Raw genomic sequence first — 128,843 nt, 5'->3', positions numbered from 1 at the left:
CATCCGATAATTTATTGGTTTCCAATCTTCCCGGTTTTATTTTATGCTTTTACATGTGACTCAGAAGTCCTGGAATATTATAAAATAATTCCCCCCCCTCACACACACCCACATATACACACACATGGTTCGAAATATAAGTTTTGCTGCTAATGTTATGGATTGCAATGTTGGTTTTGTTGATATTTGAGACATCCTGAACTGCATTACATAGACTGTAACGATAGTTATTATTTAATTGAAGTACTCTTAAAGCTCCTATCCATGGAGTTTCACTTCTGTCTCAAAATGTTGCCCTTGCCTCGCCTGGCCAGGGAGTTGGAGGCAAGTGGGGAACGAGTTCTGGGATTGCTGCAGCCTCCTCACCCGCCCTGCATGTTTAGCAGAAATAATCAGAAATTCCAGTGGGATGTGTTGGTGCAGGTGTGCGACACCGGCACGTTTCACTGGAGCTTCCTGAATTTTCCCAAACTAGCAGCAAGTAAGGAGCTAGTAACAGATCAGGTGGGCGTTAAAGATCCCATGGTACTATTCGAAAAGAGAATAGCTATCCTGGCCAATAATCCCCCAAATAACTGTGGGACACCGCTGGGCACAAATAGGGCTGCCATGTTCACCCACAAAATACACAGTCAATCCACTTTACAGTATTTCCCCCATGATGTGCTTTGGGAGGTTGTGACCACGTGATAAGGCGCTGTGTCAAATGCAAAGATTATGAGTAGTTGTACTGCATTCCCTCCTCGTTTGGGAAGAAGATCAGCAGTTTCTGCGGCACTGGCTGTGAAAGCTTTGCCACTGAGTGTGTGGCAGCTCTCGCCCTGGCCTGTGGGGTACCCTCACACTAAAGGCAGCACTGTGACCCAGCCCCGTCTCCCTGGGTCCCCCCCCACCCCACCATGTGCCCCCACGCTGTGGCCTGCAGGCGGCGCTGTCAGCACCCCCCCCCCCACCCCCTGGCCACCGCGGGGCGCTGCAGCACATGGAGCAGCGCTGCTTCCTAAACTGGGAAATGACTCAATTTAGATCTGTTGGGAAAATGATAGTTTAGCATTTCTGGATTGACGAGTGAATTAACTGCAATTACCAGCTTCATAAATCAATTACCAGCTCTGCATTTCTAACCTGAAAGCACTGAGTGTACAGAAACCATCACTCACGAGCACCGAGTTAGGTTCTCTGTGCCTGAGAGCCCGTATTGTATGTGGGAAGTTGATGATGTATATTTTTATATCTGCACATTAAAATTCTCTCTGCAAAGTGCTTTTGTGCCAGAAATCCATGTTATATTACTCTAATATTATGCACTTCAATTGTATGATTGGGCCGGAGTGTCCTGGGACTTGATATTAATAATAATCCTCGCATTTGATACATTGCCTTTCACGTCAGATGGACCTCTCAAATGTTTTACAGGATTTGACTGTAAAGTGCAGTGACGGTATGTTGTAAGCAAACAAGACAGCCTATTTACACACAGTACTTCCCATAAACAGCTAATGACGTGAATTACAATTTTGATCTGGGGGATTGTTGGATGGGTCAAGCGGCTCATTTCCGTTCTGTTACATTTCATAATCCTAATTGTGAACTTAACAATGTAATAATGTACACAGTGTGTGAACAGGCTGTTTATTGATCGTCTCATCCGAAGGACAGCGCCTCCGTCAATGCAACACACCCCCAGTACTGCTTTGGAGTGTCAGTTTAGATGATAAAATATTATAATAATCCCTGCATTTGATATAGCGCCTAATCACATCTTTAAGAAGTGTTAAAGTCCTTCACAGAATATACTGTAAAATGTAGTGACTCTATTTTGTATGTGAAACACGATTCCATTTCCCAACGTGGGGCCCCTGGCTCAGAGGCGAGAGGGCTACCGTTGGAGCACTTCCAGTCCTCTTGTGTCTTTGGCTCTGAGCTCACCCTGTTTGGGATGATGTGAAATGGATTATAGGGAATAATGATGGGGATGAGTGAATACAAGGAACTCAGTTGTTTTGGGAAGTTTTGGATTATGAACTGCAAGAACAAAGCTTGGGTGGGTTATTGCCCCTGAATTAGATTAGATTGTTTAGTTACTCAAAACAGCAATAGAAGAAACAAACAGCCAAAGTGGCTGAACAGTTGAACATTAATAGGTCTAACATAACAAATCAAAAATTAGGTCAAATGTATGAACAACAACCCTTTACGTAGGTAATCTCATAGAGCACTTCACAATGATGGGGTCAGATGTTAGTAGCACGGTCCAAAGGTAGGTTTTAAGGTGGGACTTAAGGTAGATGAGTAACCACAGGTAAAACACAAGATAATGTTCTGTGAAATTTTTCCGACACCGTAAAGGTATCTAGTAAAGTTCCCCAAACTAAAAACCTACCATTATACAGTGAAGCCTTACTTGGTTGTTTTCTAGAGATGCCATTTCCATGGTTACAACAACAAAGGAAGCATTATTTCCAATGGAATATTTGCTCATTTCTGCCTATACTTATACTCGTTAAACTGATGAGGGGTTTTGATAGAGTTGATGGGGAGAAATTATTTGTACTGGTCGGTGAGTCAGTGACTAAAAAGGCATCTATTTAAGATAATTAGCAAGGGAGTAAAGTGGGAGATTAGGAGGAATTTTTCTTACAGAGAGAGTTGTTAGTGTGTGGAACGTTTACCAATTATGGTGGTCAAAGAGGATCCAGATTAGCTTTCGGGAGGGATTGAGATAGATATCTAAAACAGAATAATTTGCTGGGATAAGGGATTGCTGTCACAAAACAGCACAGACCCAATGGTCCAAATGGCCCTCCTATGTTCTCTAAATTCCTATGCAATATGTGGCAGTATGTTTAAGATACAATGATGATGTGCATAGATAATAGGAAAGTCAAAGTGTGCTAAACCTATCTCAATCGGAGCAGCAACTGAGTAACAAGCGATAGAACAACCAGAATAATAGGGCTTCACGAGACTGTGAAGAGAATTGACGGATGAGAAACTTATGATGGGTTGTTCTGCTGGGAGCTATGGATGGGAGACATGGGTGTGCAGTCAGAGCCTTGCGAGCTTGCATGGCTCAGTTCCACAGCACACAATGGATTTACCCACTGGGTGCTGATCCAATTCTTTTCTAAAGGAATTAACCAGCACAGTACAAACTGATTTCAAGAGGGATCTTCCATATATTTCCTCCTATACAACACCAAAATGGCATTTGTATAGCGCCTTTCAAGTCGGGAGGACGTTCCAAGGCGCTGGACAGTCAGTGTTTCGGACCCAAGATGGGGTCGGGATTGTGGAGAAGCAGGGTGATCGAAAGCACAGTCGAAGAGCAGGGTCTTGAGATGGGTATTGAAGGAGGCAAGGGAGGGGGCGAGGCGGAGCGACTATGGGATAGAGTTCCAGAGGGTGGGGGCAGAGTGGCAGAAGGCTCGTCCACCAATGGTGGGGCGAGCGAGGCGTGGACGTGAAGCAGGCCAGAGCCCGCTGAACGGAGGGAATGGGCAGGATGGTAGGGGGTTAGGAGGTCGCAGAGGTAGAGGGGAGCAAGACCATGGAAGGCTTTGAAGGTGAGGACCGGGATCTAGAGCTATCCTCTGTATGATGGGAAGCCAATGGAGTCGGGCAAGGATGGGGATGATAGGGTCACGGAGCCTGGTGCAGTAGAGCACACGGGCTGCAGAGTTCTGAATGATCTGCAGCCTATGCAGGGAGGAGTTGGGGAGGCCGATAAGCAAGCAGTTTGCATAGTCAAGCCTCAATGTAATGAAAGCGTGTATGAGGATTTCGGTGGCCTGCGGTGTGAGACAGTGGCGAGCCGGGCGATGTTGCGGAGGTGGGGTAGAAAGGATAGTTGAGGGTCAAACAAGACCCCAAGTTTCCGGGCTGGCTTAGTAAAGTGGAGTGTGCAACCATGGATGGGGATGCTGTCAGCGCCTGAGGTGTGGACAGCTGAGTGGGAACAGGTTTGAGGATTGCTCATGTTACACTTATATACACAGCATGGCTACTTCTAACATGTATAACTAAGGGGAATCAGTTTGTGAATGCATTATTGCAAGATTAGAGGGATTGAGTCTAAGTGACAGTAGAGAGAGCAAAGACCCGATTGGACTCCAATTAACCTGCAGGAAACAACTTCAGAAACTTGGATTATTTACTTAATAGTTAATCCCTCAATAAAACATTCTGAAGGGGTCTGATTTCAGTATTTCTGTAATGCATTATGCAACGAATACTGAAATCAGCTCTTTCCATTAATGAGCTATTTTGATTTAAGGTTTTACCATAAAGTTTGACATTTGTGTTGTAACAGAAAACCACAAGCACTTAATAGCATCAAGTAAAATAACTGTGGGAGCCTACAGCTTGCTGGGTGAATCACGTTTGCACATTACTAAAGAGTCATCGCGTAATACAATTTAATCGAGACAAGTAAGAACAAAAACAAATGGGTGTGATGGTTATTAAATTGTCAGCCTTTCTTTACAAATTATTATGTGGAGATTACTTTAACATTCATGGAACCAGTGCGGCCAATTCCAAAACATTTACTGTGACAGCAAAAGGCAGAACAAATTTGTCTTTAATACCTATTTGTAAATGTTTCAAGTGATCTTCAGTCATTGAGCTAAAGTGACTCAATCATCAATGCGTAAAATCAATGTACCTTGCGGGAATCTTGTCTTGTTTTATCAAACCCTGGTTTAGACGATAATGAAACACCCTCAGAACACAACATACATCCGCCTCGGAACTGGGAGTGTTTGAAGAGCTCTCATTGCTTATAACAACTTGCATTTATTTAGCGCCCTTCACGTAGCGTATCGTCTCACAGTACTCGACAATGGTGGAGCTTGATGCCGAGCCAGGGAGAGATTATAACATTTAATCTGACATAATGTTAAATAAAACATAATTATTACCATATAGGAACTCGTGACTCCATGAAATGCTCAATATTGGGTATAAGTGTGAAATAGCATTTCACCCAACTCACAAGGTAGTCTTCGACAATGTGCTGATGACATCTTCCTGATGTTCTCAGTCGTTCCAGTGCTCCAATGATTATCTTTTGCTCCCATTATTACACTAATCCTGTGTGTGCATGTACATGCTCGTAGCCACACACCCACACATTCCTAATCTTGGCTATGCCACCTGGGGGAGGTAGCAAATTGAAGTTACCTAATCTCCACAGGGAAAATGATCAGACCTCATTCACCCTTTTAGAAACTAGCTCAATGGTAAAGAAAGATCTCCAAAGAGGAGGCAAATTGGGAATTAATAAACCAACAGACCGTATTTCTCTTCAAAGGTCTTAAGGGGCAAAATTAATATCAATATCTTTCAAATGAGACTTTAAACTGAAGGGAGTCCCATCAGCCAGATGTTAAAGATCCCACAACACAATTGGAACAGAGAAGAGACTTTCTGTTGTTGTCCTGGCCAACATTCCCCAGATGCACCTCATGGCAACATTCAACAACTTGCATGTATATAGCACCTCATGCAAGGTAGCGTCTCAGAGCGCTTGATCTATACAAAATTGGCTACAACATTTGCCTACAAAAAGTCACTACACGAGATCGTAATTAGCAGGAAGATGTTTGCCTTGAGATGTTTCAAAGTGACGAAGTGCTTTAAAAATGCAAATTCTTTCTTACATCATCACTGCCTGCTCGAACGTTAGCAATGATTGCGTAGTTCTGAAGTTGAATACTTTTTGAGAGACTCCACCTAGAGTAAGGCAATTTACTCCAGTCTTTCAAACTATCACTTTATTCTTTCCCCCGAACAGAGCTCTGCCTTTTCAGGAATCTGCAGGTTGAAACTCCTTTTATCATCAATGACCTGAAATTCTGTCACATTTTTACTCCCAAGACCATTTCACTTTTAAGGACATTTTAATTTAAGGACTCTGTGAATTGTAGAAATTTCTTAAATCCAGTGGATTGTTTTTAGTCAGGCAGGTGTCTGACACATGTAGAAACCCATCACTGTGCTTAAGAATATCCAAACCAGACTGAGAGTTACACACATTAATGCTCCCTGCACGAAGGTTTTAATAGCTTTACCTTTTTTTTACACCAAGGAGAAAAACTCACCGAATTTCTTATGCTACATAAGAGACATGCACTGCTGAACTCTTAGAATAATGTCATTAATTCCTCTGCAATACCAATGGAAATTTGGGCCAAAAACGTGTAGGCTTGATTAGTGACAGAATGTACATACAAGAGCAGACATTTTAAGTGGATGACATAAACACGGATGTTGTTGTATGAAAATAAGGAATAAGGAATTCTTTCCTTTTACAATATTTTTTACTAAACCCTTATTTCAGAAAACTGATGAAGCATTCTCATGAATCAGTCTGGGTTTTAATCTTTTGAGTATGGAACAGGATTTTGCCACATAAAGTGTTTACATTTTAAAAAATGTAAGAAATACCACAAATCAAAAATGTTTTGCACATTGTAGAATTCTTTTAAAAAGTTAAACCAGCTCAGGATGTGTGGGAAAACATTCCTGAAGACACAATGCAACCAAAATTGAGATTTTAAAGGCTGTAAAAGACATCCAGTGCTTGAAGGGTTATACTTCTGCGGAAGACACTTGTCTTGTGTGTCTGTGGGCAACGTGTCTGTGTAGTGGGCAGATAAGATAATTTGACCATAAAAACTATAAAAGAAAACGTCCACAATACTCCTTCTATATAAAACAAAGCAGTCATTTGATCAGACCTACAATAACTAGACACAGTCCGTACGTGGGTGTACACAAATATACTGCCTCTTTTCATTTCAGACTCATTTGGTTCTCACGCGTTTCGGTAGTTGAAGCTTTGCTTATGAGTTCTTTGTTGAGTTATTTTTCTCAAATTTAACGTTTGATGGTCCTGGTTCCTTTTCTCATTGTACACATTTTCTCTCCAGGGCTAAATTTTCAGTTCACCATAAAACACAACATTCATTGTATGTCACTGGAATATTACATTTTGGTTTGTGCCCTTTCTCCTCAGCATTGGAACATGGGTAACCTTTTGTCCTGGCTGTAGATGGCTTTATCTAATGGAAACTGAATCGTACATTTACCGCTATAAACATTCCGATGTTTATAACTGAACCCAGGTCACATGAACTTAGATGTAGCAATTATCTGAAAGAATAACTTATGTTTAGAAGAAGCTAGACTGCTTTTGACATTCAAGTAATAAATAAGGGATTTATTTATAAGCATGCATGAATGTTATTTTGAACATTGGATCCATGCCTTACTTACAACATTAAACTCATAACATTCACTGCTTCAGAACAAATATTTATTTGGAAAATCAAATTGTGGTTTCACAATGAATGTCCACGTGATTGATTACTGATAGCAGTGTCTCATTTGATGCTGTCAGTGCAGAGAAACTCCATCTTACAAGGAGTCAAACAGTTGACAACATAAACAACATTGATATGAGTCTGAATTATTGAGAAAAACGTTTTAAGTCTTAAGTCTTCAGTTGAAATGTTTTTCTTAAAAAATACAAAAATATGTCCCAATAGTTCTCTGGCAATGTTGTTTATAGTTTGCATAGAAACTTTCACAACACAACAGAAATACGTATTCAGATCCTCACATTATCCAGGCTTGTTTCAGCAACATCAGCAGGAATTGGGGAGAGGTAGTGGCGGAGGTGGGCAACGTGGCGGAGGTGGGCAACGTGCCGGAGGTGGGCAACGTGGCGGAGGTGGGCAACGTGGCGGAGGTGGGCAACGTGGCGGAGGTGGGCAACGTGGCGGAGGTGGGCAACGTGGCGGAGGTGGCCAACGTGGCGGAGGTGGGCAACGTGGCGGAGGTGGGCAACGTGGCGGAGGTGGGCAATGTGGCGGAGGTGGGCAAAGGCAGGATAGGTCCTGACATTGATCCGGGGTTTAAAAGGCAATTGAGGGTTGAACAGGACACCAAGGTTCTGTGCCGACTCAGTGAGGAGGGGAGTGAGGAGGCGCTGACGGGAGCCAAGCAGGCGGCCCACCTCCACAACACTGACCGTTTCGTCGAATATTCCCACAAACAATCATGGATCGAAATGACCGGATTATGATTAATACACACACACACACACACATATATATATATTGGAAGGGATTAAATACCAATAACAAATCAACGCGGTATAGATGTTTTACAGCACAGAAAGACGGCCATTTGGGCCCATTCCAAAACCAGGCGGTGGTGGGGTGGGGAGAGGGGGAGTGGGGGAGAGAGTGTGGGGGTGGGGGGGAGAGTGTGTGGGGGGGAGAGAGGGCATAGTCTTAAAATCAGAACCAGGCCGTTCGCTCACCCAAAAGGGGGTAGAAATCTGGAATTCTCTCCCCCCAAAAAAAAGGCCGCAGATCCATCCACACCTTCGAGATCTACACTGAGGTCGATATGACCGACCGACTGACGGACGGCAGGTCGGGGCGTGGAGGGACACGGGGAGGAGAACAGCGGGACTGACATTGGCACTGACGGGATCAGTTGAGGTGCGGATCCCCCCCTCCCCCACCGCCCCCCGATTCCTAATTAAACGGCGGCACATACTCGAAGAGCTGAATGGCCTCCCTGTTCCTATTCAGGACAACCGCGTCAGGATAACAACATCTGTCAGTTTATTTCACATCGCGGGGAGTCTGACACACCGGACGGCGGCGGCGGTGGCGGTGGGGGGAGGGGTGCGGGGCTGAGGGGCCGCGAGTTCCCGCTCTCAGTCTCTCGGACCGTTGACAGCCGCTCGCGCGGCGCCCGACCAACTGCCACTTCCGCTCGGCGCGCGACGTCCCGCCCGCCTGCTCGCGCCCGCCCCCCCCCCCCCCCGTCCTCCGCTCTCCATTGGATGGGCTGTTTGCCGCTTAGCCGGGTTCTGGGGCTGCGATTGGTCCGGTGGGCTGTCAGTCAAGCCGCATCACCGCCCCCCCACCCCTCCCACCACACCTGCCGCGGCAGCTTCCGGTTTGCGAGCTGGTGTGGAGGAAGGTCGGCGACGCGGCCCCGGCCCGGCGTCAGTCAGTCAGTCACCGCCTTAGTCAGTCAGGGCAGGCAGGGCAGGGGATCAGTGCACACACCCCCCAGGTAGGCGCTGTGGCTTCTTAAAGCTTTACTTTCCACCATCGTGGTTTCTGAAGCTCCCAAAGTTTGAGCTGAGGCTGTGCCCCGCAGCCGCACCATTCGTTGTAGCGCCTTATCACCTGAAAATACCTCAAAGCGCCTCACAGGGTTGGCGAACTGTGGGTGTGTGACAGTGTGTGGGTGTGTGTGACAGTGAGTGTGACAGTGTCTGTATGTATGTGTGACAGTGTGTGTAAGTGACAGTGTGTATGTGTGTGTGAGACAGTGGGTGTGACAGTGTCTGTGTGTGTGTGTGACAGTGACTGTGCGTGTGTGTGACAGTGTTGTGTGTGTGTGACAATATGTGTGACAGTGTGTAAGTTGACAGTGTGTGTGTGACAGTGTGTGTGAGTGTGACAGTGAGTGTGACAGTGTGTGAGTGACAGTGTATGTGTGACAGCGTTGTGTGTGTGTGTGGGACAGTGTATGTATGTGTGTGACAGTGTGTGTATATATGTATGTGTGACAGTATTGTGTGTGTGTGAGAGACAGTGTTGTGTATGAGAGAGACAGTGTTGTGTATGTGTGTGAGAGAGAGACAGTGTGTGTGTGTGAGACAGTGTGTGTGTGTGAGACAGTGTGTGTGTGTGAGACAGTGTGTGTGTGTGTGAGACAGTGTGTGTGTGTGAGAGACAGTGTGTGTGTGAGAGACAGTGTGTGTGTGTGAGACAGTGTGTGTGTGTGTGTGAGAGACAGTGTGTGTGTGTGAGACAGTGTGTGAGTGTGTGTGAGAGACAGTGTGTGAGTGTGTGTGTGTGAGACAGCCTGGCTTAGTCAGCAGTGCTCTCGCCTCTGGGTCAGAAGCTTGTGGGGACTCTGTGCCCTCACAATCCAGGCGGATTCTCCAGTGCAGTGCTGGGAGAACACTGAGTTGTCAGAGTCGCCGTCCTTTGGACGAGACGTTAAACCGAGGTCCCACAACGACCAGTTCGAGTAGATGCTAAAAGATCCCACACCACTATTGGAAAAGAGAGGGGAATTTTGTCCCTATTTCCTGTCCCAACAATCCCACAAAATAAAAGTGGTCATTCACTTCATGGCTGGTTATGGGACGTTGCTGTGCACAAATTGTCTGACACTTTAACCTACAAATACACAGTCGCTACCCTTCACAGTTTAAAAAAAAGTGTGAATTGCTTTGAGATGTCTCAATGACACGATAATAAGGCGCTGTTATCAAATATAAGTATTATTATTATTATTTAAATCAAGGTCCTGTTTGTTCAGGTGGACGTTAAAAATCCCTTGGCACTTTTTGAAAAGAGAAAGGAGCTTCTCCCAATGTCCTGGCCAATAATCCTTCAAATAAAATTGGTCTCTCACTTCATGGCTGTTTTGTGGGACAATACTTTATGCAAAAGCAGTTGCTAAATTTTGCCTGCAAAACACACAGTCACTAGATTTTTTTAATCCTGTGGAATGATTTGAGACATGTCTCCCAATGTGAAAGGTGCTATATTAAATGCAAGCATTCTTTATTATACAATTTATATTTATATAGAGGGAGGATTATCAAGGAGCTTGACAATGTACTGTGCGCAATTGACTGCCATGTTTTGATCACAAAATATACAGTGAATTCACTTTACATTATTTTTTGTGAAGGAGTTTGAGACACCTCGATGACGTGATAAGATGCTATATCAAGGATAATTATTATTACTTATTCTAATATGGCTTCTCTGAGTGAGGCCTAGTCAGGTCAGCTGGGCACTGCAGCAATTTGTACTACACCAACAGACTTAAACTGAATGACTTAACATAAGTTTCAAATTCATAATATTTTTAGTTGACTTTTTCATCTGATATGCAAAACGTTTCATATTGTCTTTGCTGGAACAGGAGTGAAATAGTGAAACTAAGAAGAAATTCGTAATCAAAGTCTAAGTTAGAAAACTAAAACTATTTGAGTCGTTTTTAGTTCTATAAGATTTATGTTTCTTTGATTCAGAATGTGATCAGTAATTATCCAGTCTCCTCCTTGGTCTGGACCTTGAGAGGAACTCCAACCATAAGTTAGTCATCATATAAATGTATTGCTGTTTTGGAGGGTTTCACAGTAACAGAGTTGAATGCTGATCAAGATCAATTTGTAATTAATATTCCTCTAGATCTTGCTTTGGCACCAGTTTTGGTGTCATTAAAAACAGATTGTTTCTGCCTAGAGCAATGTTTTGAGAATCAACCTAAACTGCGAGCTCAAGTTCAGACTTGGGTTTTGAACCGTTAGCCTATTTGTTTGGTGCTAGTTCATCTACTGGACCAATTTATAATACCAGATCCATGTTCTTGAGTGTAGTAAACATGTTAGCATCTCACGCAGCAAGATCGCGACACATGGGATAATTTTGGAAATGAATACAATTTCTATAACAAAACCTGATTTTTTATTGTTTTATCGACCAGTGATTTATTCTGTCCCATCATTGCTTCCAAGACATTTCTGTATTCACGGTGGATGCTGATTGTTTAAAGATTTTATTGATTGTTTCGATTATTTCTGATGCTTTTTCACTGTAAATCATATAACAAAGTAAATATGAAGTGACACTTGGAAAATTCAGGACAAGAGGACACTCGAAATTAAAATTGAGCCAGTGAGAGGGGGAGTTCAAAAATCAATCCTTTGCACAAAGGGTTATCACAATGTAGAACAGACCGTCACAAAAAACATAAATACAGTCGCTTGAGACATTTAAGAGATAGAGTGATATTTAGTAAGGTAGAATATTTAGGGAGATAGGGGAAAAGGTGGGAAAATGTAATTAAAGAGTTTCCATAGAAATACAGAGCAAGTTGGTTAGGCTGAATGGCCTCCTTCTGTTCTATAATTTTTTATAGGGGATTATTAATAATATAATTAATAATTAAAACATTATAATCTTGTTTCTACTCTTTACTGTTCTTACATAGCATGAGCTGTTCAAAGGAATATAAATTGTAAGCCTTTCAAGATTGATCAATACACCCAAATTAAATGATTCATCAAATCAGTAAAAGTTATTTTAACTTGGATTGAATTCAAAATCCAAATGCAGCAGTTGACACAGACTTTTATCTTGGCAGCGGTTTAGATTGGCCTCGGTAAAATAATAACTGCAGATCTGGACAACTCGGCTAATTAGCTAAACGACTGAACTTGAGAACCGGCCTCTAAAAACATTTATCCTTCATCCTATAAGGTCCGCAGTGGGAAATGGAGGACTTCAATTTACACTACAGGTTCCTTAACTGGAGAAGAAGAATAAGAGAAATCAGAGAAGTGCGGGCGGTGCATTACCAAGAGAGATACAAACGCATTCTTGTTGATGGAGATATATTGAGGTAATGATGTCCTACTTTATCAGAATAGCAAGCACTTGGAAAAGAGCAAGTTGCATGTATATAAGGAAATCAGTAACTGTTGTGATGTAAGCCACAGTATTTTCTAGTAGTTTCTCAGTGTTGGAATGTTACAATAGAAAAGTTTGTGATTTCTCACATTCCTATTGGAACAAATTGAGAGATTTCGTTTTATTTTTTCCTCTGTTTTGAAAGCTGTTACCCATCTGAAAATGTCAGTGCATCAAAGTTAATTTGTATTGTTCTGGTGTTTATTAGATGTCTAATTTGCTGTGTAACATTTGATTATTTACAACTTGCCAATGGTTCCAGATATCTTTAGAGTTCAGTGCTTTGAATGATATTTTTACCTCATGTGGCAGAGGAGTCCTGCAATTAAGAGTACAGTAATTTTTATTTGGGGTGGGGCACATACTCCTAGCTTTACATTCGTATCTAAAGGAAGATTTAGTATTGGGAACCAGTACACAGTGCTGTACATTTTCCCCAACATCAATCTGTGTTTTGTCAGTTGAAACTCGGTAACTCCAAATCTAGATATAAATCGTACATCAATATCTATCTGCTCAGATTAATGGAATAAATACATTAGGAGACATAGGGCAGGTAGTTCTCTTGCTTTGCATGTCCTCCACTCCAACCTGCGCAATCCCTCCGCTCAATGGGCTCCGGCCTGTTTCACATCCCCCACCTCGCCATTGGCAGGCGGGCCTTTAGCCACTCTGCCCCCACCTTCTGGAACTCCATCCCGCAGTCCCTCCACCTCGCCCCATCCCTTGCCTCCTTCAAGACCCGTCTCAAGACCCTCCTCTTCGACCGGGCCTTCAATCACCCCCCTGCCCTCCACTCTCCCTGATGCCAACCCCCAGCTCGGGTGCGAAACACTGATGGTCCAGCGCCTTGGGAAGTCCTCCCGTCGTGAAAGGCGCCATAAAATTGTAATTTTGTTGTTGTTAATATAAAATGTCGCTCTTAGCGAAGTGAGGACATTTTAGGAGGTGGGGGGGTGGGGGGTTGGCTCGAGTCGGGGCAGCAGCCAAAACACTCACGCCGAGACTGGAGGCAAAACGATCAGTGGGGCATAGTTAAAGATAGTTAAAGACTATATAATAAAAAGTCTATGTGTCTATATATAATATAGATGTTTCTTGAGTGGTGTGTGGAAAACAAACCACTAAGTGATACCAGATGCATAACATGACAGATTGATGCCCAAACCTTCTCTCCCCAAACTCCCTCCCATCCCATGAACCACTCATGAAGTTAATGTAAAAGTTAATGGCATACGGTTACAATAAAACTTTCCCTTAGGTAAGCCACTGCTCTGTATAAATTACCAATGACCCTCCAATCTTGTGAGGTATTCGTCACTCCGTGTCTTCAGCTCTTGGGCTTGACAGTCATAGTATAATACTTTTATTTGATGTAGTGCCTTATCACGTTGTTGAGACGTCTTAAATTGCTTCACAGAATATACTGTAGTGTAGTGACTGTATATTTTGTGCATGAAACTGGGCAGCCAATTGCGCACAGCAGTGTCCCACACACAGTCACTGGTATCTCCTTCTGCGAAAACGCATTTTTTTCCTAACCTCTAATTCGTTTTGTAAAATGAGATTTTGCTTTCTTGCAGTACATGAAGAAAAGGATAAAATGTTATTTTTTTTGTTGATGCCTATGTTCTCCTGCACCATCTTCCCCTCTCCCTCATAAGGAGCAAAGCAAACCAAATGAAGGGAAAGGGATTATTGCACTGCAGATAGCAGAAAAATGCACTTTATACAACTTTTCTGTGTAATCCATGGGGTAGCATTTTTTGCATTGGTCAACTGGATGTCTGACATGCAGAAAGCCATGCTTCAGCGTATCCAGACCTGACAGAGGTCCACAAAAATATGACACCTACAGTCACCTACACGTGATTTTTGTTTAAGTGACAAAGCTCCCAGTTGAAATTAGTGGCTAAAAATTGTGATGTGGATCCTGAATGTGAGGCAAACCTGAATTCCTTTTATAGAGAAGTGCATTTAATAAGTTGGTTGAAATGGGAACAAGTCCTCCGTTGAATTGAAACTGAATCTTTCTGTGACTTTTCAGTTACCACGGAAACTCTGATGAAGTTGGTTGTTATATTGCCCCTCGTCCCCTGAATAAAGAGAACAATTATTTTGAGGTATGTGCATTTAAATGTGCAACTTTTTCTGTGTGACTGATCTAAGGAGAAGGAATTCCTGTGTGTGGCAGACAGATTTGTGAAATTACAGTCTATGGTGCGTTGCCAGTCAGACTGCAGTTAAAACAAGTTAGGTTACTTACCAGCTGAAGAATGCAGTCATGTAAGGTGAAACTGCTGTCTAAGGACAATATTTGTTGACGTGTAAAAAAACATTCAGCTCATTCTGAATAACTTTTAGCAGAGGTAGTAAGATGTTCAGGCCTTTAATCAAATTGCTTCTCTGCGTATGAATTGCTGTAAGAACACTAACATTAAGCCAGCTGAGGTCAAGCCATCCGTATGCAGCTGCAGAAATTGGCAGCAAGAGATGCTGTATAGGAGCTTGACCTTTAATGACTTTAAGTGCTTAATAGTAAGAAATGGTTTTAGATTTATTTTAACGAAAACCACAACTAAGGAAATAAATTGCTTTCATTCAGACTGATCTCCTAACTGTCAGTGTCAATTCTCATTGTTTCACCTGCTTATTAACAAGGAATGAAGAGTGAACCAAATTAGCCACCTATAGTTCAGGGTTTTCCCACCCAATGAAAGTGAATTGGTTACCGAGAGGGATTTTCAAAGTCTAGTGAAATTCAAATAGCTTAAAAAGATATAATAACACAATATATTAAAATCGTATTGCCCAGTTTAATTCATGCAACTTGGGACATCTTGGCGGAGAAACACTTAGTGGGGTCAGTGAACAAAAGGATCTAGTTGTTCAGGCTCATAATTTTTTAAAAAGTAGCGCACAGGTACAGGAGGTAATGAAAAAGTCTCAAGAAGTGTTGGTGCTTATCACAAGGGAATACAAGAGTCAAGAAGTGATTTATAATTGTATAAAACTCTTGACAGACCCCGTTTGGAGTATTGTGTGCAGTTTGGGGGAGCAAATGTCGGGTAGGATATATTGGCTTTAGAGTGCGTGCACTTACTTTGGTTGATTCTTAGTGTCAAGGGCCAGTTTGGCTCAGTGGTAACACTTACTTGTCGGAAGATTGTGGGTTGAAGTCACATGGATTAGGCATTAAAATGAGGTCCCTTCTGCCTGTTCAAGTGGCACTTGCCCGTTTTCAAAACGAGAAAGGAGATTCTCCCAGCGCCATAATCTTAAGCTTGAGGCTAAACCATTTAAAAAGTGAAATACGGAACCTTGTTTTCACGAAACAGATGGTGGGAGTGTGAAATTCACTTCCCCAGAGGGCAGTGTAGGCAGAATCAGTTGAAGAATTTAAAAGGCAAATAGATAGATACATGGTAGACAGTGGTATCAGAGTATGGAGAGAGCACAGGGAGATGGAATTGAATTGCCGGCAATAATCTTGGAAAGTGGTGGGAGAGGCTTGATGGGACAAATGCTCTTCTCCTGTTCCAATGTCTTATCTTTGTTTTCCTCACTGCCTATTTTGTTGGTTCTTATTTGATAGCTCAGAAGAGTCTAACTTTGTGGAGAGGATGAAGAAATGTGGACCATAGAACTGGATACAACCCCAAATTGGAAGAAATTTGGCTGTTCTTTTTTCCAATAGAAATCAACGTCTTGTTGTTCTTCACAAGATATTTTCATGCTGATTCATTGATTCAAAGGATCCTATTGAGAGCAGTAAAAATGAATCTCACCATGATCATGTAGTTGAGGTTGATATTCCTGTGCAGTATCAGGGGATTGCCAGCATTGTTGGACATGTTGTCTTTTGGATTAGGTGTTAACAGGACGGGAGGGATTATTAACCAGAAGCTGGGAGGTGGGGGAGGCAGACAAGAGGACTGAGGAACGCAACCAAGCTTCTCCTTGTATGAGAAACCTCCATTTGCTATTAACTTGAGGGGGTGGAGGAATTCAACCTGTGAACTTTTCAGTGGTAATTGCTGCACAGTATTGTATAATCAGATGTGTGGACTCTACATGTGAAGTTTCTTATATTCTCAAAGCAGAGAAGGTTAAGGAATGATTTGATTGCAGCTTTTAAAAGGAAAAAGGAATTTGAAAGGAATTGATATGTTGGATAGTGGGCAGATAAATAGGATTGACAGAATTTCTTTTAAGAGTAGCACAGATACACTAAGCCAAATGGCCTTCTTTTGTGCTGTAAATTTCTAATCCAGAATCCCACTTGCTTCTTTATGGCCTTTTCTACGTTTACAAATCTATGCATCAGCTTCCCTAGCCCTTTCTGTTCCTCAGCATCATTAAGAACTTGGCTATTTATGGTAGACTGTATTTTCATTCCAAAGCATGTTATTCACCTTTTGCTGTGTTTCCATGCATTTGCCGTGTGCCTGGAATGCAGGCGGCCTAACACAATTGTGTTCTGATGGAAACAACAGCCTCACCCAATATCTTTCTAACTAAACTTGAATCTATTTTCTCACTGCAGGTATGTATAGTGGACACTGGTGTGAGAGGGACCATTGCAGTGGGACTCGTGCCTCAGTATTATAAACTAGATTACCAACCAGGGTGGCTGCCACATTCTGTCGCTTATCATGCAGACGATGGCAAGTGAGTATTAACAGCAACTAAAATAATTTGAACAGGTATAAACAGACCTTCAGATGATTATGGAAACGGCCCACTGGGTTCTGTATTTTCAAACACGAAGGGGCCCATCTGGATCAACTCGTGTGGAAAATTATTTTTAGAACTTTTTATTTACTGAAATAATACAAATAAACAACTTTTCATCAACAAAGATGGCTAAATCCAGAAATCAGGTTGTGTGGTTATGAAGTGTCTGTGTCTGTGTTTAATGGGGTGGGTGGGGTGGTTGCCAGCATGTAGTCCCAGGGAGTGGTACGATGTCGACTGGTCTCTGGTGACCGTTGAGGGAGGTGCTTCCCCACATGGATGATGGAAAATCAGATCAGATGACTTGTGTGCCTTGCAGTCGTTAGCTACACAGGAGCGTTGGCAGAGACCCAGGAGCAGGCAGCCTGCTCGAAGCAACATTTTAGAAACGATTGTCATTCTTTTCCAGTTCGCAGTGACGTGCAGACAGAATACTTTGGGCATTGGTCACTTTAGTTTAAGCCCTGCTCCATCGCCAACGACTTCAGTTGCTGTGCTTCGGTTTTAAAACACAAGGTCACTGATCTGTGAAAAAACCTTTGTCGAGGATGCTGATGGGTTGGGAAAGCACTCTCCCATTCCTGAATTGATTGACTTTGTTTATTTTCTCTCTTCTCTTAAAGGTTGTTTAATGGAAATGGATTGGGTCAGCAGTTTGGACCAAAATGCTTTACCGGTGACAGAATAGGCTGTGGCATATACATAGAATCCTTTGACCGAGGAATGGCAACAGTGTTTTTCACAAGAAACGGGAAAGAGGTGGGGGAACAGTAATTTTCTCTTTGTTACGACACAATTCAAGTTCAGTTAGTAGTAAAACATATTTTGATGTGCCTTTCGTCATCTTCGCCCCCCTCTGCCACCTACTTGCCTCCACTCCTCCAGAATACAACCCCCAGCCTGGGTGCAAACCTTTGACTGTTCTGTGTCTTGGAACGTCCTCCCGACGTTACAGCGCTATATAAACACAATTTGCGGTTCTTTCCACTTTAGACCTAAAATTCTGCTGCCACAGGGTATCAGCTTGGCTCATTTGCTGAAGCTCTTGCTTCTGGGTCAGGTGGTTGTAGGTTTAAGCACCACATTGGGACTTTGACCTCATTGGGCTGACACTCCAGCACAGGGTTGGGGGATTGTTGCCTTGTCGGAAACTAAACTAAGACGGTGACATGCAATAGTGAAGATTTGACAGCGTATAATCCAGAATGACTGTATGTGAAGTGTGGTTTATGGATGCTGCGTGTCTTGTTTTAGCCCATTTTAGTTTTTAGTGGTGCAGTGTTGTGACTGGTCTCATTAGTGACAGGAGTAATCAATCTCAAACCCTGATGTTTGCCAGAATGCAAACTCACGGCACCATGCTGTAACAATAATGATTAATACTCCAGAAATCCTGCACTTTTGTTCCCTTACAATAATTTGAAAGATTTACTGAGATAACAAACATTTTCCTTTTGAAAGAAAGTAAAAACTAACTGCATTGATTGTCCTTTTGATTAATCATTGCATTTCCACATTATCCTGAGCGTCACAAAGGGAGAGAACGACTTGCCTCGTTCATGACTTGTTCGGGTGAATTATTTGAAAGGCTGCTGAGTTTCTAAAAAAGGGATTCATTTTTCATAATGTTAAATGCAACCAAAACAGGAGTTATGCAACATAGAAGATTTATAACCATTACGTAGTAGGTATAGTTATGCAGCGTAAAAGACAAGCCAGAGCTGAGCTGAGGAACGAGGAATATTGCCTCAATACATCACAAATGATCTATTTATGACTCTAAACACTGGTAAAATCACTGGCAAATGCATCTTTCAGGAAATAACTGAAGAATTCTCTTTGAATTCAAGGAAGAACTCATTACGGGGGGTAAGATTCACAAACCAGGCAGAACAATGAATATATTTAATCTCAACACTGTGTACAGTGCCAGTATAGTGCATTATGTAGTGAAACACATTCTGTAGGAGCCGTGCATGTACTATATATAGCTATTACTCAGTCATCCTTGCATTTCAGTGCTGGAACCACAAATTCTACTCAGAGATGAGAGCGCAAATAACTGAGACAGGCTGGCTTGGATTGGGCAGAGAGAGAGCCGCTAAATTAAAGCAGGAAGTGTGAGGAGATGCATTTTGGGAGGAAGAATAAGGAGAGCATATATACACTAAATGTTTTTTTAAAAAGCAGAGACTGGGAATGTTAATGTACACAAATCTTTGAAGATGGATGGGCAGGTTCATAAAGCTCTAAAATGAAAACACCAATGGGATCCCAGCTTTTATAAGTAGGGGTATATACAGAATATAAAAGGATAATGTGACATGTTAAATCTGTATTTTATTTGGTCTTAACACATGCAGAAATCATCAGGGTTACTGCATATGTAAATTAAGAATATCCAAACTGTATAAATACTTAATATAGGTTATTTTGCATATGTATATCTGTATAAATCATTAGTTACATTGCAATTAAAGTATTGATTCTGCATCCACGGCCTTCTGGGCAGTGAATCATCACATAATCACAATCCACCATGTGAAGAAATGTTTTCTCATTTTCACTTCTAATTAGTTTAACTTTAATTTTAAGATTATGCCCAATTGTTTGGAATTTATTTACTGGAATCCTCTATCTAGCTTGTCAATTTTCTTCAGTATTTTAAACTGCTCAGTCATGTCCCTCTCAACTTTTTCACCTCTAAGGAATACCCAGCCCCTCATCCCAGGTGTTAATCTGGTGAATATTCTAAATATACAGAAGCATGCTTTTCAGTTCATCAAGTTTGTGCTGGTGTTTTTCTTCCCAAGAACCATCTAATCTACCTTATTCTTCTGTTAACTTCCTGCATCCTTTAATATTCCTCCCCTTCATGATTTTTTTTAAAGATCTGATGGTCTTTTCTTCATCTGTGGTTTGTGGCAGAGAATTTCACACTCCAAGCGCTCTCTCTGTAAATGAAAATTGATGGAACTTTTGTTCTCTATGTCTGCAGATTGGATCTGTGGTTCTGGCGGTATCTCCAGATGGCCTATTCCCAGCAGTTGGGATGCACTCGCTGGGAGAAGAAGTCCGCATTGATCTACAGGCAGAGTGGGGACGAGACGAGGACGACAGTGTCATGATGGTTGACAGCCATGAAGACGAGTGGGGCCGGTTACACGATGTTAAAGTTTGCGGAACAGTAAGTGGTTTCACCAAGGCCAGGTTACATAATGCTATACTATAGCAATATAACATTGTCAACAATGACAATTGTTTGGGAAAATCTTTTCTTGGAGGAAATGAAGTCTCTCATTTATTATGGTTTAAAATCCTAGATTGTGGACACAACCCGATTTCATATTTCTTCTGTAGTACTTTTAAATTGCGTTTATGTGACAGTGTCCTGAAACAATGCTAATTGTCTAGCAATTCACAACGAGAGTTTATGAGAAGCGGCTGCACTGTAATCCACTGGGCAGTCACGGTCAGGTTAAACATGCAATGCAATTCCCTTGCTCATCCCATACTTGATGTGCCTGTTGGAATTCCATATTTGCCCTTTATGTCAACTTCATAACAAAGTCAGAACTTAAAGAAAAAAATGTGTGGCTAACTGCATGCCCTTTTTACTTTATTTTATTGTATATGTTTGCTCATCACAAAATGGTTTGCCCTTTTCATTCGAATGCTTTTGCGACCACAAAATTAAACTAAGATGTCCGTGTTTGTTTTCTCAATAACTCCAGTAAAATGTTTCTCCCATTGTTCCAGTTGACTAAAACATGCCCAACAGGTCCCAGCGAGATTTGTCAGTTAGTTATTGAATCTTTGAATTCAGGAAAACAATAAGACTTGTATTTCACAGGTCGATTTTTGAGGGAGACTGATCAAAAAAATCATAAAATAATTGGAATTCTATAAGTTATTTGTAAAGATGTTTTGGCCGAAATGTTGTGGAAAAAATGTGCAGGATTCGCTGCAGACAGGCATTTTATAATTACATGTTGGCTCAAATTATATGGAAAATATGTGTAGGAATGAGGACTGACGGACAGTTCAGGCAGTAATTAGTCCACTATGGAAATGAAGCACGAATTTGAGGGCAAATCAATTTTGGATATTTAAATTATAAAAAAAACTTCTGTAGTCTTATTTTGAACAGTGTTGTTTATTTTTATTGCATGCATAGTGTGGCTTTTCTGGGTATTCAGTGCGTGTGAGAGTCCGTTGCCTTTCTTTGTGGTCTGTAATGGATGTACGTCAGTTCCCAGTGATGCAGCAATATTTCTGTATTATATAGCGCCTTATCACGTCTTCCAGACGTCTCAAATCGCTTCACAGAATATACCTCAAAGGGAATTGACTGCATATTTTGTGGGCGAAATGCAGCAGCCAGTTGCGCACAGCGCACAGCAGTGTCCCACGTGGATTGAGAAACCAAATAATTAATACTTAAAAAATATTTTTTTGGAAGGCATTATTACCCCCAGAAAAGCGATCACCAATCGACTAACACCCAGGTTCCTGCTTATTTCTGGGGAAACAGGGTCTGTGGAGTAAGGAAACTTTCCTATTGTTTCACCCTGCCTAGGAATTGAACCCAGGTCCTCTCGCTTGCAAAGCGAGTGCTCTAACAACTAAGCTACAGGATTCCATTTATAATTACTTACACATGGATATTTCTGACCTAAACTTTGTGCAACTCAAACAAATTAATTAGGTACACAGAAATCTGACGTATTTAGAGCGTGATTTGGAGACATGTTTAAACACTTCCATACTATTGTTGTACTGGTAGTTCAGATTAGCATCCTGCACTGTGTAGTAATAATCTCGTATTCTCACCTTTTATTATCTAAATTCTTCATTGTTTTGATAGTTATTGGAAAATGTAAAGTTGTAAATTTTAGTGTAAGAATAAGAAAAATAATTAAAGCTTAAACAGTAAGATTTTAAATGGAGCAGCGTAGCAAAGAGAGCAGATCGATTTCAAGATCCTCACACTTGCCTCTAAATGACTTTATGCCCGGGAGCGGTCTACCTCTCCAAACTGCTCACACCTCACTCCTTTTTTCTACTTCTTCCTAATGTCTTTGTTTTCTTGATGTGTCCCTTCGTGCCACCTTCAATCCTACACATTTCCATCCCAACAATTCCTGGTCTTATGCAAGGTCACTTTGAAGCATTAACTAACCTGTCTTTCTCTTTTAGTCCACATGCCTCTGTTTATCTAGCAGTAAGTAGGGATCCAGTTGTTAGTCAAATGGTAGATCACGTTCCGTGGGTAATATTCCCTCAAAAACCAAAACATTCAATCACTCAATCCTCGACTGTTTGTGTGACATTACTGTGCGAATTGACTGTCGTGTTTCACCCACAAAATACAGTCAATCCACTTTACTATATATTCTGTGAAGCGCTTTGAGAGGCCTCAATGATGTGATAAGGAGCTGTATCAAATGCAAGGATTATTATTAATATTATTAATATTATGCCTGATCGATTTCAGCGAGATTCCAGTCCAGCCTTTGCTGTTTTTATTTCAGATTTCCAACATCGCCATCGAAAGTATTTGCTATAGTCCTTAGCCGACCTTGTCAACCAAACACTTAACAATGACTCATTACATAACATAACCGTCTTTCATTGATTTTACTTAAGGTTCTTAAACAGTCATGATTAAGTTCATTATTTCTGAGTCATGTAAGGTTCCTGTAATAACACGTTTTGGTAGCTGTCTTCACTTTGAGTCAGTATTGGAGATTATCACATACTCCTGGGTACATATTTCTCTGTTATATTTTAGTTCAGTGCAGCGTCCCTACAATTGTTCTATTTGTTTTGAATTGTCACTTATTTACAGTAGCTGTACAAACTGAAGAACGGGTATCAATGATTTGCATTTTAATTCAGAATCAATCCAAAATCAAACTAGGAGTGTTTAAAAAAACACAGGAAGCGATATCAAACATAACTTTTTTGAAAAAAAATGCATGAAGCTAGTCAAGAGTTTTTGTTTTGATATATTTTTTAAATGGGTCTTGACTAAAATTATTTTCAAATCTGGGTTTTCACATGTGAAATGTCAAAACAGTATACAGCGCAGCCTGTGAGGAAACAACTGTGTCTGGGGAGAGTGGGACAGGAATCATTCCTGATTTACAAATGATGAAAGCCTTGGTTGGAATGGAGTGTACGGTTTTCATTCTTGGTTTCACAGACCTGTTGAACTTCTAGTTTAAAATTACAGCACATTCTTTTACTGCTGTCAAATGGTTATATTATAAATGGTTTCATGTTTTACTGACTAACAGCAGACCCCGACAGTAGAGGTGTGGGATTGGACGAATATTCTCAACTGCTTGGCTGGTTTCAAGGAATTTGTGATCAAGGTTTGATTGTACACCCTTTGAAATTAGACGGAATGTTTCTTCCTCCTGGTGTCTGTCTGTTGCTGAAAAGACACTATTTTGTGTTGGGAAAGGGTGAATTGGATATAATGCGGATAGAGAGATTTGTTTCTCTTTTTTATAATTGTGTTACGTGTCTGATACCTTGACAGTTGAGACAATGTTCTCTACCGCCCTGTGCAGTTGTCCTTTTAAGCAAAATCTCAAGGAAAAGTTTGTTTTTCATTTCTAATCCTTGACCTTCTTGTTGGAAAGATGTGAAAATCTTTCTTGTTGAGACTTGGATAAAGTGAATAAAGTAAAAGATTGTGTTATAATGTGGAAAACGGACAAGACGGAAGCCATACTCTGGCTCTCGTCAACGTCTAAAATTCACAGTTCTCACCTCCTCCACCTACCCAACCTCCCTGTAAAGCTCTCCGAACCCGTACGCAACCTAGGCGTCAGGTTCGACCCCCAATTATCCTTCCTCCCCCCACATCCAGTCCCTTACTCTTTCTTCTACCTCCGATGCATTGCATCATTCAGAATGCATGTTTCTCACATGATACTTGACCTGATGGTTTGTTTTGCACATTACCATTTAGCAAGAATTATAGGGAAAAGTGCTGTACTTTAGTTATTTCTCTTTCACTTACCTGTTTTTAAAATTCATTTAGCCTCCTTGGATCCCTCCGCCAGTCCTCAGACTCCTTTGCATGGCTTCTTGAAGATAAGACCAAATGTTTTGTTTCTAGATTAACTAGGTTTGTTTAACTCATAATTCTAAGTTAAAATGTTCTTGTTCTTGATTGTACAAGAAGGTAGTCATCCTATCTACTTGTTCAACTCTATTATTTTAACATGTTAATTTAGTTCACTCCTCAATATCTTGAGCTCGAGAAAATATGTTTATTATATGTAATATAAGAATAATACAAGTTTATTCAGATCATTGGGTAGATGTGTTCCTTCATCCAGGTGTTAAAGTGATGAATCGTTGCTGGGTTTGCTCTAAGGCAGTAGTACATCCTTTTGGAAGATGGGACTCCCAAAATGAAATCAGATTGGACCAATTGAGATTGTGCTTCCTTGCTTTTGTATTCCAGATCTCTTGTGCTGAATCCTAACCTCCCTGCGAGATAGCTTTCATTGACTTGTATATTCTTTAATCCTTAATCCTTTATTTAGATCTATTTATCTTAATCCTTTATTTAGATCTATTTATCTTCCCATCTCATATTATTATTATTAAATGTTTCTACATTTCTTGCTTGCCTTTCAAAGTTCATTACATTACATTTTGCAATGTTGAACTGCATTTGCTATTGTTCTATTACATTTTAAGTGCAACTCAGGTTGGACTGGAAAAGCAGCTTCTGAGTTGAAATGTTGGGTTCCTGTTCAGATGCCTTTTGTTCAAATCCTGGCATTTACAGACACTTGCACTTCACTACCCTGTACCTGAGATTTGTTTTTCTTTTTTATGGTTTGGTTGTGAGTTGGAATGCCACATACTTTGGGGAAGGGGTAGGAAGGGAAGGAACCAAAGAGAGAAGTTTCCTTCTCTTCCTCAGTGATGTTCGCCCACAAAATATACAGTCAATTCACTTTACAGTATATTCTGTGAAGCGCTTTGAGACGTCTCGAACAAGTGATAAGGAGCTGTATCAAATGCGAGAATTATTATTGTTGTCCTCCATTTCTTGTGAAGGGTTTGTCTACTTGCAGTGAAAAACTTTGTGGTTGGGTTCTGGTGGGGAAGGAGACCAAGTTCAAAAAGTAACACAAGAGAAAAAGATGTTTGTGTTGTCTTAGTGTTTCCTTTGTGTTCTGAGAAACAGTCACACCTGGAATGTTAACCTATATCTCTATAAGGATGATGGATTAGTGTTGATTACATTGTTGTGTTTCCACCTATTTTTAATCTGTGTTCATCTAACTTTTCTGGGGGTTTATAGTGCTCCGCCACTGTTAAGCACTCTGAGACGCTACGCTACGTAGAGGGCACTATAGAAGTCAGGTTGTTGTTGTTGAGGTGGATGTCTGCCTAGTGAGTAAGATAGGAGGAGGTGCCGGGACTACCTAACCTTTGTGATGGGATTTCAGCCTGGGCTGCTTGGCTTGACAGATGCTTCTCTTTGAAGCATGCTCAGCAAAATATTTTGAGATTAAGAGACTTGGCAGGCCTTGCCAGGCAGGTGATCTTTCTTTGCCCAGAGCAGAAACAAAAACTATTTTGAAGCAGGAAAACAATGATGGCATTGATCAGAAATTAAAGCATATAATCATTTTTTTTAATAAACGATTTAAAAAAAACAGTGTGTAAACACACCCTGATTACGCGTTGGTGTTTTACAGTGTACGCACCTTTTTCGACAATTTGATAATCTTGAAACACGCGCTCAGTGTCTTTAGCCTTTCACTGCGGATTCAATGGTTAGGTATGTGATCAATCAGGTACGTGGAACATTATTCAACGAGAAACAAAAGTTTCAGATTTCAGTCATTATAAGAGAGCTTTTGAGATTCTAAATTCAAACTAGTAGCTACCGGCAAAGAACAATCATGTCGTATTGTAATATGCTACTATAAATGTTAGCTGTAGTACGTATTTGAATCTATTCCAAAACTACTGAAAATAATCTTGTTGCGTAAAGGGCGCTCCCAGTCACTCAGTGGGTAAACACTTCATTTAATCAGCCACCCACACAATGAAGATCTTCACAGCATCACAAGAGAGGTTCAGATGAAGAAGGCCCTTTGGCCCATTTGATCTCATCCTTCCAGATTATATTCCCTACTGTCCTATCATTACAATGTCAAGCAGTTCCTTACATGAGTCTACTATCCTGGTTTCAAACATTCTGACAAGTAACCTGGTCCAATTAACTTTTGCTAATTAACAAAGCATCACTTGTTTTCCTGAAATCGTAAAAGTGCCTTTCAGACTCCAGAACCTATGCCCTGTATCCTGCTCCATTGACATATCTGACTGTATTGTTCTGGGCTATTGTCTCAATCCCATATATTGGACTAATTTTATAGAGTTCTTTGATGTAGTAAACTGCAAGCGTAGATCAGGATAAGGATTTATTATATTTGGATTTCCAAAAGGCAGTGTCTGGGAATGCTGAGATCTGCGTTGAAATTAAACTGTCAGAAGCAGAATGTGTAAATCGTTCCATTTGCTGTATCAGCAAAATCCGTTACTTTGAATTGAACTTGTAAAAGATTAATAAACCTGGGAGGAGATATCAGGCCTCCGGCAATGATTTAAATCAACGATATAATAAGTAATGTTCAGTTTTCATTTCTCTTCCTGCCCAAACATATGCAGCAAGTTTCATTACCTTGGCAGAGAACACAGGCAGATTACTTACCTCATGGCTTCTACCAGTGGTTCTCTGTCAGTGACTGCTGGGGAGCATGAGCGGGAGACACTTTCTTCCATTCCCTGCTTGGAGCTTTGTTCTCTGAGGCCATTAAGTGTGAATAAGATTATGAAAGGATTTGATTAAGTGTACATTAATAGGCTGTCCAAAATTAGATGGGATTCATAGAAGCTATCCAGTAGCAAATGTCAAAGTGAGTTTAGGAGGGACTTCTTTATGTAGAGAGTGAGGGGAATATGAAATTCACTGAAGAAAGCTGTGGTTGAATCTTAAAAAGCATCAATTTGTTTAAAAAGAAACCTGATGAATACATGAGGGAGAAATGAATAGAGAGAGTGTAGGAGAATAGGGGTGGAGAATATAAATACAGCCACAGACTAGTTGGGTCGAATGGTCTGTTTCTGTGCTGGATCATTCTCAGTAATTCAGTGTGATTTAGCACGTGCAACTGCACAATGCAGCATAATACAAATTTACATTTATAAAAGAATACAATTATCTGTCTAGCTGATCTGAAAAAGTTCAGCATTGGCTCAGTCAGTAGCAGTCTCACCTCTGAGTAAGAAGGTTGTGGGTTCAAATTCCACATTGGGCTTTGAGTTCACAGTCCAGGCTGACACTCCCAATGCAGTAATTGTAGGAAATGCCTTTGGACAAGATGATAAATTGAGGTCCCGCCAGCCTGTTCAGATTAATGTTAAAGATCTCATAGATGATTCAAAAAGAGAAGTTTGTTGTGCTCTAGCCAAGAAATCCCTAAATAAAATTGGTCATTTACTTCATGGCTGTTGTGGAAGATTGGTATCTGTACATTGGCTACTGTGTGTGCCCACAAGTATACAGTCACTACAGTTTATAATAAAATTGTGTGAAGCCCTTTGAAATATTTTGATGATGTGTTAAAGCGCTTGCAGCGCCTTGGGACGTGCTCCCGACGTGAAAGGCGCTATACAAATGTAATCGTCTTGTTGTTGTTGCATCAAATGCGAGGATTATTATTTACTTCTCCCATCAGTAGCTCTCGCAAGTGGCATTATGTAAAAAAACTCACAGATTGAGTGTCAGCTGGAGAAAGAATCCAAAGTCTACCTGGTGGCCTATTGATAATAACAACTCCCCACACGTTCCTGATGTATATGCACACATCAGAGCACGATGTCTCTGTGCCTGATACAACAACAACTTGCATTTATAGAGTGCCCCTCACGCAGGGAAGTTTTCCAGAGCATCCCAGATACTAACATGTATACAGGTTTACAGTTCTCAGTTTTCAGTCAGACACAGAAATATTATTCAAATGGCAACCCAGTCAGGATTCAGTCTTTTACCTCAGCAGTGACAGCAAAGCTATTTATAATAATAATAATCCTTGCATTTGATATCGCGCTTTTCACATCTTGACGTCTCAAAGCGCTTCACAGAATAGACTGTAAACTGAATTGACCGTATATTTGTGGGCGAAACGTGGCAGCCAATTGCGCACAGCAGCGTCCACACACACAGCCGTGGATTGAAAATGACCAATTGATTATTGTTTTGTTTTTTTGGAGGGATTATTATTAGGTGTGTGGAGTAAGGAAGCTTGCGCCATTCATGTCGGGAGGACATCCCAAGGCGCTGGACAGTGACAACATTTCAGTCCCGAGCTGGGGTTGGGGGTGGGGGGGAAGGGAGGGAAAGGAGGGGTGACCGATGACATGGTCGAAGAGGAGGGTCTTGAGGCAGGACTTCAAGGAGGATAAGGAGGGGGCGAGGCGGAATGACTGGGGGATGGAATTCCAGAGGTTGGGGGCAGAGTGGCTGAAGGTTCCCTCGCCAGTGGTGGGGCGGGTGGGTCGGGGGACGTGGAGCAGCCGGAGCCGGCTGAGTGGAGGGAACGGGCGGGTTGGTAGTGGGTTAGGAGGTCGCAGAGATAGGGTGGGGTGAGGCTGTATAGGGCTTTGTAGGTGAGGACCAGGATTTTGAACTGGATCCTCTGAAGGATCGGGAGCCAGTAGAGTCGGGCGAGAGTGAAGGAGATGGGGTCATGGAGTTTGGTACGGGAGAGGACATGGGCTGCAGAGTTCTGGATTATCTATAGGCTGTTGAGGGAGGAGTTGGGAAGGCCGACAAGCAGGGAGTTTGCATAGTCGAGCCTGGAGGTGATGAAGGCATGAACAAGAGTTTCAGCACCTGAGGGGTGGTAGTGGCGGAGTCGGGCGATGTTACGGAGGTGAGGGAAGGCAGGGTGGGTCATGGGTTGAATGTGGGGGAGAAAAGACAATTGAGGGTTGAACAAGACACCCAGGTTCCTGACTGGCTTGATGAGTTGTAGTGTGCAACCATGGAGGTTGATGTTACCAGAGCCCGAGGTGCTGAGGCACTGGTGTGAGCCAATCAGACTCTATCAAAATTAACACTGACACTATCAAAATTAGTATTAGTGTAATATCTGACGCATCGTGAGCTGACATTGGAATATCGGTACTGTTTTCTTGTCAGAATTTCCATTCCGTGATGTTGTGCAGAACTAGTTGATCCAGACACAGGGTCTCAACAATTGCTGGCAAAGTTAGCACGTGAAAGAATAAGCAAAGTGGGCACTCACTGCAACTAAATGAAGAAAAGGAGTATGATACTGAAAAAAGAATTCGTTTATTAACTGCTCACTGAATTGGTATGTCTCACACGTGAAACAACAGTCAGTGCTCGTCAATCAAGAATACATTTAAAGTTGTTTGTGAGATGACGCACAACCACAGAATAAACAGAATATCTCCCTGGTGACAAGTTCCAGATGTTCCTGCCTCGCATGGTGCAACCTGGGTGTTTTGAAATTGGGGAAGAGTTGCTGTCAATTCCCATTTTCTGTGATGTAAATTACATTTTGAAAGAAAACACATTTTTATTGAACCCAATCCCATTGAAACGTCATGTAACATTTCCCAGTGATTTACTACCAACTGTTTTTGGAGACAATAGTGTTAGTCAGTAAGGTCTTACAACATCCATGATGCTAATAATACAGTTCTGCTCAACAGTACGAGACATTGATGAGCTTCCTGGTGCTTTGTCTACATTATTTAGGTATTAGCTTGCAGAGCACTACTGTGAACCTGCCTGGTTCAGATATCAGACCATCAAGTCCCACTGCAAAGAATTAGGTTGGTTCTGTCTCCGGCAGGCATGATACATTGCAGCCAGGTTGATCCCAGAGAAATCTTACCTTTCTCCTCCTCACCTGGGCCACTCTTAAGACAAAATATCTGGAATTTCTTACCTCAACTGTGTATACCTGGTGGGTTTGCTTGTAATTTAACAACGTCTTTGCTTTTTACTTTAGAGTTGTAAGTATCCTTGAACTTGATTTGCATTTGAAAGTATTCTTATGACACAATAATTATTCTTTTGAGCTATTTATTTCATTGAGTCTCAAAGTTTAGCACGGATCATCATGTCTACAATCATTTTTTTGATGGATCAATTGGAGACTCAATTAGCTTGAACTCCATCAGTTGTTTTCTAGCTGTGTGAAGGTAATTACCATTCCAAATCCAAATTTGCTCCAGATAGAACGGAGTACAGGTTGATTGAATGTCTGAACTCTTTGACCTGAAATTAAGGATGTAATGAGATCATTTTGTTCAACAGGCAAAATTGTGTTTAAAACAGTTAGTGCAGCCTTCTCATACCCAACCTGACAGCTGACATGAAGAGGGTTCTATAACAGACAGGTAGAAACAGGAAAGACATAAAGTTAATGGAGGAAGATGTAAAGCAGAGGGGGTTGGAAAAATGAAATGCAATAATGTAGGAAGCAGGTGGGAATGGCAAGGGTTGGTATTAGGAAAGAATGAAATGCTGATGGAAACTACTTAAATGCAACTTGCGTTGTCAGAAATGCGTCCTTCCTATATACCATTGACGGAACCATCATAAAGAAAAGTCCCACCACCTACATACCTACACTAATAAGTGAAACGATAGATTTGTAAAGGATAGAGGGATTAACAACAACAACAAAATTACATTTATAGAGCGCCTTTCACATCAAGAGGACGTTCCAAGGTGATATTAAGGGATATGGGGATAGGGCGGGTAAATGGAATTAGGTTAGAAGATCAGCCATTATCTTATTAAATGGTGGGGCAGACTCGAGGGGCCGAATGGCTCCTACGTCTTATGGTCTTATGTACATCACTCCCTGAGTGACAGCCTAATGACCTTGAAGTTGGCCTTTCTAGTGGGAGAACTGGGTGGCATGTGGGAGACAAGCGGGCTCCAGGCATCTGCATTTACAGCGCAGAAGACCATTTGACCCATCCAGTACAGAGAATGTGATCCATATTTTGTACGTGTTGTTGAAGCACTACATTATAAGAACATCGCACTGTGTATTCATCAAACATTTTTTGAGGTTTGTTTTATGAAGGGTGATATAATAAATGATAATTCATTGGTTTCTACAGCAGTTGATCTACTGCCCATACTGTTGAGAAATAAGCAAGAGGAAGTAAGACAATGTTTGTGATGGGTAGCTATGGAACAGCATAAATATAGCATACAAAAGTTGGGTGGGAAAAACTCACAAAATTGTATTTCCAAATGACTCGAATGCTAGATGTAAAACTGGAAAACCAGTCAGTGCTTTCTCTGCCCATTTCCCACTCTCAATTTTTGGTCATACAACACATTTAAGATGATCATAAAAATAATTAGGTTAGAAAAGTTTAAGCAGATTCAATAGTAGCTTTCAAAAGGGGATTGGATAGGGACTTGAAAGGAAAAATGTGCAGGGCTATGGGGTAAGAGCGGGAAGTGGAACTAGTTGGTAGGTCTTTCAAAGAGCCAGCACAGGCACGATGGACCGAATGGCCTCCTTATGTGTGCTGTAAGATTCTATGATTCTATATCTGAATGCTTTGCTGGATTATGACCTTGCAGTGTTATGATCTTTAACACACCAGTTATTAAGTAATTTGTAGAGAAGGAGTAACATTTCTGTATGTTTTAATGTTTGCTTTGGTGCAAAAGAAGATTTCTTTGAATTAATTTACATATCTAAACTGTCCACACGGTGGTTGGAAGCTTTCTGCCATGTTGATTTATGACCCAGGAGACTAATTGCTGTTTAGACTTGCACTATTCTGTTGCTTTGAAGATTAAACACCAGAGATGTTTGCCTGAATGAGGGTGGTTTCGTGTTATTAGGATTTTGTGACACATCAAATGGGATAGCTATTAAATGTGCTGTTGCTTGGTTACCTGTAAATAAACTGCTCCCAGCCATTATATTTTTAAACGTGTAACTTTACAATGTAGTGCGGAGGGAGGCAGCTCATTTTGCTGCCTTTGAAACGCTCTGAGACGCCGTCCGGTGTGGAGGGCGCTGTATAAATCCAAGCTGTTGTTGGATATAGACTCTTGGGGAATCTGTAGGTTGTATAGGTCTGCTGGTCTGAGGTAATGTTTATGTGTTTGGAAGCTTTGGTGGCTGATAACAGGAGCTGTTCTGACTGCAGGTTGCATTTGGTGATCCCATTCCGCTGTCCGTGTGCTCGCGTAACCCTTGTGCCGCCTGTGCTGATAGCAGCAACAAATCTGCACGTGCGGCTGTAAAATGAGCTGCCTCTCTCCGCACTGTGAGGAGCTGCTAAGTTTTGCGCTGAGCCTCAGCCTTCAGAGGTGAAACAAACAAATGACACTTACACGGCACCTGTCACGTCGGGAGGACATCCCAAGGCACTGGACAGTCAGGGATCCGCACCCGAGCTGGGGGTTGGGATCAGGAAGGGGTGGAGGGCGGAGCGATTAGGGGTAGGAGGCTGACCGAAGGTACGGTGGAAGAGGAGGGTATTGAGACGGGTCTTGAAGGAGTCCTGTAGCTCAGTGGTTAGAGCACTCGCTTTGCAAGTGAGAGACCTGAGTTCAATTCCAGGCAGAGGGCGAAACCTTGGGCAAGTTTCCTTACTCCACACAGAGCCTAATAATAATCCCTCCAAAACCAAAAACAATAATAAATCGGTCATTTTCAATCTACACTTGTTTGTGGGACATTGCTGTGTGCAATTGGCTGCCGCGTTCGCCCACAAATATACAGTCAATTCACGTTACAGTGTGTTCTGTGAAGTGCTTTGGGATGTCCTCCTGACATGAAAAGCGCTATATCAAATGCAAGGATTATTATTATTATTATTATTAAGGAGGCAAGGCAAGGAGGCAAGATGAGACTTTTGGATGAAGTTCTAGGTCGTGAGGGCAGAGAGGCTGAAGGCCTGACCGTGAAGCTAAACCTGTCTGGCTTAAATGCGTAAATAATTTTAATTGGCTCAGTTTAATATGTTCTGGTGACTTGATAAAGTGCTATATCACATGCAAGGATTCTTATTCTCAGGTCCGTTGTACAGAACCCTGCTCCATATGTATATGCTCCTAGTGATCCTGTTTTACACCTCAGTGGCCAAATACAGACACAAGTTACTGGCTCACTTCAGCTACAACACTGAATTTCAGAAGCTTTAACTTTTATATAAAAAAAGTGTTTCTTCTATGCAGCACCGATGATTATAAATAATTCATTCAACCATTCAGAATTACTAAAGTGTGGGTCCGATTTCTCTATAGTTTATAAAAAACATATTAAATTTTTCTGCTTCATTTCAAAATGGTTGTGGTCGGACCACAGAATTTAAACAGAACGTGGAACATTTTTTGTCCTGCTGTGATATCGTGACATTTCAATTATCTGAGTAATACACTTTTTTGTTTGTTTCACAATTGTGGGGAGCTGTATAATTAACTCCTCGATTTACACAGCTTTCACACTGTTGGTGTGTCTCTCCAGGTAGAGCCAGTAGCCAGGATTGTGAAACGTTTGGTTTCCCCAGGTTAAAATCTGAGTCGGATCCTGTTGCTTGCTGCATTGTTGAAGGCGCTGTGCTTTGGATGGGGTGTTAAACCTAGTTCTGTCTGCCTGTTCAGGCGGATGTTAAAGGTCCTATGTCATGCTTTGATAAGAGAAGGGAGTTTTTAACCCTAACTCTTTTGGAGTCCTAGCCAACAATTCTCCAGATAAAATTGGTTATTCACTTCATGGCTGTTTGTGAAATATACGCAGGTAAATTGCCTACAAAATACATTCACTACTCAGTAAAATTCTGTGAAGCATTTTAAAATAAGATCCTTATTGAAATGAGGAAAAATATCAAATAAAAAGATTATGATTATTATCGTTAAAACATTTGTGCATTTGCAAACTGCCATTAGAATTTTGTTTTGGTGTCCACTAGCCACATAACTGCCGTGTTTCGCCCACAACATATACAGTCAATTCACTTTCCAGTATATTCTGTGAAGCACTTTGAGACTTGTAGAAGACATGAAAAGCGCTATATCAAATGCAAGGATTATTATTATATTATATGAAATTAGTGGAATTGAGGAAGGAGCCCAGAGTAAAGGTGCCTCTTCCAGCCTCCCCGACTGCAATATTCCAGCATATTATCTCTAATAGCAGTTCTCACATTATTTGTTATAGACGTTTGGAGACTATGTAAAGTCTCCAGAACCACAAGGTGAAAGCAGTTTTAGGATTAAGGAAAATACAAATGATTACAATTTCACAGTCATTACCAACAGCATGTTGCAGTATCAGGACATGACCACAGATTGGCATGATCCCTGTTTGTCATATAGCTTTCTCACACCATCACTTCGTGATTATTAGGTCTGTCATTTTGCCATAGAATTTTTTTGGGAAATCATGATAAAAAAATGTTATGGGTCATATTCACAAGAACTCGCATGTACTGTGGGAACAAAACGACCTTCATTTTACTGTGGTTTTATCCACACATACCACAAGAATACCAGCGTGTCATTTGTTTCTCTCTTCACACTTCTCTCAATTCCCCCTTTCCCTAATTTTTCAATGATTTTTCTTTTTCTTTAGCACCTTGCTATTTTCCGTTTTTTACCAAATCCGCCTCTATTAAGCGCTCCTGGAAGCTACACCGCATGAAGGGCGTTATATAAAAGCAAGTTATAAAAGACAAGGATGGACACTAAGCAGCAAGTGGGAGAAAGAGGGAGGTCTTGGACATGGTCGAGGAGGCAGCTTTTTATGGTTTGTGCAGACAGAGAGGGAGTGAGACAGAAGGCTTAGGGAAAGCGTTCCAGAAGCTGGAGGAATGGTGCTGATTGCTCAGCTGCCAGGGCTGGGATGGAGATGAAAATACTGGAAAAGCCTGGTGACCTGCTCACCCAGCGACAGACAGAATGTGTGATGCCAGGAGCTGTGGCCATTGGAGAAGGGATGAGCAACTACCTCCGAAAGTAGCTGCACTCTGGTTTATATTATAGTGAAGGAAAGAAACGCTGCCTTTGACTTCAATATACAACCAAGAGGAGCAACTGAATGGAGCCCTTATAGCTTCTCCTTTGTCACTGTTCAAAGATTTTAATCGGCCATCGGGGCAAGTTCATATCAGTGATTAAAATAAGACCCTTTTGTTAGTGCCTAAGTCACCGCTGAAAATCAGGCTGCATTTCACTTCTAGCCTCAACTCTGCTTCCACATCAATTACATGAGCGATGCGCACCATTGTCAGCCGGGTGTCTGACACGTGGAAACCCATTACTGTGTGTAAGAGTCTCCAAGCCAAGCTGAGAGTTCCATGCATCTCACCTGCACTTGGAAATTCCGGAATTATTTATTGGAAAGGATTGTGCACTCTCTCTCTCCCCGGAGGGATGCATACTACTTACCTAATCCCAGAGCGTGTTAGGAGCAGGTTGGCAAGAGCCAAGGCTTGGGCTGAGTGAGCCCTTAGGGAATTGCTGGAGTCTAACTAGCTAAAACCGCAGAGCTTGCCGTTGAGAGCACTGTCTGGCAAGCTTTCCCGCTGATTCCCAAATAGTCTGCCCTTTCCAAGTCCTGCCATTGAACCAGGCTGGGCTGTGCTGTCATCAGCTGCGTACAGAGGAGTTGCCTGGCTGAAGAACCACAGAGGGTGGGCTCGATTCTGACATTCTGTTGCCAAGGATGTCACATTGGAACCAGTTCCACACCTTCAAGAGCGAGGTTGATAGATTTTTGGTAGGTCAAGGTATTAAGGGATATGGGGAGAAAACGAGAAATTGGAATTGAAAGGATTAGTTGAGCGCTGCTTTATCAGGACCTGCTGACCTTCAGATGGGTCAATCTGCCTGTTGATCAGTCTTCAAAAAAGAGAAAGGAGTTCCTCTCCATATCATTGTTCAGAAGACCTTGCATTGTGAGAATGGCTTATGTATTTGCCTACAAAGTCACTACACTTGAAAGTAATTAATGTTAAGCAAATTTAGTTGTCATAAAAATGCAGGCTCTTTCTTTCTTGGCTGTAGTTCTGTGACGCCAGTTCTGTGTGTATCCTATTGGTTGGAGACGCACTGTAAAATGGGATTATCTTCACTGCTCTATGAAAAACTGGGACAAAACCCTCTCACGTAATATCAGATAAACAAACTGGTTAGGGTATACTTCCCTATCTCACTGTATTCAAGGAGGCTGACTAATCTGTAGCGTTTGCCCCAGTGCGACTGGATACAAGAAATAACACTGAAGCCTTTGAGCATTGTTCCAGACAGGAATACCCACATATTTCATATTTTTGGTGACAATTTTTGTTTCACTTTCCTTTCTCGTGCTTAAGCACCCTGGTGCTCGGTTGTTCTTAAAATAGAATGCAGAATGTAAAACTTGCAAATTGCTTCCAGAGATTTTCCATTTGCTGCCTACTTTGTATTAACACGGGCTGTTGAATGCTAATTTAATCCATGTGTTTGCGGAGGGGAAATGGCGCAAGCATAAGTTGGTAAACATGCTCCGCTTTTGAGAATATTGCAGCCGACTCCTATTTTCTGTCACTTAACTTAGTTGACAAGATATGGAGATGGCCTAGAAATCGCATGCTGGTCATTCGGAGGGTCGTGTTCAGTTTTCGAAACCCAACTTTAAGAAGGAGCTACAGGAGCTACACTGAGCTACAGGACTCCCATTTTGGAGTCCTGTAGCTCAGTGGTTAGAGCACTCGCTTTGCAAGTGAGAGACCTGAGTTCAATTCCAGGCAGAGGGCGAAACCTTGGGCAAGTTTCCTTACTCCACACAGAGCCTAATAATAATCCCTCCAAAACCAAAAACAATAATTAAATTGGTCATTTTCAATCTACGACTGTTTGTGGGACATTGCTGTGCGCAATTGGCTGCCGCGTTCGCCCACAAATATACAGTCAATTCACTTTACAGTGGGTTCTGTGAAGCACTTTGGGACGTCCTCCCGACGTGAAAAGCGCTATATCAAATGCAAGGATTATTATTATTATTATAAGGTCTTGCAAGGCATCCAACAACAGGTTTTGTCAGCTTGGCTCAGTGGTAGCGCTCTCACCTCAGAGTCAGAAGGTTATAGGTTCAAGTCCCAAGTCAGGACTTGGATGGGAGATGTTAAACCGAGGTCCCGTCTGCCTATTCAGGTGGATGTTGAAGATTCCATTGCACTACTGAACTGGGAAAAGAGAAGGGAGTGTTTCTCGTTGACCTGGTGAACAATTTCCCCCAAATAAAAGTGGTCAGTTGTTCAGTGGGGTTCAGAGAGGGTAGGGAGAGGGCAGAGGGTTTTGGGCAATGAATTTCAAAGAGCTCTTTGTGCAGATGGCAGGGTGGATTATTTTACGTGCCAAATCTGTTTAGTTCCTTTTTACAACCCTATTGCTCCACCACCTGGTATTTTGTTCCTCATCACCTGTTGTATTGCTTTCAAACATTGCAACAGAAATTCAGCAGTCTAGGGGTGAATATAGTGAAATATAATTGATGCAAAATTATAACCAGCACATCCCAACAAGCTGCCTCTGATCAGACTTGTGTAAAACAGGGCTGGCTGTGTCAGTGGTGACTAAATCAGAAACAAGTTGGGACTAAGGAATAATTGCTTAGATCGGATTTAAATACAGGTGGGTTTCATTGTACAATATCCTCTAAAACCAAACCCAGGCTTTATGGAAATTCTTACGAAGGGGCCTTATCTGATGCTTGTTCTGTAGCAGAAACTAAGTCTGTTCAAAGGTGAAAAAAATTAAAGTTAGGCATGTTTTAAGAACTTGTATATTTCTAATCCTGTGTGCCAGAATTTGCTTTACGAGTTTCAAAACGTCGATGGAAAGGGGAAAGAGGTGGTAGGTATGTGCCAATAGCCTCCCAGCTCAGAGTTGCACTTTTCTGCAAAGCACAAAGCTTTTGTCCGAAAATCTCATTATGTTGCTTCCTACTGTCGAAACTCTCCCGAAGACACACCCGTGCGTTTGCTGAGCAGCCTTAAACCTTGATTTTCTCTGTTCAGTGTCTTATTATATCTGTAAAGTGTTTTGAGACTTTCATCCTATTTTAAAAGGCCCTATTGAAGTGAACATTTGTTCTTCACTGAAGCACCACAAAATCTGGTGCGTGAACTTGCTCTGCACACTTCTGTACACTGAGGTTGTTTCATGTCAAGCCAATGTGTCTCCCCTTCAGGGTATCATTTCTAAAACTGTTGCATTTATTGACGTTTATTCACCCTTTGTACTATTTTGAATAACACAATTCAATTGAATTAAAAACTAGGATTTGAGGCGTCTTTAGCAGGTAAAACTGTTTTAAAATGTATAGATGAGTTACCGCTTCAGATGAAATTGTGCGACGTCATTGAAAATACTTCTGTATCTGCACAAAACCTAGTTAACCAAAAGAGATTCTGCTCAAAATGTGGCTCAGCAGTTTTACGTTAATAAGCTGCAGATTTCTGGTCCTGTTCTTGGTTAGTTATCTCTACAAACTATTTCCTGCAGGGGGGTGGGGGGGGGGGGGGGAATAACTGGTTAGCTGAGTGTGCTGTTTAAAGACTGTAAACATTTAACGAGTGAAGGAAATGGTATTTTGATTTTTCAAGCATTGCGGTTAAACGCAGGCCGTAGCTGACATTTCCAGGAATGAATCAATCTTTCACTCTGTAATTCCTTCTCCCCCTCTCCTCTCCCCTCCTAAACCAGCAAATGATAAATTGATAATAAAGTTGATGTTCACTCTCTTTTAACAAAATAAACCAGTAACACATTACAATTGTGTATATGTTCCTTCAACTCTCTTAACCAAACCCCCCACCCCCCCACCCTCACGGGTTCACCATCCAACCCCGCCACTGTGAAGCAATCCCGAGGCCTTATCTTCTGTGAAGGGTGCTGTATAAGAGTGAGTTGTTAATTAAAGTTCCCATTAACTTAAAATCATAAGTAAATGCACGATTGGAATTTATTGACCCCAATTACCATGTTATAATGGAGCTTTATTGTGAATAAAAAATGTATCAGTAAATAGTCATCAGAAGATGTGAGGAAATGTAATTTTAGGGAAGATAATGTTCTAATAAGCAAAACAAGTGGAACTTTATTCCACATCGAACCATGCTGTATCTGACTGCCTGCTGAATGGGAGAACGTTTATTCCGCACCATTGACAACCCTCGTTTCAGTCGGCACAAAGCTTTAAAAATATTGAAAGGATGATCATTAAAAATGAAATAAAGAGAGATTCAACAAACCGCTGACTTTGTTGGCCTCATTTGTGCAGAAGTACTGTATAGTGACTGATTGGTTAGTAATTGGTCTGTTGCCTGGCTTTCCATGACAGTGTCCTGGCCAACAAACCTCCAGATAAATTGGTCACTCACTTCATGGCTTCTCATGGATCATTGCTGTGCACAAATCATCTGCCCGATCACCTACAAAATATACACAATCATGACACAGTAAATCCTGTGAAATGTTTTGAGACATCCTTCCAGCACGAAAAGCGCTATGCCATATGGAAAAATTATTAACTTCTGTAGTTAATCCCTATTCTGTGAAGCGCTTTGAGATGTCTAGAAAACGTGATAAGGAGCTATATCAAATGCAAAGATTATTATTATGTTGTGAGGTAAACAGTGGCAACTCAAACACTGTAAGTCGCATGGTTAATTTCAGTTTCTATTAAAGACTTGTGTAAGTATTCAAAAGAAATGTGCACGGTTCTATTATTTGTTTTGTACTTGACATACACTCTGTTTTTTTACACTGCTTCAATGTATAAAAAGGTCCATCTATATTATGGCGCAAACCTTTAAATGGCTGCTCCCAGTCGAGGGAATAGTGATGTCAGCCGGTATGCAGTTACAAGCAGTGGGATATGAGTCATCTAATAAGTTTCTGTTAGAGCAGCCAAATACGGTACTATTAATCCAGAGACCACAAATGGAATTGAAATATACACTTTCCTGCTTCAACAGATCGAAGGCTGTCAATGCAGAAGAACAGGTGGTTTGGTGCTGCTCTGCTCCCCCCCTGTCTGACGATGCAAAGCTTTAACTGTTAGAATGCTGCCCTCCTCTCCCGAGTGTTGGTGGGGCTGATTAAACGAGGAAGAACGTCAGAATCAAGGAATGTATACAGCAGCCACAGCTTACAGTGCCACTCACGTAACAGAAATGCCTCAAAGCACTTAACCGAATGAAATTACTTAGCAATTAAGTGAATGTTATGTCGGGAAAACGTGCTACTAATTGGCTCCCAGCAGCATCGCAGAAATACCATTGGGATAAATAACCGTCTAATTAGAATTTTTGTGGTGAGTTTGAACGAGAAAGGGGTAGGAGGGTTAAGGGGGAGGAAATGCCTTTACATACCTCATGTCCATCTCAATCACAAAGCCTAACCTAAACTATTAACTCCCCGATGATCTAGAGATACATAATAAATTTGTGATTTGTTATTACTGGATCCTTAATAAGGAATACAAGTTGGGTAACTGGGAGGGAATCATTCTAACTGTGGGATCAATTGAGTGAGTAAAAGTGCACAATGCATATGCGTGCGTGAGCAAGCGCACTAATATCCTCGCAAACAGCGCCTTTGCTCCACCAAATTCTGCACACCCTTTGCCCCAGGCTCCATTGTCTCTCAGCGGATCAACTTCAAGGTCCTTACCCTCAAGATCCCCCGTTCCCTGGCACCCCAATATCTTCTATCCTAACTCACGATTACTGCATTACCACTCTCTCTGCCAACATAGGTGGCTTTTCCTATCCTCTGGAGCTCCTTTCTACCACACCACTCTCTTTCTGCCTTTTTTAAGTCCCACCTTAATTCCTCCTTCTTCATGTATGCCTTTGTCTTCTCTATAAAAAGGACACTGGGAAAAGAGCAAATTGATGTGGTTATGGTTGTCACATTGGAGAGTGCTTTGAGTTGAGAAACAATAAACTGAACAACACACCAGTCCATGCTTTGGCGGGCGCCTGCTTACAAACAGGGCTTAGTTTAGAAACCACTTAATTGGAGGATTATGAGCAGTGGAATTTTTAAAAATCATGTCCAATGGCCCGAGAGCCTGGGTGAGCTTGCTGCAGCTGCCACAGTGAAGATGCTGAGTTTTTATAGCAATACACTAATTTTGCTTCAGGGATTGTAAATGTGACTGTGGACGTTTGGGATCTTTGACAACAGCAGCTTGCGTTTATAGAGCGCTCTTCACACGGCGTAACGTTCCAGAGCACTTGACAGTGGCGGAGTCTGACACCGGAAATGCATGCGTCTCCGACTTACCTAATTCCAGAAAATATCAGGAGCATGTTGGCAGGACCCCGTGTTGTGTAACTGCTGGAATCTAACCAGCAAAAAGAACAGTTCTGTTGTCTCAGTTTTGGTCCCACCACAAGAGGTCACTTTTGAGTACATCACCTTGTATAGACTTTCTCGTATTTAAGAGGTTGCGATGGTCAAATTGTCAATAGGTGTAGCTCATGACGTTACTGAGCACCTGTAGCAGATTACCTATGTTTTACTTGGCAATTTGTTGGGCTTTTCTCAGAATTTAAACTTTGATCAATATTTTGTTTCTAACAATATTTTCCTACGTTGTGAGCGGAACGAATCCTGCAGGCAGCCTCCACTGTGCGGGGTGGTAATGGCGGGGGCGATGGGTAAAAAGGAGAGACTGCAGATCTATACATGTGAGCACTAGATTAGATTGGACTAACCCTTTCCCAGTATGTAATTGTGGAAATGTTTTTGTAACTCTTGCTAGACTGGATCAAGAGGGACTCTGAATTAATTACTTCTATTATTTCCCCCCCGCATCAGATGATCGGTTTAGCCTAATAAACACCGAGGAACAATATATTCAAAGAATGACAATAATTTAGTCATTCAATCCATGACTGTTTGTGGGACACTGCTGTGCGCAATTGGCTGCCGTGTTCAGCCAACAAAATATACAGTCAATTCACTTTATAGTATATTCTATAAAGTGCTTTGAGGCGTCTCGAAGACGTGATAAGGCGCGATATCAAATGCAAGGATTATTACTAATGAGGGAAGCTACACTGAAGGTAAAGGGTCTCATATTAAACTGTGACTCTGGTGACGTAATATCTTGACAATAATGTTCCTTGAGATACCATTACTGCTGCTACACACAGGCATTGTGTACAGATAGCTCCCTGGTACAGATAGATCTGTTTTACTCCTGTTACACACCAGATTATCTTGATTATGAAATTGATAAGATTCTGCCACTTAATAATATTGTGTTATTTGCTGCATTTATTTTTATTTATGTTCAATATTTGGAACATTATATTACAGCAAATCAAATTGACTAAAATCTCACTGAAAGAAGACATTACTTTGTATAATTAATCTCTGGTTTCATAACTAATAAATCCCAAAAGAATTGCTTGTGTCATTGACTGGTTGTAATAATAATCCTTGCATTTGACACAGCGCCTGTTACATTGAAAGCTGTCAAACAAATTGAAGCCCAGTGTGTTTTTCTAACCTTACAGCAAAATGTGGTAAGGGATTACAAATCGGCTACTGTGGTCACTCTGATGGCATGAGCTCAGATTCACTGTTTTAGATAAGAAAATGGGTACAATTTACTGTCATTTCAGTCAGTTGACTATTAGACCAAAGTCCTGTATAATTGCACAATGGCTACTTTGACAAAGTATTTTTAATATTACCAAACAAATGCATGTTTTCTTCATATTGCGGAATCACGAAACGTAAATGGAAAATCAAACCAAACTTGTCAGCTTGCTTCATGCTTTTTTAATGATGCATAAAATGATCGTAACCTGGAAACTTTTATTCTTCAAGTAGAGGGTGAAAGGTTAAACGGAGGAAGAGAGCTTGCCAGATCTGCAGCTCTTTGATTCAATGTGGTTTTCGTTACCCACAGGATCATGTCACACAGGGCAGATAACTTCCTTTTAAATTGTCGCATAGCACATTTTGGTTGAGGTGGTAACGAAAAGTTAAAAAAAAATAATGAAGCCAATAACTTAGGATCTGCCCTGAAAATATCTGTAAAACACACTATTCAAAATGTGTGCGATCGAGTGTTAACCCTTTGAGGCCCTCGAGGAAAAGTGTTCCAATGCCTCATCTGAAAGACAGCACTTATAATGATGCAGAGCTGCTCTGCCCTGTACTGTACTGGAGTAACTGACTAGGCTCAACTCCTGACATGGGGTTTGAACCCAGAACTATCTGGCACAAGTGCTACTAACGGAGTGTGAACATTAATAATAATAATAATAATCCTTGCATTTGATATAGCGCTTTTCACGTCAGGAGGACGTCCCAAAGCGCTTCACAGAACACACTGTAAAGTGAATTGACTGTATATTTGTGGGCGAACGCGGCAGCCAATTGCGCACAGCAATGTCCCACAAACAGTCGTAGATTGAAAATGACCAATTTATTATTGTTTTTGTTTTTGGAGGGATTATTAAAGCTGTTATTTGTGTTTTGATTTCTCTTCTGAATCTTCTGCATTGTTGCTTCATGACTGTTCTGCAGCCCCCTGTGTGGGAGCTCAGTGTTCAGCTCCATTTCATCACTGACAGCAGTTGACAATATTATCAGTAATTTGGCGACATAGCCAGTTGTGGTTTCCAGATCCCCTTGTGGAGTCATGGAGGTAAATATTCCCATTAGTTTCATCACTCATACAGGAAAAGAGGAATTATTTGGGCCAACATAGCATGGTGAGTTTAGATTATTGATAGTGAATGGATGGATGAATGAATGTTGGGTGAGCTCAGGATAAGCTTTTTATATAACAATCCTTGCCTTTGATATAGCTCCCAATTTGATATTGAGACGTCGCAAAGCACTTCACAGAATATATTGTAAAGCGAATTGACTGAATTTTTGTGGGCAAAATATGGCAGCCAATTGGGCCCAGCAGAGACCCACACAGACCACAGTCAGGTTCTTCACCAAATCTACAACAGCTTCTAAAGATATTTCTGTGACATTACACAAATTCCACTTGGCTGTAGTTTTACATTCCTTTGAATTCTTTCCTCTAATTCCAGCTGGTTTTCCTGGATGTCAGTGAGTGACCTTTTCTCATTTCAAAGATTCCTCCAATACTTCCCGTGTATAAGCAAGGAGGAATTTAATCTCAAACTCTGAAGAGTGTTACACTTTGGTTTCAGTTGGTATTTTATATATAGCGCTATATCAAATGCAAGGATTATTATTATTATTATTATGCCTATTACCATTAATTATTTTGTCTTGTTTGCTCCTTTTGTTGTAGCTATTAGAGTACGTTGGCAAAGGGAAGAGCATTATGGATGTGGGTCTCGCTCAAGCAAGACATGCGCTCAGCACCAGAAGCCATTACTTTGAAGTAGAGATCATTGACCCCGGTGAAAAATGCTACATTGCCCTTGGTCTGGCCAGAAAGGTAAGCAGCACAAACAGGGCCTTTCCCCTTCTATTATTCCTCAGTAGGTTTCTGAACTAAACAAGATGAAGGATGTAATTCTGACCAGCTTGGTAACAATGTCCTCATCAGGTGTGACTAATCCTGGGGTCGACCCTAGTTGAACAGTTTAAGAGGTGACCTTAATTAAAGGTCTTCAAGATTATGGAAGGTTTATGTATGTTTCTCCAGTGTTGTTGAATGATTACTGCAGCCCTCACTGCAAATGCTGTTCACGTTGCTTGTTTAGTTGGATATTGGCTGTTTGTGTCAGTTGAGGTTGAGAGTACTTTGGTCCAAAATCCCCTGTAGTCTTAGCCATTTTGTCTCAAAATTTAAAATGGTACAAAACTGTGCAAAATGTCTAAATTCAGTATTCAATTTAAATCTGTTTTATTCTTAGAAAGATTACTTCTAAATTAAGAATGATTGTAAGAATTTTCCACAATTCTAAGAGAAGATAATCTCCCAGAATAAGTCAAGGTGACATTTCTCTTTATTTGGATGTGGATTGAATCTATTCAAATAAACGTCAGTTCAGACTTAAAACCTTCACTGATGACAACGCATGATATGTTTTAAAATACTGTATTTTATTTGAAAAGTATTCACTGACGTTGTTTTGCTTCAAATGCAAGGACTATTATTCCATTAATTTGTGGACAAATACATTTAAAAATTGTTCCAGATGCTCGAGCGGGTTTATTTACAATCCGCAAAATTGTTTTGGAAAGTTCCACAACGTTGCCGAAGGCATGTGTATCTCTTATCACCCAGATCGCAGACGCACTTTATCCATCTGCCATTGAGAAATACACCAGTTGGATCATGGCAGCAGCTTGTGTTATATAAACCCGCCTTTTTTCTACCATTCTATAGAGTTTGGCTTTAAACTCGTCTTTTACTCATTCATGTGCTCACATCTTTATTTCACTGAGTCGTTCATTCAATTCTGTTTCTGAACGACAACAACAAAGTTACATTTGTATAGCGCCTTTCACGTTGGGAGGACGTCCCAAGACACTGCCTTGGGACATCCCACAAAATAGAGTTACTTAGGGTATTACTATTACTTATTCTATTGTGAGTATTCTATTGGTGTCATCAAATCAAAGTTACTTTCACAACATCAAGTTAAGAAATAGTTATAGTACCACATCATGGTCTTTCACCCATTACAATAAATCAATGCCAATAAATCAATTCCCTTTGTTTGCTTGGAAAGCTTGTTTGGGAATTGAACCTTCATACCAAATAAACTTTACATCAGAGGTTGCCTGCTCCTCAGTATTAAAAATGACTTAAAAAAATCAGACTGCAAATATTAAATGGTTCAATTCCCAGCAGGGTGAAACCTTGGGCAAGTTCCCTTACTCCACACACCTGATAATAATCCCTCAAGAAAAAAACAAAAATAAATTGATTACTTCAATCATGACTGTTTGTGGGATGCTGCTATGCGCAATTGGCTGCCGCTTTTCACCCACAAATATATTCACTTTACACGATATTCCGTGAAGCGCTTTGAGATATCTAGAAGATGTGATAAAGCACTTTATCAAATGCAAGGATTATTATTATTATTATTAACAGTGTGTCCGGTGAAGCACTTTGGGACATCTCGAAGATGTGATAAGGCGCAATATCAAATGCAAGGATTATTATTATGATTATAAATAATTTTATTAAGGTTTTCCAATTTTGATTTCTTTACTCTCTCTTTACCTTCTTTTTTGAGATTTTCTTTTCTACTCCATACTGGCCCTTAGTTAGCTAAAGAGAAAATAAAATTGGTCATTCACTTCAGCGCTATTTGTGTAACCTTGCTGTGTGCAAATGAGATACCATGATAGCACTTAACAGTGGCGGAGCCTAACTCTGAGCCGGAGGCTCCATAAGCATGGTGGAAGAGGAAAATTTTCAGGTGGACTTGAAAAAGGGGAAAGATGGGGCAAGGCGGAGGGATAGTGTTCCGAATACACAGTCACTACGCATTTCAGTAAAATCCTGTGAAGCACTTTGAGACGTCCTCCCACCATGGAAGGCGTTATACCAAAGTGCAAGGATTTTTTATTTTACTTATGAAAGCAAAATCAGTGTGGAGCTTGTTATCTAGAACTATAAGTAGTTGGTCTCTTCCATTTATAGTAATAATATTTTTTTTGGAAGGATTATTACCTCTGGAAAGTGATCTGCCAATCGACTAACAACTAAGTTCCTAGGTAAACAGAGGCGTGGAGTAAGGAAACTTGCCTAAGGTTTCGCCCATTTAGTCCATACATTTCTCCACATTTCATGGAGCTAAATGAGACTTCTTTTACACGTTTTGTCAGCTTTCCCTCTGGATATCCAGTACCTCTGTGTGGAGGTGGGACAAGGCAACAAGGTCCCAATAATTGAATGTAGAGCCCAGAAAAGCAGATGTTCAAATATGTTCCATGTTATAGTTTCTAAAACAGTTTAAATTGCGTGAGAATGTGAATGGAAGCAACATGAGTTTTTTGGGATTTTGCCTGATGCTGCGTGAGGAATCTCAACAGTGCTTGGAAAAAAAATGTCAGCCTGGCGTGGGGGAGGTTTTACAGCAATTCAAGTGATCATCATACTATCTGTCTAGGGCGGATTCCAACCCGTCTCCGAACCCTGGAAGGTGGCACACACTGTGGTATTAATTCCAGCCCTTGTTGGAATGTGACTTTTTACTCTGTCGTGAGATGTGGAAATCAGACACAAGTAAATTACTGACAGCACACGAGATCCTACAAACTATTCCATCAATGGCCGTCGATTTGCTATATTCGTGTAATCCCACTGTTGCCTCAGAATCCATAATTAAGCATCTGTTTCCCATTTCAATTAGCCGTCTATTGATGTTGCTTGCATTGGGTTGGATCTGCAGCAACAAGCTCTCTTGCGTTGCATTCGGGATTTTACATTTTTTTAAGAAATAGCCATGAGGGCAGCAAGTTTGCCTTTACTGTTTTAATGCAATAGAAGACGTATCTCACCTGCAGATCTCTGAGGCTCGTAATATCCGTCTGTCTTTATCGTCGAAACAATCTTTGCTTTTGGATCACAACAATCAGTGTTTAAGATGAGAGGGCGATGTTGTAGTAAAGTATTTGTGGCAATTCTCTCAGGTCCTTCCAATAGGACAGTGTTGCTGATGAAAAAGTAAATGAGCTTTGGACTATTTCTAACCACAAGTGAAAGGATGCCATTTATTGAAAAAAATTTGTCCTGATCATATCGTGCTTTCCCATTTTCTGCTAAATGCCTCCGCTTATTTGCTAGAATTACAGCATAAAGTTTTACATTAGGGAAAAATACAGCAGGCTACTTTTTTGATATTGAGGCCGAGGTAGACAATGCCCACACCTGGCACCAAACATGGACACTTACAACAGATCCCACTTAATAGCGATCATTGCATTATAGGGAGGGTTTGAGGAACAGAAGAAGGCCGTATCATTGCAGGATAATGAAGTAAGTTTCAAAAATGTAAGAGGGAGAAAATGAAGCAAAGGATCCAGGGATGTGATGGTCAAACCTTGAGCGCCTCATTGTCTCAACAGAGGAAGCAGAGTGGCCTGAAAATGATCTTAAATATTGAGGGCACCACCAGGAACTCCACTTCCCATTGTTCTCCATGGAGTCTTTGCTGCACAGAGCAGTCTAGAGGTCTTGGGGCTCAAGATGTCGTTCATCAAAACGCGGATTGCACTGGCCCGCTTCCCTGTGAGGCGCTTTGCTCTCTGTTCAGCCAAGCTGCTATTGCTAAAAGCCCAGAAATCAATGCAGATGTCACCATTTTTGATATTCTGCCCATGAAATTAAAGTCTGACTGTTCTTTTCCATGCACGTATGCCAAATGCTAACATTCTTTGCCGTGAAGTTTAAACCTTTTGGGTCCTCAGCTAAAGTTTGTTAGGGGGCAGAAAGGAAAGAGCACGAACGAGAGTGAGAGAGAGAGAGAGAGAGAGAGAGAGAGAGTAAAGATTGCTCAAAACATGGAATTTACTGTGGTGCTAAATTGGTTAAACCAGTTGAGTTCAGATTTGAGTAAAATACGGTCATAATATATAGTTACCTATCAATAATAAATGTGCTAATGAATAAGCAGGGATCGTGGCTGCTTGGGTTCTGTGATGTTTAGCCTTGGGCTGGTTTGTGGAAGACACTGTCCTCTTTTGTTCGTTCTTCTGTAGACTGAATAAAGAAGCTGAAATCAAATCTGTTTAAACATTCCTTTTGGCCTAGCTCAGCTCCATCTTCATGTTCTTCAGTTTTTTGTGCAGAGTGAAAGTTGTTGTACTTTGCAAAGTAAGTTTTTTTTTGTTTGCCCCACACATAGACACTTTGAAAAGTAAAGTGGAACTTTTGGAGCTTTGTGTGGTATGAGCATCAAAGCTGTTGTATTCTCTCTGCCCAACAATGTGCCTCAGGCTCAACAGCAGAGTAGCATTCCTTCTGCATGTGGCATTTTTCATTTCCTGCACAGGCATCCTGTGGCTCCTCTCTTTGTCAAACTTCCTGTGAAAAGATAAATCTTCTTGGTGGATGGGATTGTCTTCTGTATCTTCCAGTGTCTAGATTGTACATCACTTGTTTCCTATATATCACAATAATAATCATAATTAACCCTTGCATTTGATCCAGCGCCTGATCATGTTGTTGAGATGTCTCAAAGCGCTTCGCAGAATATACTGTAAACTGAAGTGACTGTATATTTTGTGGGCAAAACGCGGCAGCCAATTCTAGCATAACCTTCTATTCCTTTATCCCTCATGTACCTATCTAGCTTTCCCTTAAATACATCTGTGCTATACATATCTATGCTTTACTTTCAGATCTTTGCCAACAGTCTCACAGTGCATTTCTAGCCTGTCTGTCTGTCTGGCTGGCTGACTGGCTGGATGGATGGCTGGCTGGTTGACTGGCTGGCTGGCTGACTGGATGGCTGACTGGCTGGCTAGCTGGCTGACTGGATGGCTGGCTGGCTGGATAGCTGGCTGGATGGCTGGCTGGCTGGTTGACTGGCTGGCTAGCTGGCTGGCTAGCTGGCTGACTGGATGGCTGGCTGGCTGGATGGCTGGCTGGCTGGTTGACTGGCTGGCTAGCTGGTTGCCTGGCTGGCTGGCTGGCTGACTGGCTGGCTAGCTGGCTGACTGGATGGATGGCTGGCTGGCTGGTTGACTGGCTGGCTAGCTGTCTGACTGGCTGGCTGGCTGGCTTTCCGTGCATAGCTCAGTAATGTCAGCAGCAGTGTCATGGCCCAGTTGTGATGACCAGTGGCAGGGTATAACATGGGGTTTTATTTTATGGACCTAAACTAAACCAACAACAACAACTACAATTCGCATTTCTATAGCGGCCTTCACACAGGGTGGCGTCTCGGAGCACAACAGAGTTATAACTGGGGTTCAATCGAATGTGCATTAAAAACATTGAAAAGTTAATTTACTTTTAAACCGTGTATAAGGAATGGGTCTAAAATAGAAGTTCGACTGAAGCTAATGAAAAGGGAAAACACTGCAAGGTTGTGAAGAAAGTGAAAGGCTCCAGAAACCTTACAAAACAGCTGAGAGACAAGAGGCCGTTTCCATTGGGAAATAATTGACTGAAGGGAATACGGTGTGAGCAGGAATTGATGCAGCGTCAGTAGGTCAAGTGGGATTAGAAGATTAATCAAAGGTTAGAGGATTCCTATTTACGTAGATTAAGAGTATTTTTAGGATCTGGTTTCAGGTTTAAGGTGCTGCTGTAATTTAAAACCTTTGGAACAGAACAGATTCTCACGTGTGCTGGAGCTGGCTGAGAGCAAAAACAAAATGGTTTGGCATTTTGATATCATCCCAGCAGTAAACATCATGAGTCAAAGCTGCGTGATAAGTGGGCGCTGAAAGGCGATAAACTTTCAAAGCCCTTTCGATTGTGAAATAGCAGCCAGGCCAGCGTGCAAAAGGAACGTTCGGATGATAAGGTGGGCGAGGAAGGCAACGCGCCAAAAATAAATCAACTGAAAATAAAAAGGAAAAATACAACGAGAAACTGAAACCACTGCAGAAAAGAACAAATTGCTTAAAGAAACCGAACAAAGCAGTGGTTATCCTTAGGATAACACAGAACATATTTTGGGCGTATGGTTTGGAAACCAGTGATGGACGATGCCGAGAGCTGAAATTGTGGAACCAGTGGCTCTGATTATCTCCTGCATTTGGTGTCGGCTGTGGGTTACACTTCAGGCAGGCTTCTGCACCAAAGTAATAATATTACTAATTTGGTCACTCAATCCACGGCTGTTTGTGGGGACGTCGCTGGGCGCAATTGGCTGCTGCGTTTCACCCACAAAATATACAGTCAATTCACTTTACAGTGAGTGCTGACGGAGGGTCCTAGACCCGAAACGTTGACTCACTTTCCTTTCTCCATAGATGCTGCCTGACTTGCTGAGTGTTCCCAGCTCACTCTGTTTTTGTTTCACTTTACAGTATGTTCTGTGAAGCGCTTTGAGACGTCTCGAAGACCGTCCAAATTCATTCTCTCCTCAGTGGAGTGAAAATGAAGCGAGTTATACGGTTTTAAACCATCAATTTCCTTGGGGGGGAAAACTAATAATCTGTCAATGAATGCTGTCAAACAACAACAACAACAAAATTATATTTATAGAGTGCCTTTCACGTCGGGAGGATGTCCCAACATTCCCAACAGTGTGAAACATTTTAGCACTGAAAGCATTTATTGAAGGTCAGTTATTGAGTGTCCAGTTTCCAACCACAAAGTAAATCTCTGTAAGTTGCATTGTTCAGTGTTCTTTCGTTTATTATCAGAAATTTCTCTTTGTGTGAAACTCCTCTCTATGCTTTGCAGATTCATAATAGTAACGTAATCTCGTGTGGTTTCCAGAATCCACATCTGGATTGATTGTTACAAGCATCTTGATGACCTTTAGGATCTTCCCCATAATTTTCCATAACACTTGCAGCAATAGAATCTTAAGTGTTCATAGTGCTGCAGCCACTTGTATGCAGCAGTGATATTCAGTTTGTAGAAAATAGTTGTCCGAGAGACAGCTGACAAACGTAGGTGTGAGCTTTTGATAGATGTATGTTTATGTGGGGAAGGGTGGGAGGATGTTATTTGTTCAGGGGAAGGAGGATTGTGCGTGCAGGAGAATGTGTAAGGGGCTGGTGGGAATAAATACAAGGGCGTGCGTGAGCGAGTGAGGCAAGGAATGAATTGGAGTGCAAATGTGTACGGCTGATTGGCAGCCAGTGGGAATGTGTGTAACTCTGTGCAATAAACGGGGGATTATGAAGGAAATATTTGTTGCTGTGTGACCTGAAGCAGTCAGGGGGACAGGGGTGGGTCAGGCACCAGCATTAATGTCAGAATGGTGGATTAGCAGTTGGCGTGTTGAGAAACTGAGGAATCTTTTCCATTTGACATGCCATGTACCCCCATCTGGTTCACATCAGTCTTGCAAACAGTCACCTTTTAGGAGAATGCTGAATCACTGACTTTAGAAATTGGTAAGATTTTGCGATTAAGCTCTTTCTATTTGAATTCAAAATACATTTTGCCAGATAACATTCCTCTTTCCTGCTTTTGTTTATTTTTCTGTTTTATTTCTCTTTCATCCATCCATTCACACATGTCTATATAGTTTCTTATTTGTATACCTCTCTGCACTGCTATTTTCACACAAACACACACACACACACACACGCATTGAGCCCGTCAATCTCTCCCCAGTGTGTTTGTGTGTGTGTACTTGGGGGCAGGGGTGGAGGCCAGATAGAATTCTAGGAATTGGAATGTGGACTCTGATATTAAGGGAGTTTCTCCTGACCAACAATCACCCAAATAAAATTAGTCCTGCGTATCATGGTTGCAGGATGTTGCTGTGATCAGTTGGGCTGCTCCGTCTGCTCACAAGTACACAGTCACTCCACTTCAACGTGAATGCTATGAAGCCCTTTGAGACATCTTCCCGACGTGACAGGCTCTGTACCGAATGCACATCCGTTATTATTTGCTTACCAAAACGCCCAAAATGCTTGTGAAAAGCTGGCTGGCCTTCTGAAGCCCTCTGGGATGCTACCGTGTGTGAAGGGTGCTATATAAATGCAAGTTGTTGTCGTTGAAGTGAGCAGCCAATTGTGGTGCACTAAACAGTGAGTGATGTCTAGTCAATTTACAGTATATCCAGTGAAGCACTCTGAGACATCTCAATGATGTGATAAGGTATCAAATGCAAGGATTACTATTATTATTATCTTCAGCTGCTGGAGTGCAGGTAAGCGGGCTCAGGGGTCCCATTGATTGGTATCTGGAGTTACATTCCTGTGTAATCTGAATGGAGGCAGTTTGGACGGCATTTAATTTCATCACCAAAACAATCAAAAAGGATTCCTGAAAATTGAATCCTGTCCCAACACTGCATGTTTCAGCCAGTATGGGCTGAGCAGTTCCATGTAGAGTCCTGTAGTGCAGTTGATAGAGCGCTCTGCTCACGAGCGAGAGGAAGGACCCAGGTTCAATTCCTAGGCAGGGCGAAACCTTAGGCAGGTTTGCTTGCTCTACACGCCTCTGTTTACCTAGGAACCGAGTTGTTAGTCGATTGTTGAATCGCTTTCTGGTGGCAATAATCCCTTAAAAAAATATTAATTTGGTCACTCAAACTATGACTGTTTGCGGGAGGCTGCAGTGCGCAATTAGCTGCCAGGTTTCGCCCACAAAACATACAATCAATTCACTTCACAGTATATTCTGCAAAGCGCTTTGAGACGTCACAACAACGTGATAAGGCGCCAAGTGCAAGGATTATTATTGTTATGAAAAGAATGAAGACCCAAAGTGCCAGATCTGCATCAGGACCTGGGATAAAGCAATGCTGTGATGAGAAATGGGTCCATCTGGTGGCTGTTTGAGGGACCTTGTCTGTGTGTGGCTACAAAAAGTCACTACACTTGAGAGTAATTACTTTGCTCTGAGCTGTCCAACATGATAAAACTTGCAGTTGCTAATACACGGTTAGTAAAATTGAAGCTTCTGATTTGCTCGACAGCGCTCTTTAATTTTTTAATGGACACATTGACTTTGAAGAACATTTGAAAGACGACATCAATTCTACATTCCAGCCACCTATAAAAATAGCACGCAAATATTTCTACCAGCAAACTCCGCGCTCTTGGCTTGTCAGCAGCAGTCAGAAGTTGGTTCCATTTTGCTGTGGCTCCCTTCCTCCCTCTTCCTGCACTCTCATCTTGCAGCCAACAGGCTACGGTTTAGGCTGGGGAATCGCTGTAGTTTGGATGAGCATCGTTAAACCGAGGACCCGTCTGCCTGTTCAGGTGGATGTTAAAGATCCTGTGGCACTATTCGAAAAAAGAAGGGAATTTTTCTCAGTGTCCCAGCCAATAATCCCCCAGATAAAATTGATCACATCCTTCACGGCTGATTGTGGGTCATCGTTGTATGCAAATTGGCTGCTTTACCGTTAATCCCCGAAGCACTTGGAGATATTTTCCTGGAATGAAAGACTCTATATCAAAGATTATTATCGTTGATTTCCTTTTTCCCTATCCAACACCATATGTTACTCCCTATTCCAGGAATCTGTACCATGTCTATGTGCCTCCATGCAGAGCCTATCTGAAAAACGAAGTATTTAGGATTTTTGCTTATACAAGTCAATTGTGCATGTGTTTGCATATACTGTAATATTTAGATCTGTTGAGGTAATCCACTTAGCAGTGTCCTGCCTGAAAATTCCCTATTGATGCTGGCTCTGATTTTATGCTGTTTTTCTAAGCAATGCAATAATTCAAGTGTTAATGTGTGTAGAATTTGGTGGCAGTAGTCACATTCCTGCTGCTATACACCCGAGGGGAAAGAGAATCTGCTGGTGATGTAAAGATCCTGTTTTCCCACAGGGTTTATAGCCAGTGTTTATGACAGGTGTGGGTAATAAATTGGGGAAATATTATGTTATTTCCATGGTACCACAGGTATGGCATCATCAGAAACAAGAATTCATACTGTTCACTAACTTTCTGATCCCTACCAATTTTTGCTCCTTCTGTGCATCCATTTTCACTTTAAAAGCAGCAAAAGGTAAAATGCAGACTCCGCACCTTACGATTAGCTGGTGCCCTCACCGCTCTCACTTTACGCACTGTACATTTACAGTTTTTGTTGAAAGGCTGTGTGTGGGGGGGTGGGTGTGTGTGTGTGTGTGGGTGTGTGTGTGTGTGGCCTTCCCTGCATTCACTTGGCTCAATGGTAGCTCTTGGCTCTGAGGCAGAAGCTTGTGGGTTCACACCGATTTAAATGAAGCCACTGCCCAGTATGAAACTGATCTATTCAGACAAAGATAGACCCCAGAGCTGTTCTAAGCTAACGGATCTCACACCTGGTATCAGTAAGGGGGGTTTCACATTTGGTATCAGTGCCCTGGTTTAGATAGTAGAGAGTAACTGGGTCCTACTCCTCATCACTGTCCAGTGACACCTGTTGGAAAGAGGATGTTTGATTTGGGAAATGAAAATTTGGCTTGGATTTCGTGTTCCCGGTGAGTGTATCTGAGTATCACACAACAACAACAACAACAACAACAAGATTCCATTTATAAAGCGCCTTTCACGTCAGGAGGACACGTGATTAATCCTAATTTGGATAAGATAAAGCAGTGCCTGTAGAAGTCTATGCCAGCACCTCAGGGCGAAAATTGGAGGGAGAAAAGAAGAGTTTATTCATCAGAAATTGTTAGATTTTTATTATTTTTAAATGTAAATCCATGAAGCGAACACTGGAACCCACTCACTGTCTTCCTTTAAGCGGATGATGCAATTTGTATTTGTCTTCATTCAAGAGTGAGGTATCATTTGAAATTTGTTTGGGCAAGTCCCAACTACAATAGCCTCAATTAGGAGGGCTGGAACCCGGCTTAGCTCACAACTGATTTACCTCACAGCCCCACGGGGGGAATATGAACAACTGAAAGGTCTAAACTATACATGTCGGCAGACAAGGCCTCTTACAATTCAGCAGGGCATTAGCAGGCTCTGTCCTCGCTGCCTGCCTTTGTTGTTGCCTTTGTCGTGTTCAGTCTTTTACTTGATTCCAAATTTATCGTATTTTGGTGATAGTGTTCCAAATCTACTTTTTCATGCCACAGAGATCAATTTAATGCAGGTGTGATAATATAATAATACTTGCATTTGATATAGTGCTTATCATGTCTTTGAGGTGTCTCAAAGCGCTTCACAGGCTTCTCAGTAGAGTGAATTGACTGTATATTGTGGGTGAAATGCGGCAGCCAACTTGATTCCCGATGAGTTTAGCGTATTTTGGTACTAATATTCTAAATCTGCTTTTTCATGCCGCAGAAACCAATTTAATCCAGGTGTGTATCACAACGGCTAATCATTAGTGTTGTTGCTGTAGTTTGATTTCTGGCCCATCTACAAAGCTTTGAAGTGTGCATATTCCCACGAGTCTGTGATACTGTTCCATGAGTGCTGACCACTCGCTCTCCTGAGCCTCGCCCAAGGTGTCATTCTTTATGTAAACTGAGTTCCGTGAGTGTCGGATGCTGTTTGACCATGGGGGGCATCAAAGCCAAGTCTTCTCCTGACATTCACACATGTTCCTCAGCACGGATCGTGATCAGCAGTGAGAGCTCTGGCTGATTCTCTCTCCCTGCCCAAGACTTAAAGCCAATTACAGCAGCTGAGCATTAACCTGGAATCAAAGCAGTCAAACAGTCTCCAAAGCAACTCAGACAATGGAGAATCCTATCTCACTTTAGTAACTATCCTCTTTATTAATTTTTATCTGTGTTAATTTTTTTAGTGATTCTGATATAACAAGACTTTCTCATTGAGAGTGTGCGCATGTGTGTGGGATGGGGCGGAGAGGGGGTGTTAAGGGAGTGCGAAGCTTGATGAGGGTAAGGATTCGAGCAGTTGAATTTTGGATAAGCTGGACTTGTGGATGGTGTCAGTCTGGCTCGGCTGGTAGCACTCTCACCCCTGAGTCAGATGGTTGTGGATTCAAGTCCCACATTAGGACTCTCACAGTCTAGGCTGTCACTATGATACTCTGCCTAGGGTATGCTGCATTGTTGGAGTTACCATTGGGATGAGACAATTTTGACATTACATAATTACATATAATATACAGCACAGAAACAGGCCATTCGGTCCAACTGGTCTATATTGGAGTTTATGCTCCACATGAGCCTCCTCCTGCCCTTCCTCAACTAAGCCTATCAGCATAACCCTCTATTCCTTACTCCCTCATGTAATTATCTAGCTTCCCCTTAAATGCATCTTTCAGCACTGTGATTGAGGAGGCAACATAAACTATCCACAGATATGAACCAACCTAGAATGACACTAGTTAACAGATGTGAATCAGAATAATTATTATACGCAAATGTTCTTTTATTTTCCTTTGCCATTAAATGATATTCAGTTTTAAGGTGAATTAAGTTACTCCATAATATACGACTGATATAAAGATATTAAAGTGGGATGTTTATGACCGGTAATTTATGACCAACTGCACAAATGCAAATTAACTGCACAAGCAGAAGCTTGCTTTTTCTGTGAGAAATGAGGGTCTTTAGATGTGCTGACTTTTGCTATATTCCTTGAATAGTCTTGGCGAGCTTTTATTTATAAACTCTTGCTGGTCAAACCTTACAGCAGGGTCAGCCTGGAAAACTCTGCAGTACTCATAATATCTCCGCTGGGAGGTTGTGGGTTCAAGCCTCAAATCAGCACTTGAGCTCATAGTATATATAGGCTGTACTGGGGGAGTGCAGCATCAATAACCAACAAGTGACATCCTTCAGATGATGCTTTAAACTGAGGTCCCATTAATGATCCTGTGACTCTTATGAATAGAGCGGGGAGTTTTCCTCAGTGTTCTCGCCAAGTCTCCAGGTAACTCAGTCGTTCCTCTTGCGGCTGTTTGTGGTACAAATGATTGCTTTGTTCACCCGAAAACATTGACTACATTTAGCAGTAATTCACCGAGAAATTTCAATGTGATAGTGAACTGCCATTTCAAGCTTTTACTTAAATCGGGTTATAAGAAAACTGCAGAAATCTTGAGCAAAAAAAGGATTAAAAGGATTAAAATAACGGTAATAGAAAGTTGTACTCAGTCCCTTCCACATTCTGGTGAGAATAACTCTTTTAACATTGCAGAATAGCTTCAATGAAAAGCTTCAGGGAAACAGTTACTTCATCCATGAGTAATCTCGAGAAGCATTTTAACATGAATCCACCCCCTGAATGTGCTGTAAGAGGATCAGCAGTACAGTTAGTAGGTGCACTGTGTAGAACGCTGAGGTGATTGGAGCTGTGTTTCTGCACTTGTGCCATTGGACGTCTAACTCCACTGCAGTTCTTTCGAGCTGCCGAGGTTAGTTGAAGGCTTTATTCCATTTTATGAAGCCGGCTGTTTAAGAGGAAACTACACAGGCTTCTCACCTGCGCACGCTTTCCTGGTGTCCCTGATGAATGACCTTCAACAAGGCCTCAAGAAGTTCCCTCACCAGTATTGCCAGTCATATAACGTGTTCCTACTAATGAACCAATATCCACTTGGGGTTAATTGAATTCTAAAGGTTGTTTACCAATAGCGAACACAGGCTGAGCTCACAATCGAGACGGACACAACAGTGCTGGTGGGAGCTGTGCTTAATTGGAGTTATGACGTTTGGATGAGACGTTAAATTGAAGTCCTGTCCGGCTGTTGTTCAGGAGGACACAAAGGATCCCATGGCATGATTGGAAGCGCGATACAAGTTTCTACCACTGTTCATGCCAACAGTACTCCAGATAAAGTGGTTATTCGCTTTAAGGCAGTTTGTGGGATGGTTTGGGTGGTCCTAGCCGGACAAGCAGCGGGAAAGCTTGCCAGACAGCAATATCAATGCAAGCTATGTGGTTTTAGTTGGTTAGACTCCAGCAGTTACCCCAATGCACATTCTGGGCTCCCCCCAAGCCTTGGCTCTTGCCAACTTGTGCCTTATACTTTCAGGAATTAGGTAAACAGGGTGCGTTCCTCCAGGGAGAGAGAGCGAGAAAGAGAGAGAGAGCGCATTCCATTCCAACAATCGTTCTCTGGGTTTTCCATGTGCAGGTGGGATGCGTGGAATTCTCAGCTTGGCTTGGTGACTGTTAAGCAACGGTGATGGATTTCCGCGTGTGTCAAGACACCCGGCTGATCCCCCTTGAAAAGGACCTTTCATAGTTTCTGATGATTCGCCAACACGGCAGATGCAAAATGCTTTACTTTGCACGCGTTTGATTTAGAGAACTGTAGCAGTCGCCAAGAGGTTCTGAATGTGGATTGGCCTGTGTTTCTTTCCTTAGATCTATATTACAGATAATTGCCATGGCTGTAAATAATTATTCTTCAGTGAATGTTGACTTTCCAGAGAGACTTAAGCATTTAGCATGTAAGCTTCTGTGACAAACTGGTTGCACGTTAGAACCCAGATAAGAGTTTGGATGTAATATAAAGGCTGTAGTTTTGCTCTGCAGTTGGATGGGAAGCCATGCGAACCTCACCAACTGATTCATGTTAATTTCTAAACTATTCTGGAGCTGGGTGCAACAGGTACAAAGTTACTTGACTCACATCTGGTATTGTGCTGGTGAATGTCTTTATACTGCTGAGTTTAGGCAGTGAGAGACGTGTGATAACTAACAGAATGGGTAAGCATTCAGAGATCAAACAGTAACAGGCAATATAGCCTGACTGGGTTGGTGGGTTCAAGCTCCATATTGGGATTTTGCTCATAGTCATTTAGGATTGACGCTCCAATGCAGTACTGGGGGGAGCACTGCATTCTCGAAATGCTGTTTAAGAAGGAGCGAAACATTTGGATGCCTTGTGTCTATACTGCCTGTCTCAGAGGGCAGTGGGTCCCACAGACATTATTGTTCAGAGTACTTGCAAAAGTGTTGAGCCTGTGACGTACATACAGAAGTTTTTAAATGACAAGGCACTAATTTAAAGCACACAATCTTGTTTTATTCTTCCAGCCCAGGATGCCCGTGCTTATTTTGGCTGACAACTGCAGTATAGCATTGATAAGAGCCTGAGAAAGAACCTAGGATTGTATTTATTTTTCGGTCAGCTGGGTGCCTGACACACACGGAAACCCATCACCGTGAATAAGAATATCCTAATCAGATTGAGAATTCTGGGCATCCCATCGACACACAGAAATTGCTGTATCTGAAATGGAATACGCACTCTCTCTCCACCCTGCATGCCTAATTCCAGAGAGTATTAGGTGAAGCTTGGCAAGAAGGTTTGGGAATCCAGTGTCCAGCTCAGCTTGTGTAAATGCAGAGTTTAGCTCAGTGTAGCTTAGATTCTTGATGCTATTATCAAAGTATTATTATAATTATCATTAATATTAAAAGATTTCTGGAATCAGTTACCACGGAGGCTATTAAAGCTTATAATATAAATGGGTTGAAGAGACAAATTGTCATTTCTACAGACAAAGGTGATTGTGGGATATAGTGATAGTGAGAGGAACGTCAGACTGAGAGGTCCCAGTTGTTGTGTTTACCTGTTTGGCTCAGTTGGTAGCTCTCTTGCATCTGAGTCAGAACCTTGTGAGTTCAGGACTTTGGGCTCACAGTGTAGGCTGGGACTCCAGTGAGGGAGCATGAGATAGTCGGAGGTGCTGTCCTTCAGATGAGGTGTTAAATTAAAGTGTGTATTCAGTTGGACATTAAAGATCCCATGGCACTATTCGGAAAGAGGAAGGGGTTTCTCCCAGTTTCTCCCCTGGCTAAAGACCCTTCAGATAAAATTGATCATCCACTTCATGGCTATTTGTGAGACATGGCTGTGCACAAATTGACTGCCGCATTCGTCTAAAATACAGTATATAATAAAGCTTTCTGTTTCCCCTCCACGGTCTTAAAATACACATAATACACACTCCAGCAAAATCCTGTGAAGCGCATTGACACATCGTCCCGATGCGAAAGGCGTTATATCAAAGGATTATTATTAGTAGTATAAAATTTTCCACATTCAGTCGAGCTGTTTGCTGTTCTATAATTCTATGTTATTGTTGACCTACTTTATTTGTTTGATCTATGTTTTATTTTAAGTTTGGCCTCCTTTATTCAGATTTCCAGCCAACTTACGACCCTGGTTTCTCTGTCTGTTTGTTTCTATATTTTGCATTGTCGCATTAGCCTTTGCTGCCTCCTCTGGTCGAAGAAAAAAATGGTCTTTGTTCCAGTGTTGGTGAAGCAGATCACTAAACAAAGCCCTCGTGCAAGACTGAAAGTGACAGATTCTCTTCAGAATCTCTCTAGACACCAGTTACCATATACACCCCATCCTGATAATCAAGCTCTCAGTTATAAACCTGTCTTGTTTTTATGTTTTATATCCTACCTTTTTTATAAGACTGTCATAAAACTGTCTGCTTAATGTCTATCACTTAGATCACAACTTTTTTGTGTTATTTTTAGTGTGTTATGGGCCATGTGATATGTATTGATATTTAGGATGTTTCTAAAGGGCATTCCAATTAAACTTGAATACTTATTTGAGAGTTCCCGCCCAAGAACAGCTAACTGACCCAACCTATCCAGGGTATGAGTTAAAGTAGATACAGCATTGAACAACGCAATGCAACCCTGAATATGTCCAATTCTTTTGTTGAAAGATACTGTTATTTTGTGATGATGCCTAATGTATGGTTTGGGAATGGGAACAACGATAACAAGCACTCTATTAGAATATACAAAATGTTCTGTTGAAAGTGGTCAGAAATCAGAAGCCTGGCATCTGATCGTTCAGTGGGTAATTAATGCAGGGTGGGTAATACTGAGCTATGGGCAAAAGGTCAATTTTAAAAAGAGTAGAAGAGGCAATAGACTGACCGATGGTCCGAATGGCCTCCAACTCCTTAACCAACTGGACGTAAGATCAATTCATTTGGAAGTAAATGTGGATGAGGAGAATGTAAGTCAGGGTGACTGAGGGGAAGGGACTGTGGAATCACATGGAAAATAGGACCCAAATTATTTGGAAAATCAAAAAAGATAATTATGATCTGGAAAGAAATGATACATTTGTATTTACAATCGGATGTTATTTGAGGAGATGTTACAGCAGTGTGGCTGAGCTGACTGTTCCCGCCTCTCTAGTTCTCTAAACTAACAGGCAGAAGGCCAACCAAAGGTCTTGAACACCGGGCATTCAAGGTTGGGTAGACCTAGAATAGACCGGCAGTGGTGATAACAGACTCTTGAGGGCCACTCTTTGAGTTGATATTGTAGCTGTTTGTGTAGTAGATTTATTCAGCTTCTGACTACCAGAGTATTCAGCAAACTCAATAAAAGTTTTCCCCTAGTTAAGTTTGCTACAGGATTTGACATAATGTCTGAAGTTGAGTGCGAGTTACATGGTGCTTTGGGTTGGTCTCTCTGAACATTGCGCCACATTACGCCCTTTGCCATTTAGATGTAATGTGTTTCAGGAGGCGATTGAAAGTAGTAGGAGCCCAAACCACATAGAGAGAACATATCCACTGTTCAGTAACCAAGTAACAGCCACTACTAACAAGTCTCATTACTGATGCAGTGACGTCAATGATACCGAACCACTTCCTGGAAGTGCTATTTTGCCAAGCAAAACAATTTGTTTTCAAAGCAACTGATGTCTGTTTGGGAAACGTGTTGCATCGACTTTGCATCCTTGGCCGGGAAAGAGGACTGGGGGGTGGGGGAAGGCCTGACGTGAAAGAACTTGTCACTGCAGAGGCAAAGAGTGCGGAATCTGGCTGTGAAAAGGGCATGTGGGCACTGGGCAGAGGTGACGTTTGCGTGCTTGTGGAGCACAGCCAGACACGCAATACAAACTGTTATTCTCTTCACACCAGCGGTTATGTTTCCTCACGTGCCTTTAAAGTTTTGATCTTCACACAAGTGATAATGTAAGTCGCTCAATACACCCCATTGGCATGAAAAAGAGCATCAGTGTCGTGTCTAATAGACGTTTGAAAGTGCTGCAATTGAAATTCGTGAAACGGAGATGACAAGATAATTGCTCGAAACAAATACTCTGATTAACAACCTTTCAGCAGGTCGGGGTGGGGTGATGCTACTGTCCTTCAAGAGAGAAGCGTTGAGGCTTAAAACCAGACTGAAACTTTTAACTGGAAAATTACTCATACTTTTTTATATATATATACACTTTTCAGCAATGTGTACTTGCCTTAAACTCGTTTCCAAAGTTTTGTGCAAGGGCATGTGATATGCTACTTACATGCTGGTGTCAGTTGTCTATACGCATGTCTCTGTTTACCTAGCAGTAAGTAGAATTCCTGTTATTAGTCGATCAGCAGGAGAGAGTCAGCTGTGTGTCTAATAATCCCTCAAAAAATGGTCACTCAATCCACGACTGTTTGTGGGACGCTGCTGTGCACAATTGGCTACTGCATTTCGCCCACAAAATACACAGTCAATCCACTTTACAGTAAAGCGCTTTGAGACGACTTGGTAAGGCACTGTATCAAATGCAAGGATTATTATTATTATTTGCCAGAAGTGATGTCAGCAGCGACTTGCTGACTTGGAAGCAGACCTGGGAGCCCGGTATTTCCAGAATGTTGCTGTTGATCTAAGATGAAGCCAAATCATTAAGAGTGTGGAGAGACTGTAGGAAGTATTGGTATTGTCTTTCAAGCACTCCTTCCAAATGGCAGTGAGATCCAGTATAATGCTTGTCTGACAGTTTGTTTGTTGGTTCTGAGAGACAGTGACCCAACCAGGCTCAGCACACAGATTGATTTCCTTTGTGTTTGATTTGTTTAAGGACTACCCGAAAAATCGACACCCGGGCTGGAGCCGAGGATCGGTGGCATATCACGCAGGTGAGAATCTGCCATGTGTGTTGTTTCAGCCGCTCACTCAGCTCATCAATGGCAGAAAACAACAGAATGTATTTATACAACAAAGGGACTTTCACATTGAGAGGACATCCCAAGACAAGGGCAGTCTGGCGTTTGCATCGGGGGGCTCGGGGTGGGGGCTGGAGGTTGTGGGGGGAGATGACTGAGGCTTGGTCACAGAGGAAGAACTTGAGACAAGCTATGTAGGAGTCGAGCCATAGGGACTCCGGGATAGAGTTCCAGTGGGGGTAGGTAGGCTGGAACACCGATGGCGGGTTGATAGACTTTAAGAAGATCTCAGAGATAGGGTGGGGGCAAGAATGTGAAGGAATTTAAAAGTGAGGACGAGGCTCTTAAACTGAGTCCTCAGTCGCCAGTAAAGCCGGGTGAGGATGGGGGTGAGTTAGTTCAACACGACTAAGCACAGCAATTGGCGATCTTTAAATATGTGGATTAGTTTAGGAACAATATAAATCCTGAAATGTTTCATCGCAAGCCACTTCATGTCTCTACAGTTCCCTAGTACTTTTCAGTAGCCAGAGTGTGCAATGAAAAATCTTCCTAAAACCGCAGAATTTACGCCCAAGTTGTTGGCATCCGCAGAATAAGGCCTTTATAATGGTTCCTGAGGTGTGGTGAACTGGATGAGATAACCGTTTTTCACCTTGCTTCCCCTGCACCACCTGCTCACACCTGACCTGGGGCAGAGGGAGCTCAGGCTGTTCACTTGTTTCTGTGCCAGCTCGAGTCTCTCACAGGGAGGGTTCAACTAAAACATTTATCGCACTCCAGTTATTTACAGTAATGATAATTCTGTCATTCTGTGCATTTACATTGGGACCACAGCTCCACTGTGGTCGTGATTCTGTGGCGGACGGTGTGTAAAATGTGTTAAATCAATATGTGAATATGTGTCACAGGGAGACATGACAATCCTTAAGCATTCTGGGACACTCCCCTGCATGAGGGGCGCTATATAAATGCCAGTTGTTGTCGCTGTTGTTGTCGATGTAACACTTAGAATTAGAAATTATAACATAAAAGTGAGCCCCTGACGAAAGGTCATCGACCTGAAGCGTTAGCTCACTTTCCTCTCTCCGTAGAAGCTGCCTGACCTGCTCAGCATTCCCAGTGACTTCTGTTTTTATTTCTAATTTATTATTGTTGTGTGTCAGCCTGGCGCAGTGGTAGCGCTCTCGCCTCTTGAGTCAGAAGCTTGTGGGTTCAAGTCCCATGTTGGGGAATCGTAGTTCAAACTGAGACTCCAGTGCAGCGCTAGAAGTCATTGCATTGTCAGAGAGTCATAAGTCAAACCTGCAGAGACAAATTCACACTGTTACATGGCTTCTTAATCCTTCCACAAATAGCTTAAGAAAAAGAAGAACTTACATTCTTGTAGCATCTTATCATTGGAACAACACAGTAAATTTGAATACAGAAAAGCCACAAAAACAGCAGCAGGGTGACTGACCTATCTAATCTGGGTGATTGCTCGTCAGTGGAGTAGGTGAAACTCACATCTCTTTCCCTACAGACACAGAACCTTTAACATCCACTGGAAAACAAGCAGGCAGCACTTTCTGTTTACAATGAATGGCTAAAATATAACAGAACATTTCAATTAGTAGACTCACAGTTAATCTGTATGTATGATTGAACTGTCAAACACATTACATTTCAACTAACTATTTATTTCATGTAACAGATCAGTCAACCCTAACGGTTACCGGAGTCGGGGGCTGGGGTGGAAATGTTAACCGTGTGAATCGCTTTCAAATTTCTTGATCATTTGACACGTAACTGAGAATCTCCAGCGGGTGCCAGGCGGCTTTCCTTTCCCAGTGTTTTAATTTCTTTTGTAGACGTTTTGTTGTGACAAAGCTTAGATTCGCGCCGCACCGAGAGGAAATGATAAATCAGAACACACCCGCTATATATAATCTCAGCGATGTAATTGTTTAAACAGGATCTGTTTCTTCCCGTTACCATAGGAAGGTAGAAATATTTACAATATTTACCGCTCTTGAGAATGAGTTGGTGAGGACGAAGCCTTAAGCTGTGGGTGTCTGTCACTGGTTTACAATACTTTTGAAGAATCCCATTTGGAGATTGATAGGAAATCAAATGTCCTTCAGAGCCAGCTGAAAGGTGACATTGCCGGAAGCCCTTCAGAGTGACTTGTGAAGTCAGGATTATTGCATTAGAGTTCTGTCATGTCAACAGCTAGGTTTTGGAAACTCGTTTCCTGATTTCCCAAGTCTCTCAGGTCAATTGCACTTGCTGTTCAGGCAGGAGTTGAACTACAGGAGCAGTGAGGGTCAAACTGAATCACACTAGGCTTGAGCAAAGGTTAAATATCTAGAGATGGTTTAACATCAGACCGTGGAGGCTGCTGTACATTTGACAATTTTACTGTGTATAACACTTGAATCCACTGACGGAACTTAAACGTCTGTACAGTAACGTCACTGTGATGCCATGAGGTGGAAATGGCCACTCATTCCTCTCTGATGGAAGAAGCTTATTTGGACAGTTGTAGGTATCAGGCAACAACAACAACAGTAAATTACATTTACACAGCGCCTTTCATGTTGGGAGGACATCCTAAGGCACTGGACAGCATTGAGCACTTCCAGCTCCAGTACAGAACAGCCAGATACAGAGTGAAGCTCCTATAGTATTTCCCTTCTGTTAGTCTGAGCTGGATTTAAATGCAGCTCCCGAGGTTGAAGCAGAACGCACTGAGTCTCCCTGGGAAACTCCTTTGTACCTTTGGTTGCTCCACTCTGCTTGTTCCCAGGCTCAGCTGTGACATTGAGGTCAAGCACCATCCCCATAGGGAGGGAGGGAGGGAAGGAAATGTGTAGGCAAGTCATTTAGGGTAACTCGTGCAGAATTGTTGGCCAGGACACCGGGAAAAACTCCCTTAACGCTTTCAATAGTGTCTTGAGGTCTTTAACATTCCATCTGCACAGGCAGGCAGGGCCTCATTTAAAATCTCATCTGCAGGGCATTCCCCCAAGGCCGGGCTGGAGTGTCAGCCTAGACTGTGAGCTCCAAGTCCCAACTGGGATTTGAACTTACAACCTTCTGACTCAGAGGCGGAAAGTGCTACCAACCCAGTCAGACTGACACCTAATCATGGTTCTGGATCTCACACATGGGCTGCAGGAAAGCTTTCCGCTACGTACCTTAATGCTCCAGCCACATGGTGTTGACTTAAGCAGCATTGAAATGTTGCTTTGTTTGAAGGGGAACAAAAAACAACCAGAAACCTTTGTCCCTTCACAGCACAGCCCAAAATTTCCAAGAAACAACATCAATGCTTCAGAGATGCTCTGGTGACTCAGAAAGAGAGAGAGACCTACAATAGCCGCACATGGTGCGTAGCCTTATATCCTGCTCGTCTGTGCTTTGCTCCCTAAGATGAACAGGGCAGAAATTCGCCATCAGTACATGGTCATCAGTAAAACACAGCCATGTAATCCCATCAGAAAAACCTGAGCAGACTTGCCAAGACCCTTCTTATCAAGCTCACTAAACAGTCATCAATGAAGACAACAGATATTGGCAGTGGGGGAAGCTTGTCTCACTCCTCTCTCCTAATCGCGTCAGTAGATCCCGTGGCAATATTCAGCCTCAAGGGGTCATTCTGTGGTGGGAGCTACCGAAGTGGCATCCTGGAGCATTGAACACATGAGGAAGATATCTCCAAGGGGCTTTGTGAGTTCTCTGGTCTGACCATTCCCCAATGCGCCAAATAAAACCAAACCAAATATGTGTTTTAGAAATAGGAGAAGGGCAAGATAAACAGCCAATTTACTTGTTTTTTTTGAGTGGGTGTGTTACAGTTTTACAAATGAGAGCTAGATTTTCTTTCCTTACCCTGACCTTTCTTAAGTCCTTGATTATAGTTTGTGATCTAGAGAACGTGTTGTTTGCAATGGTTTCCATGTCCGAAAGATTGCGTGGCCAGGAAAGAAAGGAGGAGGAACAGTGAAACTGATTAAATAGATCCAGGGGATAGAGAAAGGAGAGCCTGTGGGAAAGAATCCGTCTACAATAATAATCAGTGTCAGTTCAGCCCCTTGAATCAACAAGCAGGTGGGGTTCAGCTTGTGCGATAAATGTAAAGCCAATTTATCAACCGCAAGTTGTTCTTGTTCTTCTCATCCTCCAATTGTTACCAGAACAAGTAAGTGACGAACGATCTTAAACAAAAACATCTTTCCACAAATAAATAGTTATTAAAATATTCAAAATCATGGAATCCAAATGCAAGTTGGTGCTGGAGTGCAGTAAAGTGTGACGCGGTGCAGTCGAGTCAGTATTCACGAGCCCATGCGCTGGTCTGTTCCTAAACGATTGCCTTCGAGTGTGAAGATGTTCGTCGAGAAGCGATGTCCAGCCTGGGGATTCCTTTGCTTCTAATCACATCCTCAATTCTCTTTCCCAATGCAGTACAAGGCAGCTCTCTTGAGGTCTGAATAGACTGGGTGTTCTTCAGTGGACTCTCAAAATGTATTTCATAGTATTTTTCAGACCATATCTATTTTGCAAATACACATGGCTCTAATATAGACCTTACAGCCCTCTCCAAGCTCACTTTAACATCGCCTCTGTTAAAGCACCGCATGCTACAGCAAGTGTCCTGTAACATGCCCTAAATATTGAAAGTCTAGCAACTGTATAATAAGACGTAGAGGATAATTAATGGTTGGCAGGAGGTTACGAGACTGTAATTAAATTCTGTGAGTCATTTTGTCCAGGTTGTTTTATTGAATTACGAAGAGAGGCTAGAGAAGCTGGAAATGCAGAGGAGGCTTGAGGGAGAGATCATTCTGGGGAGAAATCAAAGTCCTGAAGGTAGAGGTAAACCAAGCTCTAATAATGTGCCCATTATCATTACAACAGGGCATAGACATGATCCTGAGCTCAGGGGAGAGAGAGAGAGAGAGAGAGAGAGAGTTCAGATTGAATTTCTTCAACAACTTGCATTGCTGCCGGGCGGCGTCCCAGAGCGCTTCACAAAGAAGGTGGTGAATGTGTGTAGTGGACGACCAAAGGACGCAGATCGTATTAGCAAATCGACGAAGGGATTAGCTATTTGGTGAAGGAATCGATTGATGGTATGAGAGAGAACGAGAGAGCGCAAGAGAGAGAGAGAGAGAGAGCGCAATGTACATTTGTTCTCTGGGCTTTTCTGGTTATGTACATCACTGTGCTGACCTTTCACTCTGTTAGTCTTTGAGTCCTAATATAAGAGTAATTCTGACGGGTTGTGTAAAGCGGGAAGTTGGTGAGATCTCTCCCCGACTGGACATTCGGAAGAGACACCTCGAGGGGAGAATCTGCAGGTGTTACTGCGCAGCCCAGTGGCACGACTGGGAATTGCAGGAGTAATAATAATCCTTGGGTCTGATGCTGCAGCGCCTCGTCACGTCGCTAAGAGTCTCGAAGCGCTTCACAGGGGCCCACCGTAAAGTGTAGTGACTGCGTTTTGTAGGCGAAAGCGCTAGTAGCCAATTGCAACCATTCTTTTCTCGTTGAATTCATTTCTGATGTCGGGAAGTACAGTTAATCACGTGTGGAACATGGAGGGGTGTGTGCGTTTGTGTCTGTGTCTGCGTGTGTGTGTGGATCTGTGTCTGAGACCTTACAATGACCATCAGCACTGCCTGGACTTTCCCAGCACAGCAGCACTAAACAAACCCTCATTGACATCAGCCAACGCTTGTTCATTGTTGTTGATGTCACAGTAAAAGGTTCCTACCCGGCGGGCACCGTATTGGTATTGAGGACTCTGTGCCCTGCCAGCTCTTTGTGTACAGTGTACGCATTGTGTGTTTGCCACAGAGGCCGATGCCGTGTTTGCGAGTGCAGTATTCTGTGCTAGACATGATTTCTTTGCCCTGTGATAAGAATGTAGTTTGGGGCATGACATGTGCAAGCAGCTGCCAGGGTGGTTGGTGGAAGGTGAACTGGATGGACCTTGGTCTTCTTCCATCTTAGCAAATGTTTAAGTTCTTATGATAAAGATGTGCTCATTAAGGTGAACAGTGTCATTGCTAAGGAATGGGAAACGTTTCCACTTCTTATACATTCAGGCTCCGTGACCCTATCACCCCCATCCTCACCCAACTCCACTGGCTTCCCATCACACAGAGGATACAGTTCAAGATCCTGGACCTCATCTTCAAAGCCCTCCATGGTCTTGCTACTCCCTTACCTCTGCCATTTCCTAACCTCCTACCATCTTGCTCGCTCCCTCTGCTCAGCGGGCTCCGGCCTGCTTCACGTCCCCTCTTCGCTTGCCCCACTATTGGTGGGCGGGCCTTCTGCCACTCCGCCCTGCCCTCTGGAACTCCATCCCGCAGTCCCTCCGCCTTGCCCCCTCCCTTCCCTCCTTCAAGACCCATCTCAAGACCTTCCTCTTTGATCGTGCTTTTGATCTCCCTGCTTCCCCCCCTCCCTTCTCCCCCACCCTGAACCCCAGCTTAGGTCCGAAACACTGACTCTCCAGCGCCTTGAGATGTCCTCCCGACGTGAAAGGCGCAATACAAATGTAATTTTGTTGTTGTATTATGGGGATGTAGCGATTTCTAACCAGAATATCAACCAATGAAGCCTGACAGGAACCAGAAGTGCATCACCCTGAGCCCCCACACCTCCCCACGCGCTTTATGCATCTGCTAGCTCTTCACTATCCAAGTCTGGTGGCTTTTCTATTATGAAACCCATTAATGTCTTCCCGAAGGCTGAAACTTTCTCCTGACTGACAAGCAACTTGAATGTTGGCACTCCGCACTGTCCAGCCATCAGCTGGTGGGCTGCTTATTGGAATCCACAGACTAAGTGCCCAATCAGTTGGAGCGATTAACATCATTATCTCAGCTGCCGAGACGGTCTCCTCGCGGGTGTCGGTTGTTAATAGGATAACAGGATGGGAGGTTGTAATTGGATGGGACCAATGTTCCTCGCGCTTTCATGTCAATGCCAGGATCCCTGCAGCGGCAGCTCTCTGCAGTAATTCAGGTCAACGTGAATTGCAAGTTGTTGTAGAACTCCATCTCTTTAACAGGTTGATTGTGAACTAACTATCACTTGCTGGAGCACAGCTGGAGCTGACAGACACAGTGGTTCAATATGCCTATCTGTGCTGATGGCTCTATCAGCATTCTTCTTCATTCTCACATCCTCAAGGTTCACCTCGATAGGAACCATTGGGAATTTCAACAGGACACTTGCCCTTTAAGAAATTCCAGTGTCACAGCCCCACATTGTGTTACAAGGTGAGTTAGTTCCACTGTTTAGCAGTTCAGCCTCACTTCACAAATATAAGTGCTTCAGAAATCTATCTTTAGATTCTTTATTGCATCAAAATCTGATGCTGAAAAAGATCTTTACTGTCCTTGGCTTATCCTACGACAAAAACAATTCTGAGATGTGAAAAGATCTCTGTATTTAGCATCAGCCAGGCTGCATACCTTAGACACTGGATATCATTATCTCAGCTGGGGTGAGAACAAAGCTGTAAATAAAACAGCATCCAAGATTACCAACTAACACGATATCTGAATTCCATCTTGCTTAAAAATTGCTCCATGTGTGAATGTGCGTTCTCTGTGTCAGCTTGGCTCGGTTGGTATCGCTCTCGCCTGTGGAACAGAAGGTTGTGAGTTCAAACCCCATCTTGGGACTTGACCTGATAGACGAGGCTGACTGAGGGAGCACTGTGTACCTACGTGTTTGATGCTGAACAAGATCTTTGCTGTCCTTGACTACAGTCAATTCACTTTACAGCATATTCTGTGAAGCGCTTTGAGACGTCTGAATGACATTATAAGGCACTGCATCAAATGCACAGATTATTATTATCATTATTATAGTTACATCGCCCCTTTATACTGTGGTTACATCCAGTTACTCAAATTATATCAGCCCTAATTTGTGAGACTGTGTTAGTCCGGTGGTTATAACGTGAATGACAGTGATCGCTCCTGAAAGCAGTGCCCTCAGGTGGTCATTACTGACTCTGTTATCCTTTAAGGGTTACTTAAACGTCAAGCTCAGTCTGTTTGGTAACTTTTTCCCAGCTGAGCGTCCATATGTTGGGGGCCAACCATCTTGTGGCTGTGCTGTGGGCCCTGCAGTGGGCAGGAGGCTGGTAACCTGTCGCCCAGACACACCCAGCAAAACTCCTTAATATCAAATTAAATTCCAATCAGCGAGACCAACCTTGCAATTGAAGTTCTGTGATTGAACCTGGGAGCTGGATATGCTCGGGTGGGTTCTGAAGGGAAATGAAAACCATCCCCGCTCTTGATTGGAGACGGAATGTTGGCGTTTTCCGAGCCCCAGTTTGTTTTGTTTGTGAGCAGATGAAAAGCACGTGCCGGGTGTTTGCGTAAGTTTTCCAGATTCCACTTTGACTCGCTTTGCTCATTTATGTGTTTACCGACCGTGTCAGTTTTTCCATGCTCTGCCGCAGGTCGGGATGTTACACAAGAACGCAAGTCCGCAGGCGAGTCTTGGCTGTGGAAATTTAAGGTTGCTTTGTGGGATTAGTGCGAATGTAACAGGGAATGAGAAGCAGCTGTTTGGAAATGGCAGAGCAGGAATGGTGAAAATGAGTATTAACGTGAGATTTCACACCATCGGATATTGCTTTTATTGCACTCCAGTGGGCTGGTATTTGTAGAACTATTTTCCATATTTCTAGCAGTTTCTGTTTCGTAATAGAGACATCTTGGAACAACTTTCCTGTTTTATAGCATCCTTTACATCTCTTTAACAGAGATTATCAAGTGCGGGGCCTTTTTTGTACACAAACGTGTCGGCCGTTTTGTTCACAGCGAGATCCCACAAACAGCCACGAGGAGTAGGTCCCAGTCTTTGGATTAGATGATAAATCGAGGTCCTGACTGACTGCCTGTTCTGCAAGTAAAGATCGTGCAGTACAATTGTCTGAGAGTATCGCCCACAAAATACACAGTCAATTCACTTCACAGTATATTCTGTGAAGCAGATGTGACGTCTTGACGACGTGATAAGCATTTCCGACGTGAAAGTAGTGTGTGTTGGATGGCGCTGTGTGTGTGTGGCCGGCCCCTACTGGAACGCCAGTACCTTACCAAATCTGTGGTCGTTTGTTTTGTTTTTGTTTTGTCAGACGATGGGAAGATTTTCCAAGGAAGTGGAGTGGGAGATCCCTTCGGCCCTCGCTGCTACAAGGGTGACATCATGGGCTGTGGTATCATGTTCCCTCGAGATTATACATTAGACAGTGAAGGTAAGAACCTCATTAGTACAGTTTACCCTGTACGTTTAATACACGGTCAATCCCGTTTGTGAAGTGCTTTGAGCCGTCTCAATGACGTGATAAGGCGCTGCATCAAATGAGAGGCTTATCATTATATTGACATGATGACGAATGGTAATGTTAAGTGGTTGGGTGGGGAGGTGGGGCGATGGGGAGGCACTGGGTATAGATTCACCGTGTGGATGACGGTCACAGATGGAACGCCTCAGAGTTGGAGAAAAGCACAAGTAAAAGCGAAAGAATAAAATCCACTTGTTCCAGCGCTTGTTGATTGCTGGTCTGACTGCCTCGACCCTCCCTCTTGTCACCAGGTGACAGTGACGAGTGTATCGAGGGGGCAGAGATCAAACCCAAACAGCCTCCGCCGCAGCAGCAGCAGCAGCAGCAGCAAGTCAGGAACATCATGTACTTCAATGGTGAAGACGATGAAGAGGAAGGTGAAGACATGGAAGCTGAAGAAGAGGGAACGAAAGTGATGGTGAGGAGAAAGATTCCGTTTACTCAGGACGAGGCTTCCTTACAGTGGTGTTCTCTGTCCAATGCAGAGAAGCTTAGAATTTGCAGCACAGACGGACACCATCTCGACCATTGCGCCTGCGGTGTAGTGGTTAGAGCACTCGCCTCGCAAGCGAGAGGACCCGGGTTTGATACCCGCTCAGGGCGAAACGTTAGACAAGTTTCCTTACTCCACACACACACACACACACCTCTGTTTACCGAACAGTAAGTAGGAAACCGCTTGTTAGTTAGCTGGTGAATCGCTTTTCCGGGGGGGTAATAAATCCCTGCAAAAAACTAATAATAGTAATAATAATAATGATAGTTTGGTGACAGAATCCTCGACTGTCTGTGGGACGTCGCTGCATGCAATTTGCCATCACGTTTCCCCCACAAAATACACACTTTGAGACGCCTCGAAGACGTGATGAGGGGCTGTATCCAGTGTAAGGAGTTAATACTATTATTATATGGTGCGATGAATTTTCCGGGAGGCAGAGTGACCACAGGGGCTGCAGCCGGTGTTGAAATGATCGATGTCTAATCATCTGCTTTCTTTCAGGTGTTTTTCACAAGGAACGGAAAGATAATCGGCAGGAAGGAGGCTGGGGTGCCCTTCGGAGGCTTCTACCCCACTATCGGGATGCTCAGCAGCGGGGAGAAGGTGAAGGTCGACCTGCATCCGCTGAGTGGCTGAGTGGGGTGGGGCTGGGGGTGGGTGGGGGTGGCTTTGGGCTTATGGGACACCCCCCCTCCACCTCGCATGCACCACGTTTGTCTCCCATCCTGGGGCCGCTCAGGGCCAGCCCACGCTCTGCACAGCTCCTGTACACCCACCATCAGAGGAACTGCAACACTGTCACAGGGTTTGAACAAGTGTTTGGGTTCTGATTTTCTTTCAGGGCGCACGCTGTGGTCCGTTTGACATTCAGTCACTCCTGACACCCAATGCCAAAGCTCTGGGCTTTTTGCATTTCATTTCCTTCTGCCCCATCATTCTGTCCCGGCAACGCTAACACGAGTCGTGTTCAAGCCCTGTTAAAATTCAGTATGAATTATTGGTTACCTTTATTGCACACCCTCGAACCCGCACTTGGAAGAAATATTCTCGCGTGGGGGTTAATGGGTATTTAACGGCCAAATCCTAAAATGATTTTAGTATCTTTTCTCTGTGTTCTGGAGTCTGTAGCTGGTGTTATGTGCGTGTGCGGTCGTGCGGTCGTTCGGTAAACTCACCAGTCCTGGGTGTTGGCTGATCTCGTAATGAGAGGAAATGAAATGTCAGGTTGTTATCTGACACAGGAACCTGCAGAGATCATGGCTGTACCTGGAGCTGTGTACGGTGGTGGGGGGGGGTGGGTGGTGGTGGGGGTTTGGGATTCTTTTATATACAAAGGTGGGTCAGAGGTAACGGGTATTGATGTGGCGATAATGGTTGATAGGGGATTTTATCCGTAGGAGATATGTTTCCTGCACAAACGTTTGTTCCTGTACTGCCCTCAACCATATGAGTTGGTCTGTTTTTAGGTGCCCCCTTCCCCCCCCCCCCACACACCTGTCAAACACAAAGGGAAGTTGTGTTTGACCCACACAGACATATACAGACACACTGTACTTTCATTATTATTATTTTGCAGAAAGTCCCTTCCCCCCCCACCTCCGCCCCCCACCACTGTGGACTCTCCTCGTTTTGCAAACTATCCCAAAGTTACAAAACTTCAAAGACAATCTCCCTCGGTATTCCGATGCGGACATGTGTAACCTTACAGTACCAAAGAGTAAGTGTGTCATTGCAGTCTTATTTTACACAGGGCCCACTCTCTGCCACTCTTAGGCTATATCTGGTCACTCAGTCCACGGCTGTTTGAGGGGACGCTGCTGTGCATAATAGGCTGCTATATTTCGCCCACAAAATATACAGTCACTACACTTCACAGCATATCCTGTGAAGCGCTTTAAGACGTCTCGAAGACGTGATAAGGCGCTGTATCAAATGCAAGGATTATTATTATTCCTGCACAAAACAATAACCTTTTCCAGCAACCCTGAAAGTTAACAGGTACCTGGGAACGTTGGTGAGTGGGTCCCTGTGTCAGTCCTGTGTGTCTGTCGTTCCTCTTTATCCTGAGACAGTCTAGTCCCAGGTTCCTGCTTACCCAGTGCTCACTCCCAGGGCACCTGTACCTGGGAGGCGCTGAGTGAAGAAAGTAACGGTTGTTTGCAGTTAGGCTTTGACTACCTCACACATAGAAAACATTGACCTCGCCAGCCGGCCTCAACAGGAGGGGTCTGTTTACGAATTGGGCCAAAAAAATACTCAAAGCCACAATTGTTTGCGTTTCGACGTTTCCTCGCAATGTTTCAGTAAAAGTTGTGGCGGGCGGCGTGGCGGAGAATTGATGTGGAAGGTCCTGGCGAGGCTGACTGTTGTACTGCACCAGTAACAGGCAGTATTTCCAACAGGGATAGCTGGCTGGCTTTGTGTGCCCCACACTCAAACAGTTGGTCTGTACAGGGACATTCACCACTCTGCTTCTCTGTCGCTCTGCAGTTCACACAACTCTCTCTGTCTCACGTCAGCACCTTTGGTAAGATAACTGACTCCTTCCTTATACGTTGTGGAACGGAACTTGACACAACCAGGAACCAGGGTTACGACTCACTCCTGTGAAAATGGGGTGAAATGTTGGTGATTTTCCAGCATTCCTTTTCTTATTGAAGGAATGTTTGGTAACAAAGCATTCTCTGCAGGTCCGAGCACCTCTTATTTTATTTGGAGCTTGAGACGGGGGATAACATTGGGACCTGGAGAGGAGGGCACCGCCTGCTGGTAGTTAGCAAATATTCCTTCAACAAAAGAAATGACTGAAGCAAAACTACTGCAAATTTCACCCCAGCAACTCATTATTATTTTAACTTCCTGCTGAAAACAATCAAAAAAAGTTTAGTCTGAGAAAATGTGTATTTCCCGGAGCATATTCGTGGGAAATAGGCAATGTTTCCATCGCTTTATGAAATGCCCTTTTGCAATTGGCTGCCGCGTTTCACCCACAAAATACACAGGCAATTCGCTTTACAGTCTATAATAATAATCCTTGAATTTGATAGAGCCTTATCACGTCTTTGAGGCGTCTCAAAGTGTTTTCACAGGACATACTGTAACGTGACTTGACTATATTTATCCTATAAAGCTCTTTGAGATGTGATGAGACGCTATATCAAATGCAGAGGTTAATGTCTTATTATTTTGTGTTTTAACCTCTGAAGACACTTGCAAGAGGAACCAGGAACACTAAACGATCCAAATGTTTGCCTTTGCCGCCAAGCTGAGCGTTGATACAATGACTGTAAATTGCTTGTTGATCGGATGCTTTGGGGAATCGGCCCTTGTGGGCTGCCCTCCTCACGTTCTTTTGTACCACATGCACTATAATATATAAAAGATATGTACATAATTAAGATGTTTATACGCTTTAATTAAAATAGATATTTCCATAGAACCAGTTGTTGGTGTTGCTCCTTTTCCAAGAGGCTGTTTCATTGCCTATTGCTGACGCAAGTATATATTGTTAGCTTTTGGCTGAGCTTCTAAAGGTGTTGTCATATGAAATATTACATCTCCCCCTCCCCCCCCCCCCAGCACCCAATCCGTGTCATTTCCCGACAAAGAGCAAAAATTATATTTACAACGATAATTACAGGAAATGTACAGCTTCTCACAAGTGGTTTGTCCGAGGCCCATTTGATCTCATCTGTCCAGAATCCCCTCCCTGATATCTTCCCACGACAGCATCAAGCTGTTTCCTAAATGAGTCCAGTGTCCCAGCCTCAACCACCCTTTCTGGTAATCCCAGTCCAGCTGACGGTAGAGAAATGCTTCCTGGTGTCTGTCCTGAACTTGCCCTTTACTCCCCTGAATTTGTCCTCTCTTCTCCTGCTACTTAGCTATTTCTGAGTGTTAAATGAGCACTGGTAACGGTTTTATTCCTGGGATCCATTGTGGAAGATTGGCATGTAACACGGGAGGACGTCTGAAGGCCCTGGGATACGGACCCGAGCTGGGGAGGGAGGGGGTTGGGATCAGGAGGGGTTGGGGGGGATGAGGGTAGGAGGGTGACCGAAGGAGGATCTTGAGACGAGCCTTGAAGGAGACGAGGGAGTGAGTGAGGTGGAGGGACTGGGATACAGTTCCAAAGGGTGGGGGCAGAGATACTGAAGGCCTGACACCGATGGTGAGTGGGGGGGTGGCAGATGGAGAGAACAGGTCTACATGTAAGTAGCAGGTCACAGGAGCAGTGAGGAACACGGATGGCTGTGGAGGGTTTTTGCGCTGTGGAGGGTTGTGGACCTCACTGTGAGGTGGGCAGAGGAGCCTCGGTTGGACCTTTTACATTCCTGGAAATCATTTAATTTAAATACAATTTAATTTTGTCACTTCATTGAAATAGTAATCAGATTAATAATAATCTCCATATTATGCCTCCTGTAATGTCCACACATCCTGTTTTTTTAAATTCATTTAGAATTTGTATCTGTTTTATGTAATAATGATAACTTTAGCCACTGCGAAGCTCAACAGCGTAACTATGTATGTGTGCAAGTTGTTGCTGTTGTTGCTTTTGCTGCTGCTGCTGTTGTTGTGGTTGTTGTTGCTGCTGTTTTTGTTGCTGTTGACCGTGACGATGTGTAAACAATCATCGCCATAATAATTTAATATTATAAAATTAATATAACATAATAACATGTTATACAGTATAATAATATTCTATTTTTATTATTATCCCCATCGCAGTCAATGTATTGAGCTCCACATCGCCACCTGCTGGTGAGGGAGGGTATCGCAACAACAACAACAACATTATATTTGTGAAGCGCCGTTCACGAGGACGTCCGAAGGCGCTGGACAGTCAGTGTTTCGGACCTGAGCTGTGGGTCAGGACTGGGGAGGATGGAGGGCGGGGGTGGGGGGGAGTATCTTTCCTGCCCATTACATGACGAACCCCACTCCCTCTCACCCCCTTTTTGGTGACTTTTCCTCTCATTTCCGCCCACATAGACTCAGAGAATATTTCAGCCGAGGGCCCTCGACCCCCAGTTCTGTGACGTCTCAGTCGCACGCAGTCCCGACACACTAAAACCACGTCCTGTGGTGTGGAGCTGGTGTCTCGTCCATTTTAAGTTGCCCAAATGTTACAGTTTCCAGAAAACACTCAGTCACTACACTTTACAGTATATCCTGTGAAGCACTTTGAGATGTCTCAACACAATAAGCCGCTTTATCAAATACAAGGATTATTTATTATTATTTGTGTCCGAGGCGAGGCTGAGCAAGACTGGAGATTAACAGGACAACAAATCATCATCATGTCTAATAGACGAGGGAGCAGGTGTGGGGGGGGTGTAGGCTGAAGAGGGAGAGAGGCATGAATTACCTTCCGCCAATATGATAGGGCTGTCAATGTGTTTGTGTGTGTGCAGACGCGTGTGATCATGTCTGTGTTAGTGTGTATGTATATGTCTGCGTGTGCGTATGGGTCTGCGTTTGAATATGTCTGTGTGTGTATATGTGTGCGTGTGTATCCGTGTGTGTGTCCGTGCTAATGATTTCACTCCAAGCACTACGAAGCCGAAAATCCTGCTGAGAATCCCAGAGCTATCCTGCAGCGCAGAGCGTAAAACAATCGAGAAGAAAATTCATTGGCAGAGTCTGGCCGGCGAGTGAGCGAGCGAGCGAGCGAGAGGATTCCATTCCTGCGGCCGCTGATTGAGCCGAGGTTTGTCTTCAGGAGCAGGAGGCGGGTCACACGATGCCTTTGGCCTTTAACTCATCACAAACCCGGCTGAGATACCCGGGGTCTGGGTACCCGAACCTGAAAATAAACCAGTCACATCTTCAGCCACACGTCGCCCAAACTAGTTCCCGGTCGTCGGGTTTGTGATCCCGACCTTTCAGGGAAGACTCGGAACGTAGGGATTCCAACAACCCACAGGATTTTTCCTGTGACAATCTTATAACGGTGGTCCCTCATCACTGACTCCCACCCCACTTCAACTCAGCTTTGGATGAAGGAGACCCTATGCCCAGTGAGATCCCATCCTTTCAGAACATCCACCCGATCAGCAAAGTCCCCCCGGCCCAGCATCCGCTTCTACTCCCCTTTCCTGCTAATCCTTGTTCCAGTCATTAATTGCCCTCTGGATAAAGAGATCCGTCAATCAAGTGTGACAACGTCTCCTGTGGAGCGCTTGGAGACGTCTCTTGAAGACGTGATCAGGCGCTGCATCAAATGCCAGGATTATTATTATTATTTTCTGAGATGCTGTCACTTACGACTGTGGACCTCCGTACTGGCTGGTCTTGTGGTGGATGTCGTTCCAGGTCACCACGTCCTTCTGTCCCGAGGTGATTGACGTCCCCACTGTGAAGATATGCTTCAGGTGGAAGGCTTTTTTCAATAACTTCATCACGTGTTGTCCTTCCCGGTTGTTGGGGAGATACGCAGTCCTCGAGGTGCCTGTGAAGCGCTGGCCCGGGTTTGGGTGACATCTCTGTTACAATAAAGTTATTGTTAATAATCAGAATTATAATAATAATCCTCGCATTTGACCCGGCGCCTCATCACGTCTTCGAGACGTCTCAAAGCGCTTCACGGAATATACTGTAAAGTGTAGTGACTGTGTATTTTGTGGTCGAAACACGGCAGCCAATCGCGCCCAGCGACGTCCCCACACACGGTCGTGGGTCGAGTGACCAAATTATTATTGTATTATTATTTTTTGGAAACACGTGTCCATTTGGGACTATCCTGTGACTTTTCGTGTTCCGTGTTACCTGCTGAATCCCGTCCGGGATGTCGTACTTGATGACGATGGTGGGGCAGTTGAAGCCTGGCAGTGAGGACTGCAGAATATGCTGAGACATGGTGCCGTCGGGTTGGTTTCCTTGCATCGAGCCGAACACGGTTTGGCAGATAGGGCAGCAGTTCCTGTTGGTCAGAGCCATTTCAATACACGAGGTGCAGAAAGAGTGTTTACACTGCAGGGTTTTTTTATTCTTCATAAAATCGAGGCAGATGGGGCACTTGTTATCCTGATCATCCATGTTCCCTCCTGCCTGCTTGCTGATCTTCACATCGCTCCATTTGCCCAAACCAGGGACTTCCTGAAACACTTTCCTTCCCAACATGGCGTGCAGCTCATTGACGGCCTCGACCACTGTTTCTTTCATCCCAGCCAAAGAGAACATTCTGGAATTCTCTACAAACATATTTCTGTACTTGCTCCTCACCGTGTGCCAGGCTTTAACCACAGCCTCGAGATCTGCCCCTCTCTCCAAATGCACCATTACCATATTGGTCCCAACTGTCTGATAAAAGGAAATGAGGACCTCAAGAGCCTGCCTGACCATACTGGAACTCCCTAATGGTGATTTGATGCACAGTCTCTTCATATCTGAGTCTTTGTCATGAAAGTTAATTAAAACTTTGTACTTGTTCTCGATGTCTATTAATTCTGCTGCGAACTCCAGCCTGAGAACGTGGCAGTGAAAAGGGTTAATGTCAAACCCCTCATCAAGGAACTTGCTCCCAGAATTCTTCTCTTGCTCCGACCTATGCACAGCTCTCCAAACCTCCCCTCAGCACAGTCAATTTCTTGCCGAGGTCCGGTCAGTGAATATCCATCCTTCACTTTGTCAGCCATGAGTTTTGAATACTTGGCCAGGATTTTAGGCATCTCGTCCTTCACATCGGGAGGGAAAGGAATGGACCTTTTCTCAAGATTTGGAATGACTTCCTGGAAGATTTTGCTGTATTCATCTTGTGCCTTTTTTACTGAAAAGTGCCCCTGAGCTCGGACACTCAACTTGACTTCAGGACAGAGATCCACTTTGTACTTATCACAAATGACTTGTATTTCTCTCTCGTACATTTTGCTGATGTAGTCGTAGTGATGGAGAGGAAGGGAGATGGTGTCTAGCTTGATGTCATGGATTTTCTTTGTGGACTTGTTGCCCCCATGACCGCTGGCCTGCCAGGCGTAGATGGAGAGAAGTCTTGGTCAACAGCGGCCGTTGCACCTTGATCTCTGCCTTGTTGGATCCTCATCCCCTTATCAAGGGCTGTTCCTCCTCCTTGGTTGAGATTGGGAGTGTCGCTGCGCACCTGATTGGGTAGAGACATGGAGGAGCCCAACTGGTTGTCCTGCGATTTCCCCATTTTGTCGTCCAGCGACTTAACCAACAGAGAGAGAGAGAGATTAGAAAGAGAGAGAGAGAGAAAGAGAGATGAGAGAGAGAGATTAGAGAGGCTATTGTCTGTGACGTGATAATCCTCACAACACGAGACGCTTCACTTCGGCAGATGTTTCCGTAATAAAACGACCCCCTCCCCCCGTTTCTTGTGTTTACACAGCGCCCCCTCTCACAGGGCAGTGTCCCAGAGCGATTGACAGTGGTGGAGCAGAACGCTGAGGAAGGTCTTCGGGTGCGACCTGAAGATGAGGAAGGAGGAGGCGGAGGGATAGAGGGAGAGAGCCCCAGAGTTTTGGGGCGTAGTGGCTGGAAGCGTGGCCACCGATGGTGGAACGGAGGGAACGAGGGGATAAGAGAACATCTCCATTACCTGCTGTGTGTCCCTCACAGTCGCCTGGTGTGTGAGTCCAGGATCGGATATCTTCACATCCCCGTAATCCTCAAGGCGAATGGACTTCATGGATAGAATTTCCTTGGCAGCTGCGCAAAGAGAGAAAGAGGGAGAGATTTCTTAGTTCATATCAAACTGATTTCTGAAGGAATTATTTTTCTATGAAGTATTATTGCCAATTGAGCAGAGCAGTGTCTCCACAAACAGTCTCGGATTGAGTCCAGTTGAATTATTTTTTTTTTGAAGGGATTATAACCCCCAGAAAAGCCAATTGACTAACAATTGGGTTCCTACTTACTGCTCGGTACACAGAGGAGTCCTGGGTCAGGGAACTTGCTCAAGGTTTCTCCCTGACCCGCCCAGGATTCAAACCCAGGTTCTCTTGTTTGCGAGACGAGTGCTCTAACCACTGAGCTACAGGACTCCACTCAATCTATTACAGTACAAGATCCTGGTCCTCACTTTCAAAGCCCTCCATGTTCTTGCTCCCCACTCCTCTGCGACCTCCTGCACCCCTACCATCCTGCTCGCTCCCTCCACTCAGCGGGCTCCGGCCTGCTTCACGTCCGCCACGTCACTTGCCCCACTATTGCCACTCTGCCCCCATCCTCTGAAACTCCAGCCTGCAGTCCCTCCACCTCGCCCCCCAGCCCTTGCCTCCTTCAAGACCCGTCTCAAGACTTCCAGCTCGGGTCCGAGACGCTGTCCAGCATCTTGGGATGTCCTCCCGACGTGAAAGGCACTTTACACATGGAACTTTGTTGTTGTATCGCTCCACCAACCTTTCTCATTTTTGAATGTGATGACCCAGGATCCAGGATCTCCGCTCCGGACTCTTCCCACGTCTCCCAACTTGTTCTTGTTGCAGAAAGTCTGGATTCGCTTTTCCATATTCCTCTCCAATTTCCCAATGGGAACAGTGACCAGCACGGATCTCAGTAAATCCTGAAACAGGAACAAAAATATCCCAGGGCACTCACTGCTGATAACAGCGCAGCCCGGCCTGGCTCATCCATTGGCAGGACCTGGAAGGGCACTAACTAACTAACTGACTGACTGATTAACTAACTAACGGGGAAGGTGGTCCTCGCTGGACAAGCAGTGGGAAAGTTTGGCCAGACAGCGCTCTCTCTCTCTCTCTCTCTCTCTCGATGGCCGAGTTCTGTGTGGGTTTAGCTGGTTAGACTCCAGCAGTTACCCCCAATGCACACTCTGGGCTCCCCCCCATCCCACCCAGGTCTTGGCTCTCGTCAACCTGCGCCTAATACTCTCTGGAATTAAAGTGCGTATTCCATTCCATTCCACGGGGAGATTCCCGTGTGTAGGTGACAAACAACAGCTGGAACCTCACGGCCACTTACCTCTGCGTTGAGCGAAGCTCCCACAAGGTCCATGTCTTCGTCCTGCAAAAAGAGGTTATTTCAGAGGTTCAGCGCTGGCCAAGGAAACACCCCCCAGCCCCCCCCTCCCACCCACACCAACGTCAAATCATTCAACCCCCCCCCCCACCGTACCCCCCCCTACTCTGTGGGTGGACGCGGAGGGAATGGTGGAAGCAGAAAGTGTTGATTCTTTCAAGATCAAATGGGACAGTCCAGTAGCTCAGTGGTTAGAGCAAGAGAGAGGACCCGGGACAGGACAGGGCGGAACCTTAGGCAAGTTTCCTTACTCCCCACACACACACACACACAGACACACACACACACAGACACACACACAGACACACACACACAGACACGCGCACACACACAGACAGACACACACACAGACACACACACACACACACGCACACACACAGACACGCACACACACAGACAGACACGCGCACACACACAGACAGACACACGCACACACACAGACAGACACGCGCACACACACAGACAGACACACACACACACAGACACACGCCTCTATTTTCCAGCAGTCAGTAGGAACCCACTTCTTAGTCAATTGACGAATGCCTTTTCCGGGGATAATAATCCCTCCAAAAAAAAATTATAACAATAAATTGGTCTCTCAATCCACGGCTGTTTGTGGGAACGTCGCTGTGCACAATTGGCTGCCGCGTTTTGCCCACAAAACACACAGTCACTACACTTTGCAGTAAAATCCCGTGAAGCGCTTTGAGACGTCTCGACGAAGTGATCAGGCCCTGTATCGAACGCGGGGATTATTATTATTATTATTATAGATTTCTGCCAGGGAATAAGGTCTGCGAGTCAGCGCCAGACCTGGAGCTTGAACCCACAACCTTTAGTCTCTGAGCCGAGAGCGCACCTGAGAGGAGAGGAGGAGGAAGGCGATCGCTAACAACAGAGCAAAGGACATCCGGGTGTAGGAGAGAAGGAGAGGGCACCGCAGCAGCGAGTGATAAACACGTTCATCATCACATCAAAAGTCAGAGGTTTGTGAACCGTGTGGGCGGAACGGATCATCACACAGCGATTAAGGAAATGGCAGAGATAACAAACAGGTGTCATAAAATGGTGGCATTGCCCACCAAAATACTGCAGGAACCGTGTATTTTGAGGGTAAATTGTGTGTGTGTGTGTGTGTGTGCACGTACGTGTGTATTTGTATTTATGTGTATTTGCGTGTGTGTGTATTTGCGTGTGTGTGTATTTGTGTGTGTGTGTATTTGTGTGTGTGTATTTGTGTGTGTGTATTTGTGTGTGTGTGTATTTGTGTGTGTGTATTTGCGTGTGTGTGTATTTGCGTGTGTGTGTATTTGTGTGTGTGTGTATTTGTGTGTGTTTTTGTAACTCAATGCAGTCTCTCTCCCCACAGGGACGCTCCTCGTTCACCTAATCCCGCAGAGAGCGCAGGTTGATGAGACCTGGACCCAAGGCTTGAGAGGGGGACCCCAGAGATTGAGAAGGGAGAGGGAGCCCTGGTCACTGCTTACGTCCTGGAGCTCCACTGACCCCGTCACTTGGTTTCTGCCGGAAACCTCCCCAGGAAGGTTGTGTCACTGTCCACATCAACATCAGGGCCAGGACGACATGTCACACACTGCAGTTCGGGGACAGGAGAAACTGTACGAAAACTGTTAAGATTATTTGTGTGTCAGGGAGCTCAGCCGCCGCAATAATAATAATAATAATAATAATAATCCTGGCATTTGATACAGGGCGTGATCACGTCGCGACGTTTCAAAGCTCTTCACGGGATACGTTGTAAAGTGTAGTGACTGTATAGCGAAACACGGCAGCCAATTGCACAAGGCAGCGTCCCCCATAAACAGTAGTGGATTGAGCGACCACATTTTTTAAAAGGATTATCACACCCCCCCCACCCGCCCGCCCTCCCCCCCCCCCCCCACCACCCGCCCGCCCTCCCCCCCCCCACCCGCCCGCCCCCCCCCCCCCACCCGCCCGCGCCCCCCCCCCCCACCCCGCCGAGGAATATTCGGTGCAGAGAGTGAAAGCGAAAGAAGGTAAGAGAAAGAGAGAGAGAGAAGGGGGGGTGGGGAGGGGGGGCCATTGGACTCGGCGAGACAGGAAGGACCGGATGGGCCAAAATGAGCCATTTCTGGCTGTAACATTCTGTGAACAAATGGATTCTAAAAGTGGTAAAACCGGAGGCGGTGAAACATTTGGAATCTGATACCTTTTCCCGACTGATTTGAAGGGTTGATACTGGTTCCTCGAGAAGGCTTTTGGGTTAACTCCTGTTCCTGGACTCCTCTTCCCCCCCCTCCACCGCCAGCTCCGGGTTCAGACACAAATCTCCCCCCCCACCCTCAGCCACAACTGGGCCAATAGCCAGGGACAGACACACGGAGCTGACCCCCTCACACACACGCACACACACACCGACACACACACCGCCTGACTCCAGTCATAGCAGATCCACAAACAAAACTGAAAGTGAAATGTGGGGAGGAACTGACAACTGTGATGCCGAAGGCGGGGACTTTCCCTACAGCTTTACTCTGTGCCTTCTCCAGCCTCTGGAGCTCTTATAGCTATGAGAACAGGAGGAGGCCATTCAGCCCCTCCAACCTGTTCTGCCATTCTAATAGATCACGGCTGAGCTGGACCTCAACTCCAATTACCCGCCTTTGCCTCGTATCCCGATCCCCTGACCTGACACCTCAGTCTGGACAATGTGACAGGATTCACAGCCTTCTGGGCTTTTATTTTCTCTCTTGTTGCTCTGAGGATTGCGCTGGATTCAGAGATCCTGCCCCGACTTTCACTGCGCCCCGACTCTCACTGCGCCCCATTACCTCCAGCCAGCGCAGTGCCCTCCAGCCAGTGAGTTACTTTGAAGGACCGCGGCCTGGCATTTGATCACGTCGTTGAGACGCCTGAAAGCCCTTCACAGGATACACTGGAAAGTGAAATGGTTGTGTGTTTCCAGCAGCAAATAGGAACCCAGTTGATAAGTCGATCGGTGGATCGCTTTCCGCGGGTAATAATCCCTCCGAAAAAAAAATGCGGCCACTCAGTCCACGACTGTTTGTAGGAAACTCCCACGTTTGCAAATTCAAAACATGGGGGAAAACTACGATCGCTTCACAAACCCAAACTTCTCAACGCTTTCTTTCCCGAGTGATTGGTGGCAGATCGCGCTGGTGGGCAAACACAGCAGTCAAGGTCCCCAAACAGCCCCGAGGGAATACCGAATTCATTCCAATTCATCTGGAGATGACAGATTGACAGCCAGGACACTGGGAAAGCTTTGTGAGGGGTCTCTGCCATCAGCTGAAGAAGAATTCTCCTGGACCTCGGGTGAAGGATGAAGCAGATCCCTCTCCAGGTCACTGTTGGTGCTTTAGTTGTGGCTTCGGGACGTGGCTGAGCGCATCGTTCCCTTCAGCTCTCAGCAGTTACACACCACACGATGTGCACAAGTGCCCACATCCAAACACACGCACAAAATCTCACACACACACGAACCCCAATTGGCGGCAGTAACTTTATTTGACTTCCCAGCAGAATACAGCGACAAGTTAGAACTGAGCAAAAAGTTTATATTAAAATCTTCTCACAGCAAATCACAGTTCTGCCGGAAAATTATTGCATGGCACCTTACACTGCGCGCAGTCTGTGTGTCTGTGTGTGTCTGTCTGTGTGTCTGTCTGTCCGCGTGTGTGTCTGTCTGTCTGTGTGTGTATGTCTGTCTGTGTGTCTGTCCGCGTGTGTGTGTCTGTCTGTATGTGTGCGTCTGTCTGTCTGTCCGTGCGTGTGCCTGTCCTACAAACACTTCAGTCAGGGACCCTCTGCCCCCTCCCCAAGCCCCAAATGCTGAGAGCACCTCCAATACCGAGCGCAGCACAAGGAGGGACCAGGAAATGTCCCTGAATCCTAAGTGCATTTGCACCAGTTATTTTTGGTTTGCTCTCCCTCCCTCCCTCCCTCTCTCCCTCCCTCCCTCTGTCTGGGAATAATAATAATCCTGGCATTTGATACAGCGCCTTATTACGTCTTCGAGACGTCTCAAAGCGCTTCACGGGCTACACTGTAACGTGTAGTGACTGTATATTTTGTGGGCAAAACGCAGCAGCCAATTGGGCACAGCAGCGTCCAACAAACAGCCGTGGATTGAGCGACCAATTTATTATTATTATTTTTAATGGGGGGGGAGGGGGGGGTCTGGGGGCAGAGACCCCATTGATGAAGTGCTTTTTGATGACCAAACCACCTGGGCCCCACCCCCCCAATCACTGCATTTCTCAACAGAGAAACGAAGATTGGCCCTTTTTATTATACAATGTCTACCTTCATTTGAAGCGTTTGGGCTGGAGGAGGGGAGAGGAGGCGGGGGGAGAGGAGGCGGGGGGAGAGGAGGCGGGGGGGAGAGGAGGCGGGGGGGAGAGGAGGCGGGGGGGAGAGGAGGCGGGGGGAGAGGAGGCGGGGGGAGAGGAGGCGGGGGGAGAGGAGGCGGGGGGAGAGGAGGCGGGGGGGAGAGGAGGCGGGGGGAGAGGCAACAGAACTTATTTGTAGGGAACAGGTAGCGCTGTCTGGGCGAGTCCGGGACCCCCGGGGACCTGCTGTTCACAGCGAGAGGATAAGCGAGAGTTTTGATGCCCGTTCGGGGAGTGAGATCAGACTGCGCTCACACCAATTAATCCACAATAAACAGAAGCCACGGGGAGGCGTTGTGGAGCTCAGGCACCTGACACACTCGGGATATAAACACTGCCGAGAAACACCATCAAAGGCTCTTTGTTTTGCTCCCTTTAATGAGAAGAACCATAATAATCCTCGCGTTTGACACAGCGCCTAATCACGTTGTCAAACGTCTCAAAGCGCTTCACAGGATACACTGTAAAGTGAACGGACTGTGTATATTGTGCCAAATACAACTCTTCCTCTCCCACCCTCATCCCATGTGCGAAACTGGCAGCTAACACAGGTGACAGTGAGTGTGTAGTGTGTGTGTGTGTGTGTTAGAGAGTAGGGACAACTCCAGCATCTCGCCTGAGAGGCCATTCCTGAGGTGGTGTGTGATCTGTGGCTAATAATAATAATAATAATCCTTACATTTGATAGAGTGCCTTATCGCGCCTGTTAGGGAGATTAGCTCTAACTTTGTGTCTCCACATTGAACATCACATAGTCACAAACACACACAAGGATTACTTACTGTCGCGCTCTCTCTCTCTCTCTCACACACACACACAACTTCCAGCAGATGTCACAGGAAGCGATCAGGACTCTAACTCATTCTTACCCTCCCCTCCCCTCCCCTGTGAGTGAGTGAGTGAGTGAGTGAGAGAGTGAGAGAGTGAGAGAGTGAGAGAGTGAGAGAGTGAGTGAGTGAGTGAGTGAGTGGGTGGGTGGGTGGGTGGGTGGGTGGGTGAGTGAGTGAGTGAGTGAGTGAGTGAGTGAGTGAGTGAGTGAGTGAGTGAGTGAGTGAGTGAGTGAGAGAGAGAGAGAGAGAGAGAGAGAGGGGGGAAGTAGCTCAGCACCGGCCGTGTGACCTTCCTCAACTAACAAAACAAAGTTGTTTCTCAGCAATGCTGATACCCTGATGGGTTTCCACGTGTGTCAGACACCATTGCTACCCCGAGCACTGGGAGGAGGAGAGGGGGGTGGATAGAGGGTGGGGGGTAGTGAGGAGGAGGAGGAGGAGGAGGGAGGGGGAGAAGCGCAATTGTAGACAATTCCCAAAGATGAAACAGTGAACTGCGTTTCCGGGTTTGTACCTTTTGAACCCGGACGGACTCGGGGTTTGGGACATGAAGCAGGTGATGGGAACAAGAACCAAAGTGGAGTCTAAGCCACGCGAAGCCTCTCGTTTATCCTGACCTGAAGGAGCGTCTTCGCCGTTGGCTAAAACCCAGCGACGTCCCCCTGGGGGGGGTCAGGGGGGAGCCTGGGGTCAGGGGTCAGAGGCCGGGGGTCAGAGGGTAGCCTGGCGTCAGAGCTGTGCCAGCCGCTCCAGAATGCGCCTGTATTGCTCCACGTTGCTCTGGTACGTCTCCTCCAGGTACTCGTGTTCCTGGCTGACGCTCACCTCCGCCTGCTGTGTCAGCCAATCCTCCGGCATCACCCGCGACAGCCGTGTGGCTTCCTTCTTGTTCTTCTGTGGGTTAAGGAAATAAAAAAGACCAATGACAATAATATCAACCTTCGCGTTTGACCCGGCGCCTCATCACGTCTTCGGGACATCACCGAGCGCCTCACAGGACACACTGTAAAGTGAATCGACTGTATATTTTGTGGGCGAAGCGCGGCAGCCGATTGTGCACAGCGACGTCCCCACCAACAGCCGTGGATTGAATGTCCAAATTATTATTATTATTATTATTTTGAAGGAATTGTTATCCCCGGAAAGCGATCCTCCAATCGACTAACAACCGAGTTCCTACTGGTAAACACACTGCTGGTAAACAGAGTCGTGTCTGTGTGTGTGTGTGTGTGTGTGTGTGGGGAGTAAGGAAACTTGCCCAATGTTTCGCCCTGACCTGACCCGCCCGGGAATCGAACCCGGGTCCTCTGGCTCGCGAGGCGAGGGCTCTAAGCGATGAGCTCCATAATAGCGGGGAGGGTAATAATTACCTTGAAGGGAATGGCCAGCCTGCGCTTCACCTCCAGCCGGTACTCGCGGCTCTGTTCGGGGTCGCTCATGTTGGTGCTTCGAAGCCGGAGAATTTCGTAGACTCTTCGTGCGTGATGCTGAGGAGAGGAACGAGCCTCAGTGAGTGGGATATCGCTCACACTCCCCTCCTCACTGCCCGGATCCCGTCACTTGGTGTTCCCAAACCCACTTACGGTGAGAGACTGAACCACAATAATAAGCGTTGCTTTTGACCCAGCGCTTTATCATGTCTTCGAGACGTCTCAAAGCGCTTGACAGGTCACACTGTAAAGTGTAGTGACTGTAAAGTGCTCCGGGAGGTTACCCTGCGTGAAGGGCGCTATATAAATACAGGTTGTTGTTGTTGACTGTATATTTTGTGGGTGAAACGCGGCAGCCAATTGCACACAGCAGTGTCCCCCAAACAGTTGTGGATTGAGTGACCAATTTATTATTATTATTTTAGAACTGTCCCTAAGTACAGACCCCTCACCTCTTGGGGAGAGGGCCGGGGGTGGGGGTGGTGGAGAGGGCCAGAGAGAACAAGGGGACGTATAATTAAGAGATAGATTTACCTTATTTATTTTCCAGGTGTGTTTGGCCTGCTCCACCATCTCGGCGCTGAATCCCTTGGCCAGTTTTTGGGGCTCGAACCCGGGTAGCCCCTGGCACAGCTTGCTCAGCACAAAGTCTCGCAACTTCACAAAGTCCTCCGAAGGCTCTTCGGCTGAAATTTCCAACAGGGACACGGTCAAACATGCTTACGTTTCCCCCGCAAAATAAACACAGCGTATCCTGTGAAGCGCTTTGAGACATCTCAACGATGTGATCAGGCGCTGTTGTCAACACACTGAAACGTCAGCCTGTGAGCTGAGTCCTGACGTGGGGCTTGAACCCCACCCCCACCACCACCAATCTTCTAGCCCAGTGAGGAGAGTGAGACCGGGCTGACATGTGAGAAACACAGCAGCGCAAACTGAACGGGCTGCTCCTGAGCTGGAGGATTGTATGATTCTATCCACAGAACACAAGGCCAGTCACTGCTGGTGAGCGGAGAAGGACACTGACCTGTGACGTCCAGCACAGAAGGCATCGCTGTGTAAAACTTCTGAACCGTCTCCATCAACTGTGCCCCGTGACCTTCCCCTTGGAACGGGGGCAACACGAGCATCTGTCTGGAGAGAGAAAAACAGAATAACAGCCTCAACTCCCAGCTCATCTGTGAACAGCATCAACTGAGGGAGTGGAGGGAATTGGATAGGGCCTCGAAAAGGAAACGTGCGCAGAGCAATAGGGTAAGAGCGGGGGACTGAGTGGGACTAGTTGGTGGCTCTTCAAAGAGCCGGCACAGGCACGATGGGCTGACAGTGCAGCTCTTCTCCCCTCCAGTGCTGCACTGGAGAGTCAGCCTGGACTGTGAGCTCAAACAGCCCCAGTTCACGGCTCAAATTCCTTGCCGTTTCCTGCTTACCCGATTCGGGGCCGGACTTTGTCAGGATACGCGTAGAAATTGTAGACAGTCATGTAGCCCACTGTGGCGTAGCGAGGAGACCCAGACTCCAAGTACTTTTCAAACCTGCACAGCAACACGGCGAGAGCGGGTAAACATAAACATAAACATACAACACACGCATTTACACTGATCCTGACGCCTTTCATATTAGAAGGACTCACAAGACCCTGGACAGTCTAAGGTTTGCACCCAAGCTGGGGGCTGGGGGCTGAGGGGGGGGGAATGGCCGAAAGTGCAGTTAATAATAATATAATCGTGGCATTTGACCCGGCGCCTTATCACGTCTTCGAGACGTTCTCAAAGCGCTTCATAGGGTACACTATGAAGTGCCGTCACTGTATATTTTTGTGGGCGAAACACAGCAGCCACCTGCGCTCAGCGAAGTCCCACCAACATTCGTGGACTGAGTGACCAATTATGATTATTTTTTGCGGAGGGATTGTGAATTGTTGTTAACTAATCGAAGGAGTTCATGAGGAAGGTCTTGACCCGGAGCTTGTATGGCATCGAGGGGAAGGGGCTGGTACCGGGACGTTTAATATACACTGTTAAACACCTTCAGTCGGTGTTACTTACACCAGAAAGTAGTGCCATTTGTCATCGTCAGTGTCGATGAAGCTGGCCGTCTCGATGAACCAGATGAGGAAGGTCTGTAGCCGCTGGTGGTATTCCCGGAAGCCAGGGCAACTGATGTCTGTCTGCAGCAAGGAGGGAATCCCGTCAGTGACACGGAGCACAGCCTCAGAGAACAACCCTTGCGACGCCTCCGTAAATAATTCACCAATCGGGGGACGCAGGAACTCTCAAAACCATTCCTGAATTTATCCTTCAAGACCCTCCTCTTCGACCGTCCGCGCCTTCGTTCACCTTCCTATCCCTACCCTCCCTCCGACCGCCCTTCACCCCTCCTGATCCCAACCCCCCCCAGCTCAGATATGGATCCCTGACTGTCCAGGCGCCTTGGGACGTCCTCCTGACTTGAGAGACACTGGGTAACTGTTGTTGTTGTTCTCTGCTCCAGCAAAAACAAACCACCCCGAGAGGTCCTCAGCGACGCTCGCTCACCTTGTAGATCTCGTAGTGCAACTCCAGCCCCTCCTTCACGTCCTGCACCTTGTACGAGTGGATCAGTTCCCCGAACGGCCTGAAGGAGGCGTCCTTTTCCAGCTGCACCACAAACTCATCCAGGCTGGTGCAGTAACCAGCCGGCAGGTACTCCAACAGCTTGTTCTCGATCTCATCCACCTGTGGGGTGGGTAGGAGGGTTGGGGGTGGGCAGGGCCGGGTGGGGGAGCGACACAAATGGTTTATAATAATTGTGAATTCCTCGGCGGATCGCTTTCTGGAGGTTAATAAACCCTCCAAAAATAATAATGTGGTCATTTAATCCACGGCTGTTTGTGGGGGCACTGCTGTGCGCAATCGGCTGCCGCGTTTCGGCCACAAAATACACAGTATTTTCTGTGAAGCCGCTGTAAGACTCCTGGTCAGGTGCTTACCTCCACGTTGCCGTACTTCTCGGTGACTTTGCTGGTGTAACGGACATTGAAGAATGTGGCCAGGCTACAGGTGCTGTAGTACAGCTGGATCTCCAGATCCCGGTAACCAAATACCGATTCCCTGGAAGCGAAGGACAGACAGTCACGGAGAAAGGAAAACAAGGAGAGAGAGGGGAACGGCTGGGACAGTGTAGTTGGGAGAAGGTTGCAGAGGTGGGATTCGGGGGCAAGACAGTGGAAGGATTTTCACCCAGAGCGCTGTTGGGATCCGGAACCGTGGCCTGAAAGGCTGGCGGCAGCCGATTCAGTAACAAGTTTCAAGAGAGAGAAGTAGATAGGGGTATTTGGGGGGAGGACAAAATTCCAGGGCTACGGGAGGTGGAGAGAGAGAGAGAGAGGGAAGTGGGATTAAATCGGAAGCTCTTTTCAAAGTGCCGGCAACGGACAAGGTGGGCTGAATGGCCTCCTCCTGCGCCGCATCATTCTAATGATCGAAATGTGCAGGTCCATCGGCAGGTTACTGGGAACTCGTTGCAGCACTTGTCACATCAACAACCATCGGCAAAGCACCCGACAAATGTAGCTCCGCGGCCAACGAAAGATCTACAGACGGTGACGAAGGACGGGATGAGAGGCGTCGGCCAATACAGCGCGAGACGTGTCCGAACTCTACGTACTCGTCTCCAAACACCTGGTGGCTGTACAGGGGGTTGAAGGTCGTGCTCTCATCCTCCAGGTCCTCGGGGAAGCGAACTGTCAACACAAACAAACAGGTTCCCACTGACGTTTGCTCCACATCAAGTCACCGTCTCCAAATAATTTTGGCAATTATTCCAAACGTAAATGGTGCGAATTCCCTCACACACACCTCACACACACCTCACCCTCACACACACCTCACCCTCACACACACCTCTCACACACACCCCACCCTCACACACACACCCCACCCTCACACATACTCCACCCTCACACACACCTCTCACACACACCCCACCCTCACACACACCCCACCCTCACACACCTCACCCCACCCTCACACACACACCTCACCCTCACGCACCGCTCACCTAACTTCAGCCGCACGGCTTTGTTGGTGTCGCTCTTGTATTCCGATAACTTCTTTTCAAGATTTAGGAGATCTGAAAAATTACACCAACATTTAGAAATCACCTCAACTCGAATCACCGCCTCACTCCCCCCACACCCCCCCCCCACACCCCCCCACACCCCTAACCCACACCCCACACACACACACCCCCACACCCCCTCACACACACCCCCCCCACACTCCCCCCCCCACACTCCCCCCCCCACACCCCGACACCCCCACACCCCACACACACCACCCCACACAGACACCCCCCACACATACACACCCTCTGGTGAGGGTGGTTTGTGTAGGGGTGTGTGTGAGGGGTGAGGGGGTGTGTGTGTGTGGGGGTGTGTGGGGTGAGGGAGGGATGTGAGGGGTGAGGGTGTGGGGGGGTGTGTGTGAGGGGGTGTGTGGGGGTGTGTGGGGGTGTGTGTGTGGGGGTGTGTGTGAGGGGGTGTGTGGGGGTGTGTGTGGGGGTGTGTGGGTGTGTGTGAGGGTGTGTGTGTGGGGGTGTGTGAGGGGGTGTGTGAGGGGGTGTGTGAGGGGGTGTGTGAGGGGGTGTGTGTGGGGGTGTGTGTGGGTGTGTGTGAGGGGGTGTGTGAGGGTGTGTGTGAGGGGGTGTGTGAGGGGGTGTGTGAGGGTGTGTGAGGGGGTGTGTGAGGGGGTGTGTGAGGGTGTGTGTGAGGGGGTGTGTGAGGGGGTGTGTGAGGGGGTGTGTGAGGGGGTGTGTGAGGGGTGTGTGAGGGTGTGTGTGAGGGTGTGTGTGAGGGGGTGTGAGGGGGTGTGTGTGGGTGTGTGTGAGGGGGTGTGTGAGGGGGTGGGGGGGGGGTCACAGGCCGGAGGCTCCGCTATTCCCGCCGGGAACCGACCGAGGCCGCGGCTGAGGCGCCCACAGACAGACAGACAGTGAGGCGGCGGCTCGGGCCCCGGGTCTCGGGTCTCGGCTCTCTCTGTGCCCGAGGCCGAGGCTGTGTGTGGGGTTTGGGGGTTTGTGCTTCGCGCGGACCTGACAGCGCCGCCATATTGTTGTCACTTACCCGCCATGTCTGCCCCAGAGCCCCGCCCCCCGGCCCGGCCCCGCCCACAGCCCCCGGCCCCGCCCACAGCCCCCGGCCCCGCCCCCACAGCCCCTGGCCCCGCCCATAGCCCCCGGCCCCGCCCCCATAACCCCCGGCCCCACCCACAGCTCCGCCCCCACAGCCCCCGGCCCCGCCCCCACCCACAGCTCCGCCCCGGTCCCGCCCCCACAGCCCTCGGCCCCGCCCTCACACCCCGCCCCCCCGGCCCAGCCCCGCCCCCACCCACAGACCCCGCCCACAGCCCCGCCCCCAGGCTCGGCCCCGCCCATCGCCAGTGTCAGTCTGGACTGTGAGTTTATGTTTGTGCGGAAAAATGACAATAATTAATAATAATTAATAACAATAATAATCGTTGCGTTTGGCGCAGTTCCTCATCGCGTCGTCTTCTCGACGTCTCAAAGCGCTTCACAGAATGGACTGTAAAGTGAATTGACTGTATATTTGTGGGCGAAACGCGGCGGCCGATTGCGCACAGCAGTGTCCCACAAACAGCCGTGGGTTGAAAATGGTTAATTTATTATTGTTTTTGTTTGTTTTGGAGGATTATTATTATTATTATTATTATTGTCAGGTGCGAGTGTGTGGAGTGAGGTTTCGCCCGGACCGGGAATCGAACCCGGGTCTCTCGCTTGCAAAGCGAGTGCTCTAACCACTGAGCTGCAGGACTCCACAATCCTTGTGTTTAACCCGGGACCTGACCACGTCTCCTGTACAGTGTAGTGACTGTGTGCTCTGTGGGTGAAACTCAGAAGCCAATACGCGCATCAGGAATGTCCCACAAACGGCCACAGACCCAGTAACCAATTTGATTTGGGGGATTGTAGACCATTGTCGTGGGGTCCCTGAGATTACCCCCCCATCCCCCCCACCCCCCACCCCCCCCCCCGCGCTCTCCATCCCTCCCTCCATCGCGGCCCTTGACACGTGGTAACGCGGCCGTGCAAACAACACAAACGCCATTGAAATATGCTCACTTTATTGAGGCAATGTTCTGCACTTCATCCGCATTGATAGTTACTTTACAAAACACTCTACTGGCAGAGGAGCGCGGGAATAAATAGGTCGGAAACTTGAAAAGAGGGATAAAAATTAAAACGGAATGTCAGTGAGAGGGCAGTGACGGAGGTCGTGCTGATAAACCCGCCAGGTACGTTCAAGCATCCAGCAATGGGGGTGAGGGGGGTGGGGGGTGTGCAATGCACTGCGGACATTATTACCACCAAATAACTAACAATCTGTTAAATATCCACACATACAAGTTATCTTTTTTTTTCACACAATGAAGCACGATGTCAAGTTTTTTTTTTAGATTAAAAAAATGCAACGATACACAAATGAAATACTAATTAAACACAAGACTGGAAATTGCACGATGCTGGGTTGGTGGACGAAGCAGTGAATCCTACCCACGGGATAATGTTTAGTTCTCTTAACAGAACACAGGCACTGGGCTGCGGTGATAAACCAGGCTTTCAGGACCAGCCTGATTTAAGATGCTCTTTATCTGTGACTATGAAATACTTTGTTGAAGCCACGACAGAAAATATCAAGGAAACTCCACTTGAAAAAACAGCCGTGAAAGTCAGTGTGTGGCAAAATACAGAGAGCGAGTCACACGGCCCATTCCTGTGCTGTTATTGTTCACCTAATAACAATAATCCTTGCATTTGATATAGCGCCTTATCACATCTTCGAGACTGCCTGGGACTCGAACCCAGGTCCTCTCGCTTGCGAGGCGAGCGCTCCAACCAATATGCTACAGGGCCCCAGAATAATTTTCAATGTTTATCTCAGCAACTAAATTGGAAATGAAATGCAGCAAAAAAAAAAGCTTGTTACCATGTGGTTTTCCCGATTAATACAAAACCTCAATGGTTAGCTTTCTTATAGCTTTTGGTCAAACCAAAACCGTTTCAGAAATAAAAGTTGCAACTGAAAGATCTCTCGGTTCCCCTCCAACCATCATCATGAACAGGGCACCGGGTACACAGCTGATTAGTGAAAAGGGTACGAGTGGAGAGTAGTAATAATAATTAGAAAGGCGGGGTAGAAAAATAGGGACACAACAACAAAATTACATTTGTAAAGCGCCTTTCGCGTCGGGAGAACGACCCAAGGCGCTGGGACACAGACAGTGGGCAGAATGGTCCCTTTCTGTGCAGAGAATGGGTTTCATTTAGTGTTTGATAAATTTCTTCACATAATATAATAATCCTTGCATTTGATATAGCGCTTTTCACGTCTTCCAGAGGTCTCAAAGCGCTTCACAGAATATACTGTAAAGTGAATTGACTGTATATTTGTGGGTGAAACCCAGCAAACAGCCAATTGCTCAGAGCAGCGTCTCACAAACAGCTGTGGACTGAAGTGACCAATTTATTATTATTCATGTTCATTATTAGATAACGTGACAATGAATGTGCAAAATAGCTACGGTGGAGGATCTCTGGGTAACAAAACGTGCAAACCTGTAAATTTGCCACAGGGAAATAAATAGAGCTAGACAAGGATTTTACAGAGACCGCACAGCACTGAAACAGGCCACTCGACCCGCCCAGTCCGTGTCGGTGTTTATACTCTACACGAGTCTTCACCCATTCCGTGACAAGTATAGAATATCAGAACAAATGTTGGTTGAGCTGTACAGAGAACTGCTCATTTACTGTTCTGGCCACTCCACCTTACAAAGGATATTCAGCTCTCCGAGACACTACCTCACATGAAGGGCGCTATATAAATGCAAGTTGTTGTTATTGTCAGAGATATGAGAAAGTTCAGCAATGATTCACCAGAGCAAAGGCCTGGTTTGAAGAGGCTTTGCTCTGAGACATTGGGTAAATGTGAGTTATGTACTCTCTGAAGCTGATATTTATAAAGTAATACAAGAGAATCGACAATGTAGATTGAGACCTCTTGTCTCTAGTAAAGGAATTCAGAACATCCTACATTTAGAGTTAAACCAGTGAAAGGTGAATGAATCCAGAAAACATTGCTTCACACAAAGGGCTGTGAGAATGTGGATTGCACTGACCGAGGAGGCCGAAGATACTGAATCGATTGAGGTGTTCAAACAGGAGACGGACGGGTATCTGGGATGTAAGGTCATTAAAGGGCATGTAGAAAAGGAAGGGAAATGAGATTAACAAGATAAAGAGCCGGCATGACTAATAAAATGACAAGAGTAGGGCTGAATGGCCCACTGCTCTTCCTATACACTGGCCATGGCTCTGCTTATAATTGTCTGATTTACGCTATCATAATTGTAAGTGCAACATGCAAATGTAAAGCAGCCTTGTACCACACCTCACTGCAGATTTTGCAGGACTCCTACAGCATATAGAGGCCAGTGAACCCTACTGACAGATACAAGTCTTGGTGCCAAATGTCCTGACAGCCAGACCTGCACACACACTCTCTCTCTCTCTCTCTCTCTCTGCTCCAGGCTGACTGGCAAACGCAAGGTCCTACAGTAAATTGCTATTAGATGAAATGCGTGTTGGACATATGGGCAACTGATCCCATGCTGTAACCATTAATATTCTCCACAACCTGACACGTAATTGTGCCAGGTGCCCACTCACATCCCTGAACCCCCTGCTGTAGAAGCTGCTACAAGAGAAGTGTGTGTGTGTGTGAGCTACAAATCCAACACTTCATCATTCTGAGCTCTGTAACTCTCTATCTCTGTTTAGCGCAATGTTAGTGCAGTCTTCAAAGAGCCATATTAAGCCTTGATTTCAGTCGCCAAGTGGCCAAGTCAGTTTTCATAAACTTACTTAAACCTCAATAAACCTGTTTTTTTTAAATATTAGTTATATATCTCTGATACAGTACATAGGTTGCTTAGTCCGATATTCCTATATTGGCAATGTAATACGTAAACAGCTTTATATTTTTTTCTGGAACAAAACTTATCATCATCCCCTTTGCTTTCCATTCCCCGTTAAGACGCCATAGCCATTTTGTTAACTCGTTCAGGCAAACATCTGAAAATATTGAAATAGAATTCTAATCTTCTTAAGGTTCTTTAGATTAGATGGAGGGTTCATAGTAGCAGAAAGCCTGGAAGGGTAGAAGGTGATTGCTATGATATCCTTACAATTTGGATTGTAGTGTTAAACTGAGATTGGTGGTGGCTCGACAACCACACAAAGAGTATATTATGGGTTGAGTGTGCGTGCGTGCGTGAGTGAGTGTGAGTGGGGAGGGGGAGGGGGGAACCAGAGCTCTAGGCCACATACAGTAAATGACAGGAGCCACCTCACTGTGTGCCTTAAGCACATCAGCAGAAGAGCCGGTTGTGAGTCCGGTTGAAGCTTACATCACTAGGGCAAGGGGGAAGCGAGGGCTTGAAGAGGGATGAGGCAGGCCGGTGGGTTGAAGCCATATCTTTGATCTGGATTGAGTCGGTGCGGGCTCAATGGACCGAATGGCCTCCTTGTGCGCTGTAGATGTCTATGTTTCTACGAGAGGGAAAGACAGCCTATTGAAGTTAAGAAGAATGGCTATGGCTACTACAGGCACCTTGTTGGTTTACTGTGAGTAGAGCTGGGATGGCGGTGGCGGGGGGAAGCGGCTTCTAACCCAGCAGCCCCGCTGTCGCTTCATCATCTGCGTCGTTCCCGTTTGCTTTAAGGTCTGAAAGCGTTTGTGCAAAACGAGTCCACTCATCGCTCCGGGGAACCGCGATTTGCTGAAAGAAAGAAAGGCGCGAGGATGAGCATAGATACAGAGTGAGTGGCAACAACGATAAACAGCGCCAACTGAAAGGTCAAAGCCCAAATTAAACAGAATGGGTAAAGAGCAGGAGAATGGGACAATTGAGAGATAACTTCAGTGGGTGGATTAGCATCTTCAGCGAAACATTGGCATTCAGTGAAACCGGGTTGGCAGTCAGTCATTTATTGGATTCTTTTCAAACGGATGAACTGCTTCATGGTGCGGGTCAGTAAGTACCAGCTCCTTACCTCTCCCACATCGTACACCGACACTTGCCCTTCGGAATCGCCCACAGCCACCTCACGCCCGGAGGGTGCCCAGCGCACACGGTGCACGGCAGGATTGCCCTCCATGGTGATGCTGGCATTGGGCACCTATACCACACAAACACAAACAACGCGTCAATTTAACATGTCAAAGAAGCAAACCCTTATTGTATTTTTTAATGTACAAAAAAAATCCTACATTTTAGTTCAGTTTATACGAGTTGGATCAAATATCTGGCTTCATCTTACACAAAAAACTTAAGCACACACTGTCAAGTGCTCAGATACTACCCATGTGAAGGGGGGCTATAGAAATGCAAGCTGTTGTAGTATAACTATCCAGAGAATTGGGGTGAATATTTGGAGAGAAAGTGTTTTGGGAAATAAGAAACTCTATTCGTTGAGTGTAATCGCCCCCGTTTGTCTGAGCTTACTTCAGAATCTTCATTCAAATTCCACAGATCCAGACGACCCATCCCATCAACACAGGCGAAGAGTGCGGGATGGATGGGCGACCACATGACATCAAACACATAATCAGAACTGTCCTCGAAGGAATACAACGGCTTGTTACTCTGCAAGTAAGAAACAAAATGGTTGTTGAGTCCACTTCAATCACCAGCAGACTGTGAAAAGGGAACATCATTGACATGAACACACGCAGATCTAAGATATCAACCAAGAAAGTTCCTATTAACTGAGTTTTTCTTTTCATTTTTTTGGTCAGCTGGGTGTCTGACATACGCGGAAACCCATGGCCAGGCTTGAGTATCCAAACCAGAGTTCCACATACGCATAGCACCAATGCTCGGACATTTCCCAGTGTATGGAATGGAACATACTCTCTCTCCCTGGAGGAACACACTCTGATTACCTAATTCCAGAACCTATTAGGTGCAAGTTACCTCAGGGACCAATAGGTTACTGTGGCGGTTAACTATCTGAAGACATATCATTTGCCATTGGCGAGGACGCATTTCCATTCCTACCCACCTTCGATGACCACAGCTTCACTGTCCAGTCGAAAGATGAGGTGATGAAGAGGGGGGAGAAATCCACTGGCCCTGCTGCCGTGTGACAGTGGACACCGGTCACTGGGCCCTGGTGTCCCTCAAACAACTCCAGGATGCCAGCCTTGCTGCGATACACAAGACAAAGACAAATCATACTGTCCGCTACGCACTCATCTCAAACCCGTTTATATCAACATCCCACATATGTCAACAAAGATTTGAAGTCCTGGGCCCTTCCTATTATAGAAGTACATTAACCTTACGTGTATTTTTAAAAAAATATGGTCACTCAATCTACGACTGTTTGTGGGACGCTGCTGTGCACAACCGCTCACAAAATATACAGTCAATTCACTTTACAGTACATTCTGTGAAGCGCTTTGAGACGTCGAGAAGATGTGATCAGGCGCTGCATCAAAGGCAAGGAGTATTATTATTATTATGTGGAGGCTGATATAAACTTAGGAATGCTTATATGGACAGAGGTCGGAGCCAGCCGAGCGGAGGCAGTGGTTGTGGGGAGAGAGCAGGCCAGAAAGGTACTATACCTGCCCAGGCGACATGCAGTGTATACAGAACCTTCTTCACTGCCCACAACAAAGTTATTGATGTCTCCTAATGGGAAGGACATAGAGGTGACAGCGACTGCCTTTGATTGCTTATGGACCAGCTCAATACTGTCCTACAAGAAAATAACAATCAGATAATAAATATGTCAGTTTATAATCCATAATCCAAGGTAATTTTGTTTCAAAGTGTTTGATGTGGGAGTAGGTCTGTGCTGTAAGTGTCAGCAGGCGAGGCTGCTGAGGAGTGTCAGGCTGAGCCCAACACTGCCCCCCCCAACATCCAAGAACCAGCCCTCTGAGCAACAGACATCCCAAAGCCAGACTACTTAGGGACGGGGTGTGAGGGATGGAGTCACGGGGTGAGGTCACGGGTGTGAAGGAGTGCTTACCTGTGGCTGAGAGAGCATGTCCAAGCTCCAGGTGCACAGTTTTCCATCAGTAGAAACGCTGACCAGATTGTGAGCGTTCTGAGTGCCGACCACGTTGACACAGTACACAGGATGCTGGAACACAGTGCCAACAGAGTGAGAACCACCACAACGGCTGCCCTGCAAACTACACCTTTACTGCAGCCTCAGCTACTGTGACCATAACCCCAGATACATTTCCCCAGACAGTGATAATGACTAACGTGGCTGTTCTCACCGTGTGTGCAGAGGCCGAGAGGGGAGTCCTCTGGACTGGGGTCTTCTTGTTGTTGCGATTATCCCACAGGACAATCTGACCGGAGTAGGTACCACCCACTATCAGATTAGGGTGAAACTGCGCGAAGCACGCAGACATGACTTTGGACTGAAAGAGAAATCGGTTAATACAATCGCTCGTGGCCTGCTCCCTGTGGCTAACTCCATGCAGGATAATTCAGCTGTAAGTACGTGATGGTCTCTAACACGAGTATCATTCAGTGCTGAGCGGATACAAGAGGCAGAGTTGGCATGCTCTATCTCCACTGACTTCTCCTCCCTCCTCTCCTCTCTCTCTCTCTCTCTCTCTCACACACACTCTCTCCCTCCACATCCACTCTGCCACCCACATCCAGGGCCACCCGTTTGATCTGGTAATGACCCGGGGCCCCAGCGTCTCGGACATCACCATGACCGACAAAGCCACTTAATCCATTACTTCATTTCCCTTGACTCCTCGATCCCCTCCCTCCGTGTCTCCACCCAACCCACCTCCATTTCCAACCCACCACAAGAAAAACAATCTCCCCTCACTCCCACTCCGCTGCCCTGGAGGATCTGAACTCCTGCCTCTCTGGGCTTCCTCCCGCAAGCCTAGGGACATGCTCAAAAATTACATGAAAAGTGTTGTGGTTGGAGACATATAGTTTCCTCCACTAACCAACCTGGTCTCAGCAGGTGAACCGCAAGCCACATTCAGCCTCCGTCGTATAACTTCCCAATTATCTTTTCTGTCCCAGAGAGTCATGAACTCAGTCCCCAAAGCACTGTACGTTACCTGGCAGTGAAAGATATACTCGGGAGTGGTCTTCTTGTACTTCATATTCCACACCAGAGCCACGCCGTCCGGCTCATTAAGAGCATCTTCATTATTAGTGTAGGATGCCACCATCAGCTCAGGGTACTGGTCATAACACAAGAGAGACTAACATCACCTGGTGATCTCCTGCTCGCTTCACAACCCAGCCTGGTCAGTGTGATTTGTCAGGTTCTTTCCTCATCAGCACTCCTCATTGAGAAGCTGCACTGCGCCATCACATTTTATAATAACAATAATAATCCTTGCATTTGCATAATAATAATAATAATCCTTATCACGTCTTCGAGACGTCTCAAAGCGCATCACAGGATACACTGTAAAGTTAACTGACTGTATATTATTTGGGGAAAATGCGGCAACCAATTTGAGCACAGCAGCGTCCACACAAACAGTAGATTGAGTGACTCAATTATTATTATTTATTTGAACCCCCAGAAAGCGATCTGCCGATCAACTAACGACCAGGTTGCTGGGTAAACAGAGGTGTGTGTGTGGAGTAAGGAAACTTGCCTAAGGTTTCGCCCTACCAGGGAATGAACCCAGGCCCTCTCGCTTGCGAGGCGAGTGCTCTAACCACTGCACTACAGGACTCTGATTACCTCTCTCTGAGGGACACTCACCTGTGGGGACCAGTCCAGACAAGTCACTACACGATCTTTGGACCAATTTTCATCATAAAACTGCCTGTTCAGTGACAGTTTGGCCCCAGCTTGGATTTCCCTGTAGAGAGAAGTTTTAACAAACTGATCAGCACGGACAGAAAACTCACAATAAACCCCAAACAATTCACTGTAGAAACAGGGTTGTTACCCACCCTTCTTTGTCATCTAAGTTGCGGCCGCTGTAGTCGAAGAAAATATCAATCTGCTCGGTGAGCGCTCGCTCAATCACTCGGGAGCTGTGATCGAAGAAGTTGAGAAAGCCCTCGGAGTGCAGGATCTTTTCTTTCTCCTCCTCTGTCAGCTCTTGTTGGAATGCTGGAAACAACATGTACTTTTTACAACAACAACAATTAGGGTTCATATAGCTCCCGCCATACGGGGCAGTGTCTCGGGGCGCTTAAAAGCGAGTCCGAATGTCTGAAAGAAAAGGAATCACCTTTATTTTCGTCCACCTCCTCCTGGGATTCTTCGGGGGCTTCTGTCTCGGGTTCTGATGCTGTTTGCACTGGAATGACTTCTTTCTCTTTACCTGTTGTTGCATCAAACAGTGCAGAGACACACACTGATTAAATGCTCAGCAGGGGATAGAGATGCTCCAACAAAACACATTTGTTTGCTTTACCACGAGTTATTAATTGATGTTCTGCTTCCCCAGTGCTCACTCCTGATATATTTGTTGCTCGTCTGCTGTTTATAGAATTATAGAATCTTACAGCATAGAAGGAGGCAATTCGGCCCTTTGTGCCTGTGCCGGCTCATCCCACTCCCACCCCCGCTCTCACCGCAAAGCCCTGAGCATTTCTCCTTTTCAAGCCCCTATCCAATTCCTTTTTGAAAGCTACTACCAAACTCTTCCCATCAGCCTTTTGGGAAGAAATGTAATCGGAAATGCCTCGCGTTGGCCTACCTTCCTCTGGTCTGTCTTCCACCGGCGTCTGGGTCTCTTTGGAGTAGGCCAGACGGTCACAGGGGGGGATATCTACGTGGGTGATCCTGGCGATTCCCAGTTTAGTCAGGTGGTGTCTGAACAGGATTAACATTGAAGTGAAACAATCGCTGGGATGCGCTGACTAACAGAGCAACATTCCTTTGCTCATCTATAACTTAACAGCTTTTTCCTCCTCAGGCCCCTCGGTGTGTGTGTGTATATATATATGTGTATATATATTTATATATAGAGAGAGTCAGTGTGTGTCCCTGCTGTGAAAGCTCCATTTACTTCTAATCAGATGTAGGCACACCATAGTGAAAGAACCTTTGATTTTTGAAACAACTGAATAAGTTTAATTTAACCGTGGAGAGGTATATTTAACAAAGCTTTTAGTTTAGCTGCTACTATGGTGACGTTTGGGCGAGGAGAGGTTGACAGATGACAGAAGAAAGATGTAGAGGATAAGTACCGCATTTCAGAATCGGTCTGAAGTTGTAAGACAGAAAGATCAGAATCCCACTGCAGCGTCCTGAGCAGGTCAGCAGAGAGAGGGTGAAGCAGAAAGGTGACAGGTTAATGCACAGAAAATAAAGTGAGAAGACATCATCACCAGGGCTAAACACACCAGTCCTGTCTGATTGCAGGCTTTCAAAACAGACATAGAATCATAGAATATTATGGCGCAGAAGGCCATTCGGCCCATCGTGCCTGTGCTGGCTCTTTGGAAGAGCCACCCAATCAGTCCCATTCTCCCATTCTGTCCCCATATCTGACCACATATTTTACTGACCAGCACCAATGCTAAAATAAACTGCTTGGCTGAACAGAAGATACAAAGGGCCTTCTGGATGAGGTTTGGTAATGTGATTAGATGTGGTGCTATTTGATTCAGCTGCCTCATGGCTTTTCAGCTTTCGCTTTTGCCTTGTGCTTATATCAGGTCAACTTGTGTGAAATAAAGATTCAATAAAGATTTGCTGAAAAATCGGAGTGAGAGTGACAGCTATTTCAGACTCATTGACAGTTTTATATGATTATAACATCAGTTGGGATGCACTTTCAGTCCATCTGATCTCATCTTCCAGAATACCTGCCCTACTGTGTCCTCCCATCACAGCATCAAGTCATTTAAGCTATTAGACTGGGATGTTGAAATAATCTTGATCCTAACCGGAAATCAGTCAACTATTCCATATATCCCTGCATCCCCATAAAGTCCCAAAGTCCCAAAGTGGTTCTATAGAAACCTGGATAGAGCTGGAGAAAAACTACCAAAACACAGACTTCTCCTACCTGGCTCCGGCTGTGCCCTCCACCGACTCCTGGCTCTCCGACTCGCTTGGCGTTCCCAGGGATTTCGATGGAGAAATAGGAGAATGGACTAAATAATGGAACAAACAGGTGTCTCCAGTTACTGCCCGCAGTGGCTGTACTATAAATGATGTTCATTAATGAAACAAAATGTGGATTTTTAGATAAGACATTATGGAGAAATTAAATGGGGAGGTGGGCGGTGGGGAGGGGGTTATGAAAACAGGAACACACAGAAGAGGGAAGAAAACAACAGTTGTTAAAAGGCTGGTCAAAGTCAAACCAGATATTGCATTGAAAATAAGAAGCTCAATCTGACAGTTTGGTTTACCTATTGATAAATATTTACCTATTTGGCAGTTACTGGTAAGGATGCACTGCCAATTATTCAAATAGGTATCCACTAAATAATCTGAACAATTGATCCAGCTGACAGTGAGGGATAACAGGATAATTATCTCAAATTAAATATTTGAAGTTATTATTTCCAATTGGATTTCAGCTAACTTGCAGCAAACTAAATCCCGTTTGATCTTGATTTCATCACGTTGCGCTCCTAGCACTGCTCTCAAGCTTCAGAGAGCAGCTTTTCTCTCAACTTTATCCAAATAAATCAGCTTAATTCTGTACACAGAACAGGGATTCCCAGTTACAAACAGACAGCGTTCATTTAACTATTCAATGATTGTACGTGCTGGAAACATGTCCAGAAGCTGTGATGATATTGGTCAAGATTTTGTGAGTATCAAATTAAGACGGTGAAATCTGTGAGACATGAAGCTGAGAAGCCCCTGCAGTGCCCAGTGGTCGGATCGTAAGATACGTTCAGCACAGGAGGCGTGCATAAGTAACCCATGATTTTCCCTATCGGGTAAAGATGGATCGATCATCTGACTTCAAGCAGCCTGCTTGAGATCAGAAATTGGCTCACTGTGATATCCTTCAACCTTGTACAGTCGCCACCGCTCTTGCCAGGAGCACAGAAACATTTGGTGCAGTTGCAGAATTCTGATAGCTAAGTCCGCTAACAAGCTTCAATTTGTAGACTTGGGTCTATCGATCTACAGCCTGGGTTGAACATTGCGACTTAGTTTTCTATCAACTGAACATGAACGTTCATCGCTAGCTCTTCACTAACAAACTATTCGGGAGAGTCTAGGCAACTACCGGTATGCAGAAATGTCGAAAAGATGCACTCACTGTCATACTCACTCCAGTCACAATCTAAGGAGGATGGAGATGAAATGTTGCAGGAAAAGATGGAATGAAGAGCAATGAAAGTAATGATCCCTTTAGAAAAATAACAGTTCAACAACAGATGTGGTATCCGAATGAAGAGCTACTGTTTGGTACAATAAACCTAGTGGCCTTGGCAGTGACATCTACATCGAGATTCTTGTGGAGGCGTCACTCCGAGAGTGAGTGCGCATTCCATTCCAATACACTCCAATGCAGAGGTGTGGGGAACTCCCATTTTGAGGATAGTCATGGGAAAAGGAAAAACGGAGCAAAATAAATTCACATAAAAAATGAACACGTGAGTGCCTTTTTTTTTTAGCTTTCTTGCTTGCAGTTCCCCAAGCTGAATGAGGTGCATTGTGTTGTAACTATGACCCACATGAAAATCTAGCAGGAGGAAAAAGGGATTGATGTTTTTGCACTTTGCTCACTCACCCATTGAGGGCTCTGTCGTTATTCCAATACTCTGAAGTAGTGCCTCAGTCTCTTTACGCTTCCTCTCCAGATCAAGCTCATCCTGGGAGGCAGAAGGCGTCTCTTTCTTGAAATCACTCTGAAAACGTTGTAAGAAAAATTGTGATTTTCAGGCTCTTAGTCATGGTATCTCACAAGATTATTTCATCTCCTACACTGTACAGCAACCAGAAACAAAGCCACACACGATAGGAGTTCCAGTGTTGCCAGCAATTCCTTACTTATATAGAAGAAATCCGTGAGCCAAACATTGTGATAACAGACAAGTCTAGTTATAATAATAATCCTTGCATTTGATAAAGTCCCTTATCATATCTTCGAGACATCTCAATGCGCTTCACAGAATATTGTAAAGTTTCATGACTGTGTACTTTGTGGGCAAAATGCAATGCACCAAATCACTGTATAATAATCCTTGCATTTTTTTATAGTGCCTCATCACTTTGTTGAGACGTCTCAAAGCGCTTAAGAGGAATTTACTGTGATTTTGCATGAGAACACGGCAGTTTGCATACAGCAATGTCACACAAAACAGCCAATATTAAATATAAGGATTATTAAGATGGATGATTCTGATCCACACTCACTAAAGTCACTGATTACCAATCGGAATCCTGGCTGACTTTCTCCCTTCCTAGAGACACTGAAGCCAACTTTAGCACCTCAAACTTCCTGACTGAGATCCACAAGATCCCATCTGTGCCCTGGGTAATGAGGACACAGTTTAATTCCAGGCAATGGCTTTATCGACTGAGCCATTAGAGTAGCTATACAGCTTGAAACATTAATTATGCATAAAAGGAAAATTTGTTATTAATGTTTCGCTAAAGACTTTGACCTCAATCAGCATTGAATACTTTGCTTAGGATCAGTGGATTATGGATGGCACCACCCATCGTTCAAATAAAAGCAATATGCAGAAGGGTGGAGTACTGGAAGAGAAGAAACATATTTAACTGCTCCAGCTTCAAAAAAACACTGCAAGATCTGGATGCACGACTGAGATGCCAGCCACTTTAAAACATACGTGCTGGGGAGGATATTTTTCAGACACAGAATAATTTAGGATAAGGACTGACAATGCAATTAGCTTTGAAGAGAGTGATGGTGCTACCCTGTATCCTACAGTATCTGATAAAGGTATTTTTGCATATCTATTCTCAGGTTGAATCAAGATGCACTCAGAGGAAAAGCCACTTCAGCATTTATCTTCAGCACTTAACTTGCATCTGATGTAGCAACTTATCAGGGCATCGAAAAGTCTCAAAGCATTTCACAGAATATACTGTAAAGTGAACTGACCGTATATTTTGTAGGTTGGCAAACTGGCAGAGATTACATACTTACTTCCTTTCTTTTGTTCTCCTCTTGTTTTCTCTTCTTTTCTTCTCTGATCTGTGCCAACCGTTGCTTTTTGCGCTCAAGCTCAGCTTTCAGTTCACTCTTGTCTGCCATTGTCGCACAACTGGAAGATTAAAAGATTAAGTTAGAAAACAACTTCAAGCTTCTTTGCTACACAATTGAAAATACTAAATTAAACACTCGTATTTTGCCATTGATTATTAATAATAATCTTGCATGTGATACAGTGCCTTATCATGTTATTGAGACGTCTCAAAGCCCTTCACAAAATATATTGTAAAGTGAATTTACTGTGTATTTTGTGGACGAAATGAATTTTCTTCTATCAAATCCATTTCGTCCCCTATAATACAAGACCGTGTTACTCGAAGGGAATTTATCAGTGTCGTATTTTAAACTGCATTAATCATATTGTGAAAATGCTTTATGCCAAACAGGCATTCAACCACATGAGGCTGAATAATAGTGTTAACTATTTTGTAGTTCAGGGATGAGTTACAAAAAATAATTAATTAGGGCAGCCGTGAAAAGAGAGACCTCATAATGGGTGAAGGTTAGCAGGAGAAACCGAAGGCACGTACTTCAATAGAAAACTTTCTTTGAACACAAGCTTCTGGTGCCTCTATGGATCGATGCCCCCCACATACACAAGAAGCAATGAGCCATGTTTACAAATAGTGCTCTAATGCTAATTGCCACTTTGAAGTAAAATGTTCATTCTCCCAAATTTCTAAAGACCTCAATCCTCAAAGTAGTGAGAGCAACTTCACAAATAACGTATAACAGGAAAGGGATGACAGGATAATGTAATTTGCCAGCTCACACCTACCATTTAAGCCTAGAATTTTCTCAAAGAAATTCTAATAAAATTATTTTCTGCTCCTCAATGCATGTTATCGGTCTCTGAAGGGAAGTCTTGCTGTAGTTGTATAAGGCCTTGGTGAGACTGCACCTAGAATATTGTTTGCAGTTTTGGTCTCCTTATTTAAGAAAGGACATACTCCCCTTAGAGAGGGTGCAGCGTAGATTCACTAGGGTGGTTCCTGGGAGGAGGGGGTTGACCTATGAGGATAGGTTGAGTAAAGTAGGCCTGTATTCTCCAGACTATAGAAGAATTACAGGTGATCCTATAGAAACCTGTAAGATTCTTAAGGGTCTTGGCAGGGTAGATGCCGTGAGACTGTTTCCCCTACTTGGAGAATCTAAAACTAGGGGTCATAGTCTCAAGATTAAGGGTCAGCCTTTTCGAACTGAGTTGAGGAAACATTTCTTCACTCAGAGGGCAGTGAATTCGTGGATGCTCAGTCCTTGAAGATATTCAAGACTAAGGTTCAAGACAAAGGACAGAGGGATTAAGGGATATGGGGATAGGGCGGGTAAATGGAATTATCTTAGAATATCAGCCATGATTTTATTACATGGCGGGGCAGGCTCGAGGGGCCGAATGGCCTACCCCTGCTCCTATGTCTTATGATCTTATTGACCTATACACCTCGAGAAATCTCTTGTACTATTTATTATTTCAAATCTTCCCACAATAAATATGATGTAAAGATAGAAATCACCATTACTACAGTATACTATTTTCCAATCATATAAGATTTGCACTGAGTCACGTTACGTCTGAAAACACCCATAAATTCCTATAATATAATTACTAACACCCATAATTATTACAGAGAACATCTACCCTTTTCGGAATGGCCATCAGTTTTACAGTCCATTAGCATATTTCTATGACTTTTTCCCATTTACTATTTTTTTGGTTCTAACCAGATTAACTTGGGTGTGATGGGATAAGCAACCCCAAATTATAATCTTCTCTGCAGTGAACTTGATTGAGACCACCCAAGCTCGTGTCACGTATCATCCATGCAATCCTTGCTCATTCGAAAGTTTAGTTTGCAGTTGAATGGAAATGGATGCAATTCACTCCCATAGCTCGTGATTATTTTATTTTAGGCGGTGTCAGCGCTTTACAATTTGACAAAGCATTCATTGCCTACTCCCTGCCCCAGGGTGAGGCTCCACCTTCTTGCCAAGTCCCAACCCAGAATAGGCTGCGGCATTTCGCCCACAATATACCCAGTCAATTCACTTCACAGTATAATCTGTGAAGCGCTTTCAGATGTCTCAACAACAACAACAACTTGGGTTTACGTAGCGCCCTCCACGCCAGACGGCGTCTCAGAGCGCTTCACAGTAGCGGATCCCGGGACCGAGCCAGCGGGAGGGGGAGGAAGGTGACCAAAGGCGCGGTCCAAAAGAAAGGACTTCAGCAGAGACGTGAAAATAGGTCAACGACGTGTTAAGGTGGAATTACAAATGCAAGGATTATTACTATTATTATTATTAATATAGCCCTCGCCTCATAAGCGAGAGGATCTGGGTTTGATTCCCGGGCGGGTCAGGGCGTATTGTTGGGCAAGTTACTCCACGCCCGCGCACGCCCGCGCACGCCCGCGCACGCCTCTGTTTACGCAACAGTAAGTAGGACCCGGTTGTTAGTCGATTGGGAGAACAATTTGGTCATTCAATCCTCGACTGTGGCTCCGGGCCTCCTGCTTGTCCCTTGCCCTGCCCGCGCCGTTCCGTCATCGGTGGCCGCACTGCGCCCCGAAACACCGCTCTCCCTCAACCCCTCCGCCTCGCGCCCCCCCTCCTCCTTCCCCATCTTCAGGTCACACGTGAAGACCTTCCGCTTCGACCGACAGTGCCTACAGTCCCGTCCCCCCCCCCGCTCCGCCACTGTCAAGCGCTCTGGGACGCTATCCTCCGTGAGGGGGGGGCTCGGTGTGAATCCACGTCGAGTCCCCCCCAACCCCATCCCTGTGCCCCCAATGGGCTCTGTTGCCATGGTGACGCAAAGAGGAGGACCAGAGAGCGGGCGCTGATGGACAGAGGTGGTGACCAATGGGCCCCCGGGATCCGGCACGTCCCGCCCCCTCAGCCAGCCAATCAGAAGGTAGGGATAGCCCGGTGGGTGATGGGCAGCAGCGCGGCACCAATGGGGCGGCGGGGATCTCGCACGTCCCGCCCCCTAGCCGGCCAATCAGAAGCCAGGGACGGTCGGTGGGGGAGAAAGAGAGAGGACCCAACTGACAGCCGAGGTGAGGCGGAGGCGCGATGACAGTTAGCGGCCTCGCGTTACCCCTAAACCCCGGGTAACGTGTAAGGGGGCCCGGCCCCCGCCTCAGGGAGGCACTGGGTAGCCGCGGGGACACACCAGCCCTCTCCCCCGAGCCGCTTTCCCTCACACACACACCCCCAAAAAAAATACGCGGCGCCGAGGCCTCACCTGTTCCCTGCCCTCTCCTCTCTCCCTCCCTCCCTCCCTCCTTTCCTCGCGAAGGCCGCTGTCCGCCCCGCGGTGTCCGGTAACAGTGGCGGCGGCGGTCGCTCCCTCAGCCTCACAGCTCGCGCCGCTCTCCCCGAACCGGGTGATGTCAGCCCACAATGCAGCGCGACGCACCCGGCCGATCTGTCAATCAACCCGCGTCACGGCCACTCACCACGCCCACTGACACTAACCACGCCCCCACGTCCACTGAGCCACCACTAACCCCTCCCACTACAGCTAACCCCGCCCACTACAACTAACCCCTCCCACAACAACTAACCCCTCCCACTACAACTAACCCCTCCCACAACAACTAACCCCTCCCACTACAACTAACCCCTCCCACTACAACTAACACCTCCCACTACAACTAACCCCTCCCACTACAACTAACCCCTCCCACTACAACTGACCCCTCCCACTACAACTAACCCCTCCCACTACAACTGACCCCTCCCACTACAACGAACCCCTCCCACTACAACTAACCCCTCCCACTACAACTAACCCCTCCCACTACAACTAACCCCTCCCACTACAACTAACCCCTCCCACTACAACTAACACCTCCCACTACAACTAACCCCTCCCACTACAACTAACCCCTCCCACTACAACTAACCCCTCCCACTACAACTGACCCCTCCCACTACAACTAACCCCTCCCACTACAACTAACCCCTCCCACTACAACTAACCCCTCCCACTACAACTGACCCCTCCCACTACAACTAACCCCTCCCACTACAACTAACCCCTCCCACTACAACTGACCCCGCCCACTCGCTCACCCACACCCCACATGCTCTGTACATGTTGGATGACCCGTCGGGTTACTGTGAACCTCACGTAAGTCGTACCAGTCGGGACCTCACGTTACACTAACTATGACTTAGGCAAAGTATGAGTTATGTCAAACTTCTATTGAACGGGACTTACGACTTGAGCGATTGCACGACTTACACAGATCAGCCTCGGGGGAGCTTTAATCTTAAGACTAAGATTCCTCCTGCACTCAAATAAACACAATGTCACTTGTTTATGCTGCGTGAGCACTCAGACACGACACTGGACCCCGGAACGTATTGCCTTCACGCGCCATCTCCCCTCGAAACTAATATCCTCACACAGAGATGTGCTCTGTCTGCGAACCTCATCCAGATTTGTTTTTTTTTTTGCTTTATTTCAGAAGCATCAAGAGTTGATGGATGACGAGTCACTTGACATGAACGTAATTGCTACTCAAGTAGGGCGGACAAAATGCCACTCTGGGAAACAGCTCAGGGACGTATCCCTTTACGCCATCCAGAGAGATTGCTTGCGCTGGTCAAGCACAAATATGTCAAGAACACACTTTGTTTTTCTCTATCGGGTGAGTGAATCAGACAGCTGTTCTCTGAGAACCTTCTCAGTCAAAGTTTCTGAAAGCTGTGACACATTACTCCGCAGTCCGCCTGCCTGCGACGCTTTAATTACTGGGTTTTGTGCTGTTACATTGAATTCTAATCGTAAATCCAAGTTTAGGGACAGAGTGAGAGAACTCGGCAGATACACCCTCTCACTTGCTCTCGGGCACAATAGTTACAAGGAGAATTAATCAAATAATAAATTGGTCCCTCAATCCACGGCTGTTTGTGGGATACGCGTAATTGGCTGCCTCATTTCACTCCCAAAATATACGGTTAATTCACTTTACGATATATTCCGTGAAGCGCTTTGAGATGCCTCGAAGACGTGATAAGGCGCTTTATCAAATGGAAGTATTATTATTGTATATCTTTTGTGAAGGGCGCTGTGTAACGCAAGTTGCTGTTGTTGTAGATGATCCATGACACGAAGACACCATGAAGTGAGCGAGTGACAGTGTAAGATGCTGGGACCCGATGCTCTACACAAGACAAGTAAACAGCGTTGCTGAACATTTCTGCCCCAGCTCCGATCTAATCGAATGTTTTATTACTTTTGCGTGAACCTCTTTGAAGTTCTGATAGAGTTCAGGCAGGGTTGGCCCCTGACTGCGTGCTCCGGGCTGTGGGAATGCTGCTGGGTTCTTTCCATTCTGCATGGAGCTATCTGAGATAGATTCATCTCATTTCAGTAACAGGGGAGCGCGGCTAACATGAGCCGAACACTGATTGAAACCTCGGCCCTGGTTTCACTCGGTTTTCAACGTAATGGATGGGACTGACCCGAATGTCTACACTCTCAGCTCATGGTGGGAGTTTAAGCTGTTTCTCGTCTGGAGAAACAAATAATATAGTGGCCCTTTGTAATAGTCTGTGACTTCAGAAGAACCACTGGTTAGGAAGGGATAGAGAGAGAGAGAGAGAGAGAGGTGTTAGTTGAACGGAGACAGCTCTGAGCTAGGACACGTTGTTTTAAATGGTACAATTTCTGAGGTCCCAATTCCTGTGTCTGTCTCTCCCCATGTTATTGGCAGACGGGACCTTGGTTTAACATTCTCCCCAACAGCCAGCGCCTCCGATAATTCAGTGTGTCAGATTAGACCGCGTGAGTTCAAGGGATGTTGAAGACGATGTGGGTTCATGGATTTGAGCAACATGGGGAGAGACACTTCAGAAATTGTACCATTTAAATAAAACAACCTATCAAATGGGGTTTTACTCTCTGAGTGTCAGCCTGGCTCAGTCGCTAGTGCTCTTTCCTCGGAGTCAGATGGTTGTGGGCTCACGCCCTCACATTGGGACCCAGAATCGTTAAACCAACAACCTGTTCAACAACAACAACAACAACGACATTACATTTGTACAGCATCTTTCACGTCGGGAGGACGTCCCAAGGCGTGTTCAGGTGGATGCTATAATCCCGTGGCACTATTGGAAAAGAGAAGAGAGTTTCTCTCTGTCTCCCGGTGTCCTGGCCAACAATCCTCCCGGTAAAATTGGTCATTCATTCCATGGCTGTCTGTGGGACGTCGCTGTGCACCAATTGAGCTGCCAACAAATCACACAGTGTCCCACAAACAGTTATGAAGTGAGTGAGCGAGTGATTTTATTGGGGATTGTCGGCCAGGACACCGAGGGAGAGAGTGAGAAAAGTGCCCTTCTCTTTTCAAATAGTGCCATGAGAGCAGGTGGTGGGTTGGGAAGTAAGCAAGTCGGAGAGGTAGGAGAGAGAGATCAGGCTCACTCTGTAGCTCTGTGTTTGGACAGCCTGTTTACTTGCTATTCTCCCCACCGTGATATACAGCAAACGAACCAGGGAACCATCAGGAACTTGATCCAAAATGGTTAAAACCAGTCAAGTTTGTAACGTATCTGCGGCTGAGAAATGTGCCAATTTCAAGCGAATGAAAGGAAAATGAGAGCAAAGCGCCCCCTCGATAATAAGTGTCACCCCTATTAGCCCAAAGCGAGAGGGCATTCTTCAGACTAATCTTGCGCACAGAACATCTTAAATGATCCATTTTTCAAATACAGAAATGCAATCAGCGACCGGTTCACTGCAAACAAGGCTGAGCTTCACACAAAACAGCCCCGAGGGTGAGGCACGCCGGGAGTCTGGGCTCCTCATGATCTTGCAACGTCTCTCAGTGTCTATTTTTTAATTGACTGATTATGAGCAGAAATGCTGATAATAATTTAAAAGATAATTTTACCAGCTCGTTCCGCGAGTTTGTCGTTTTAAAAAACCTGGATTTAAAAAAAGCTCCTTCGATGCCTCAGAAGTTGTTTGGGTTTTGATATTCTATAATAATGATAATTAATCATACTAATAATCCTGGCATTTGATAGAGAGACTTATCACGTCGTTGAGATGTCTCAAAGCGCTTCATAGGTATACTGCAAAGGCTGTGCATTTTATGGGCGAGACACAGCAGTCAATTGCGCACACCAGCGGCCCGCACACATCTGAGGAGAGAATTAAACTGAGGTCCCATCTGTGCCTTTAAAGATCCCATGGCACTACTCAAAAAGAGAAGGGAGTTTTTCCTTGCTGGCAATGTACGCAGTCACTACACTTCACAGTGAACGGTCCCGATGTGAAGGGCGAGATTACTTTATTAATTGTATGTCATGTAAACAGCTCTCTCTCTCTCTCTCGCTACTTTTTTTGAGAATATTAAAGGGCAAAATGAAGCCGTCTCTTATAGAGTTCGGGATGGAAACTCAGCCATTGAGTTCATGGCTGACAAATGGAGTTTAATGTGGGTAAATACAAGGTCACCCACCCAGATGGAATGGTCATTAACATGGATTAACAGATGATGGGGCAGAGGCTGGAGGGTGGAGCGGGAGAAGGATTGGGGGCTTGTTTTGGTGACATATCTTTAATCATGTCTGCACCTGGTCAGATGTTGATTGATAGGCGCACACAGTGGTGGAGGTCGCTGTGGAGGTTGTGCTGTTATTTTTGCTTTACAGTCTATCCTGTGAAGCGCTTTGAGGTGTACCGAAGACTTGATAAAGCGTTGATACGGCTAATAATCAGTTTTGAGCCATTTTCTGATGCTTTTTAAAGGTCTTGAAAATTACACTTCCTGATTGCGATGATCCCACCCACAGCGCACACACACATCCACAGCGCACATACACATCCACAGTGCACACACACATCCACAGCGCACATACACATCCACAGTGCACACACACATCCACAGCGCACACACACACCCACAGCGCGCGCACACACACACACACCCACAGCGCACACACACACCCACAGCGCGCACACACACACGCACATACACACACCCACTGAGAGAGGCACACGCCAACTCCCCAGAGACCCTGACATTTCCCTTGACGCCCGACAGTGAATAAAGTTCCATCACGATTTCCGATCTGTTTGATGCCTTTTCTCTGTCTCTTTACGGGTTGTGACCGTACTTGTCAACCACAAATCGTCACTGCTGGCCCCCACTGTGTCACCGTGTCAGTGTGTTCCCGACTGAGTGAAATCTAGTCTCTATCCCGGACTAGCGGACACCACAAAAACCTCACGAAACATCACACAAACAGCCATCAAGCGAGCGATCGATTTTATCTGGGGGATTGTTGGCCACGACAAAAGGAAAGAGAGAGAGAGAAACTCCCTTCTTTTCCTATAGCGCCGCGGAGGATCTTGAACAGGTTTAGCATCTTATGAAGCATTCAGTGTTCCCCCCCCAGCGCTGTATTGGAACGTCAGCCTAGACTGTGAGTTGAAACCACAACTTTCTGACCCAGAGGTGAGGGCAGTGATGGACTGAGTCAGGCTGACAGCTGATAACCACTGCTAACCAGGGTGAAGGGCTCTCGTGGAGTCCGGTAGCTCAATGGTTAGAGCACTCGCCTCGCAAGCGAGAGAACCTGGGTTCGATTCCCGGGCAGGGCGAAACCTTAGCCAAGTTTCCTTACTCCACACACTCGCCTCTGCGCAGTAAGTAGAAACCCGGTTGGAGGATCACTTTCCTGGAGTTTCTTTTCCCTTTCCATTCGGTGCCTGATCGAGTCCAAGCAGGACCGCAAGAGTGACGGCGAGAGGAAGAGAGACAGAGAGCCAGACAGTGAGTGCACAGGTCCAGAGGCTGACTTCATTTCCCTGTTGGTCTCTGCCAGTCACACAAACACTGGAGAGAATAATCAATCTGTACAAGTGGTCCTGTGTGTCCGGCTCATCTCCGTGACCCAAATTACACTCCGACAGAACATGACAAGCCGTCACCCCCATCTCTGCTGAGCAATCTCCAGGGTGTAATAGACACCCTGACTGACTGACAGCACCCCATCACGTTTCACTCAAACACCAAATACAAAAGATTCTCATTAGATTTATAGCAACAGCAACTTGCATTTATAATAATAATCATCACAGTTGATATAACGCCTTATCACCTCTTTGAGACGTCTCAAAGCGCTTCAAACAATATACTGTAAAGCAAATCGAGTATATACTTTGTGGGTGAAATGCAATTGATAAAGCGCGAGCCATTCAGACCCCCCACCCCCTGCCCTGAACAAGGAGCTATTTAATATTCAGCGCCTCTCCTGTGCAGGGTTAGGATCACACACGAGAGTCAAATCATTTAATGAAATAAAGGCGCGAGTGGGGAGGATGTATAAAGAGCTTTGATTAGACCTTTGATCTCGCAGCGCTCAGCTCGATTGATGAGATCTTGAGCTGCAACAAGAGCTGCTTCTGAGGAGTGGACTGAATTGGATGAGGTACTCGAGGGTGGGGGGGTGGGGGGGTTGGGGGGGGAAGAGAGGAACACAGCATCCACACAGGAAAACATTGGCCCGACTCAGTCAGTCGCACTCACCTCCCAGTCACAAGGTATTAATAATAATAGCCCTTACATTTGACAGAGCGCCTTTTCACATCGCCGAGACGTCTTCACAGAATACACTGTAAAGGGCAGTGACTGCGTGTTTCGTGGGTGAAACGAGGCACAGGAATGTCCCACAAACAGTCATGGATTGAGGAACCAATTTTTTGGGGAAGGATTATTACCCCCAGAAAGCGATCCGCCAATTGACTGACAAGTGGGTTCCTGATTACTTAGGTTGTGGGTTCAAACCCCTAAATCAGGACTTGAAACTCATACGGATGAGACATTAAACCTCACCCACCGTCTGCCTGTTCAGGTGGATGTAAAGATCCCGCGGAGCTATTGGAAAAAAGAAGGGAGTCTCTCTCTCTCAGTGTCCTGGCCGACAATCCCCAGATAAAATTGGTCACTCGCTCCATCGCTGGACGTGGGTGTGAGTGTCTGTATCAGTGAGACTGAGTCAGTGAGTGAGTCTGTGTGAATGTCTTCTGCATACGCCCCTTTGTGTGTGTGTGTGTTTATGTGGGTGTTTATGTGGGTGTCTATGTGGGTGTATGTTTGTGACATGCCATTGGCAAACATGTCACCTTGGAGCTCAGAGGAGCTCAGCTCAGCTCCGAGGAGACCCTACTTACCTCTGCCCTCATTCTCCCCTCCTCACCCTCCACCCCTCCTCACTCCCCAACCTCCTCACCCCTCTCCTCGAAGACACTCTGATCTCTAAAAGCCTTCAGTGTTTCGCTTACAGATTTGATTGAATTGTAACAAGAGGTAAAATTATCATCATTATTATAAACATTACGGTCCTCGATGGCCCTTGGAAAAAAAAACTTCATGTTTATTCCATCAAATTTTACTTAAGTATTTACTCTTGAATCCTCGTCCTCATTACCAGAATTTTGAGGTGCTTCCAAATCATTTTCATCCGTTTAGCAACATTTGCACAGTTTATAGCTGAGCGACCGACTGCTCGGAGCAAGCTGTTATTGAAATAAATTATTCCGCTGCTTAATTAATTCTTTTTTTCCCTTCAAAGACTCTTTTCAGGCTGGATTACCTTGAAGTCAGCTCTGCCCTTTGTGTGAGGATCTCTCTCTCTCTCGCGCTCCCTCCTTCGCTCATTCCCACATGGGGTGGGAGGGAGACAATTCAACAAGAGTCCTCTCCTGTTTGTTAAACAACCATGTAACTGTCCCCCCCCACCCACCCGCTCGCTCCACTGCTCTCTATGTCTCACTCTATCTCTCCAAGTTTCTCTCACTCTACCTCTCATTCCCTCTCTTTAACTTTCTGTGACTTATTTTTTTCCACTCGAGCGACCTCTCCGACTGTTTATGTTTAATTCTCTATTCCTCGCCGAGGCATGTGCACAGCAACACTGATATTATAGTAATAATAATCCTGGCATTTGACACAGCGCCTCATCACGTCTTCAAGACGTGTCAAAGCGCTTCACAGAATACACTGTAAAGTGGAGTGACTGTGTTTTGTGGGCGATATATATATATATATATATATAGATAGATGAGATATACACAATCCTCGATAGTCTCTCCTCCCTCATTCACCTTGAACATCCACCTGGACAGATATGGAGGTGACGTGACTCGCAAACAAAGTTACATTTCCCCCCCAGCGCAGGGCTGGAGCTTCAGCCCCGACTCTGGGCTCAAACCCCCCCACCACACCCCAAAAGTGGGGCTCGAACCACAAGCTTCTGACTCAGAGGTGAGAGCGCGAGCGACCGCGGATGACTGGGGAGGGGGTGATTTTATGACGTTTGACAAACTACGGAGTGAAGGGATTAGCATAAATACCCCCCAGGGTGTGTGCGGGGGGGTTGGGGGGTGTCCTGGGACTTGCTCTGCAGGCATTTGGTTCTATCCCAGATGTTTGCTGTTCGGTTCCCAATTGGTGCATTTCTCTGGGAGTCCTGTGTCACCCACCGGGACACCGGCAGGGATTGGTCTGTGTTACAGCACTCGCGAGCAGCTGAGCCTGTATAAGCTGAGCGGGGAGAGAGCGAGAGAGAGAGTCAGCGTCAGCTCAGTCACTGTGAGCTGCGAGGCACTCGAGACACCGACTTCACCCTCCCCGCAGGTGTCGACACAGGCGAGTTGACCGGAATCAGACACAGGAGAAACTGAACGCCGCTCAACTTCTCAGCAGAAAGTCCCGGAGCATTGCCAAGGTTTGCTGGACCATCAGCGCTAAAAGTGTTTTTCTTTTATTAATATTCACAGTAACTGGCCTCGTGTGTTGCCAGGACACCCGTCACATCGGGCGGACGTCTCAAAGCGCTTCGCGGGATTTTACGGTCAAACGTGTTTGCTGTGTGTTTTGTGGGTGATTCGGTGTTAAGTTTATCGTGAGGCTTTCTGTGCCCGAGTGCGAGAGCCTCAGTGTCTGAAACTTTTAGTTGTTCGGCAACAAAACAGTTTATCGATGAGCTTTGCCATCAGTCAAACGCATTCTTATAAATTGCTGATTTAATTGTTGTTTATATTTAATCGTTTTTTTTATATTTAATTGTGTTTCTGTTCAGGGGCCTGAAGACCGTTTCATTTTGCAAAGCGACGCTAAGTAAAGCCGGTGACTGCCACACGCAGTGTGAGCACGTGTGTGTGTGTGTGTGTGTCAGTGCGAGTGTGTGTGTGAGCGTGTCAGTGTGTGTGTATGTCAGTGTATGTGTCAGTGTGAGTACGTGTGTGTTTCAGTGTGAGTACGTGTGTGTGTGTGTGTGTCAGTGTGAGTACGTGTGTGTGTGTGTGTGTCAGTGTGAGTACGTGTGTGTGTGTGATTGTATTAGTCTGTATGTTTCGATGCAAATGTGGGTGTCAGTGTGAGGCTGTGTCGGTGGTAAAGTGTCAGTGTGAATATGTCTGTCTGTATGAGTGTTTCAGTCTGTGTGGCAGCTCAGCTCTATTAAGCTTCCAAGTTGTTTCATATCAATTTAAATCCTGTACCTGAGTTCTCCTGTTTAATTGTTAGTGATTTACAGTTTGTAAATGTTGAGTAAACCCAACACTGAGAGGTTTAACGGTGAGAACCACGGACAGCGATGTCAGCCTCAATGACAGCCTGAGAAACCCGAGCTCACTCCGCGATAACTCTCTCGTTGCTGAACATCTACTCGGCCACAAATATACAGTCAATTCACTTTACAGTGTGTTCTGTGAAGCGCTTTGTTATGCCAACAACAGCTGAAGAGACGTTAGTTAGTTAGTGGAGACCTTCAGTGTGGTGGTTCCCGCTCGCCTCACAAGCGAGAGAACCCGGGTTCGATTCCCAGCCGGGGCGAAACCTAACGTTTCCTTACTCCACGCACAGCCTCCGTTCACCCAGCAGTACGCGGGGACACGGTTGTTAGTCAATTGACGGATCACTTTCGGGGCTAATAATCCCTCCCCCCCCCCCCCACAAAACAAAAAATAATGTGGTCACTCACTCCACGGCTGTTTGTGGGGACGTTGCTGGGCACTATTGGCTGCCAGGTTTCGCTCACAAGATACAGTTACTACACTTTACAGTATATTCTGTGAAGCGCTTTGAGACGTCTCTTTGAGAGCCAGAAGGTTGTGGGTTCCAGACCCGTTTGGATGATGTGAAAGGCGCTGTAAAATGTAAGTGTGTATTGTCTGGAGCTGAGCTCGTGATCTGCCGCCTGTGTGTTTGAGGCTGTTCGTCTGATCTGGTTTTCTCCCCGTCTTTGTTTCTCTGTCCTCTTCAGCCTCGTTCCTTCTCCGGCCGGGATCAGCAGCCGGGAAACCTGGGAATGATGCGGATTCTCTTCGCTCTGGCCGTTCTCTCCATCTTCCTGAAGACTTCTCACGGGAATTGGGAGGAGTCGGTGCAACAACCAGGAAATGGCTGGGATCTGGACCGGGTGAGTGTTCTGGGACCCCACCCTGCGCGAGGGGGGGGGCTGTATAGGGGCGAGTTGTTGTTGAGGGTCCGTGCAGCCCTGAGCGAGTGTAGAGGATACTGTCCAATGTCTCAGACTCCCTTCTCTTTCCCCAATATCGTTTCCAATGGCATTCTGAATCCTGGGGTTTGTTGTGTTTCAGGGAAACCGAGATCCAGGAAATGTGCCTTCGTTTCCCTTCAAGCGTTACTACGATGGACTTTCCTACGACGGGTTTGTGGGTTTGATGGGAAGGAGAATGGCCGGTAAGTGAACACACCGGAACATGGAATAACACGCGGGAACACACCGGAGTGTTCATGTCACTCACTTGCCCGCTCGCCCACACGCTCGCTCACTCACTCACTCACTCACTCACTCGTTGCTTTTCTTTGCCTCTTTTTTTGCAGGTACAAAGGCTTCAGCTCAGAAACGTGAGTATTTGTGAGCAGCTGAGGAGCGGAGAGCAGAGTAACAGCCTCAGGGAATAAAGTCTGGGGCAGTGGAGCAACATTTGGACACTGAGAATGACACAGAGGAGCCGATGCGGAATAAGAGACATAGAATTATTATTATTTCTTTCGAGGGATTATTACCCCCGGAAAGGTGATCCGGCAATTAACCAGGGTGTTAAATGACACGTTCGTCGCTCACTATGTCACACAGTGTGAGGCAGAAATAAACAAAGCAAACGGGAGGCAGAGCTGAATTGTTAAATCAGTTGAGTTTAAATCCCCAGACACCACACTCAGGCTGGACAGTGCTCGACAGTGAAGCCAACCTGTTTGTGGCTGATCAATGCTTCTTCCTTTCTGCAGGGAATATGCACGATTTCTTTGTTGGCCTCATGGGAAGACGGAACGTGGAATACGGTGAGAATAAAGCCTTTGCTTTTAATATCTGCTCTTCCACTGGGAGCGCATCAAATGCGTGTTTTGTGGGCGAAACGCGGCAGCCAATAGTGCACGGCAGCGTCCCACAAACAGCCGCGGATTGAGTGACATTATTAGTGTTTTTTAAAAGGGATTATTGCCCCCAGAAAGCGATCCACCAATCGACTAACGCCAGAGTTCTGGTAAACAGAGGTGTGTGGAGGAAGGAATCCTCATTAGTCTGGTGGTAAATTGGTGACCTCCCCCCAGCCTCCACCACAGGACAGTTGGGAGGAATGGGCAATGTCATGTTGGTCCAGAGTGGGCACTATTGCAGATATGGGGACAGAGTGGGAGGGTCACTGCACTGACCGCTGATCAATAGTGTCTAGTCACTGAAATATTACCAAAAATATTAATAACTCAAAATGTATTTGAACAGGTGAATCAACTCCTCCGGGCAGAGCGGCCTCAGCGATGGGAGTCACTGGCAGACCACGGTAATCATTCCCCTCATTAACCCTTCCCCACGCGTCACTCGCGATGGTTTAAGCTCCCAGTGTTTAACCACTCGTCTCCCGTTAGCCCTGCAAGCCAAAGCCCTAACGGGTAGGGTGGTCCCAGCCGGACAAGTAGTGGGAAAGCTCGTCAGGCAGCGATATCGATGGTGTGAGTGTGAGAAAGTTAGAGATGTTCCCAGTTACCTGTTCTGGTTAACCTGTTTGTGCCTATTTGCCAATCCTGTGGTTTGGGCACTGAGTGGTGAACCTCTCTGGAGCACACGGACAGAGTGTGTGTGTGTGTATATATATATATATAGTCCCCTTGACTAAAGCTCTGTTTGTTTGCAGGTCACTGAGATCTGTTTAACCCACTCGTGCCGAGGCTGTTCGAAGAAAGTGAAGATTCAATTCATCTCTCAAAGTGCGCCCTCCCCCCCCCCCCACCACCCCCAATAAACCGGTGTTTGTTTTATACGACTGAACCCGACATTTACTGGTGATTGTGCGACTGTGTTTAGGAGACGGCAGTGGCTCGAGGGACAACACCCCCCCAGCACTGCATTGGTGCTTTAGCTTAGACTGTGTGAGGGCTTCAACCCACAACTTTCTAACTCCGGGGCAAGAGCGCTACCACTGAGCCAGTCTGACACGTGATAGATATTTGGGCAATTAAGGGGTGGGGAGGGGGGGGTGGGGTTGCGTGACCATGGGGGGAGACGGCTAATGAGATTATAAAGTACAATCCAATAAACAGAACGCCCGGCTCCGAATCATTTGTATTCTTGCCCGCGTTAAATACCCACCGCGCTGGTCCTGGTCAGCGGGGGCTGACTGTCCTCACTCGGGGCTTCTGTGGTACTGAGGCCTCATTCAGCCACAAGGGGCTCACGGACGGAGAGGGGAGGAGTCAAATCGCGATCGACAGCGGACTCCAGCCAATTGCGTGCGGCTGGATTGGGCTGTCAATCAGTGAAGGGGTGGGGGGGAGCGCAGGGATACAGGAAAGGGAGGGACATCGTGATTGACTTGACAGCTGGAGCCACTTGTGATTGGCTGGTGCTGCCGTGACGGATGGACGGCCTGATCCCGCCGCTAACTGGGTCCGGATGCCATTATGCGGAGCCGGCGGCGCTCCCCCGCTGGGCGGGCACCGTGTTTCGGTTAACACCGGCCGCCTCTTAAACCGGACAACATGGCCGCCACCACCGCGCGTGTCCGGTTTACACAGCGTTTCAGGTCGACGGACGCAATACCAGGCGGCGCCCGCGGGAGGCGCTGCTGCCATCAGTGAGCGGGCAGCTCGTCAGCGCCGCCACCAGGACACCTCGGGTCACTGCGCCAGCTAATTACAATCTGATACTCACTCACTCACTCACTCACTCACTCACTCACTCACTCACTCACTCACTCACTCACTCACTCACTCACTCACTCACTCACTCACTCACTCACTCACTCCCTCACTCACTCACTCACTCACTCACTCACTCCACTCACTCACTCACTCACTCACTCACTCACTCACTCACTCACTCACTCACTCACTCACTCACTCACTCACACTCACTCACTCACTCACTCACTCACTCACTCACTCACTCACTCACTCACTCACTCACTCACTCACTCACTCACTCACTCACTCACTCACTCACTCACTCCACTCACTCACTCACTCACTCACTCACTCACTCACTCACTCACTCACTCATTCCTTCTCTCCCTCACTCCCTCACTCACTCCACTCACTCACTCACTCACTCACTCACTCACTCCATCACTCACTCACTCACTCACTCACTCACTCACTCACTCACTCACTCACTCACTCACTCACTCACTCACTCACTCACTCACTCACTCACTCACTCACTCACTCACTCACTCACTCACTCACTCACTCACTCACTCACTCACTCACTCACTCACTCACTCACTCACTCACTCACTCACTCACTCACTCACTCACTCACTCACTCACTCACTGGGTCCTTGGTCTCAGGCGGAGCAGACGTGTCAGGTCCCCTGTGCCGTGAGGCTCTCTATGGAAAACAATCCACAAACAGCGAAGCCGTGTGTCCGGCAAAGCCAAACAAACCGAAGCCTCCGGTGTCTCCGGGGCCGTGGGTTTGCCCCTCACCCCGGGCCGGGCCGGGCCGTGGCTGCACTGCAGTGAGTGTGGACGGAAGGATATTTTTTTCCCCCCCAATAAGACGTCAACAAAAGTTCAAAGATATCATTCTCTCTTTTCTGTAGAAAACACGATTTAGGAGATTTTCCCCCCCCAACCCCACCACGCGCCCCCCACCCCCCCCCCCCCCTCCACACACACACACACACACACACACACACACACACAGCGTCTGATACACCACAGGGTCAACATCACAGAACAAAAGAATCATTCGTTTCTCTTTGTTGAAAAAAGAATCAGTTTCAGAAAGTTATTGGTTCGCAAACGTCGAGGCTCAGATCGGGTCGGACGTGTTGTGAGGTTCAGAGTAACCATTGCCAGTCCCTCACTGACACTTTGGGAATTTAGGCCAAATGAGGTAACTGTTTGGCCCATAAAACACTCACTGAAACTGATATACAACACGTGGCATTTCAGCCTCAGTGCAGATAATAATAATAACAATAATAATAATAATTGTTTTGCATTTGATAAACCAAACTGATTTGGAAAGAGAGGATTAATTTGGTTTCGTAACAAACGTCGGGATTTGCCGATGGGCTGCTTTAGTTAGCGAACCAAACCTCCCTCTCTCTCGCTCTCTCCCTCCCTCCTTCCGTGTCCCCTCAGGCTCAGAGGCCCGTAGCTCCCTCACCCCCCCACCCACCCCCCACCCCACCGTGGAGAGGAACGGAGCGTGAAGGCTCCGGTGACTCGCGGGCTGGAGTTCACCCGGTGACCGGTCTGTGCGGAGTTCAGTTGGGTTAACGTAGAAAATGACGAGGGTTCCAATCCAGAGTGAGCACAGCGAGCGGAGGCTCAGTCTCAGTCTGTGAGCCTCTCACTGTGGAATAACTCACCGACTCTCAGCTCAGCTCAGAGCCAAAGCTCACCGCGCGTGAACAACTGCCGCTCGGACTCTGTGGGGACGGCAGCTGTGAAGGAGGAGGAGGAGAGAGAGAGAGAAAGGTAACCTCACTCCTTCCAGCGAGAACGTCTCCAATCGTGCACTGATTGCCGCACGTTGTAGCCACCGTCTCTGCGCCGGGCTCCGTCACGGCAGCAGCTGGCGACGCTCTGTGCTGTTGTGTGGGGCGGGCTCCGAGCTCGCCTGGGCTCGCGGCAACTCCCCCTCGGGCCGGTAACGGAAGTGGTAGCCGTACGGCCGCAGGTGGTGGACCAGGTACTCCAGCTCGTACATGAGCTGCGGGTTGACGTAGTGGAAGGAGACGGCCAGGTCAGAGCAGCACTGGGGTCCCTGTGTACACACAACAGCAGCAGCAGATTACACTTGTATTCCACCCTTCACGTCGGGAAGACATCCCAGGGCGTGTACACACACCACACACACAACACACACAAACAAACCCAACCAGACAGATTCTCAGTCACTACACATGGTGGGTGGGGAGGCACAGAGGGACAAACATTCACGTCCTGCATTGAATTCCTTAAATCGCTCACCTCCACGATGGGGTAATAGCAGTAGCTCCAATACCAGAAGCTCTTGGGCAGGATCCCGGGAATCAGGTGATGCTCCGGTATGAAGGGATGGAAGGTTTCTCTGCTCAGGGAGTCCCTCGAGTCCCCGGCCTCCACTCCCACCTTGGCCAGGCACTGCCCCAGGGCCAGGTCCTCCACGGGGGAGGTGTGGGCGCACACGTTGGCCTCGAAGCCGGCCACAAACCTGCGGAGGGCCTCCCGGCTCAGCACGTAGCCCGCCCCACCGCTCATGTAGCCCTGCTTGACGTAGGGCTTGAACCTCTTGCCGAAGTAGACGGGCCGGTCGGGCGAGTGAGCAGACAGGAGCCACCGCAGGTTCCCCAGCACCATGAAGGTATCGTCGTCGGCTTTGAGGAACCAGTCGGCCGAATGCAGGTGATGTTGGTGGACGTACTGGAAGGCTCGGATGGTTTTCCAGTACAGCTGGTCGCGCCCCTCGCCCGTGCCCAGGCCGATGCTGAGCCCCTCGCTGTCCTGCGCGGAGCTCATGAACAGCACCGTGTTGCAGTGCCGACCCCACGTGGCGTTCACGTGCTTGGCTTTGGTCTGAAGCGTGTTCGGCCCCGTCATCACCCAGCACAGCACACGCACATGCCTGTAGAGGCTGTCCGCCATCGCGCTGTCCACACCTGAGGGGATCAAACCACGTTCAGACTGTATTCCTAGTGCCAGGACCTCACTCCCTCCCCACATCAGTGACCTGTCCTCTCAGCGGACTCTGGTCTGCTCCATGTCT

At 45.4% G+C, this 128,843-nt stretch overlaps 6 protein-coding genes, 1 long non-coding RNA gene and 1 other non-coding gene across 14 annotated transcripts in view; 3 read left to right on the top strand and 5 right to left on the bottom strand.

Moving 5' to 3' along the window:
- The first annotated feature begins 8,960 nt into the window (after nt 1-8,960).
- On the top strand, nt 8,961-76,413 carry spryd3 (SPRY domain containing 3). Its single transcript, XM_042344196.1, has 11 exons — nt 8,961-9,102; nt 12,321-12,462; nt 14,578-14,653; nt 17,077-17,201; nt 17,891-18,026; nt 20,266-20,454; nt 44,684-44,833; nt 63,734-63,791; nt 72,982-73,101; nt 73,443-73,609; nt 74,192-76,413. The coding sequence occupies exons 2-11, from the start codon at nt 12,335-12,337 to the stop codon at nt 74,324-74,326; spliced, it is 1,284 nt and encodes a 427-aa protein (XP_042200130.1). The 5' UTR covers nt 8,961-9,102; nt 12,321-12,334; the 3' UTR covers nt 74,327-76,413.
- A 2,495-nt stretch (nt 76,414-78,908) lies between these two features.
- LOC121850963 (E3 ubiquitin-protein ligase DTX3L-like) lies at nt 78,909-81,558 on the bottom strand. The gene is given in 4 exon segments (XM_042344345.1): nt 78,909-79,499; nt 79,961-80,178; nt 80,462-81,232; nt 81,235-81,558. Coding segments are annotated over 4 exon segments (1,383 nt in total). The 3' UTR covers nt 78,909-79,429.
- On the bottom strand, nt 81,086-86,130 carry LOC103189505. Of its 3 annotated transcripts, none has more exons than XM_042344344.1 (5): nt 85,881-86,130; nt 83,633-83,674; nt 83,054-83,216; nt 82,251-82,360; nt 81,086-81,791 (listed from the first exon to the last, which is right to left on the bottom strand). In XM_042344344.1, the coding sequence occupies exons 2-5, from the start codon at nt 83,663-83,665 to the stop codon at nt 81,603-81,605; spliced, it is 495 nt and encodes a 164-aa protein (XP_042200278.1). In that variant the 5' UTR covers nt 83,666-83,674; nt 85,881-86,130; the 3' UTR covers nt 81,086-81,602. The 3 variants fall into 3 exon arrangements, with proteins under 3 accessions (XP_042200278.1, XP_042200276.1, XP_042200277.1); XM_042344342.1 differs by having other exon boundaries at nt 81,086-81,860; nt 85,881-86,126; XM_042344343.1 differs by lacking the exon at nt 85,881-86,130 and adding an exon at nt 85,177-85,313 and having other exon boundaries at nt 81,086-81,860.
- A 3,258-nt stretch (nt 86,131-89,388) lies between these two features.
- hat1 (histone acetyltransferase 1) lies at nt 89,389-95,472 on the bottom strand. 2 transcript variants are annotated; one of them, XM_042344287.1, is made up of 11 exons: nt 95,448-95,472; nt 94,385-94,456; nt 93,992-94,067; nt 93,315-93,435; nt 92,881-93,060; nt 92,392-92,513; nt 91,774-91,878; nt 91,371-91,477; nt 90,878-91,029; nt 90,284-90,400; nt 89,389-89,807 (listed from the first exon to the last, which is right to left on the bottom strand). In XM_042344287.1, exons 1-11 carry the CDS (start codon nt 95,452-95,454, stop codon nt 89,643-89,645), a joined length of 1,224 nt encoding a protein of 407 aa, XP_042200221.1. In that variant the 5' UTR covers nt 95,455-95,472; the 3' UTR covers nt 89,389-89,642. The 2 variants fall into 2 exon arrangements, with proteins under 2 accessions (XP_042200221.1, XP_042200220.1); XM_042344286.1 differs by having other exon boundaries at nt 95,417-95,448.
- Nucleotides 95,473-97,842: 2,370 nt separating this feature from the next.
- LOC103189508 (cytoplasmic dynein 1 intermediate chain 2) lies at nt 97,843-113,022 on the bottom strand. Of its 4 annotated transcripts, none has more exons than XM_042344237.1 (17): nt 112,837-113,022; nt 109,524-109,641; nt 108,138-108,255; nt 106,446-106,584; nt 105,622-105,681; nt 105,129-105,244; nt 104,658-104,750; nt 104,374-104,536; nt 104,180-104,279; nt 103,518-103,643; nt 102,702-102,848; nt 102,446-102,559; nt 102,036-102,169; nt 101,468-101,612; nt 100,909-101,049; nt 100,457-100,582; nt 97,843-100,182 (listed from the first exon to the last, which is right to left on the bottom strand). In XM_042344237.1, the coding sequence occupies exons 2-17, from the start codon at nt 109,629-109,631 to the stop codon at nt 100,069-100,071; spliced, it is 1,944 nt and encodes a 647-aa protein (XP_042200171.1). In that variant the 5' UTR covers nt 109,632-109,641; nt 112,837-113,022; the 3' UTR covers nt 97,843-100,068. The 4 variants fall into 4 exon arrangements, with proteins under 4 accessions (XP_042200171.1, XP_007908123.1, XP_042200172.1 ...); XM_007909932.2 differs by having other exon boundaries at nt 106,446-106,533; nt 112,837-113,021; XM_042344238.1 differs by lacking the exon at nt 105,622-105,681.
- On the top strand, nt 112,617-115,509 carry LOC103189507. The gene is made up of 3 exons (XR_489073.2): nt 112,617-112,648; nt 114,068-114,250; nt 114,700-115,509. It is a non-coding gene; the product is annotated as an uncharacterized LOC103189507 (long non-coding RNA).
- Nucleotides 115,510-122,954: 7,445 nt separating this feature from the next.
- On the top strand, nt 122,955-124,960 carry LOC103172298. The gene is made up of 6 exons (XR_006085812.1): nt 122,955-123,038; nt 123,220-123,322; nt 123,467-123,490; nt 123,875-123,928; nt 124,371-124,428; nt 124,780-124,960. It is a non-coding gene; the product is annotated as a tachykinin precursor 3 (transcript).
- Nucleotides 124,961-127,356: 2,396 nt separating this feature from the next.
- Nucleotides 127,357-128,843, bottom strand: part of c1galt1b (core 1 synthase, glycoprotein-N-acetylgalactosamine 3-beta-galactosyltransferase, 1b) — a 4,459-nt gene continuing 2,972 nt past the window's right edge. Inside the window, exons 4-5 of the mRNA XM_042344297.1 lie at nt 128,069-128,736; nt 127,357-127,862 (exon numbers count right to left, since the gene is read on the bottom strand). Coding sequence (XP_042200231.1) covers nt 127,659-127,862; nt 128,069-128,736 — 872 coding nt within the window. The 3' untranslated portion in view covers nt 127,357-127,658. The remainder of the gene's footprint in view (nt 127,863-128,068; nt 128,737-128,843) is intronic.

The sequence above is a fragment of the Callorhinchus milii genome, unplaced genomic scaffold, assembly GCF_018977255.1.
Source record: "Callorhinchus milii isolate IMCB2004 unplaced genomic scaffold, IMCB_Cmil_1.0 Scaffold27, whole genome shotgun sequence".
Classification (NCBI taxonomy): Eukaryota; Metazoa; Chordata; class Chondrichthyes; order Chimaeriformes; family Callorhinchidae; genus Callorhinchus; species Callorhinchus milii.
The sequence above is the reverse complement of the archived record's forward strand: the minus strand, read 5'-3'. Positions and strand labels throughout refer to the sequence as shown.

What these genes read in the sequence shown, in the direction of transcription:
- spryd3 (XM_042344196.1), top strand. Translation starts at nt 12,335, where the DNA reads ATGGAGGACTTCAATTTACACTACAGGTTCCTTAACTGGAGAAGAAGA. An exon ending in ATGTTAAAGTTTGCGGAACA is followed by an intron (nt 20,455 to 44,683) that starts GTAAGTGGTTTC and finishes CTTTTGTTGTAG; the next exon opens with CTATTAGAGTACGTTGGCAA. An exon ending in ATCGGTGGCATATCACGCAG is followed by an intron (nt 63,792 to 72,981) that starts GTGAGAATCTGC and finishes TTGTTTTGTCAG; the next exon opens with ACGATGGGAAGATTTTCCAA.
- LOC103189505 (XM_042344342.1), bottom strand. Translation starts at nt 83,665, where the DNA reads ATGGACCTTGTGGGAGCTTCGCTCAACGCAGAG. An exon ending in GAGCTTCGCTCAACGCAGAG is followed by an intron (nt 83,217 to 83,632) that starts GTAAGTGGCCGT and finishes TTCCTGTTTCAG; the next exon opens with GATTTACTGAGATCCGTGCT. An exon ending in CTGTGAGGGACACACAGCAG is followed by an intron (nt 81,861 to 82,250) that starts GTAATGGAGATG and finishes CTGTTGGTTAAG; the next exon opens with TCGCTGGACGACAAAATGGG.
- hat1 (XM_042344286.1), bottom strand. An exon ending in AAAGTCCGGCCCCGAATCGG is followed by an intron (nt 91,478 to 91,773) that starts GTAAGCAGGAAA and finishes TTCTCTCTCCAG; the next exon opens with ACAGATGCTCGTGTTGCCCC. An exon ending in ACACCTGGAAAATAAATAAG is followed by an intron (nt 90,401 to 90,877) that starts GTAAATCTATCT and finishes TCCTCTCCTCAG; the next exon opens with CATCACGCACGAAGAGTCTA.
- LOC103189508 (XM_042344237.1), bottom strand. Translation starts at nt 109,631, where the DNA reads ATGGCAGACAAGAGTGAACTGAAAGCTGAGCTTGAGCGCAAAAAGCAA. An exon ending in AGGAGAACAAAAGAAAGGAA is followed by an intron (nt 108,256 to 109,523) that starts GTAAGTATGTAA and finishes CAACGTTTTCAG; the next exon opens with AGTGATTTCAAGAAAGAGAC. An exon ending in CAGACCGATTCTGAAATGCG is followed by an intron (nt 105,245 to 105,621) that starts GTACTTATCCTC and finishes AATCCTGTTCAG; the next exon opens with ACACCACCTGACTAAACTGG.